Genomic DNA, 144,179 nt, shown 5'->3' with positions numbered 1-144,179 from the left:
ACAAGACTGGTTCTGAGTCGAGGGGCTCTCAGTCTCCCCCACTTAGAGGTCTCCTGTGCACTTCCTTTCCATCATTCCTGACAATCAACCAATCCTTTCACCTTCTCTATCCCCTCTGTCTCTCCTAAATTCCTCCTTTCCCCCTTTCACTCTCCTGCTTTCTCTACACTTCAATACTGGTCCCTTAGGCTCTCAGTACTTTCAATTACCTTGGCTATTAGCCTCAGGGCAGATTATTAAAAGTAACACCCCTCTAACCCCCAAGCATAACATGCTTTGGATTAGATCATCCAACCAAAATTTAATCCACCCTGAGAGATAGACGGACCAGCTGGTTTTTCGTTCTTTTTTTTCTCTTATAGTAATGATTATATAAATGCGTTACTGACATGGTATTCAATTGTTATAGAGATACAAGCTCCCTTCAGTTCTCTCCTTTTTATTATTCTTCCGGACTCTGTAGATGTGTATCTGTATTTTGGACGTTTATTCACATGTTAGTGGCGAGATGGGTTCAGGGAGACCCGGTTCATCGGAGCAGTTAGCTCCCAGAAGGGGCTCTGGTACCGAGACTCCCAACGCCCATAGCAACGTATTTAGCTATGTTACAAGCCTACATTTACCCAAAATCTACTGTTGACATCTTTTATAACAGCTGTTCCACGTTTATAATTTGTACTCGATGAGCATTGTACTCCTTTTGATTTTCTCTCCTGATTGATGTAATCCTTCAATTACTTAATAAACTTTACTTTTAAATCTAAAAAAAAAAAAAAAAAAAAAAAAAAAAAAAAAAAAAAAAAGAATCAAACACGCACTAGCCTGATTAACAGGATAGACAAACAATCACACATAGTGGGATCTTTGTTAAAACTACAATGCTTGCCGAAAGCCGGGATCTTTAGACCTTCAGTCTAACGCCCTCCCAACTGAGCTATTTCGGCCTGTTGTGCTAACTGTTGCCTACAATTGAGGGGTACCATGTGCTGGTGTGAAGGGATGCTATTGATGAGTGAAATTTTTTGATGTCGTTGCATGTTGCCGGCAAAGAAAACAGGCAGCAAGATCCTTGACTTTGTTCCAGGTGAAACTAAGCAACCACTCTGTTATGACCAACAGGCACATGGGAAGCGAAAGAATCAAACACGCACTAGCCTGATTAACAGGATAGACAATCACACGTAGTGGGATCTTTGTTAAAACTACAACGCTTGCCGAAACCCGGGATCGAACCAGGGACCTTTAGATCTTCAGTCTAACGCTCTCCCAACTGAGCTATTTTGGCACTCTGCAGTTTGTGTGGCCAGAAGTCACGTGGCACCATGCGTCGACACGAAGGCATCATAGAGCCCTTAAAGGAGATTTATAGTCACAGCATTCACTTCTATTTTATAACATCAGCATTGTACCCGCAGTAAAAACAATAGTTATTTTTGACAATCAAATATAAGCTCGGTTCAAAAATCTCCTTTCATGTTGTGATTGTTGCCTGTCTGCTGGCCGTCTATTTCCAGAACTTCCTGGATTTCCAGCATAATTTGCAGTTTCTCCTCTGCTGTTTACTTTCAGTTTCTAAGGACTACACATCAAAAAAGTTCTACTTGCTTTCATCAAGTTGTCTAAGGCTAGCTTTGGGATTGTCATGACTTTTACTATCTTTCAAAGCCGGCTAGGTCTTGTTCCCACCGGTTTCATTGGTATATTGCAGGTGAGGGCTTCAAAAATGCAACATGCTGGACTTTATTTCCTGAGGTTCTGCAGCGCTATGAGTATTGGTGTACAATCTTTTGACATGTCCTTGCACATTGACTGAGAAAAGCATAAACTGCGGGATGCTGCACAATTGAGTTTCAGCTGCCCCCGAGACCCTAATCTGCTCTAAACAACTTTCTAAACCTTCCCCTTGGTCTTCCTTTTCTTGTCAGGAAGCGGTACACCAAAACAAGCATGTCCAGTTGCCGAAACCCGGGATCGAACCAGGGACCTTTAGATCTTCAGTCTAACGCTCTTCCAACTGAGCTATTTCGGCCTGTTGTGCAACCTGTTGCCTACAATTGTGAGGTACCATGTGCTGGTGTGCAGGGATGCTATTGATGAGTGAAATTTTTATGTCGTTGCATGTTGCCGGAAAAGAAAACAGGCAGCAAGATCCTTGACTTTGTTCCAGGTGAAACTAAGCAACCACTCTGTTATGACCAACAGGCACATGGTAAGCGAAAGAATCAAACACGCACTAGCCTGATTAACAGGATAGATAAACAATCGCACGTAGTGGGATCTTTGTTAAAACTACAATGCTTGCCGAAACCCGGGATCAAACCAGGGACCTTTAGATCTTCAGCCTAACGCTCTCCCAACTGAGCTGTTTCAGCCTGTAAGCTAACTGTTGTGCTAACTGTTGCCTACAATTGTGGGGTCAAGATCCTTGACTTTGTTCCAGATGAAACTAAGCAACCACTCTGTTATGACCAACAGGCACATGGGAAGCGAAAGAATCAAACACGCACTAGCCTGATTAACAGGATAGACAAACAATCACACATAGTGGGATCTTTGTTAAAACTACAATGCTTGCCGAAAGCCGGGATCTTTAGATCTTCAGTCTAACGCTCTCCCAACTGAGCTATTTCGGCCTGTTGTGCTAACTGTTGCCTACAATTGACGGGTACCATGTGCTGGTGTGAAGGGATGCTATTGATAAGTGAAATTTTTTGATGTCGTTGCATGTTGCCGGAAAAGAAAACAGGCAGCAAGATCCTTGACTTTGTTCCAGGTGAAACTAAGCAACCACTCTGTTATGACCAACAGGCACATGGGAAGCGAAAGAATCAAACACGCACTAGCCTGATTAACAGGATAGACAAACAATCACACGTAGTGGGATCTTTGTTAAAACTACAACGCTTGCCAAAACCCAGGATCGAAACAGGGACCTTTAGATCTTCAGTCTAACGCTCTCCCAACTGAGCTATTTTGGCACTCTGCAGTTTGTGTGGCCAGAAGACACGTGGCACCATGCGTCGACACGAAGGCGTCATAGAGCCCTTAAAGGAGATTTATAGTCACAGCATTCACTTCTATTTTATAACATCAGCATTGTACCCGCAGTAAAAACAATAGTTATTTTTGACAATCAAATATAAGCTCGGTTCAAAAATCTCCTTTCATGTTGTGATTGTTGCCTGTCTGCTGGCCGTCTATTTCCAGAACTTCCTGGATTTCCAGCATAATTTGCAGTTTCTCCTCTGCTGTTTACTTTCAGTTTCTAAGGACTACACATCAAAAAAGTTCTACTTGCTTTCATCAAGTTGTCTAAGGCTAGCTTTGGGATTGTCATGACTTTTACTATCTTTCAAAGCCGGCTAGGTCTTGTTCCCACCGGTTTCATTGGTATATTGCAGGTGAGGGCTTCAAAAATGCAACATGCTGGACTTTATTTCCTGAGGTTCTGCAGCGCTATGAGTATTGGTGTACAATCTTTTGACATGTCCTTGCACATTGACTGAGAAAAGCATAAACTGCGGGATGCTGCACAATTGAGTTTCAGCTGCCCCCGAGACCCTAATCTGCTCTAAACAACTTTCTAAACCTTGCCCTTGGTCTTCATTTTCTTGTCAGGAAGCGGTAAACCAAAACAAGCATGTCCAGTTGCCGAAACCCGGGATCGAACCAGGGACCTTTAGATCTTCAGTCTAACACTCTCCCAACTGAGCTATTTCGGCCTGTTGTGCTAACTGTTGCCTACAATTGTGAGGTACCATGTGCTGGTGTGCAGGGATGCTATTGATGAGTGAAATTTTTATGTCGTTGCATGTTGCCGGAAAAGAAAACAGGCAGCAAGATCCTTGACTTTGTTCCAGGTGAAACTAAGCAACCACTCTGTTATGACCAACAGGCACATGGTAAGCGAAAGAATCAAACACGCACTAGCCTGATTAACAGGATAGATAAACAATCGCACGTAGTGGGATCTTTGTTAAAACTACAATGCTTGCCGAAACCCGGGATCAAACCAGGGACCTTTAGATCTTCAGCCTAACGCTCTCCCAACTGAGCTGTTTCAGCCTATAAGCTAACTGTAGTGCTAACTGTTGCCTACAATTGTGGGGTCAAGATCCTTGACTTTGTTCCAGATGAAACTAAGCAACCACTCTGTTATGACCAACAGGCACATGGGAAGCGAAAGAATCAAACACGCACTAGCCTGATTAACAGGATAGACAAACAATCACACATAGTGGGATCTTTGTTAAAACTACAATGCTTGCCGAAAGCCGGGATCTTTAGATCTTCAGTCTAACGCTCTCCCAACTGAGCTATTTCGGCCTGTTGTGCTAACTGTTGCCTACAATTGACGGGTACCATGTGCTGGTGTGAAGGGATGCTATTGATAAGTGAAATTTTTTGATGTCGTTGCATGTTGCCGGAAAAGAAAACAGGCAGCAAGATCCTTGACTTTGTTCCAGGTGAAACTAAGCAACCACTCTGTTATGACCAACAGGCACATGGGAAGCGAAAGAATCAAACACGCACTAGCCTGATTAACAGGATAGACAAACAATCACACGTAGTGGGATCTTTGTTAAAACTACAACGCTTGCCAAAACCCAGGATCGAAACAGGGACCTTTAGATCTTCAGTCTAACGCTCTCCCAACTGAGCTATTTTGGCACTCTGCAGTTTGTGTGGCCAGAAGACACGTGGCACCATGCGTCGACACGAAGGCGTCATAGAGCCCTTAAAGGAGATTTATAGTCACAGCATTCACTTCTATTTTATAACATCAGCATTGTACCCGCAGTAAAAACAATAGTTATTTTTGACAATCAAATATAAGCTCGGTTCAAAAATCTCCTTTCATGTTGTGATTGTTGCCTGTCTGCTGGCCGTCTATTTCCAGAACTTCCTGGATTTCCAGCATAATTTGCAGTTTCTCCTCTGCTGTTTACTTTCAGTTTCTAAGGACTACACATCAAAAAAGTTCTACTTGCTTTCATCAAGTTGTCTAAGGCTAGCTTTGGGATTGTCATGACTTTTACTATCTTTCAAAGCCGGCTAGGTCTTGTTCCCACCGGTTTCATTGGTATATTGCAGGTGAGGGCTTCAAAAATGCAACATGCTGGACTTTATTTCCTGAGGTTCTGCAGCGCTATGAGTATTGGTGTACAATCTTTTGACATGTCCTTGCACATTGACTGAGAAAAGCATAAACTGCGGGATGCTGCACAATTGAGTTTCAGCTGCCCCCGAGACCCTAATCTGCTCTAAACAACTTTCTAAACCTTGCCCTTGGTCTTCATTTTCTTGTCAGGAAGCGGTAAACCAAAACAAGCATGTCCAGTTGCCGAAACCCGGGATCGAACCAGGGACCTTTAGATCTTCAGTCTAACACTCTCCCAACTGAGCTATTTCGGCCTGTTGTGCTAACTGTTGCCTACAATTGTGAGGTACCATGTGCTGGTGTGCAGGGATGCTATTGATGAGTGAAATTTTTATGTCGTTGCATGTTGCCGGAAAAGAAAACAGGCAGCAAGATCCTTGACTTTGTTCCAGGTGAAACTAAGCAACCACTCTGTTATGACCAACAGGCACATGGGAAGCGAAAGAATCAAACACGCACTAGCCTGATTAACAGGATAGATAAACAATCACACGTAGTGGGATCTTTGTTAAAACTACAACGCTTGCCGAAACCCGGGATCAAACCAGGGACCTTTAGATCTTCAGTCTAACGCTCTCCCAACTGAGCTATTTCAGCCTGTTGTGCTAACTGTTGCCTACAATTGTGGTGTACCATGTGCTGGTGTGAAAAGATGCTATTGATGAGTGAAATTTTTATGTCGTTGCATGTTGCCGGAAAAGAAAACAGGCAGCAAGATCCTTGACTTTGTTCCAGGTGAAACTAAGCAACCACTCTGTTATGACCAACAGGCACATGGGAAGCGAAAGAATCAAACACGCACTAGCCTGATTAACAGGATAGACAATCACACGTAGTGGGATCTTTGTTAAAACTACAACGCCTGCCGAAACCCGGGATCGAACCAGGGACCTTTAGATCTTCAGTCTAACGCTCTCCCAACTGAGCTATTTTGGCACTCTGCAGTTTGTGTGGCCAGAAGTCACGTGGCACCATGCGTCGACACAAAGGCATCATAGAGCCCTTAAAGGAGATTTATAGTCACAGCATTCACTTCTATTTTATAACATCAGCATTGTACCCGCAGTAAAAACAATAGTTATTTTTGACAATCAAATATAAGCTCGGTTCAAAAATCTCCTTTCATGTTGTGATTGTTGCCTGTCTGCTGGCCGTCTATTTCCAGAACTTCCTGGATTTCCAGCATAATTTGCAGTTTCTCCTCTGCTGTTTACTTTCAGTTTCTAAGGACTACACATCAAAAAAGTTCTACTTGCTTTCATCAAGTTGTCTAAGGCTAGCTTTGGGATTGTCATGACTTTTACTATCTTTCAAAGCCGGCTAGGTCTTGTTCCCACCGGTTTCATTGGTATATTGCAGGTGAGGGCTTCAAAAATGCAACATGCTGGACTTTATTTCCTGAGGTTCTGCAGCGCTATGAGTATTGGTGTACAATCTTTTGACATGTCCTTGCACATTGACTGAGAAAAGCATAAACTGCGGGATGCTGCACAATTGAGTTTCAGCTGCCCCCGAGACCCTAATCTGCTCTAAACAACTTTCTAAACCTACCCCTTTGTCTTCCTTTTCTTGTCAGGAAGCAGTACACCAAAACAAGCATGTCCAGTTGCCGAAACCCGGGATCGAACCAGGGACCTTTAGATCTTCAGTCTAACGCTCTCCCAACTGAGCTATTTCGGCCTGTTGTGCTAACTATTGCCTACAATTGTGGGGTACCATGTGCTGGTGTGAAGGGATGCTATTGATGAGTGAAATTTTTATGTCGTTGCATGTTGCCGGAAAAGAAAACAGGCAGCAAGATCCTTGACTTTGTTCCAGATGAAACTAAGCAACCACTCTGTTATGACCAACAGGCACATGGGAAGCGAAAGAATCAAACACGCACTAGCCTGATTAAAAGGATAGATAAACAATCACACATAGTGGGATCTTTGTTAAAACTACAATGCTTGCCGAAAGCCGGGATCTTTAAATCTTCAGTCTAACGCTCTCCCAACTGAGCTATTTCGGCCTGTTGTGCTAACTGTTGCCTACAATTGAGGGATACCATGTGCTGGTGTGAAGGGATGTTATTGATGAGTGAAAGTTTTTTGATGTCGTTGCATGTTGCCGGAAAAGAAAACAGGCAGCAAGATCCTTGGCTTTGTTCCAGGTGAAACTAAGCAACCACTCTGTTATGACCAACAGGCACATGGGAAGCGAAAGAATCAAACACGCACTAGCCTGATTAACAGGATAGACAAACAATCACATGTAGTGGGATCTTTGTTAAAACTACAACGCTTGCCGAAACCCGGGATCGAAACAGGGACCTTTAGATCTTCAGTCTAACGCTCTCCCAACTGAGCTATTTTGGCACTCTGCAGTTCGTGTGGCCAGAAGGCACGTGGCACCATGCGTCGACACGAAGGCATCATAGAGCCCTTAAAGGAGATTTATATTCACAGCATTCACTTCTATTTTATAACATCAGCATTGTACCCGCAGTAAAAACAATAGTTATTTTTGACAATCAAACATAAGCTCGGTTCAAAAATCTCCTTTCATGTTGTGATTGTTGCCTGTCTGCTGGCCGTCTATTTCCACAACTTCCTGGATTTCCAGCATAATTTGCAGTTTCTCCTCTGCTGTTTACTTTCAGTTTCTAAGGACTACACATCAAAAAAGTTCTACTTGCTTTCATCAAGTTGTCTAAGGCTAGCTTTGGGATTGTCATGACTTTTACTATCTTTCAAAGCCGGCTAGGTCTTGTTCCCACCGGTTTCATTGGTATATTGCAGGTGAGGGCTTCAAAAATGCAACATGCTGGACTTTATTTCCTGAGGTTCTGCAGCGCTATGAGTATTGGTGTACAATCTTTTGACATGTCCTTGCACATTGACTGAGAAAAGCATAAACTGCGGGATGCTGCACAATTGAGTTTCAGCTGCCCCCGAGACCCTAATCTGCTCTAAACAACTTTCTAAACCTACCCCTTTGTCTTCCTTTTCTTGTCAGGAAGCGGTACACCAAAACAATCATGTCCAGTTGCCGAAACCCGGGATCGAACCAGGGACCTTTAGATCTTCAGTCTAACGCTCTCCCAACTGAGGTATTTCGGCCTGTTGTGCTAACTGTTGCCTACAATTGTGGGGTACCATGTGCTGGTGTGAAGGGATGCTATTGATGAGTGAAATTTTTATGTCGTTGCATGTTGCCGGAAAAGAAAACAGGCAGCAAGACCCTTGACTTTGTTCCAGATGAAACTAAGCAACCACTCTGTTATGACCAACAGGCACATGGGAAGCGAAAGAATCAAACACGCACTAGCCTGATTAACAGGATAGACAAACAATCACACATAGTGGGATCTTTGTTAAAACTACAATGCTTGCCGAAAGCCGGGATCTTTAGATCTTCAGTCTAACGCTCTCCCAACTGAGCTATTTCAGCCTGTTGTGCTAACTGTTGCCTACAATTGAGGGGTACCATGTGCTGGTGTGAAGGGATGTTATTGATGAGTGAAATTTTTTGATGTCGTTGCATGTTGCCGGAAAAGAAAACAGGCAGCAAGATCCTTGACTTTGTTCCAGGTGAAACTAAGCAACCACTCTGTTATGACCAACAGGCACATGGGAAGCGAAAGAATCAAACACGCACTAGCCTGATTAACAGGATAGACAAACAATCACATGTAGTGGGATCTTTGTTAAAACTACAACGCTTGCCAAAACCCGGGATCGAAACAGGGACCTTTAGATCTTCAGTCTAACGCTCTCCCAACTGAGCTATTTCAGCCTGTTGTGCTAATTGTTGCCTACAATTGTGGTGTACCATGTGCTGGTGTGAAAAGATGCTTTTGATGAGTGAAATTTTTTTGTCGTTGCATGTTGCCGGAAAAGAAAACAGGCAGCAAGATCCTTGACTTTGTTCCAGGTGAAACTAAGCAACCACTCTGTTATGACCAACAGGCACATGGGAAGCGAAAGAATCAAACACGCACTAGCCTGATTAACAGGATAGACAATCACACGTAGTGGGATCTTTGTTAAAACTACAACGCTTGCCGAAACCCGGGATCGAACCAGGGACCTTTAGATCTTCAGTCTAACGCTCTCCCAACTGAGCTATTTTGGCACTCTGCAGTTAGTGTGGCCAGAAGTCACGTGGCACCATGCGTCGACACGAAGGCATCATAGAGCCCTTAAAGGAGATTTATAGTCACAGCATTCACTTCTATTTTATAACATCAGCATTGTACCCGCAGTAAAAACAAAAGTTATTTTTGACAATCAAATATAAGCTCTGTTCAAAAATCTCCTTTCATGTTGTGATTGTTGCCTGTCTGCTGGCCGTCTATTTCCACAACTTCCTGGATTTCCAGCATAATTTGCAGTTTCTCCTCTGCTGTTTACTTTCAGTTTCTAAGGACTACACATCAAAAAAGTTATACTTGCTTTCATCAAGTTGTCTAAGGCTAGCTTTGGGATTGTCATGACTTTTACTATCTTTCAAAGCCGGCTAGGTCTTGTTCCCACCGGTTTCATTGGTATATTGCAGGTGAGGGCTTCAAAAATGCAACATGCTGGACTTTATTTCCTGAGGTTCTGCAGCGCTATGAGTATTGGTGTACAATCTTTTGACATGTCCTTGCACATTGACTGAGAAAAGCATAAACTGCGGGATGCTGCACAATTGAGTTTCAGCTGCCCCCGAGACCCTAATCTGCTCTAAACAACTTTCTAAACCTACCCCTTTGTCTTCCTTTTCTTGTCAGGAAGCGGTACACCAAAACAAGCATGTCCAGTTGCCGAAACCCGGGATCGAACCAGGGACCTTTAGATCTTCAGTCTAACGCTCTCCCAACTGAGCTATTTCGGCCTGTTGCGCTAACTGTTGCCTACAATTGAGGGGTACCATGTGCTGGTGTGAAGGGATGTTATTGATGAGTGAAATTTTTTGATGTCGTTGCATGTTGCCGGAAAAGAAAACAGGCAGCAAGATCCTTGACTTTGTTCCAGGTGAAACTAAGCAACCACTCTGTTATGACCAACAGGCACATGGGAAGCGAAAGAATCAAACACGCACTAGCCTGATTAACAGGATAGACAAACAATCACATGTAGTGGGATCTTTGTTAAAACTACAACGCTTGCCAAAACCCAGGATCGAAACAGGGACCTTTAGATCTTCAGTCTAACACTCTCCCAACTGAGCTATTTCGGCCTGTTGTGCTAACTGTTGCCTACAATTGTGGGGTACCATGTGCTGGTGTGAAGGGATGCTATTGATGAGTGAAATTTTTATGTCGTTGCATGTTGCCGGAAAAGAAAACAGGCAGCAAGATCCTTGACTTTGTTCCAGGTGAAACTAAGCAACCACTCTGTTATGACCAACAGGCACATGGGAAGCGAAAGAATCAAACACGCACTAGCCTGATTAACAGGATAGACAATCACACGTAGTGGGATCTTTGTTAAAACTACAACGCTTGCCGAAACCCGGGATCAAACCAGGGACCTTTAGATCTTCAGTCTAACGCTCTCCCAACTGAGCTATTTTGGCACTCTGCAGTTTGTGTGGCCAGAAGTCACGTGGCACCATGTGTCGACACGAAGGCATCATAGAGCCCTTAAAGGAGATTTATAGTCACAGCATTCACTTCTATTTTATCACATCAGCATTGTACCCGCAGTAAAAACAATAGTTATTTTTGACAATCAAATATAAGTTTGGTTCAAAAATCTCCTTTCATGTTGTGATTGTTGCCTGTCTGCTGGCCGTCTATTTCCAGAACTTCCTGGATTTCCAGCATAATTTGCAGTTTCTCCTCTGCTGTTTACTTTCAGTTTCTAAGGACTACACATCAAAAAAGTTCTACTTGCTTTCATCAAGTTGTCTAAGGCTAGCTTTGAGATTGTCATGACTTTTACTATCTTTCAAAGTCGGCTAGGTCTTGCTCCCACCGGTTTCATTGGTATATTGCAGGTGAGGGCTTCAAAAATGCAACATGCTGGACTTTATTTCCTGAGGTTCTGCAGCGCTATGAGTATTGGTGTACAATCTTTTGACATGTCCTTGCACATTGACTGAGAAAAGCATAAACTGCGGGATGCTGCACAATTGAGTTTCAGCTGCCCCCGAGACCCTAATCTGCTCTAAACAACTTTCTAAACCTTCCCCTTTGTCTTCCTTTTCTTGTCAGGAAGCGGTACACCAAAACAAGCATGTCCAGTTGCCGAAACCCGGGATCGAACCAGGGACCTTTAGAGCTTCAGTCTAACGCCCTCCCAACTGAGCTATTTCGGCCTGTTGTGCTAACTGTTGCCTACAATTGTGAGGTACCATGTGCTGGTGTGCAGGGATGCTATTGATGAGTGAAATTTTTATGTCGTTGCACGTTGCCGGAAATGAAAACAGGCAGCAAGATCCTTGACTTTGTTCCAGGTGAAACTAAGCAACCACTCTGTTATGACCAACAGGCACATGGGAAGCGAAAGAATCAAACACGCACTAGCCTGATTAACAGGATAGACAAACAATCACACGTAGTGGGATCTTTGTTAAAACTACAAAGCTTGCCGAAAGCCGGGATCTTTAGAGCTTCAGTCTAACACTCTCCCAACTGAGCTATTTTGGCCTGTTGTGCTAACTGTTGCCTACAATTGTGAGGTACCATGTGCTGGTGTGCAGGGATGCTATTGATGAGTGAAATTTTTATGTCGTTGCATGTTGCCGGAAAAGAAAACAGGCAGCAAGATCCTTGACTTTGTTCCAGGTGAAACTAAACAACCACTCTGTTATGACCCACAGGCACATGGGAAGCGAAAGAATCAAACACGCACTAGCCTGATTAACAGGATAGACAAACAATCACACGTAGTGGGATCTTTGTTAAAACTTCAACGCTTGCCGAAACCCGGGATCGAACCAGGGACCTTTAGATCTTCAGTCTAACGCTCTCCCAACTGAGCTATTTTGGCACACTGCAGTTTGTGTGGCCAGAAGTCACGTGGCACCATGCGTCGACACGAAGGCATCATAGAGCCCTTAAAGGAGATTTATAGTCACAGCATTCACTTCTATTTTATAACATCAGCATTGTACCCGCAGTAAAAACAATAGTTATTTTTGACAATCAAATATAAGCTCGGTTCAAAAATCTCCTTTCATGTTGTGATTGTTGCCTGTCTGCTGGCCGTCTATTTCCAGAACTTCCTGGATTTCCAGCATAATTTGCAGTTTCTCCTCTGCTGTTTACTTTCAGTTTCTAAGGACTACACATCAAAAAAGTTCTACTTGCTTTCATCAAGTTGTCTAAGGCTAGCTTTGGGATTGTCATGACTTTTACTATCTTTCAAAGCCGGCTAGGTCTTGTTCCCACCGGTTTCATTGGTATATTGCAGGTGAGGGCTTCAAAAATGCAACATGCTGGACTTTATTTCCTGAGGTTCTGCAGCGCTATGAGTATTGGTGTACAATCTTTTGACATGTCCTTGCACATTGACTGAGAAAAGCATAAACTGCGGGATGCTGCACAATTGAGTTTCAGCTGCCCCCGAGACCCTAATCTGCTCTAAACAACTTTCTAAACCTTCCCCTTTGTCTTCCTTTTCTTGTCAGGAAGCGGTACACCAAAACAAGCATGTCCAGTTGCCGAAACCCGGGATCGAACCAGGGACCTTTAGATCTTCAGTCTAACGCTCTCCCAACTGAGCTATTTCGGCCTGTTGTGCTAACTGTTGCCTACAATTGTGAGGTACCATGTGCTGGTGTGCAGGGATGCTATTGATGAGTGAAATTTTTATGTCGTTGCATGTTGCCGGAAAAGAAAACAGGCAGCAAGATCCTTGACTTTGTTCCAGGTGAAACTAAGCAACCACTCTGTTATGACCAACAGGCACATGGGAAGCAAAAGAATCAAACACGCACTAGCCTGATTAACAGGATGGACAAACAATCACATGTAGTGGGATCTTTGTTAAAACTACAACGCTTGCCAAAACCCGGGACCTTTAGATTTTCAGTCTAACGCTCTCCCAACTGAACTATTTCGGCACTCTGCAGTTTGTGTGGCCAGAAGTCACGTGGCACCATGCATCGACACGAAGGCGTCATAGAGCCCTTAAAGGAGATTTATAGTCACAGCATTCACTTCTATTTTATAACATCAGCATTGTACCCGCAGTAAAAACAATAGTTATTTTTGACAATCAAATATAAGCTCGGTTCAAAAATCTCCTTTCATGTTGTGATTGTTGTCTGTCTGCTGGCCGTCTATTTCCACAACTTCCTGGATTTCCAGCATAATTTGCAGTTTCTCCTCTGCTGTTTACTTTCAGTTTCTAAGGACTACACATCAAAAAAGTTCTACTTGCTTTCATCAAGTTGTCTAAGGCTAACTTTGGCATTGTCATGACTTTTACTATCTTTCAAAGCCGGCTAGGTCTTGTTCCCACCAGTTTCATTGGTATATTGCAGGTGAGGGCTGCAAAAATGCAACATGCTGGACTTTATTTCCTGAGGTTCTGCAGCGCTATGAGTATAAGTGTACAATCTTCTGACATGTTCTTGCACATTGACTGAGAAAAGCATAAACTGCGGGATGCTGCACAATTGCGTTTCAGCTGCCCCCGAGACCCTAATTGTTATATTCTTAATATCTAAATTTTAATTGGCTTTATTGAAAAGAATATGCATTTTCCATATTTGTTTGAATGATAGGACTTTGAGCTAGTGATACCCAAATGGCCATTCATTGACTGAAAATGCAGGTCAAGATCCTGTCAGAATTTGATGGATTTTGTAAATAATATATGTTTTGGTTGAAAATCTTCCTATGTAACCGATACTCTGTTTGATTTATGCGTTTATGTTTTAAGAGGTCTGATGTTTGGTCTGAACATCTATCTCACATATATCTGGTTTCATGTTTAAAAGGTTTGGTTCAGTTAAAAACAGATGTTGCTCTTTGTTAGCCCCCGCTTTTCGAAAGGCGGAGAAAAGGGGAGTGTATGGGAGGGATTTGTGTTTGGGCGCGAATTTGAAAGACTGAGTTCATATAGACACAAGGGATCCAGTCTTCTCTCTCTGTTACATTTCCTGCCTCCAAGCCAGACACATCTACTCTTTACACACATCTCTTCCTCCCAAGACACAGCTCTTTTAGGCACACAGAATTACTTCCAAGACACAAGAGGTTAATCGGCCATCTTAAAAACACCAAGACAAAGGAAGCACATGTCTAATGATTTTAAGGACTTTTTCAGATCTTTGAAACAAATGAACTATATTTGAACATTTTTTGCATATATGAAACAACACTAATTCTGAATATGAATGTACTATTTTTGTAAGTATTTTCCAAGTTTATGTGTGTACAATAAAACACACGGTTTTGATTTAAGCTGACTCAAGCAGAAATAATTCCAAAATTCGTCTCACGAGAATCATCATTATTGAAGGCTTTTTATACAATATTAAGCCATATATTTCATTGGCGGACGCCAGCCAGTTTCAATCGTCAGAAGTTTTTGCCACATTCTTCCGTTGAACAGAGGGGAGAAATGTGATGAACAGAAAACTTTGCAATTATTGAAAGAACCTAGAAGAATCGTTCGATTGACGTGTTTGATTGCGTGAAGACCAGAGTATTTTGGATCAGAAGTCTTGACAGCCGGTTTAATTAGAGTCCAGCGGAAAACGGAAAAGTTTTATATTCGGTGAGTACCAAAATATGGAATTTATAAATGTTATAGCTGAAGGAAGTAAGTTAGAATTTGAAGGTTTAGCCAGCTATATTTCAGACACTAAGTTATGGCAATCAATGTATAATCAATGCCTACAGGCAAATAAAGAAATTGAGAAGAATAGATTTTCATTAGCTAAATCTAAGAGAAAATTAAGCAATGTGTTGAAATTAGTTACAGTCTTCAATGCAATGGTTTTTGATATACCAGGAAAACAAAGGCAAAGTGTAACAGAAATTGCACAAACACAGGAGAATTTACATATTGAACAATTAATGATTGAGAAAGATGCATTAGAACATAAAATGAATGCATTATTGGAATCAGTTAAAGAAAAAGAAAGTTGTATTGCTTTTTTAACTCAGAAAGAAATTGAACAAGAGAATGTTATAAGTTTTTTTTTTTTTTTTTAATTCTCTTTATTGATTTTTAATAGATTTACGAAAACAGAACCTTGGGGCATTCCCCGGCTCAAAAGGTACCATGTAAATCGGTACCTAACAACAGGTTATCTGCCTAAAACAGTGCTGTTATCGACAGAAAAACAGATAAAATACAGAACAAAACTAAAAGACAAAACAAAAACTAGATATCACTGCTCAACCACTCCAATTGGATAGATTGTGGAAGGAGAATGTGCAACTCGTCTTCGATGAAGGTGAGGTTTCCCAAGAGGGGATTCTGGTACTAGGCCTAGGACATTAAAAGTTCAACTATAGGGGTGTCACAAGGGACTTAGCAAGTGTTAGCACAGAGGGGGGAGTTAATGGATGTCAGATATACCGTCTATTCTTGAGCGGCATTAGTGGAGGTAGAGTCAAGCCATAGTTTCTATATTTTGTCAAACTTAGCAGTACACCCACGAGAATGGTATGCAACTTTATATAATGGTATTGTAGAATTGACCAGGGCTTTCCAAGAGGTCAGAGAGGGCGCATCAGGTTTTTTCCATTTTAGTGTTATTGCTTTACGGGCGTAAAAGAGTAGAAGTCCTATGAGGGTCTTAGTTGCTGTGCGGTGCGCCAACGAGCCCACCAGGCCAAGCAAGCAGACCGGTACAGTCAGCGGGATTGGGATTGTTAACAGTGAGGTTATAAATTGCGTCACCTCTACCCAGAAAGAGTGCACTTTGGGACAGGACCACAACATATGACAGAGACCGGCCTCCAGGCTACCACATTTCCAACAGCTAGGATAGGCCCCAGGATAAATTTTGTTTAGCCGTTGCGGCGTTAAATACACCCGGTGTAGAATTCGGAATTGAATTAAACGGTCCCTCACTGCCACTAATTGAAGAAAAGGGTATTCCCACATATCCTCCCAGTCCTCTGTATCTAGTTCAGGGAAGTCAGCCCTCCATTTTTCTTGGAGAGTTTCAAGCCCAAAATGCATTGATGATAATAGTGCCTTATATATGGTGGATAGGGGTTTTACCAGCTCATCATTCCGGAGGAGGGATTCTAAAGTGGAGTGAAAGAGTAATGGTGGTTGAGATTCGAATTGGGAAGAGAAGGCATGTCTAAGCTGTAGATATCTAAAGAAGTAACAATTGGGTAAGTCATGGTTTTGTTTGAGAGTGTCAAAGGGAAGGATAGCCCCGTCTTTATATATATGGTTGAGTATCCTAATGCCCCTTGTTGCCCATAAGCTCGGGTCAGGTATAGTGTGAAACTCAGCGAGGAGCGGGTTGAGCCACAAGGGGGTATCCGGGGACCATCTGTTTGGTTCTGTTTTATGTTTACAAACTTGCAATTGCCACACCTTTATCACTGAAGTCATAGAGTGTGTGAGAGTCGCTGGCGCTCTGGGGCCTCTGTATAGTGCATTTCTCAGTGATTCAAAGGACCCCAGCGATGCTGCCTCCAGCACCACCGAGGCGTTTGTATCATCAGAGATTACCCAATTATGCGCGTGGACAAGTAGGGCTGCAAAGAAATATTTTTGGAGGTCTGGACAGGCCAGGCCCCCCTCCGTCCAGGGTCTACGGAGGATAGACCTGTTAAACCTGGGGGATCCAGACCTCCATAGGAAGGAAGAGAGGATGGCATCTAATTGTGTAAAGAATTTTTTGGGTATCCATACTGGAGTGTGTCTGATGATGTATAGAAAAATAGGGAGGCACTTCATTTTGAATAGGTTTATTCTACCTAGAAGAGATAGGGGCAAATTATCCCAAGCTCTTAGTTTAGATTTGAGGTTTGATAAAAGGGGAGTAAGGTTCAAGGCAATAAAATCCGTCACCTTGGGGGTGATGTTGATCCCCAGGTAACGGATCTTCGAGGCCCAGGACAGGGGCAATGAGGGGTCCGCCGCCTGCCCAGCCGCTGAGTCGATAGGCAGGAGTTGGGATTTTTCCCAGTTGACTTTCAGTCCCGATAAAATTGTAAAACGAGAAAAAATATTAAGAGCTTCTCGAAGGGAGGGCCCAGGGTCGTTAAGAAAAAGCACCAAGTCATCGGCGTATAAAGCTAATTTTTCAACTATGGAGCCCACTCGTATGCCTACCACAGCATTAGCGTTACAGATGGCAGTGGCTAGTGGTTCCATCACCAGGGCGAACAAGAAAGGGGAAAGTGGGCACCCCTGCCTAGTTCCCCGTTGTATCTGGAACTGTTCTGAGAGCATGCCCCCTAGTTTAATTTGTGCTGTCGGGGATTTGTATAGAATGGTGATCCATTTACAGAAGGTGGGGCCGAATCCGAAGGCTTGTAGTACTATATGCATGTAATCCCAAATGACTGTGTTAAAAGCCTTCTCCACATCCAAGGCCACCAAGACCCTAGTCTGGGAGGAGGTTGGAGGAAGCTGCAAATGTGTCAACACTCGTCTCAAATTTATGTCTGTGGATTTTCCAGGCATAAACCCAGTCTGATCTATGTTGATAAGGGAGGGTAATACTTTAACCAATCTAGCAGCGAGAATCTTGGCCAGGATTTTTAAGTGAGAATGTTATAAGTTTGCTTAAAACGCAATTATTGCAAGCTCAGTCTTCTGCACATGCTCAGTGTTTAGCTTATGAACACGTGACAAAGTCAGAGGCGAGGGATAATGATGCTGATTCTGGATTTGACTCAGTGGGGTCATTTGAGGAGGTTAATGTTTCCTCAGACAATGAAAGCGTGAAGTCTGTTGATTTGAATAATAGTAATATTCAACAGAAATGTGAATTTTCATCGCCATATACTCAAAGAAAGGTATATGAAAAAAAACAACTCTTAAATGTTTAGTTTGCAAAAGAGCGGGTCACATAGCTAGGTTTTGTGTGATTGGTAATAATAGCGATATACAAAAGAGGTTGTATTATCCGAAAACGATGCCAAGGCGCTATGAAGTGTATTCTGTGCGTTGGTGTAGTAATTTGAGGTATAGAGGCCATAATAATCAAACTAATTTCCCTTTTAAGACCCAAATGCAAAGATTGCAAACTGCAAATAGTCCATTAAGACAGGAAAGGTATCACTATGTATCATATAACACTGTGAAAAACAATGTTAGCAGTCCTTAAATGAACTGCATGGATGGTAAGGATTTTCTGGTTATTGATTTTTTGCTATGGATAATAAGGTTATGATTTGAGGTTCAGCGATTTGGTTTTTATTTGATATATTTTTAGTATTTTCAAGGCTAATTCTTTGGATTATTAATTTTTATTAATTTTTCCCAGTTATGATTATTATGATTTTAATTTTTCATGTTTTGTCCAGATGGAACATTGAGAGGTTTAGTTCATCTGATAAGGGGGTAATTAACAGCTTTGTACTCAATTAGCAAAGGATGCAGATTTGTATGGAGAATTAGTGATTTTAACCTGAATATGGTCAAAATTATGTTGTGGAAAAAACAAATATAAGATTTTCCTTCGTTTTCAGAGGTTTAAAAGGTGATAAATCAATCTTTTCTTCCTCATCGGATGGTATAAGATCTATATTTTTGTTAATGATAACTAGATCTAATATCATGACTTAGATGGATTTTCTATATTTTAATGTACCACAACACCTACAGGTGGAATTCACTAAATTTAATTATGACAGTTTAGATCACTTTGGTAAGCAAAAATTGCTTGAAATTCTTAAAGAGAAATTCTATTGGGACAAATTGGTAAAGACAGTAGACAGAGTAATTAAATATTGTCTAATCTGTGTACAAAGATATTTTAATTACTGACAGGATATGGATGGATTAATCATGTTTTTCTAGTTTGAGGTATACTAGCAAATCTCAGTAGTGATAGAGGATTCCATTTTATAGGTAAAATCATGCAGGTAATGTGTAAAATCTTGGGAATAGGACAGAGATTTCATGTATCATATCATTCACAGTTTGCAGGTACAGTTTTGTCAGTTACAGAGTATTCTTTATTTGATTTAATGACAGGAAGAATTATTTTGTCACTTGTGTTTCACAATGAACGTTTGGTTGGCAATATACAGCAAGGATTGTTAGTGCAATGCTTGTGATTTGAGAAGGGATATTAGGATGTTATTTAAAGGTATTGAATGTCATTCAGAAAATGATATTTCTTTTTGGTATTTTGTGCTCCTTTTGCATAACAGTGTTTTGGTTATAGATGATACAGGACAATTTGAACAGAATGGTGTTACATGCAGTTACTTGTATAAAAAATGGTCCTTCCACACATTTTTAAGTTTGAGTTAAAAGATCATAATTTCTTTATTTTACAATATTCCCTGTTTAGGAGATTATTAAAAGACAATTTGTATATATACTGATATGTAGTATTTGTTTTAGAAGTTTAAAGAAACTTGTATTGTATAAGTTAAATGGTTACTCACAGAGCACATAGCCCGACCCTTAGGAATTTGAGAGTGATGTAACACCCACCTTTTTAAAAAGGAGGGGGGGACTACTCATTGAGAGTCTGCATCTGTGGGACTACAAGACAAAAAAGAACCTTTCTGAATAAGAAAGGAGGGGGTTTGTTTTTTTAGGAGTAGAATGCCTGTAACAGAGTTTTTTGACAGACATGCACTCCAGTAGATGTTGCAACAGACATTCACTCCAGTATACACAAGACACATATACAGTATGAGAATTGCTGTTATATCCACACACACATATCTGATTCTTGTAACATTTTGTTATTTTATTATTAAAACCAAAATTATCTTTTATTCAAGATAAACGGTTTATCAAGATTGATAATTAAGAACGGAAAGATTTATTTAAATCAAAAATTAGATGCTGTTAGCACAAGTTTATACAGAAAGAAATATGGTGATCAAAGAGTTGCCATGTGTAAGGTCACACCCAGAGATGGTGAGATACATGTCACAGGCAGAATTAAAGGTTCAGGAGAAGTGGACCATGGCAAAGTAATTGGGAAGGTCCATTTGACATTTTGGATGTTCAAGGGACAATGGTAATAGTTCAAGGATTTCTCAATTTAGTGAAAAAGCATGTATAAATAAAAATGTGGGTATAACAAATGTAATATTCTGAGATAAATGATGCTGCTTTTATTTTTCCTAGGAATGAATTATATTTCATTAACCTGGAGGAATCATGGATTCCAAAAAAAGAAGAAAGATGACAGTTCAACAAAAGAAAGTGTTAAAGAGAGAAGATTTATCATCATCACAGGATTCATCTTTTCCCTAGTGACAATTTTATCTGTGGTAAAATATATCACAAACTGTTCCAGCTATGCAGAGGTTAACAGGATTGAAGAATTACACAACAAAGTCATTACATTATTCAGAGACAAAAAGAGATCTAGACACTGATATCAATATAGATGACAAAAGTGATAAAGACATTGATCTTAATACAAATGACAGAATATAATTCTAGATACGTTGATAACAATACAGCTGAAGAATTGTATGGATATGTATTTGTAGGACAGGGATATGATTGCTGTATGGAATTATATTTAATTCATAGTAATAATGTTGAGGTCAACGTTAAAATAGAATCCAAAACAAATTTTGTTAAAATGCTGGGATCTTATAGGTTAAACAACAGAACCCGGAACTTTTGAATGTAATATATTGGGAAGGAGTTTTTGGTCAGTATTTGTAAAAGGTAACAATCTTTGAACATTTTTTGAAGATAATGATAGTTTGCATTTGATATGTAAAACAAAAATATATGTACCTCAGGATTCATTGGTAACTTGGAAAAGGAACAATGAATTTTTGGGAAGTTTTCTTCACAGTTCTACTATGATAATTCATAAAGGAATTTATGGTAGTGTGAATTGGATCAATAATACATTTGTTTATCAACAAATGAGAGTATCTTTGAATGATACTGGTATATATGAATGTTGCATATCAATAGTAAATTATCCAATGAAATGTGCGAAGGCAAGTGTTGTTGTAAGGTCTCCTAGGAAAACTCCATGGGTTGGTAAGAAAAGTGTCTCAGCAAATCCATTTCAGATTAACCATTTCCAATCCAGAACTCTTTTGAGAGAAGGAAATTTTGTCATTATATTGTGGAACTTTAATGTTTTAGAATGGAAAATTTCTACAAGGTTTCCACAATGTCAAGGACATTTGGTTAATATGGAATTGGGTATTGAAAGATGATTTGGAATTAATAATAGAAATCATAACAGAAATAAGCGTGGTATTGTTGAAGGTATTTTAGGAGGGATTGGCACAATTGGGAGTATTACTAATAGTATGGACATTAATACTTTAAAGTCTGATCTTGAGACAGCTGGTTTAGTGGGTAGTAACCGGATTAAAATACAGAGGAATTTAAATGAAATTTTAAAAAATATGGTTATTAAAACAGCTAATATAATGGGTCCATCTATTTTACATCTTCAAAATATTACTCTTGATTTAATGTTAAGTGAACAATATTCTCATATTGCCAGAGCATGTTTAGAGATCCAGACTGAATATTCCACTAATTTTAAAATAATTGCACAAGCATTTCAGAGTGGAATAACCCCTCTTGGCATTTTACAGAATTTACCCAGAGAATATGTATATGCTATAAATCATACAGATTTATGGGTAAATAAATGGATAGGATATAAACAGGATGTTTGTTATAGTTCTTCTATGATTCCAATAGCAGGACAAGAACAAATTTCGGTTCCAATCACTGTTTTGGGATTACCCGTCAGCAATACACAATTATTATATTATAAATTACAGTATACAGATTTTGCATTTAACAATGAAAATTCTGAATTAGAACAATTAGATTTGTCATCATGTTTACAATTTCAGTCTAAAGTTATCTGTTTACCTAATCAAGATAAAAGTATTTTTCATTCTTGTTATCATAATCATACATTATGTTCAGCAAGAATAGAAAAAGTTGAAACAATTTCTGAATTAATTACTCGTGTAGATAAAAAGAAGGTTTGCTTCCAGATCATGTCAGATACAGAAAGGGTTAAAACTTTTTTCTCTTCTTGTACAAATACAGAAAACCTAAATCAAGGCTTGTATTGTACAGAAGGAGACATTGTAGCAATGAGTATTAATGGGTTTAGAACAAATTTAACAAATATGCTTATGAAAAATATAAGTGCTCTTCCCACACAATATAATATATCTCAGATAGATGAATTTCCTTGGGAAGAATGGGCAAATGTAATTCATAAGGATAAAGGTTTATTGATAGCTTTGGCTAAGGAACTTCAGAATGCAGAAATATTGTTTAAACATGAACAAGGTAATTTGCAAGAGATATCTCATCAATGGTCAGAATTTTCAGGAAGTAATTGGTGGAAAAAATTTAGTAATAGTGTATCAATTTGGGGAAAAATGTCAATAACCTCAGCAGCAGGAAATATTTTATCACATCCTATAGTTATTCTTTTTATTATTATTATGTTATTCATTATATTCCAGTTATGTTTGATGTTTAGAATGAAAAAATTATATTATCGAATTAGAAATGAAATCAAGAAAGGAGATGATTTATTGCAAAATAAGCTTAAGAGAAAGATGGGTTTTGGTATTGCAAACTCGGTTGGTGATGGAAATACATTTGGAGTTATTGGATCAAAGTCTGAATGAATGGGACATGGATGCTATGAATGAATTTTAAAACCTTGAAAATATGATTGTTATTCATATTTCAGAGGGGAATGTTATATTCTTAATATCTAAATTTTAATTGGCTTTATTGAAAAGAATATGCATTTTCCATATTTGTTTGAATGATAGGACTTTGAGCTAGTGATACCCAAATGGCCATTCATTGACTGAAAATGCAGGTCAAGATCCTGTCAGAATTTGATGGATTTTGTAAATAATATATGTTTTGGTTGAAAATCTTCCTATGTAACCGATACTCTGTTTGATTTATGCGTTTATGTTTTAAGAGGTCTGATGTTTGGTCTGAACGTCTATCTCACATATATCTGGTTTCATGTTTAAAAGGTTTGGTTCAGTTAAAAACAGATGTTGCTCTTTGTTAGCCCCCGCTTTTCGAAAGGCGGAGAAAAGGGGAGTGTATGGGAGGGATTTGTGTTTGGGCGCAAATTTGAAAGACTAAGTTCATATAGACACAAGGGATCCAGTCTTCTCTCTCTGTTACATTTCCTGCCTCCAAGCCAGACACATCTACTCTTTACACACATCTCTTCCTCCCAAGACACAGCTCTTTTAGGCACACAGAATTACTTCCAAGACACAAGAGGTTAATCGGCCATCTTAAAAACACCAAGACAAAGGAAGCACATGTCTAATGATTTTAAGGACTTTTTCAGATCTTTGAAACAAATGGACTATATTTGAACATTTTTTGCATATATGAAACAACACTAATTCTGAATATGAATGTACTATTTTTGTAAGTATTTTCCAAGTTTATGTGTGTACAATAAAACACACGGTTTTGATTTAAGCTGACTCAAGCAGAAATAATTCCAAAATTCGTCTCACGAGAATCATCATTATTGAAGGCTTTTTATACAATATTAAGCCATATATTTCACTAATCTGCTCTAAACAACTTTCTATACCTTCCCCTTGGTCTTCCTTTTCTTGTCAGGAAGCGGTACACCAAAACAAGCATGTGCAGTTGCAGAAACCCGGGATCGAACCAGGGACCTTTAGAGCTTCAGTCTAACACTCTCCCAACTGGGCTATTTCGGCCTCTTGTGCTAACTGTTGCCTACAATTGTGGGGTACCATGTGCTGGTGTGAAGGGATGCTATTGATGAGTGCAATTTTTATGTCGTTGCATGTTGCCGGAAAAGAAAACAGGCAGCAAGATACTTGACTTTGTTCCAGGTGAAACTAAGCAACCACTCTGTTATGACCAAAAGGCACATGGGAAGCGAAAGAATCAAACACGCACTAGCCTGATTAACAGGATAGACAAACAATCACACGTAGTGGGATCTTTGTTAAAACTACAACGCTTGCCGAAACCCAGGACCTTTAGATCTTCAGTCTAACACTCTCCCAACTGAGCTATTTCGGCCTGTTGTGCTAACTGTTGCCTACAATTGTGGGGTACTATGTGTTGGTGTGAAGGGATGCTATTGATGAGTGAAATTTTTATGTCGTTGCATGTTGCCAGAAAAGAAAACAGGCAGCAAGATCCTTGACTTTGTTCCAGGTGAAACTAAGCAACCACTCTGTTATGACCAAAAGGCACATGGGAAGCGAAAGAATCAAACACGCACAGGATAGACAGGATAGACAAACAATCACACCTAGTGGGATCTTTGTTAAAACTACAACGCTCGCCGAAACCCGGGATCGAACCAGGGACCTTTAGATCTTCAGTCTAACGCTCTCCCAACTGAGCTATTTTGGCACTCTGCAGTTTGTGTGGCCAGAAGTCACGTGGCACCATGCGTCGATACGAAGGCGTCATAGAGCCCTTAAAGGAGATTTATAGTCACAGCATTCACTTCTATTTTATAACATCAGCATTGTACCCGCAGTAAAAACAATAGTTATTTTTGACAATCAAATATAAGCTCGGTTCAAAAATCTCCTTTCATGTTGTGATTGTTGCCTGTCTGCTGGCCGTCTATTTCCACAACTTCCTGGATTTCCAGCATAATTTGCAGTTTCTCCTCTGCTGTTTACTTTCAGTTTCTAAGGACTACACATCAAAAAAGTTCTACTTGCTTTCATCAAGTTGTCTAAGGCTAGCTTTGGCATTGTCATGACTTTTACTATCTTTCAAACCCGGCTAGGTCTTGTTCCCACCGGTTTCATTGGTATATTGCAGGTGAGGGCTTCAAAAATGCAACATGCTGGACTTTATTTCCTGAGGTTCTGCAGCGCTATGAGTATTGGTGTACAATCTTTTGACATGTCCTTGCACATTGACTGAGAAAAGCATAAACTGCGGGATGCTGCACAATTGCGTTTCAGCTGCCCCCGAGACCCTAATCTGCTCTAAACAACTTTCTAAACCTTCCCCTTGGTCTTCCTTTTCTTGTCAGGAAGCGGTACACCAAAACAAGAACGTCCAATTGCCGAAACCCGGGATCAAACCAGGGACCTTTAGATCTTCAGTCTAACGCTCTCCCAACTGAGCTATTTCGGCCTGTTGTGTTAACTATTGCCTACAATTGTGGGGTACCATGTGCTGGTGTGCAGGGATGCTATTAATGAGTGAAATTTTTATGTCGTTGCATGTTGCCGGAAAAGAAAACAGGCAGCAAGATCCTTGACTTTGTTCCAGGTGAAACTAAGCAACCACTCTGTTATGACCAACAGGCACATGGGAAGCGAAAGAATCAAACACGCACTAGCCTGATTAACAGGATAGACAAACAATCACACGTAGTGGGATCTTTGTTAAAACTACAATGCTTGCCGAAACCCGGGATCGAAGCAGGGACCTTTAGATCTTCAGTCTAACGCTCTCCCAACTGAGCTATTGCGGCCTTTTGTGCTAACTGTTGCCTACAATTGTGGGGTACCATGTGCTGGTGTGAAGGGATGCTATTGATGAGTGAAATTTTTATGTCGTTGCATGTTGCCGGAAAAGAAAACAGGCAGCAAGATCCTTGACTTTGTTCCAGGTGAAACTAAGCAACCACTCTGTTATGACCAACAGGCACATGGGAAGCGAAAAAATCAAACACGCACTAGCCTGATTAACAGGATAGACAAACAATCACACGTAGTGGGATCTTTGTTAAAACTACAACGCTTGCCAAAACCCGGGACCTTTAGATCTTCAGTCTAACGCTCTCCCAACTGAACTATTTCGGCACTCTGCAGTTTGTGTGGCCAGAAGTCACGTGGCACCATGCATCGACACGAAGGCGTCATAGAGCCCTTAAAGGAGATTTATAGTCACAGCATTCACTTCTATTTTATAACATCAGCATTGTACCCGCAGTAAAAACAATAGTTATTTTTGACAATCAAATATAAGCTCGGTTCAAAAATCTCCTTTCATGTTGTGATTGTTGCCTGTCTGCTGGCCGTCTATTTTCACAACTTCCTGGATTTCCAGCATAATTTGCAGTTTCTCCTCTGCTGTTTACTTTCAGTTTCTAAGCACTACACATCAAAAAAGTTCTACTTGCTTTCATCAAGTTGTCTAAGGCTAACTTTGGCATTGTCATGACTTTTACTATCTTTCAAAGCCGGCTAGGTCTTGTTCCCACCAGTTTCATTGGTATATTGCAGGTGAGGGCTGCAAAAATGCAACATTCTGCACTTTATTTCCTGAGGTTCTGCAGCGCTATGAGTATAAGTGTACAATCTTCTGACATGTTCTTGCACATTGACTGAGAAAAGCATAAACTGCGGGATGCTGCACAATTGCGTTTCAGCTGCCCCCGAGACCCTAATCTGCTCTAAACAACTTTCTATACCTTCCCCTTGGTCTTCCTTTTCTTGTCAGGAAGCGGTACACCAAAACAAGCATGTGCAGTTGCAGAAACCCGGGATCGAACCAGGGACCTTTAGATCTTCAGTCTAATGCTCTCCCAACTGAGCTATTTCGGCCTGTTGTGCTAACTGTTGCCTACAATTGTGGGGTACCATGTGCTGGTGTGAAGGGATGCTATTGATGAGTGCAATTTTTATGTCGTTGCATGTTGCCGGAAATGAAAACAGGCACCAAGATACTTGACTTTGTTCCAGGTGAAACTAAGCAACCACTCTGTTATGACCAACAGGCACATGGGAAGCGAAAGAATCAAACATGCACTAGCCTGATTAACAGGATAGATAAACAATCACACGTAGTGGGATCTTTGTTAAAACTACAATACTTGCCGAAAGCCGGGATCTTTAGATCTTCAGTCTAACGCTCTCCCAACTGACCTATTTTGGCCTGTTGTGCTACCTGTTGCCTACAATTGTGGGGTACCATGTGCTGGTGTGAAGGGATGCTATTGATGAGTGAAATTTTTATGTCGTTGCATGTTGCTGGAAAAGAAAACAGGCAGCAAGATCCTTGACTTTGTTCCAGGTGAAACTAAGCAACCACTCTGTTATGACCAAAAGGCACATGGGAAGCGAAAGAATCAAACACGCACTAGCCTGATTAACAGGATAGACAAACAATCACACGTAGTGGGATCTTTGTTAAAACTACAACGCTTGCCGAAACCCGGGATCGAACCAGGGACCTTTATATCTTCAGTCTAACGCTCTCCCAACTGAGCTATTTTGGCACTCTGCAGTTTGTGTGGCCAGAAGTCACATGGCACCATGCGTCGACACGAAGGCGTCATAGAGCCCTTAAAGGAGATTTATAGTTACAGCATTCACTTCTATTTTATAACATCAGCATTGTACCCGCAGTAAAAACAATAGTTATTTTTGACAATCAAATATAAGCTCGGTTCAAAAATCTCCTTTCATGTTGTGATTGTTGCCTGTCTGCTGGCCGTCTATTTCCACAACTTCCTGGATTTCCAGCATAATTTGCAGTTTTTCCTCTGCTGTTTACTTTCAGTTTCTAAGGACTACACATCAAAAAAGTTCTACTTGCTTTCATCAAGTTGTCTAAGGCTAGCTTTGGCATTGTCATGACTTTTACTATCTTTCAAAGCCGGCTAGGTCTTGTTCCCACCGGTTTCATTGGTATATTGCAGGTGAGGGCTTCAAAAATGCAACATGCTGGACTTTATCTCCTGAGGTTCTGCAGCGATATGAGTATTGGTGTACAATCTTTTGACATGTCCTTGCACATTGACTGAGAAAAGCATAAACTGCGGGATGCTGCACAATTGCGTTTCAGCTGCCCCCGAGACCCTAATCTGCTCTAAACAACTTTCTAAACCTTCCCCTTGGTCTTCCTTTTTTTGTCAGGAAGCGGTACACCAAAACAAGTATGTCCATTTGCCGAAACCCAGGATCGAACCAGGGACCTTGAGATCTTCAGTCTAACGCTCTCCCAACTGAGCTATTTCGGCCTGTTGTGCTAACTGTTGCCTACAATTGTGGGGTACCATGTGCTGGTGTGCAGGGATGCTACTGATGAGTGAAATTTTTATGTCGTTGCATGTTGCCGGAAAAGAAAACAGGCAGCAAGATCCTTGACTTTGTTCCAGGTGAAACTAAGCAACCACTCTGTTATGACCAACAGGCACATGGGAAGCGAAAGAATCAAACACGCACTAGCCTGATCAACAGGATAGATAAACAATCACACGTAGTGGGATCTTTGTTAAAACTACAATGCTTGCCGAAACCCGGGATTGAACCAGGGACCTTGAGATCTTCAGTCTAACGCTCTCCCAACTGAGCTATTTCGGCCTATTGTGCTAACTGTTGCCTACAATTGTGGGGTACCATGTGCTGGTGTGAATGGATGCTATCAATGAGTGAAATTTTTATGTCGTTGCATGTTGCCGGAAAAGAAAACAGGCAGCAAGATCCTTGACTTTGTTCCAGGTGAAACTAAGCAACCACTCTGTTATGACCAACAGGCACATGGGAAGCGAAAGAATCAAACACGCACTAGCCTGATTAACAGGATAGACAAACAATCACACGTAGTGGGATCTTTGTTAAAACTACAACGCTTGCCGAAACCCGGGATCGAACCAGGGACCTGTAGATCTTCAGTCTAACGCTCTCCCAACTGAACTATTTTGGCCTGTTGTGCTAGCTGTTGCCTACAATTGTGGGGTACTATGTGCTGGTGTGAAGGGATGCTATTGATGAGTGAAATTTTCATGTCGTTGCATGTTGCCGGAAAAGAAAACAGGCAGCAGTTCCAGGTGAAACTAAGCAACCACTCTGTTATGACCAACAGGCACATGGGAAGTGAAAGAATCAAACACGCACTAGCCTGATTAACAGGATAGACAAACAATCACACGTAGTGGGATCTTTGTTAAAACTACAATGCTTGCTGAAACCCAGGATCGAACCAGGGACCTTTAGATCTTCAGTCTAACGCTCTCCCAACTGAGCTATTTCTGCACTCTGCAGTGTGTGTGGCCAGAAGTCACGTGGCACCGTGCGTCGACACGAAGGGGTCATAGAGCCCTTAAAGGAGATTTATAGTCACAGCATTCACTTCTATTTTATAACATCAGCATTGTACCCGCAGTAAAAACAATAGTTATTTTTGACAATCAAATATAAGCTCGGTTCAAAAATCTCCTTTCATATTGTGATTGTTGCCTGTCTCCTGGCACTATTTCCACAACTTCCTGGATTTCCAGCATAGTTTGCAGTTTCTCCTCTGCTGTTTACTTTCAGTTTCTAAGGACTACACATCAAAAAAGTTCTACTTGCTTTCATCAAGTTGTCTAAGGCTAGCTTTGGCATTGTCATGACTTTTACTATCTTTCAAAGCCGGCTAGGTCTTGTTCCCACAGGTTTCATTGGTATATTATTGCAGGTGAGGGCTGCAAAAATGCAACATGCTGGACTTCATTTCCCGAGGCTCTGCAACACTATGAGTGTTGGTGTACAATCTTTTGACATGTCCTTGCACATTGACTGAGAAAAGCATAAACTGCGGGATGCTGCACAATTGTGTTCCAGTTGCCCCCGAGACCCTAATCTGCTCTAAACAACTTTCTAAACCTTCCCCTTGGTCTTCCTATTCTTGTTAGGAAGCGGTACACCAAAAATTGCTGGTGCAGTTGCCAAAACCTGGGATCAAACCATGGACCTGTAGATCTTCAATTTAACGCTCTCCCAAGTGAGCTATTTTAGCCTGTTGTGCTAACAGTTGCCTACAATTGTGGGGTACCATGTGCTGGTGTGAAGGGATGTTATTGATGAGTGAAATTTTTGTGTTGTTGCATGTTGCCGGAAAAGAAAACAGGCAGCAAGATCCTTGACTTTGTTCCAGGTGAAACTAAGCAACCACTCTGTTATGACCAACAGGGGAAGCGAAAGAATCAAACACGTACTAGCCTGATTAACAGGATAGACAAACAATCACACATAGTGGGATCTTTGTTAAAGCTACAACATTTGCCAAAAGCCAGGATCAAACCAAGGACCTGTTATGAACAACAGGCACATGAGAAGCGAAAGAATCAAACACACACTAGCCTGATTAACAGGATAGACAAACAATCACACATAGTGGGATCTTTGTTAAAACTACAACGCTTGCCAAAACCCAGGATCGAACCAGGGACCTTTAGTCTAACGCTTTCCCAAGTGAGCTATTTCAGCACTTTGGAATATATTTGGCCAGAAGACACATGGCACCATGCGTCGATGCGAAGGGGTCATAGAGCCCTTAAAGGAGATTTATAGTCACAGCATTCACTTTTATTTTAATTTTTTATTTTAGAAGAGGCAGTCAGATTGCTGGGAGACATGGACACTAGTGTTGGGCGAATGGTTTGGCCCTAGCATGAATTTGGGCCAAACATTGGCTGTTCGCCCATTCAACGAACACCCGAATTTTCGTGGCACCCCCCTGAGTGCCCCACAATGCACTGCGCACCACACAGTGCATTGGAAGCTCCGATTGGCTGAAGCAATGAAGAATTTGTTCAATCAGGGCACAGAACACTGTCAGAGACATGATGGGAGAAAGTAATGATGACTGTGTCCAATCATGGCTCATTGCTCATAGACCCACCCCCTCTTAAAAAGATCCTTCCCACAGCAGCCATTAGCAGTATGATATTGGAGTGGAGACAGATAGAACAGGGCTCTGTTCATTGCTACTAGCAAGTTAATTTGCTATAGTGTGCTATTGTGATTCTATTGTGAGTGTAGAGTGTCAGTTTAGTGTGAATATATAGTGATAGTGCAGTGTGAGTGTAGTGCGACCATTCATTTTTACTTTAGTGTCAGTTTAGTGTTTCAGGGCAGGTTTACTGCAGTATGTTTAGGTGCGTTAGCGCACACATAGTGTAGTATATTGACGTGCATTAGTGCACGTTTACTGCAGTATATTGAACTGCATTAGTGCAAGTGTACTGCAGTATATTGGCATGCGTTAGTGCACATTTACTGCAGTGTATTGATGTGCATTAGTTCACGTTTACTGCAGTATATTGAACTGCGTTAGTGCACATGTACTGCAGTAAATTGAGGTGCATTAGTGCACGTTTACTGCAGTATGTTTACATGTGTTAATGCACCTTTACTGCAGTATATTGACACGCATTAGTGCACGTTTACTGCAGTATACTGAGGTGCATTACTGCAAGTTTACTGCAGTATATAAACGTGTGACCATTCATTTTTACTTTAGTGTCAGTTTAGTGTTTCGGGGCAGGTTTACTGCAATATATTGAGGTGCATTAGCACACGTTTACTGCAGTATATTGAGGTGCATTAGTGCATGTTTACTGCAGTATACATAACTGCGTTAATGCACTTGTGCTGCACTATATTGAGGTGCGTTAGTGCACATTTACTGCAGTATATTGATGTGCATTAGTGCACCTTTACTGCAGTATATTGACGTTCATTATTGCACTTTTACTGCAGTATATTGACGTGCGTTAGTGCATGTTTATTGCAGTATATTGAACTGCATTAGTGCACATTTACTGCAGTACATTGAACTGCATTAGTGCACGTTTACTGCAGTATATTAATGTGCGTTAACGCACCTTTACTGCAGTATACTGACGTGCATTAGTGCACCTTTACTGCAGTACATTGAGGTGCGTTAGTGCACGTTTACTGCAGTATATTGAACTGCGTTAGTGCACATGTACTGCAGTATATTGAAGTGCCTTAGTGCACTTTCATGGCAGTATATTGAAGTGCCTCAGTGCACTTTTATGGAAGTATATTGAGGTGTGTTAGTGCACCTTTATGGAAGTATAGGGATGAGATTGATGTTCGAGTTGAACATAAGTTCGACGCAAACATCAGGTGTTCGCCCGTTTGCCTAACAGCGAACAATATGGGGCATTCGCAGGAAATTTGAGCGCCGCGGAACGCTCCATAATGCACTGTGAGATCGCAGTGCATTAGTGTCTGATAATTGGCCAAAGCATGCACCTGACCTGCATGCTTTGGCCAATCACAGCGCGCTCTGTAGAGGGAGCCATAATTGGCCAAAGGCAGGGTGACTTTGGCCAATCATGGTTTAGGGGGACCAAGTCCACGCCCCCACACTATATAAGGCTGCTTACATAGCGGCCATGTATAGTGTGTGACTGTGGACGGAGATAGATTGAGCTAGATTAGCCAGGCAGGTTAGTTAGTTAGTTGCAGTGTATTTGATATATATACAGTCAGTCTAGTGTATATTATATATATATATATATATATATATACACAGTCAGGTCCATAAATATTGGGACATCGACACAATTCTAATCTTTTTGGCTCTATACACCACAACAATGGATTTGAAATGAAATGAACAAGATGTGCTTTAACTGCAGACTTTCAGCTTTAATTTGCGGGTATTTACATCCAAATCAGGTGAACGGTGTAGGAATTACAACAGTTTGGATATGTGCCTCCCACTTTTTAAGGGACCAAAAGTTATGGGACAGATTAACAATCATCCATCAAACTTTCACTTTTTAATACTTGGTTGCAAATCCTTTGCAGTTAATTACAGCCTGAAGTCTGGATTACATAGACATGACCAGACGCTGGGTTTCATCCCTGGTGATGCTCTGCCAAGCCTCTACTGCAACTGTCTTCAGTTCCTGCTTGTTCTTGGGGCATTTTCCCTTCAGTTTTGTCTTCAGAAAGTGAAATGCATGCTCAATCGAATTCAGGTCAGGTGATTGACTTGGCCATTGCATAACATTCCACTTCTTTCCCTTAAAAAACTCTTTGGTTGCTTTCGCAGTATGCTTTGGGTCATTGTCCATCTGCACTGTGAAGCGCCGTCCAATGAGTTCTGAAGCATTTCGCTGAATATGAGCAGATAATATTTCCTGAAACACTTCAGAATTCATCCTGCTGCTTTTGTCAGCAGTCACATCATCAATAAATACAAGAGAACCAGTTCCATTGGCAGCCATACATGCCCACGCCATGACACTACCACCACCATGCTTCACTGATGAGGTGGTATGCTTTGGATCATAAGCAGTTCCTTTCCTTCTCCATACTCTTCTCTTCCCATCACTCTGGTGCAAGTTGATCTTGGTCTCATCTGTCCATAGGATGTTGTTCTAGAACTGTGAAAGCTGTTTTAGATGTTGTTTGGCAAACTCTAATCTGGCCTTCCCGTTTTTGAGGCTCACCAATGGTTTACATCTTGTGGTGAACCCTCTGTATTCACTCTAGTGACGTCTTCTCTTGATTTTTGACTTTGACACATATACACCTACCTCCTGGAGAGTGTTCTTGATCTGACCAACTGTTGTGAAGGGTGTTTTCTTCACCAGGGAAAGAATTCTTCGGTCATCCACCATAGTTGTTTTCTGTGTTCTTTCAGGTCTTTTGGTGTTGCTGAGCTCACCGGTGCGTTCTTTCTTTTTAAGGATGTTCCAAACAGTTGATTTGGCCACACATAATGTTTTTGCTATCTCTCTGATGGGTTTGTTTTGTTTTTTCAGCCTAATGATGGCTTGCTTAACTGATAGTGACAGCTCTTTGGATCTCATATTGAGAGTTGACAGCAACAGATTCCAAATGCAAATATCATGCTTGAAATGAACTCTGGACCTTTTATCTGCTCCTTGTAAATGGGATAATGAGGGAATAACACACACCTGGCCATGGAACAGCTGAGCAGCCAATTGTCCCATTACTTTTGGTCCCTTAAAAAGTGGGAGGCACATATACAAACAGTTGTAATTCCTACACCGTTCACCTGATTTGGATGTAAATACCCTCAAATTAAAGCTGAACATCTGCAGTTAAAGCACATCTTGTTCGTTTCAGTTTAAATCCATTGTGCTGGTGCATAGAGCCAAAAAGATTAGAATTGTGTCGATGTCCCAATATTTATGGACCTGACTGTGTATATATATATATATATATATATACTTTGCATTTAGCATATATTCAGGCGGTGTATTCATATATATATATATATATATATATATATATATATATATATATATATGTATATATATATATATATATACAGTATCTCACAAAAGTGAGTACACCCCTCACATTTTTGTAAATATTTTATTATACCTTTTCATGCAACAACACTGAAGAAATGACACTTTTCTACAATGTAAAATAGTGAATGCACAGCTTGTATAACAGTGTAAAGTTGCTGTCCCCACAAAATAACTCAAAACACAGCCATTAATGTCTTAACCACTTGCAACAAAAGTGAGTACACCCCTAAGTGAAAATGTCCAAATTGGGCCCAAAGTGTCAATATTTTGTGTGGCCACCATTATTATCCAGCACTGCCTTAATCCTCTTGGGCATGGAGTTCACCAGAGCTTCACAGGTTGCCACTAAAGTCCTCTTCCACTCATCATGGAGCTGGTGGATGTTAGAGACCTTGTGCTCCTCCACCTTCCGTTTGAGGATTTGAGGTTTGAGGAGACATGCTTGGCCAGTCCATCACCTTTACCCTCAGCTTCTTTAGCAAGGCAGTGGTCATCTTGGAGGTGTGTTTGGGGTCGTTATCTTGTTGGAATATTGCCCTGCAGCCTAGTCTCTCGAGGGAGAGGATCATGCTCTGCTTCAGTATGTCACAGTACATGTTGGCATTCATGGTTCCCTCAATGAACTGTAGCTCCCCAGTGCCAGCAGCATTTATGTAGCCCCAGACCTTACTTGTCTTTGTACTTTTTACCTGGTTGCCGCCACACACACTTGACACACTCTGAACCAGATAAGTTTACCTTGGTCTCATCAGACCACAGGATATGGTTCCAGTAAGCCATGTCCTTAGTCTGCTTGTCTTCAGCAAACTGTTTGCGGGCTTTCTTGTGCATCATCTTCAGAAGAGGCTTCCTTCTGGGATGACAGCCATTCAGACCAATTTGATGCAGAGTGCGGTATATGGTCTAAGCACTGACAGGCTGACCCCCCACCCCTTCAACCTCTGCAGCAATGCTGGCAGAACCCATACATCTATTTCCCAAAGACAACCTCTGGATATGTCACTGAGCACGTGCACTCAACTTCTTTGGTCGACCATGGTGAGGCCTGTTCTGAGTGGAACCTGTCCTGTTAAACCACTGTATGGTCTTGGCCATCGTGCTGCAGGTCAGTTTCAGGGTCTTGGCAATCTTCTTATAGCCTAGGCTATCTTTATGTAGAGAAACAATTCTTTTTTTCAGATCCTCAAAGAGTTCTTTGTCATGAGGTGCCATGTTGAACTTCCAATGACCAGTATGAGAGAGTGAGAGCGATAACACCAAATTTAACACACCTGCTCCCCATTCACACATGAGGCCTTGTAACACGAACAAGTCACGTGACACTGGGGAGGGAAAATGGCTAATTGGGCCCAATTTGGACATTTTCTCATAGAGGGTGTACTCACTTTTGTTTCCAGCGGTTTAGACATTAATGGCTGTGTGTTGAGTTATTTTGAGGGGACAGCAAATTTACACTGTTATACAAGCTGTGCGCTCACTACTTTACATTGTAGCAAAGTGTCATGTCTTTGGTGTTGTCACATGAAAAGATATAATAAAATATTTACAAAAATGTGAGGGGTGTACTCACTTTTGTAAGATACTGTATATCCATGCCTGCTACCTGCACAGTAATATAAATATTGACTGCAATCGTTAAATGTAAAAGATATTGTGATGACAAAAGGCACATTTGCAAAAAAACAAAACAAAAACAACATAAACATGCCACTACAGCCCTTGGACAGTTGCAAATTCTGTTCCTCTTGAACCATGGATGATTATCAGACAGTAAAGCTGAGGAAGGGGAGATCTATAGATGTGCCTATTTGGCAGGGAAGGTAAAAATAAGCCTTCTCTGAAGGTATTCTTCATGGTTATAGAGACCTTTATGAATCTTCAAATTTGAATTTAGAGGTTACATTTTTATCACATAATTGTGGAATGCTCTAGTGGATTGAAACATTTGTGATGCCTTGAAATTTTGAAATCTTAGCAGACATCTTTGTCATTCCCAGTGGAAACCCTCTGACCAGCCATATTGAGTTTTCCCAGCCTACACTGTCACATTCTCATTTAATACTCCTCACAATCTTTGTTGAAACATAACAGTGATGAATAGGATGGATTCACAAAAAATGATTTACTAAAGGCAAAAACAATAGGTTTTTCACTTTGCAAGGGAACTCTCTCCACAGTTTGGTGAATGTGGTGAAATTTAACTTTGCAAAAAATACCCAATCACATACAAGCTGTACACTCACTACTTTACATTGAAGCAAAGTATAATTTCTTCAGTGTTGTCATATGAAAAGATATAATAAAATATTTACAAAAATCTGAGGGGTGTACTCACTTTTGTGAGATACTGTATATATATATTTATATATACAGTCTAGTATAGTATCATTAATTTCTAAACTGCTGGCAACAAAAGTGAGCACACCCCTAAGTGAAAATGTCCAAATTGGGCCCAAAGAGTCAATATTTTGTGTGGTCACCATTATTTTCCAGCACTGCCTTAACCCTCTTGGGCATGATGTTCACCAAAGCTTCACAGGTTGCCACTGGAGTCCTCTTCCACTCCTCCATGATGACATCATGGAGTTGGTGGATGTTAGAGACCTTGCGCTCCTCCACCTTCCGTTTGAGGATGCCCCACAGATGCTCAATAGGGTTTAGGTCTGGAGACATGCTTGGCCAGTCCATCACCTTTACCCTCAGCTTCTTTAGCAAGGCAGTGGTCACCTTGGAGGTGTATTTGGGGTCCTTATCATGTTGGAATACTGTCCTGTGGCCCAGTCTCTGAAGGGAGGGGATCATGCTTTGCTTCAGTATGTCACAGTACATGTTGGCATTCATGGTTCCCTCAATGAACTGTAGCTCCCCAGTGCCGACAGCACTCATGACACTCCCACCACCATGCTTGACTGCAGAGGCAGCTCTAGGCTTTGTGGGGCCTCAGGCAAACCTTAGACATGAGGCCCCACTCACTCCCTTAATAGGAAAAATAACTGTATAAATTGCATATATAAAGAGCCTTAAATTGTATAAACTATGAATTTACAATTTCTATAACTTTCTCTAGCCAATTCTTCTTTAATCAAATATATATACTGGGGGGGGGGGGGGGGCGTGACTGGATGTGAGATGCAGACGTGTGTGGAGTGAGAGATGGATGTGTGTACCTCTCCCCTGTCCTCCCTCATGGTATAGCGGAGACCAGAGTTAGCTGGGGCTGCAGGAGCTGTTGGTGGATGGCGCACAGTGCGATGAATGCTACCTGCTGTACCTGAGAAGCCGGCGCCCTGGCAGACCCTTCACTGACCCTTACTGCTGTCCTAAGTGGTGGGAGAGGAAGCAGGGAACACCGCTGAGCTGCTTCGTGAAGTGGAGGAGCAATATGTGTGCCGGAGAATCTACAGGACACCTTGAGAGTGACAGCAGTGAAGGAGAAATGCAGTTCATGCAGTGAGAGCCAATGAATCACGCTGTGAAGATACCAGTAAGTAAGAAACTGGAGAGGCGAGTGGCGTCGAGTGTGGGGGACTGGGACTCTAACTGTCTGGTGAGTGACATCATCACAAATTACACACAGGCAAGCCTCTGCTGGATGTCCTATGATTAAAAGCTAAAAGCTAAGAGACTCTTTTCTTGACACAGGACATCTTAGCAAATTCTATATAGCATTTGTACTCCGGGCAGTATACAACAAACAAACATTAATATGCCACGGTATCAATGGTATCAACGCATAATAGGACACTATTGAACTATTTTTGAGCCCTTGGAGATGTTGGAGCTACAAAAGGCAGTACATCTCCATCTCGTGTGGCAAACCCTGGGTTTCAGCGAATAGCAATTATCCCTGGTCTATCTCTGGTCTTCTGAGACCGCACTATACCAGGCCATATAATAACTAGGAGTATACGGACTGGTAGCTCCTAGGCTCAGCACTGTAGATGTTTTGCCCTGCAATATTAAGCATATATTGTATATTAATATTTCAGTCTACAACTCCAGAGAGAACCACAGCTTCAACTGCATGAGATGGGGTTTTTATTTATTTATTTATTTATTTTTTGGTAATCCTTGCACATGTATATGCAATACCAGCATTTAAATACTAGCAGCAGAGGGTGTAACCCCTAGAAATCTATATAACTTATAAGGTGTTTTAAGCCCAGCAGTAATACTGGCAGAACCTCTGTATGTCAATCACAATAGCGTCATTAGATAATAACTTTGGATAAAGTTAAGGACTGTGGAGTTGGTGCTATAAATAAAAGGTGCTCGGCTAAAAACCCTCCACACAGGACAGCACTTACAGAGCAATAGATACAGAGCACTTGCGTACCTCCAGCTTCAGTAAACTCTGTAAAATTTAGTTGCTGGCACTTGGAAATACCAGCCTGTATACCCTCGGGGTTAATATCCCCCCTCTTCTAATGTTAAGCACTGCAAATAATGTACACGCCTGCTTATAAGTATGGCTACAACAACAAAAAGAAGAGGAGAGGAGCAATCACAGCCAGAGAATGCAGGCACGCAACAACTACGATCTTCAAAGGATAAGAATGCCCAGCAAGTGTCTACAGTAGCTGCAGCCTCAGCTGTAGCAAAATTGGAGCGATTTGTTCACATCCCGACTCAGACGCCAACAAAAGGGGGCTCGCAGACTAAGGGGGCAATGTCAGATAGAAAAAGCCAGGGTCACTCCTTAGTAACAGTGCCAGCTGCCCCAGCGATAAAAAATGTAAGCAACAAGAGCCTAGGGCCGAGTGAAGAAAACATTAAGATATCTCCTGATTCTAGCATACCCTCAGAGAAAGAACCGACACTAAAGGATGTATTGCTGGCTGTGAATGTATGTAAGGTCTCATTAAAGGAACTATGTGATCAGCTGAAGGGAGTAAAGGAGGATCTGACAGCGGTAAGGCAAGAGCTACAAAAAAAACGCAGAAACAACAACAGCACTGGAAGGGAGGATAAGCCAGATAGAAGATGATATACTCCCATTGAAAAATGAGCTTAAAGACATGAAAGAACAGATGCGCAGATATGCGTCAAAAATGGATGAGATGGAGAATAGGCTCCGAAGGGACAATGTGCGGTTGGTGGGGCTACCTGAAAGAAGTGAGGGTATTAACCCCATTGAGTTCCAGGAAAAGTGGTTTATTGACCTTTTTGGAAAAGAGACATTTTCAGATATGTTCTCAAATGAAAAAGCACATAGTCCCCTTCAGGGCTCCACCACCAGGAGGATATCCAAGGCCATTACTGCTGAAATTTCTTAATTATAAAGAAAAAGTGATGCTGCTAAGGAAAGCAAGGGAAGTGGGGACTATTCTTTTCAACGATACCAGGATTTCATTGTACTCAGACTTTTCGCCCGAATTACAGTGGCGCAGATCGGAGTTCATAGAGATTAAACGTACTTTACAAAAACTTAGATTGTCTTATGCCCTGCTTTACCCAGCAGGCTATGGGTAGTGACACTAGAAAGAACTCAGATCTTTGACTCCCCGGCTAGAGTCACGACATGGCTGGAAGCCAATAAGGAAAAGTTGCAAATAAACTGAGGGGGTAGGGGAGGAAGAGAAAGGGTCTTTGAATTACTTTGGTTTTTGTTCTCTCCTTTCTCTCTCCCTCTCTCCTCCTCTCTCTAACGAGTATGGGGGGGGAGAATAGGGGGAAGATATGCACACAAGGCGAGTGAGTGTTGGTTTCTCGCCAATGAGTGAGAAACGAGTATGGTTTAAAAAAATGTTATCACTTTATTTTTTTTTTGTTGATAGGGGGATGGATGGATACGAGAAACAAGTGGTGTGGGAAACAGTCACAAAAAGGCCCCTTGAGGTACACCTAGATAGGTGGTGGGGTGGAGGGGGAGGGGAGTATGGGAGGTCGGATGGGTGGACAGAGGAAAAGAGGGAGGGGAAACAGAGGAATAAGTTATCTTTTAGTCGAGGAGATATGTAGATGGAACGAAAGATTAATAACCAAGTACACATTAGAAGATAATATAATAGGAAAATATATTCAACGGTGGCAACACAGTATTTTGGGGATCACTTGTAATAATAGAAAGAGAGTACTTGAGTATCACATAAAGTTATTTTTGAATTTTTACTATTCACTTCACAAATCAGGGGTAAGAATGAAATATATAATAATTGATAATATAATAGAGAAATATACACAGAGGTTGCATTATAGTACACAAATATCAATTACAAATAAAGCCAAGAATAGATTACTCTTCCAGAAGCAATGTGCTTTTGGAGAGGGTGAAAGCGTGGGAAGAATGCTGGCACAACTGGTTAAGTCTAACTCCCCCCCCCCTACCATTTCTACTATTAGGCTAAAAGGAGGAGAGATCTCCTCTCTCACCCCAGAGATAATAGATACATTTAGCGATTTTTACAAAAAACTCTACACCTCGCAGAGCATGGGGGAGGAGGGAGTAAGGGATGACTTTCTGGAGAAACTGGAGATTCCGACCAATACACAAGAAGATAGAGACGAAATGGAAGCTCAGTTAACTCTAGAAGAATTCCAACAGGCAGTAGCTGGGATGGCAAATCAAAAATCCCCCGGGCCAGATGGGCTCCCGACAGAGACATACAAATATTATGGAGAAATATTGCTCCCGGAGATCCTTAAAACGCTGAGAGGAGTGGCTATGGTGGGTAGATTACCTGCTTCGATGTTAGAAGCAACTATCATAGTAATACATAAGGAGGGGAAAGATCCATTAGATGCAGCTTCGTATAGACCAATCTCTTTTTTGTGCTCGGATGCTAAAATCTTAGCCAAGGTGTTAGCCCTTAGGCTGAATAAAATTGCCTCAAAATTGATTCATCCAGATCAGACTGGATTAATTTCAAATAGATCTACCAGCATGAATATAAGAAGGACATTCCTGAATCTACAGACCCCATCAGAGAACGAGGGATCAAGAGCGGTGTTGTCACTGGATGTGACTAAAGCCTTTGATAGCCTGGAGTGGGGATATGTCTGGAAGGTTCTGGGGAGATTTGGGTTTGGTCCTTCTTTCATAGGATGGATAAAAATGCTTTACTGTGATCCTAGCGCTAGGCTTAGAATTAACAATCAACTCTAAGATTTACCTGGAGAGGGGGACGAGACAGGGGTGCCCATTGTCGCCCCTGCTCTTCGCCCTCACAATGGAACCCTTGGCCATTTCTATAAGATCATGCCCTGAAATAAGAGGATTCCAGAGGAAGACAGGAGAAGAAAGAATTGCCCAATGTTCTGCTTTTCCTGGGTGATACAGGGCAATCTTTGGTTAAAGCAATGAGTATAGTGGAGAAATTTGGTAGATTTACAGGATTAGTGATAAACTGGGAGAAATCGGAGCTCCTACCGGTGGACCCTATGAGTGGTTCCACTTTATCAGAAATGCCTCAAATGACGCTGAAATATCTGGGGATACTACTGACGAAAGATCCTAAGCAGTTTATTAGTAAAAACTTAATACCATTACTGACTAAGTTTAAACAAAAAATTAACATCTGGAAACAGTTTCCTCTATCGGTAGCCGGTAGATGTAGCGTAATCAAAATGATATGGATGCCGCAGCTACTATAGTTATTGCATAATTCTCCAGTGTGGATATGTAAGAAATGGTTTAAAAAAATGTAAACTCTCTTCAGAGAGTTAATTTGGAAAGGGTGACAAGCTAGGATTCGACTTCGAACTATGCAGCTCCCGACCAGGGAGGGGGGGTTTGGCCTTGCTGCATCCCAAGAGCTACTACCTGGCCACACAACTGCAACATCTAATTTCAATGAGGCAGCCATCGTGGAAGAGTAGAGAGCAGCCTCCCTATTCCATCATATTGTGGGGCTGTTATCTCCTGGCCCACTTCCCACAGCTCAGCTGTCCGGGCCTTTTTTAGCACATGTGCAGCCGATAGCACTATTGCAATTTGCAAACTTTACCCCAAGCAGATCAAGCATGGCAAAAACACCAGCCATTTGGGTACCACATGCTTGAAAAGACATTTAAGCTCCCACCACTCAGCCCATTGGCAAGAGCACCTGAAAGCCACACAAAAGGGACGCTATTCTGCTACTCCTCACTCCCCACCTTTCATGTCTACCCCCGCTATATCTCATGACCTCTCAGCAGCATCCACTGACAGGGATGATGGTATAGTGAAGGGTCCTTGCAGCACGTCAGCCACCAGCACGCCATCAGCTGTAGACTATAGCAGGCAAATTTCTCTTCCCCAGCTGTTGCATTGAAAAAAAAATATGTTTATTGCCACCCACATACCCAGTGTCTAAATTTAGGCTTGTCAAAGCTGCTGCCTTTACAACTCTTGCCTTTCCGTCTGGTGGATTCTGTCCCTGTTGTGATTTTGCAGAATGTGCAGTACCACAATGACGCTATTTCTTTGTACGTAAGGCCATTTTAGCTTTGTACCATCACGGGGAAGGGAGTGTTGTGGCATCATTGGGCAAGGTAGTCAGCCGCAAGGTCCACGTTACTGCTGACACATGGTCCAGCAAGCATGGTCAGGGACGCTATATTTCGTTCACAGAACACTGGGTAACTCTGCTTGCAACTCGGAAGGATGCAGAACAGGGCTCAGTGCTGCAGCTTGTTTTGTCACCATGTCTCCATACAGCTGGTGATAATGCAAGATCTGTCTGCTCCACCCCCTTCTCCTCCACCTCCTCCATGTCCTCTTTTGCTGAATTGTCCTATGAACCACCAGTACCCCCTAAGTGTTCAAGGGGCTATTTGATGAGTCAGGCTAAAAGATGCCATGCAGTGCTTCAGATGGTCTGTCTAGGGGACAGGAGCCACACTGGAGCAGAGCTTCTTTCAGCTCTGCAGAGGCAAGCAAGCCCAGAAGTGGTTCATGCCACACCGGTTGAAGCCAGGAATGGTAGTGTGAAATAGTACAGTGGGAAAAAAAGTATTTAGTCAGCCATCAATTGTGCAAGTTCTCCCATTTAAAAGATGAGAGATGCCTGTAATTGTCATCATAGGTATACCTCAACTATGAGAGATAAAATGTGGAAACAAATCCAGACAATCACATTGTCTGATTTTTGAAATAATTTATTTGCAAATTATGGTGGAAAATAAGTATTTTGTCAATATCAAAAGTTCATCTCAATACTTTGTTATATATCCTTTGTTGGCAAACAGTCAAACGTTTTCCGTAAGTCTTCACAAGGTTGTCACACACTGTTGCTGGTATGTTGGCCCATTCCTCCATGCAGATCTCCTCTAGGGCAGTGATGTTTTGGGGCTGTCGCTGGGCAACACGGACTTTCAACTCCCTCCAAAGGTTTTCTATGGAGTTGAGATCTGGAGACTGGCTAGGCCACTCCAGGACCTTGAAATGCTTCTTACGAAGCCACTCCTTCATTGCCCGGGCGGTGTGTTTGGGATCATTGTCATGCTGAAAGACCCAGCCACGTTTCATTTTCAATGCCCTTGCTGATGGGAGGAGGTTTGCACTCAAAATCTCACGATACATGGCCCCATTCATTCTTTCATGTACACGGATCAGTCGTCCTGTTCCCTTAGCAAAGAAACAGCCCAAAAGCATGATGTTGCCACCCCCATGCTTCACAGTAGGTATGGTGTTCTTTGGTTGCAACTCAGCATTCTCTCTCCTCCAAACACGATGAGTTGTGTTTCTACCAAACAGTTCTACTTTGGTTTCATCTGACCATATGACATTCTCCCAATCCTCTTCTGGATCATCCAAATGCTCTCTAGCAAACCTCAGACAGGCCCAGACATGTACTGGCTTAAGCAGGGGGACACGTCTGGCACTGCAGGATCTGAGTCCCTGGCGACATAGTGTGTTACTGATGGTAGCCTTTGTTACGTTGGTCCCAGCTCTCTGCAGGTCATTCACTAGGTCCCCCCCGTGTGGTTCTGGGATTTTTGCTCACCGTTCTTGTGATCATTTTGACCCCACAGGGTGAGATGTTGCGTGGAGCCCCAGATCGAGGGAGATTATCAGTGGTCTTGTATGTCTTCCATTTTCTAATTATTGCTCCCACAGTTGATTTCTTCACACCAAGCTGCTTGCCTATTGCAGATTGAGTCTTCCCAGCCTGGTGCAGGTCTACAATTTTGTTTCTGATGTCCTTCGACAGCTCTTTGGTCTTCACCATAGTGGAGTTTGGAGTGTGACTGTTTGAGGTTGTGGACAGGTGTCTTTTATACTGATAACAAGTTCAAACAGGTGCCATTAATACAGGTAATGAGTGGAGGACAGAGGAGCCTCTTAAGGAAGAAGATACAGGTCTGTGAGAGCCAGAAATCTTGCTTGTTTGTAGGTGACCAAATACTTATTTTCCACCATAATTTGCAAATAAATTCTTTCAAAAATCAGACAATGTGATTGTCTGGATTTGTTTCCACATTTTGTCTCTCATAGTTGAGGTATACCTATAATGACAATTACAGGCCCCTCTCATCTTTTTAAGTGGGAGAACTTGCACAATTGGTGGCTGACTAAATACTTTTTTGCCACACTGTATATTCATTTGCAATGGTGCCAAAAAATGAATATAAGCGGCGCTGAAATAACACTTCAAACGTGATAGGGTGAATGCCTGTTTACACAGACCTACAACATAAACAAGCTAAAATTATATCACATAAATCACCCTGTGCCAGTAGTGAGAAAATATAATATAATATAAATGTGTAAATGATAAAGTCCATAAACTTGATGCAAACGTTGATTATGTGTAGAATTCCTCTAATTATCCACCACATCCGAGTGTCAGTGATTCCTCTCCCGTCAGATAAAACTTTGCACTAATTGTGTGATATTGTAAAAGCAAATTTAATAACCACTGTGTACACTTCAATCATTGCACTCCCATGAATTTCTTTGAGCAGTAAATATCACAGCAAACTTCCAGTATGTGCCCAAAACCAGTGCAATATGGTCACGGCGGACCCGAGGTGTGCGGATGAATTCTCACCACCACTCGCTACTCGGGCTTGGATCTCCGCTTCCTGAATCAGCTCAGCACGTCACACGCTAGCTCAGATGGTTGCCGTACAGCCACACCCCGACATGTTTCGTCACACCGACTTAATCATGGGATTGGGAATTAGGAATGGTAGTGTGCAATAATGGCACTAACCTTCTGTCCGCTTTTAGACAGGGAAAGTTGACACATGTGAAATGCCTGGTGGTGCAGCATTTCTTAAGCAGGTACCCAGGGTTGGAAGATCTGCTAAAGCAAGCCATCTGTAGCCATTTATGATGGTCATACACAGTCAGTGCTCGGTTAGCTGATATTCTGCAGGAATTCCACCTGTCCGTAAACCGCCTGATTTGTGACATGACTGCACATGCAGCAGAGGGCCGTCAACAAGTACCTGTGTGAGTATGGCACGACAGTCTGAGGTCTGCTCGGCTTTTTTCCCCACACCAATGGCTGCTGATAAAGGAAGCATGCTCTGTACTGTCACCATTTGGGCAGGGCCGTTTGAAGGAATTTGGGGGCCCCAAACAAAATGGACATGGAGCCCCCCCTGCACGCACACACGCAAAGCCTACAGGAATCACAGTATAGCAATACAGTTTAAGTTCACCAACACTTTATACATTTACGGGCAGGCGGTTGGCAACACTGGGAAGTGGCGGCCGGCGGCGCGGCTGGGGCCCCAGGCCAGCTCAGGGCCCCAAGCAATTGCTTGCTTTGCCTGTCCTGTCGTGGCGGGCCTGCATTTGGGGAGGCGACAAGGATGGTGAGCCGTGACAATGCATGCATCAGTGACACAATCCCTGTTGTGTTCCTGCTGGATCTGTGTGGCATTATGGACAGAACATTTGCGGCATAGCAGTGGGAGGAAGAGGAGGACTTCCTTTCCTCTCAAAGTCCACTTTATGCAGACCATTCTTGCAACATCACAGAACACACAAGAGGAGGAGGAGGATTCTGGCAGTTTTGGTTACATTGAAGCAGAGGAAGACATCTGTCAAACCTTAAAGTGGTTGTAATCTTACTATATAATGTAACTGCCAACACTCCTTTATCCAGCGATAACTCACAGTATAAGTGTTTTTTTAACCACTTGAGCCCCGGACCATTATGCTGCCTAAGGACCAGAGGTCTTTTTCCAATTTGGCACTGTGTCGCTTTAACTGCTAATTGCGCGGTCATGCAATACTGTATCCAAACGAAATTTGCGTCCTTTTCTTCCCACAAATAGAGCTTTCTTTTGATGGTATTTGATCACCTCTGCGGTTTTTATTTTTTGCGCTATAAACGGAAAAAGACCGAAAATTTAGAAAAAAAATGATATTTTCTACTTTTTGTTATAAAAAAAATCCAATAAACTCAATTTTAGTCATACATTTAGGCCAAAATGTATTCGGCCACATGTCTTTGGTAAAAAAAATGTCAATAAGCGTATATTTATTGGTTTGCGCAAAAGTTATAGCGTCTACAAACTAGGGTACATTTTCTGGAATTTACACAGCTTTTAGTTTATGACTGCCTATGTCATTTCTTGAGGTGCTAAAATGGCAGGGCAGTACAAAACCCCCCCAAATGACCCCATTTTGGAAAGTAGACACCCCAAGGAAATTGCTGAGAGGCATGTTGAACCCATTGAATATTTATTTTTTTTGTCCCAAGTGATTGAATAATGACAAAAAAAAAAAAATATTTACAAAAAGTTGTCACTAAATGATATATTGCTCACACAGACTATGGGCCTATGTGAAATTGCACCCCAAAATACATTCAGCTGCTTCTCCAGAGTACGGGGATACCACATGTGTGGGACTTTTTGGGAGCCTAGCCGCGTACGGGACCCCGAAAACCAATCACCGCCTTCAGGATTTCTAAGGGTGTAAATTTTTGATTTCACTCTTCACTGCCTATCACAGTTTCGGAGGCCATGGAATGCCCAGGTGGCACAAACCCCCCCAAATGACCCCATTTTGGAAAGTAGACACCCCAAGCTATTTGCTGAGAGGCATATTGAGTCCATGGACTATTTTCCAATTTGACACAAGTTGCGGGAAAGTGACACATTTTTTTTTTTTTTTTTGCACAAAGTTGTCACTAAATGATATATTGCTCACACAGGCCATGGGCATATGTGGAATTGCACCCCAAAATACATTTAGCTGCTTCTCCTGAGTATGGGGATACCACATGTGTGGGACTTTTTGGGAGCCTAGCCGCGTACAGGGCCCCGAAAACCAATCACCGCCTTCAGCGTTTTTAAGGGCGTGAATTTTTGATTTTACTCTTCACTGCCTATCACCGTTTCGGAGGCCATGGAATGCCCAGGTGGCACAAAACCCCCCCAAATGACCCCATTTTGGAAAGTAGACACCCCAAGCTATTAGCTGAGAGGCATGGTGAGTATTTTGCAGCTCTCATTTGTTTTTGAAAATGAAGAAAGACAAGAAAAAACATTTTTTTTTTTTCTTTTTTCAATTTTCAAAACTTTGTGACAAAAAGTGAGGTCTGCAAAATACTCACTATACCTCTCAGCAAATAGCTTGGGGTGTCTACTTTCCAAAATGGGGTCATTTGGGGGGGTTTTGTGCCACCTGGGCATTCCATGGCCTCCGAAACTGTGATAGGCAGTGAAGAGTGAAATCAAAAATTCACGCCCTTAGAAAGCCTGAAGGTGGTGCTTGGTTTTCGGGGTCCCGTGCGCGGCTAGGCTCCCAAAAAGTCTCACACATGTGGTATCCCCGTACTCAGCGGAAGCAGCAGAATGTATTTTGGGGTGTAATTTCACATATTCCCATGGCATGTTTGAACAATATATCATTTAGTGACAACTTTGTGCAAAAAAAAATAAAAAAAAAATTTGTCTCTTTCCCGCAACTTGTGTCGCAATATAAAATATTCCATGGACTCGACATGCCTCTCAGCAAATAGCTTGGGGTGTCTACTTTCCAAAATGGGGTCATTTGGGGGGGTTTTGAACTGTCCTGGTATTTTATGCACAACATTTAGAAGCTTATGTCACACATCACCCACTCTTCTAACCACTTGAAGACAAAGCCCTTTCTGACACTTTTTGATTACATGAAAAAGTTATTTTTTTTTGCAAGAAAATTACTTTGAACCCCCAAACATTATATATTTTTTTAAAGCAAATGCCCTACAGATTAAAATGGTGGGTGTTTCATTTTTTTTTTTTTTCACACAGTATTTGCGCAGCGATTTTTCAAACGCATTTTTTGGGGAAAAAACACACTTTTTAAAATTTTAATGCACTAAAACACACTATATTGCCCAAATGTTTGATGAAATAAAAAAGATGATCTTAGGCCGAGTACATGGATACCAAACATGACATGCTTTACAATTGCGCACAAACGTGCAGTGGCAACAAAATAAATACATTTTTAAAAGCCTTTAAAAGCCTTTACAGGTTACCACTTTAGATTTACAGAGGAGGTCTACTGCTAAAATTACTGCCCTCGATCTGATACCTCACATGCATGGTGCAATTGCTGTTTACGTTTGACGACAGACCGCCGCTTGCGTTCGCCTTAGCGCAAGAGCAGGGGGCGACAGGGGTGCTTTTTTTTTTTTCTTTATTATTTTTTTGCTTTTTTATCTTATTTTTAAACTGTTCCTTTCATTTTTTTTTTTTTAATCATTTTTATTGTTATCTCGGGGAATGTAAATATCCCCTATAATAGCAATAGGTAGTGACAGGTACTCTTTTTTGAAAAAATTGGGGTCTATTAGACCCTAGATCTCTCCTCTGCCCTCAAAGCATCTGACCACACCAAGATCGGTGTGATAAAATGCTTCCCCAATTTCCCAATGGCGCTATTTACATCCGGCGAAATCTAAGTCATAAAATGCACGTAGCTTCCGGTTTCTTAGGCCATAGAGATGTTTGGAGCCACTCTGGTCTCTGATCAGCTCTATGGTCAGCTGGCAGAATCACCGGCTGCATTCTCAGGTTCCCTGTTGAGACAGGAGAGCCAGAGAAAAACACGGAAGACGGTGGGGGGGGATTCCCTCCCACGGCTTGTAAAGGCAGTCTAGAGGCTAATTAGCCGCTAGGATTGCTTTTACATGAAAGCCGACAGCTGGCTGAAAAGAATGATACCAAGATGATACCTAAACCTGCAGGCATCATTCTGGTATAACCACTCAAAGTCGTGAATGGCGTACCTGAAGACAAAAAAATGGTTAACAATAAAGCACAGTAAACGGTAAAGTATAAAAAATTGCAGACCTGAAAAACAAACTTGATAAAACATAATAACAATAAAACATTGCAGAATAGAATACAGTAAAAAAGAGCAGAACAATAGAGAGAGAATAGAGAGAGAGAGAACAATAAAACGACAACTATTTTTTTTTATTTTATATTTTTGTATGTGTTTTTTTTTTTGTTTACACTTTTTTTTGTAACTAACTTTTATAACTGTAAACGGTTCCAGATTCGGGTCTCTCAAAATGCGATGGCATCTTGGGAGACCCTGTGAAAGTGTGTCTAGTCTGTGCAATGCTGTACCCTACGCTAATACTCAACTAGTGAATGGTAGCATTCAAAACATTCACCAATGCAAAGACCAGGATTGTCAGGACAGGAGGGACAATAATAGCGGGTGTCACGCCTATATCCGCGCTTGCTGCAGACATGACATCCTTTTTGGGGGGGTTCGTTGGGTAGGGGTACTCGGGAGGACATAAAAATGCCTCTCATGCAGCCAACTGCATTTGGTTGGGGATGTGAATGGGGGAAGTACGGGCGCTGCAGAAGCGGTGGGTTCCCAATTAGGATTGGCGAATGCAGCAGGAAGGGCACTATGGGCACGACGGGCCTGTGTTTGTCTTTTTGGTGGCAGCGGGACACTACTTGTGCTTGCCACCTCACCAGCTTGAACTGCACTTATGGGACTCGCCACGTCACGCCAAGTGTTACTGCAGTGCTGGTTTGACTATGACCGGGGTGTACTAGGCCGCTGGTGCTTGCCAGTTCAATAAAAAGCTTCCAAAAAAACTGTTAGCGATCGCAGGGATCAGGCCTGACTCTGCGAACGCTGCAGTTATGCGTTTAGTGATTTGTAAGTGTCAGTGATCGATTGATACTGCACTTTGGTGGGCTGGGCTGGGCCGGGCGGAGGGGCAAAACACAGATGCTAGCAGGTATCTGGGCTGATCCCGCTAACACTGCGTTTTTGGGAACCCTAAACTGCTGGGGACGCTAGTATAGATCTGATCGGACCAGATATTGATCCATTCAGATACTATACCACTAAGGGAGGTGTACGGTACGTGCGTGGGTGTTAGCGGTACTGGCGCTAACCTGACGCTGCCTGGGGCTGGTGCTTGCTAGTTCACCAAAATGCTACCAAAAAAACTGTTAGCGATCGCAGGGATCAGGCCTGACTCTGCGAACGCTGCAGTTATGCGTTTAGTGCCTTGTAAGTGACAGTGATCGATCGATACTGCACTTGGGCTGGGCCGGGCGGAGGGACAAAACGCAGGTGCTAGCAGGTATCTGGGCTGATCCCGCTAATGCTGCGTTTTTGGGAACCCTAAACTGCTGGGGACGCTAATATAGATCTGATCGGATCAGATATTGATCCGTTCAGATACTATACCACTAAGGGAGGCGTATGCCGTGTGCGTGGGTGTTAGCGGTACTGGCGCTAATCTGACGCTGCCTGGGGCGACGCATATCACCGCCGGGCGATCGGGGGGCTAAACCTTTATTCGGTAATAAACGGCGGGTTCCCTGACACTATAAAAAATAAACGAACTAACCAGCGTCACCCGTAACGGTTATATGGTGATCAGTGGTGAAAGGGTTAACTAGGGGGCAATCAAGGGGTTAAAACATTTATTTGGTAGTATATGGGGGTCCCTGTCGCTATAAAACGCTGACGGCGAACCTAAATATTTACCTCACTAACTAGCGTCACCAGCGACACTAATACAGCGATCAGAAAAATGATCGCTTAGTGACACTGGTGACAGGGGGTGATCAAGGGGTTAAAACTTTATTAGGGGGGGTTAGGGGGGTATCCTAGACCTAAAGGGGGCTAATACTAACTGTCCCAACACTGTAACTGTCACAAACTGACACCAATGCAGTAATCAGAAAAAAAAAAAAAAAAACTGCTGGTGTCAGTTTGTGACAGGGGGGGGGGGTGATTGGGGGGGATCGGGGGGGCGATCGGGGGGGGGGGGATCGGGGTGTTTTGTGTGCCTGGCATGTTCTACTGTGTGTGTAGTGTTGTGCACTCACAGTGAAGTCTTCTCTCCTCGGCGCTGCAACGGAAAATACCGAGCCGAGGAGAGATGACATCATTTCCTTTGCTGCTGTTTAGCATACAGCAGCAAAGGAAGTGATCTGATTGGCCGGCGGCGATCGCGAGGGGGGGGCCACGAACGGATGGCCTCCCCCTCACCTCCGATCGACGGGGGACATAACAGGACCGCCTCGGGCACCGGGGGGGGGGGGGTCGTATATGTACGTGATTTTGCCTGCCCGTGCCGCCTTGCGGACGTACATCGGCGTGAGGCGGTCCTTAAGTGGTTAAATCGATGACTCTACATACCTTTTTTTCAGAGATCTTGAGGCCTGTCACGTAACTACTGGCAGCTCTACTACTTCGATCCAGGGCTACAGTGGAAGGAGCCAAGATCTCCCTCTGACATCAGCTGAGGAGGTCACGTAACTGCCATGCTGGCCGCTTAGCCCCTCCCGCTGTAGCTCTGGATTGGAGTAGCAGAGAGGCCAGGAGTCACGTGACCGGCCTGAAGATATCTGAAAATGGTATTTAGAGGCTTTGTTTTTAAAAAAACATGTATGATGCGAGTTATCACTGAATACAAGAGAGGGGCTAGACATTTTTTAAAGTTCCTTTTAGTACTAATAGTTGCAGGAGGGGGGGGGCGGAGATGGCTCACACAGATACAGAAACTGACAGGCAGGGAGGGGAAGAGAGGAGACACAGCAGATGACGGAGGCACGTAAACTGACCATGGTGTCAGGGCTCAGCAGCCATGATAAACCGTGGTCAGTTTACAGGGGGAGAGCAGAAACAGGCAGGATCAACCAGGTATTTTACAACTTAGAGAGGGATAGATTAGACAGCACAAGCACTGTGTTGTTTAACCTGCTATGAGGGAACAGGATCTCTTTTTTTTTAGGGTTACAACCACTTTGAGAGATGGTTTTCCATCCCCAGAACCTTTGAAACTAGTACGTGGCTGGGAGGAAGATGTTCCAGATACTATAATCCTCAGTGACCTCGAGGCCTTTGCAAACATGCAGTGCATGGTAGTATATTCTTTGATAAACTTGGACAAAAACCCAACATGTCTTACATAGGGCACCGTTTGTCCAAACTCTACCTGCAGTCTGGGGGGCGGACACAGGGGTTCAATTGGATCAGCTCAAAGCATGTGTAGGGAGGACAATCTATTTATCTGTATAGGGATAAATATTATGTATTAATATATATCTCTTAAAAAGTCCCTCTCCCCTAAAAAAGTTACAAAATTGGAGTGAACTTACTTGAGACATAAATTTAGGCATGTTCCTCTGTGTAAAATCGTAATAGATACGGTAACATCAAGTATATAGTTTAGGAGGTTAAGCACAAGCAGGATAGGCACTCTAGAGGGATGTAATATTACCAAAGGTGATTAGTCCTATATTGATCATTTCATCTCTCCACTCCTAGAAAATGTATATATATGTATATATAAAAACCCACCTGCTTTATATATATTTAATGTCTACAGTATACTTTCCCACAAAAGCATCTTCAATATAGAAGAACAGAGAAATATGGACAATAAATAGCCAGCTCATCTAAAAGGGGAGAGCACGCAGATGAGCAAATGATTTAAAACATTATGGATAACCACAATCAATTAAACCTTGACATTAAGCTCTGCTGACCTCCGTTGACCAGCTGACATTTATCAAAATGAATAATTCCTGGATTAGCAGCAGCTATCAAGCCCCTGATGCCGATGTTGCTAATTAAGTGTTTTTGGGATGTGTAATCTGTGCAAGACTGTCTAGGCTGCCTAGCTTTGTGGGTGTTAGTTTTATCGTGAAGAAACTTTTTGGTATAGATTTCATGGGCACAATTAACACCCAAGGACCAATTTTTACACAGCGTTTTGACAGGTGCATATCATTAAAACTTTTTACAGCAAGGCCAATAGAGTACCTCTATAGGGTTACGGTGCAAAGGCGCTACCAACACCCAAAGCCCAATTTTTCTGCACCTGTTTGGCCTGGGGCATATCATTTCAATTTTTGCTTTCATTAAGAGTACCTCTATAGCAGTGTTTCTCGACCAGGGTTCCGCCGCAATTCAACATTGTGGAGGATGTATATCTGCCCAATGTTGTTTCCAGTGTTCCCAATGCCCTCCCTGTAGTTCCAGCTCAAAGAACTCAGAGGGTGTAGTCAAGAGAAATGCAGAGAGTGGGAGTTCTGAATTCAGTGGGGGGCCAAGAATGGAGAGCATGGAGGTGGGGAGCCGAGAATAGAGGCAGATAGCCATGGGAGCCAAGAATGGAGAGCATGGAAGCAGGAAGCCAAGAATGGAGGCGGGTAGCCATGAGAGCCGAGAATGAAGACTGGAGGCAGGAAGCACAGAGTGGGAGCCGTGAAGTGAGACGGGAATGAGGACTATGGAGGCGGGATTACCAGATCAGAAGGTGAGATCTGTCTGAATGGTAGCAGTAATGCACACTATGGAGGGGGGGACAGAGAAAAGGAGCACATGGCTGGATTGGAAGCTGAGTTCCTGTGTACAGAAGGGGTGACTGCAGGAGGGAGGGGAGAGCAGAGAACATGAGGTGACATCCTATGTATAACAGCACTGAATGCAGACTGCAGAGGGAGGGGAGAAGAGAATTGTGGAACACCGCTGGATTAGGCTGAATGTAGCAGGAGGTGAGATTATAATAGCTTTATGTTATGCCATAATGGTACATAATGCTATTATGATCTCACCTCCTGCTACATTCAGTCTCATCCAGCCACAGGCCCTTGAAGTCTGCATTCAGTCACTACCATATACAGGATCTCGCCTCCTGCAACATTCAGCCATGTGTTCTCACTGTCAGCACTCCTCCTGGCACTACCCTCCCAGGTTCAGAGGAGCTGGAACTATAGAGGAGGCACCAGGTATTAATGCGCATTGACAGTACTCGCTGTCAGTGCACATTGAAAACAACATTGGTATCATGTGCGTATTTTTTCTGCACAGAAATATGCAACATGTATGCATTTTTCTGCAGAGAAAAATACTCAAATGATACCAACATTGTGGTGTGAACAGGGCACATAGAAACCAGTTATTTTCTTTATGTCCTAGTAGAAACCTACATTATGAAAATGCATGTCTCTGTACATGATGTGAACAAGACCAAAGTATTCTATGCGGGTCAAATCTGCACCATCTTCCATCAATTCTTATGTATGTATGTTGTGAACAAGTCCCAACTGTTCCCATAGTCTGCTGTCCTATTTATTAATTACAATATTTCGGAGTCTTGTTTAAGTTCAGTAAGGCCTCGTTCATAGCATATGTGCAAAAAACTGATGGAAAATATGTGTAAATTTGACTTGCTTAGAATATTTTGCGCTTGTTCTAATGTGGATCTCTGCAAAGACATAAAGAAAACAATTGATTTCTATGTGCCCTGTGCACACTACAATGTTGGTGACAGGTGAGTTCTAATTTTTATTGTATTATTTAAAACTATTTCTACAATAAGTGTGGTTATATCTACAGCTCACTGATCAGATCCGATGTTCCGTGAGCTGTAGATTTGAATTTTTTTTTTTGGGTCTCCCGAGGTCTCAGACTTTTTGCCAAGGGTTCCTCCATGGTAAAAAGGTTGAGAAACACTTTTCTAAAGGGTTTACGGTGTGAAGGGACCACCAACACCCAAAGCCCAATTTTTTCTGCACCTTTTTAATTTTTATTATTTCACTTTAAGCATCAGTAAATCACTGCTCTTTTGAAAATGATGTTTTTACAAGCTTTTTTTTCATTGGTACATGTCCCCCAGGGCAGTACCCGGACCCCCATACCCTTTGTATGCCTAATAACTTGCATCTAAGCCCTAAAAATGAGCACTTTTGATTTTTCCAGTCCAGGTCCTATAGACTTCAATGGGGTTGGTTATTCAGCTCAGAATTTTCCAGATGTTCGAGATTTCTGGCGCAAACCGAACAGGTGGTCAATTGGCCCATCTCTAATCGACACATATAAAATGCTTCCAGGGGATCCCACTGAGTCCTATAAACCACCTCTCAAGGCTCTGTTGGATTAGGCCCTCAACAACAAAATTCTTACAAAACAGGAATGGGCATTTCTATATAGATCCCACCCTTTGACCCCCCCCATTTTTATCATATTCCTAAGATTCACAAGAGAAAATCCAATCCTCTTGGTAGACCCATCATCTCCAACATAGACAGTTTGACCAGCAATCTGGGGAATTACATTGACCATGTCTTGCTGGGTTTGGTAGTGCAGCTCCCCTCCTATGTCAGGGACTCTGGACACATGATATAGACATCTTGTCCAAGTACAAGTGGCAGAAGGGCTACAAGTGAGTCTCTTTGGATGTGTCATCCTTATACACCTCTATTATTCAGAATGAATTTGGCCTTTAGGCTGCCCAGTACTTCCTGTTCAAAGATGGTTCTTTGCATTCATCTCAAATATCCTTCATCTTGCATTTTACCAAATTCACGCTCACATACTAATATTTCCAGGCTTACAGGTCAGTACTATAGACAGGTCATGGGCACTGCGATGGGGGCCAGGTTTCCCCTCGAGTTATGCCAACCTTTTCATGGGTTATTGGGAACAACACCACATATGGACCAATAATCCATTCGGGGCAAATCTGGTCCTCTACTCGCGGTACATAGATGACATACTGATTATTTTCAAGGGCTCGGACTTACAGTTTGAGCAGTTTCTTTGCCATTGCCAATCCCTTTGACATACAGTTCACTCACGTAGCGCATGATGAATTATTGGTATTTTTAGATCTTGAGCTCAGGGTTGATTCAGACCTCAGTACTGTGTCCTGAACCCATTTTATGCCCTCTGCGGACAATTCATACCTCCATGCAGGCAGTCACCATCACCCAAGGTGGATCAAGAACATCCCCATGGGAAAACATTGCAGACTTAGAAGAACCTGTACTAAAGTGGAGGATTATGAGACTCAGAGCCTCATCCATAAGAGGAAGTTCATTGACAAGGATTATCTCATCGAAGTGATTGACTCTGCCTATAACAAATACCAAGTAGTATAACAAGTAGTACTCCCTTGTCAACCAAGCCCCTGCAGAGATACCACTAGCAGCCCCTACTGGTGGGAATGGAAGAGCAGCAAGGGACCACTATGGTTTAGCTTTCTACACTAGGTATAATCAGAAAGCCTTTGACATCAAGAGGGTTGTGCACAAATACTGGGGCATTCTTTCCCAGGATCCATTGCTCACAAGCGTCATTCCCTCGCTACCAGATATCATGTTTTGGAGACCGAGGGATTTGAGGAGCATTGTGGCACCCAGTAGAGTGAAAGCTAAGACCAGAGCTCTTTCTGCAGGCAGGACATTTATATTTGACCAGAAGGATAGCTACAGGTGTGGGGTACCCAATTATGGGGCATGTAGTTACATGTGGCACAGGAGAAAGGAGTCCATAGGGGGTTGATGGGAAGACCTATCCGATTAGGCAGTTCACCATTTGTGGGACCCAATATGTTGTGTACTGTTTAGTATGCCCATGCGGTCTCCTTTATGTGGGCCGCACTTCGCGCCTTTTGATGACTCGCTTTGGCGAACACAAGAGGAACATCCTCCATGGGTTTGATAAAAAATTGGTATTTTGTCTCTTCAGGGACACACATAATGGCAACCCGAAGGGTCTCAAAGTATTTGCGGTGGAGGCCATCAGTGGGGATTGCCATGAATGGAGAAGGTCCAAGAAGTTGTGTCAGAGGGAGACATTTTGGATCCATTGTTTGGGCTCCATATCTCTGGAAGCCCTAAAGGTGGAGATGTCCAGTGAGTCCTGCCACGTAGGCGACTGTTGTATAGGAGCACGTTTATTTAGGAGCAATGTATTGGCAGATGACGTGCACACGTATGAGTGCACATCAGTCAGTGGGTGAGTAGTGTTGCACTTGCAGATTGTTTGCACACATATTGAGATACCTATCTGCCAGTTGTGTTCCGCTACAGCTTTTAGGCTCTCATTTTTTATATTCACACAATTTTCTTATACAGTAAAACCTTGGTTTGCAAGTAACTTGAGCGAGTTAACGAGCATTTCGCAACACAAGCTGTTTATTGTTTTTTTAATTCCTGACTCGATTTGCGAGAGTTGTCTCGCAAGACGAGCAGGATTCAAGCCTCTGGGGTGTGCAGTACCGCATGTGGCCAGAGGTGTGGGGCTGCTGGGGACGCTCGAAGACACTGTGAGCCGCTCGGAGACACTCGGAAACACTCCGTTCTCGAGTGTCTCTGAGCATCTCCGAGTGTCTCCGAGCATCTCCGAGTAGTCTCCGAGCGTCTCCGAGTGTTTCTGAGTGTCTCAGATGCCCCCCACCTCTGGCCACATGTGGTACTGCATACACTAGCAGTGACACTGGAGCAAACTATCTGAGTTTCCATTGATTCCTATGGGGAAACTCACTTTGATATATGAGTACTTTGGATTATAAGCATGCTTCTGGAACAAATTATGCTCTTAATCCAAGGTACTACTGTATATATATATTTTTTATATTTTAGAATTTTAGTGCAATAGGAGTGTTTTCATATATTCAAGTATGTGTGTGTTGCACATACGAATATGCGTATACACATATATAATATATATATACATATATATATATATATATATATATATATATATATATATATATATATATATAAACCCTTCACATTTTTGTAAATATTTTATTTTATCTTTTCATGTGACAACACTGAAGAAATTACACTTTGCTACAATTTAAAGTAATGAGTGTACAGCTTGTATAACAGTGTCAATTTGATGTCCCCTCAAAAGAACTCAACACACAGCCATTAATGTCTAAACCACTGGCAACAAAAGTGAGTACACCCCTAAGTAAAAATGTCCAAATTGGGCCCAACTAGCCATTTTCCCTCCCCGGTGTCATGCAGGGGCGGATCCAGAGCCTAGTTTCGGGAGGGGCACTGGCAGAAAATATGTTTTTTTTGCGGGAAAGTTATCAGGGCAGTGGCTGGTGTTAGCGCTTTTATCATCACGGCACCATGGTTGTTATGGTGTCAGGATGATTGAAACGCATTATTTCTACTATTACATTGTAATATAAAATGAAATGGTTCAACTCACCATAATGCAGAATCAGTGGGAGCCCTGAGCGTGTCACTTGCCACGTCCCTGCCACCGAATGCTGATTGTCACTTGCCACATCACCTGCCACACGTTGCGGATTGTCACTTGCCACACGTTGCGGATTGTCACTTGCCACGTCACCTGCCACATGTTGCAGATTGTCATTGGCCTGTTAAGATGCAGATTGTCACTTGCCAGAGGGAAGGCAGGCAGCAGAGAGATGGTGTAATCGCTATGCTGCCCGTGGCTGCACAGTGAGGGCGGAACTGCAGTGATGCAGGGCGGGCAGTGAGAGATGATGTCATCTCTCTGCTCCCCGCCCGCTGGCTCTCTGACTGGCCAGCACCTCCACTCTCATGCCAACCGGCCTGCCCACTTACTCGATGATTGCCCTGCCCGCTCGCACACTCACCTACTAACCCCCCCTTACTCATCTGCCGACCTGCAGTGCCCGCTCAGGTGCTCACTCACCTGCCAACCCCACTGACTGGCCAGCACCTCTGCTCACCTGCCAACCGGTCTGCCCGCACACTCACCTACCGACCTCCCCTCACTCATCTGCCGAACTGCCTGCTCAGGAGCAGTGGTGTAGCGTGGGTTGTCAGCACCCGGAGCAAGGCAAGTAATTTGCGCCCCCTAACCTGCGGACTTTTACCGCTCCCTGAGTCCCTTCAAATACAACTACACTAACCTACTTGATTTCAACACTGACCAACCTGATTCCTTTACTGACCATTACACACTACACTGACCACTATACTACACTGTCCACTACACTGACCACTATACTATGCTGTCCACTACACTGACCACTATACTATACTGAGAACTACACTGACCACTACACTATACTGTCCACTACACTGACCACCATACTACACTAACTGACCACCATACTACACTAACTGACCACCATACTACACTAACTGACCACCATACTACACTAACGGACCACCATACTACACTAACTGACCACTATACTACACTAACTGACCACTATACTACACTAAGTGACCACTATACTACAGTAACTGACCACCATACTACACTAACTGACCACTATACTACACTACACTGACCACCATACTACACTAACTGACTTTCTCTCTCTCCCCCCCCGGGGCCAGAAACACGACTGTCACGAGGGAGTCTCACTCACCTTCGTGTCTGGCTGGCCTGCATCAGTCCGGAGAAGGAGAAGACAGCGGCGGCTCACATTTTTGCTTCTCTCCCGCGCGCTGTAGCTGCAATGTTCAGTGTATGGAGCAGCGCACTATTATTGGGCGTATGGGGGTCATGTGCGGAGGCGGGACTTCAGGAGCAATCGCGGACAGGCCAGCTCTACGCCTCACGTGACCCCCCTATGCCCAATCACAGCGCGCCGGACACTAAACATGGCGGCCGGAGCCCAGGGACACAGGAAGTTAAAATTAGGAGGAGGCAGCCAGTGACACATACTGGTGCCCCCCTAAATGTCGCTCCAGGGGCCATGGCACCCCCCTCGCTACGTCACTGATCAGGAGCTCACTCACCCGCCAACTCCCGCTGACTGGCCCGCCCGCACACTTGTCCCTGGGCCCTGAGTGGCCTGTCCATCACTAATTTCTCAGTGGGGGCAATTGCCCCATTGCCCCCCTGGATCCGCCCCTGGTGTCATGTGACTCATTAGTGTTACAAGGTCTCAGGTGTGAATGGGGAGCAGGCGTGTTAAATTTGGTGTTATCACTCTCACTCTCTCATACTGGTCACTGGAAGTTTGGCAGCACAGTGGTGTAGTGCTTAGCACTTTCACCTAGCAGCAATAGGGTCGCTGGTTCAAATCCTGACCATGACACTGCCTGGAGTTTGCATGTTCACCCTGTGCCTGTGTGGGTTTCCTCTGGGTACTCCAGTTTCCTCCCACACTCCAAAGACATGCTGGTAGGTTAATTGGATCCTGTCAAAAAATTGACCAAATATGTGTATGTTGTAAGTGTGTCAGGACCCCATGGGGCAAAGGACTGTGCTATACTGCAGATGGACACTGGTGGCAAAAAGTACCCTGAGGTGATTCAGTTTGCATAGGTAATGCTATACAAGTCATTCATTCAACATGAAACCTCATGGCAAAGAACTCTCTGAGGATCTGAAAAAAAGAATTGTTGCTCTACATAAAGATGGCCTAGGCCAGTGATGGTGAACCTATGGCACGCGTGCCACAGCTGGCACGCTGAGCCCTCTCTGTGGACACTCAGTGCGCTGCCAGTATAGGGGAGGGAATCCCCCAACAAGGTAGCCTCTTGCACTGGCAGTGCAGGCGTGGAGGAGTCGGCTTGCTTCCTATCATCAGTGCGATCGATCAGGCAAGGCGGCAGATGTAAGCAAAACCCTCCCTGCATGCACTGAGGGCAGCCCAGTGGGAAGGACATGGAGTGTCTGCCTCTGTAAGCAGTGCCACAATACAGAGGAAGAGAAGAATGACTCCTCCCTTCCTGGACTTTGAGGCCAAAAGGAGAGCAGCTTCCTGTGCAGGGGCTCGGGCAAAGGGCGCTAAAGCATGACAATGTGGAGGACTCTGTCTGCACATACACAGGTAGGACAGTGCTATGGGGGAAAGGGGGGCGCAGAGGACACTGCTGTGTATGTGGTGGTGTTAAGGGGCCAGAGGACACTGCTTTAGAAAGGGCCATCCCCATAGCAGTGTCCTCTATTGGCCTTCACATCACCCCCCGATCCCTGTATTCTGAGCACAACGCATGTCTGATCCCTGTATTCTGAGCACAACGCATCTCTGATCCCTGTATTCTGAGCACAACGCATCTCTGATCCCTGTATTCTGAGCGTAACGCACTCCTTTGAAAAAGCAGAAAAGGTTTTTTCTGGGCAGAATCGTACATTTTTGGTCCCTTAGTGCTCATTCAGAGGGATGATCAGTCCCATCCTCTGTACAGAGCCGCTAGTAGGTTTAATTCCATGTTGGCACTTTGAAATAAATAAGTTGGTTTTGTGTCGCTGTTTGGGCACTCGGGCTCAAAAAGGTTCGTCATCACTGGCCTAGGCTATAAGAAGATTGCCAAGACCCTGAAACTGAGCTGCAACACGGTAGCCAAGACCATACAGTGGTTTAACAGGACAGGTTCCACTCAGAACAGGCCTTGCCATGGTCGACCAAAGAAGTTGAGTGCACGTGCTCAGCGTCATATCCAGAGGTTGTCTTTGAGAAATAGATGTATGAGTGCTGTCAGCATTGTTGAAGGGGTGGGGGGTTGGCCTGTCAGTGTTCAGATCATATGCTGCACACTGCATCAAATTGGTCTGCATGGCTGTTGTCCCAGAAGGAAGCCTCTTCTAAACATAATGCACAAGAAAGCCTGCAAACAGTTTGCCGAGGACAAGCAGACCAAGGACATGGATTACTGGAACCATGTTCTGTGGTCTGATGAGACTAAGATAAACTTATTTGGTTCAGATGGTATCAAGCATGTGTGACGGCAACCAGGTGAGGAGTACAAAGACAAGTGTGTCTTGCCTACAGTCAAGCATGGTGGCGGGAGTGTCATGGTTTGGGGCTGCATGAGTGCTGTCAGCACTGGGGAACTACAGTTCATTGAGGGAACCATGAATGCCAACGTGTACTGTGACATACTGAAGCAGAGCATTATCCCCTCCATTCAGAGACTGGGCCACAGGGCAGTATTCCAACATGATAATGACCCAAAACACACCACCAAGACAACCACTGCCTTGGTAAAGGTGATGGACTGGCCATACATGTCTCAAGACCTAAACCCTATTGAGCATCTGTGGGGCATTCTCAAACGGAAGGTGGAGGAGCGCAAGGTCTCTAACATCCACCAGCTCCGTGATGTCATCATGGAGGAGTGGAAGAGGACTCCAGTGGCAACCTGTGAAGCTCTGGTGAACTACATGCCCAAGAGGGTTAAGGCAGTGCTGGAAAATAATGGTGGCCACATAAAATATTGACACTTTGGGCCAGGGGCATTGCTAGGGGGTGGCTATTGGGGCTATAGCCCTGAATCTGGGGCCCATAGCCCCGAGTCTCTTTCCGCAGGGTCCCTGCCTAACCAGTGGGTTGCGGCTGCTGCGGCAGGCGAGCTGGCTGCATGAGAGAGGCGGAGGAGAGGAAAGAAGTGAGCTCTTCACAGCCGGGCCTCTTCAATTTTTTAGCGAGGTGCAGCGAGCAGCAGAGAGATGACATAATCTCTCACTGTCCGCCACAACTCGGCGCTCTTCCGCCCTCACAGCACAGTCATCGTTGAGCTCCACTTTGCAGCCAGACCCCCTTGCTTCAATGTCGGAGGTGCGGCGGGGAGCAGCGAGATGACATCATCTCTCACTGCCAGCCCCGCATCACTGCTCTCCTGCTCTCACTAAAGTAAGTGACAATCTGCAAATAGTGGCAAGAGATGTGGCAAGTGACAATCTGCAAATGGAGGCAAGAGACGTGGCAAGTGACAATCCACCTCTGGTGGCAGGCGACATGGCAAGTGACAATCCACATCTAGTTGCAGGTGACGGTGGCAAGTAAGACGCTGCATCTGGTGGCAGGAGAGGTGGCAAGTGACACGCCCAGGGCTCCCACTGATTCTGCAGTATGGTGAGCTGAACCACTTCATTATGTAACAATAGAAATAATGCACTTCAATCACCCTGACACCATATCAACCATTATGCCATGATGATTGATGCGCCAACACCAGCCATCGCCCATGAAAAATTGCTTACCACTGGTCCCCCCCACCGCGGGCATGCAAAAAGGTTGGTGACCGCTGCTATGGGCTCTAGCCCCAGATCATTTGCAGACCTAGCAACTCCCCTGCTTTGGGCCCAATTTGGACATTTTCACTTAGGGTTGTACTCACTTTTGTTGCCAGCAGTTTAGACATTAATGGATGTGTGTTGAGTTATTTTGAGGGGACAGCAAATTTACACTGTTATACAAGCTGTACACTTACTACTTTACATTGTAGCAAAGTGTCATTTCTTCAGTGTTGTCACATGAAAAGATATAATAAAATATTTACAGAAATGTGAGGGTCATGGTCGGCTCCAAAAGGGAGGGGATCATGCTCTGCTTCAGTATGTCACAGTACATGTTGGCATTCATGGTTCCCCCAATGAACTGTAGCTCCCCAGTGCCGGAAGCACTCACGCAGCCCCAGACCATGACACTCCCACCACCGTGCTTGACTGTAGGCAAGACACACTTGTCTTTGTACTCCTCACCTGGTTGCCACCACACATGCTTGACACCACCTGAACCAAATACGTTTATCTTGGTCTCATCAGACTACAGGACATGGTTCCAGTAATCCATGTCCTTAGTCTTCAGCAAACTGTTTGTGGGCTTTCTAGTTCATCATCTTTAGAAGAGGCTTCCTTCTGGGACAACAGTCATGCAGACCAATTTGACGCAGTGTGCAGTGTATGGTTTGAGCACTGACAGGCTGACCCCCACCCCCTCACCCCTTCAACCTCTGCAGCAATGCTGGCAGCACTCATACATCTATTTCCCAAAGACAACCTCTGGATATGATGCTGAGCACGTGTACTCAACTTCTTTGGTCGACCATGGCAAGGCCTGTTCTGAGTGGAACCTGTCCTGTTAAACTGCTGTATGGTCTTGGCCACCGTGCTGCAGCTCAGTTTCAGGGTCCTGCCAATCTTCTTATAGCCTAGGCCATCTTTATTTAGAGCAACAATTCTTTTTTCAGATCCTCAGAGAATTCTTTGCCATGAGGTACCGTGTTGAACTTCCAGTGACCAGTATGAGAGAGTGAGAGTGATCACACCAAATTTAACACACCTGCTCCCCATTCACATCTGAGGCCTTGTAACACATATGAGTGGCATGACATCGGGGAGGGAAAATGGCTAATTGGGCCCAATTTGGACATTTTCACTTAGGGGTGTACTCACTTTTGTTGCCAGCTGTTTAGGCATTAATGGCTGTGTGTTGAGTTCTTTTGAGGGCAAAGCAAATTTTCACTGTTATACAAGCTGTACACTCACTACTTTACATTGTAGCAAAGTGTCATTTCTTCAGTGTTGTCACATGAAAAGATATAAAATATTTACAAAAATGTGGGGGGTGTACTCACTTTTGTGAGATACTGTATATATAATATTGCAGACTATCACTTCATCAATAGTACTATCTGAATTCATCGTTATGAATTGAGAGTGATGGTATCGTTATTTTAAATAACTTCTTTTGGCTTTTTGAGCTTGTTTAACCTCATGACAATAAGTTCTAGGGCCCTAGGGCCATTGATGTTATTATGTATACTGCTTGGTATAAGTTTTATCTTTGCTTTTATTACTTCTTGTCCTTTTTTGTACGTTTGAGCGGATATACACATACTGTATATATACACACCTTGTTGTTTCATTCCATATATGAATCCTATTTGTGTCTATATTATGTGTACATATATAGAAAAATGATAACACTAAATAAATATCTGTGGTGTAATATACATCCAATATGAATTACATTCAATGACTGCGCAGTATTTGACACTTGTATTTTTTTGTACGTATTCTTTTTTTTCCTTTTGTTGTACCAGTCCCTTGCACGCTCTTGCAGTGTATTGGGTTTGCCATGGCCGTCTGAGGGTTTGGGGCTCCAGGAGAACATTTTGTGTCGTGTCCCTGAGATCTATCCTTGATTTTTCTCCCCTGTGACACATTTCTGGTAGAGGACGCACCTCCGGTGGCCAGGTATCTAGGCGTCCGGATTAGCGTGCAGTTCACACACTGGGCCAGTGACTTTCGCTGGTGATGCACTTCCGCTATGTCTGGTTTACGAGCCGGATGGCATGCAGCTCATATATCGAGCAACACTCTGCCACTGGAGTGGAGGTACAGGAGTAATCAACATTCTGTACATGTATTAAGGAATATACTGTAGGAACATGTGCCTAGTTTTATGTCCGGTGCATCGGGACTGTTTACAATGGTGCTGGCCACGGATGATACATGGTAGGGGTCATGTCACCATGTTACTATGTTGTGTTATATTTTTTAACCCTTTAAGAATGTATTACCTTTTACAGTTCCTTGAAAAAGTATTCATACCCCTTGAAATTTTCCACATTTTGTCATGTAACAACCAAAAAACGTAAATGTATTTTATTGGGATTTTATATGATAGACCAACACAAAGTGGCACATAATTGTGAAGTGGAAGGAAAATGATAAACGGTTTTCAACATTTTTTACAAATAAATAGTTAAAAAAAAGTGTGGCGTGCATTTGTATTCAGCCCCCAGAGTCAATAGTTTGTAGAACCACCTTTCGCTGCAATTACAGCTGCAAGTGTTTTCGGGTATGTCTCCTACCAGCTTTGCCAATCTAGACAGTGAAATTTTTGCCCATTCTTTGAAAAATAGCTCAAGATTTGTCAGATTGGATAAAGAGCGTCTGTGAACAGCAATTTTCAAGTCTTGCCACAGATTCTCAATTGGATTTAGGTCTGGACTTTGACTGGGCCATTCTAACACATGTATATGCTTTGATCTAAACCATTCAATTGTAGTTCTGGCTGTATGTTTAGGGTCATTGTCCTGCTGGTAGGTGAACCTCTGCCCCAGTCTCAAGTCTTTTGCAGACTCTAACAGGTTTTCTTCTAAGATTGCCCTGTATTTGGCTCCATCCATCTTTCCATCAACTCAAGTAGCTTCCCTGTCCCTGCTGAAGAAAAACATCCCCACAACATGATACTGCCACCACCATGCTTCACAGTGGGGATGGTGTGCTCAGGGTGATGTGCAGTGTTAGTTTTCCACCATACATAGCGTTTTGCTTTTAAGCCAAAAAGTTAAATTTCATCTGACCAGAGCACCTTCTTCCACATGTTTGCTGTGTCCCCCACAAGGCTTCTCACAAACTGCAAACAGTATTTCTTATGGCTTTCTTTCAACAATGGCTTTCTTCTTGACACTCTTCCAAAAAGGCCAGATTTGTGCTGTCAAGTGATTCCTTTTGAAATGAGTTGGGGTGCAGCCCATGAATTCAATTGCCTGTGGGAAGGGTCCCATGATCTGTCACCATATTTAAGAGCATTATTTGACAAGCTGAGTCAGCTCTGAGGAAGGGGGCATGACTCCCAAAATGCATCAGCTGTCTAACCATTTGTTCCCAGGACAAACTACATTGCGTTCCAGCTGGATGGTGTCACCCTCTTACAAAAATATTTTGAGAAATTGCAGAGCAGCAGTGGTCAAATAATGGTGAAACCCTCTAATTACATTGCGACGCTCGCAGGGAACGGAGCCCAGAACATTGATACATGGGCGGAGGACACAGCGGGGGGACATAGCAGGGATCCTGTGATGCAGTCCGGAGTATAGCTCGGGGTTACCGCTTTTGGTAATGAAAATTAACCCAGAGCCACACTCGGGAATACCACTAGGGAGGTTAGCTGGCAATTGCGCGGTCGTGTGATGCTGTACCCAAATAAAATGTATGTCCTTTTTTTTCCCACAAATAGAGTTTTCTTTTGGTGGTATTTGATCACCTCTGCGGTTTTAATTTTTTTCGATATCAACAAAAAAAAAAAAAAAAAAAAAACAATTTTGAGGGAAAAAAAAAACAATATTTTTTAATTTGTGCTATAAAACATACCCAATAAAAAAAATTTATAAAAACTAATTTCTTCATAAATTTAGAACAATAAGTATTCTGCTACATATTTTTGGTAAAAAAAACCCAATAAGCATATATTGATTGGTTTGTGCAAAAAGTTATAGCGTCTACAAAATAGGAGGAAGATTTATGGCATTTTTATATACCGTATTTATCGGCGTATAACACGCTCCGGTGTATAACATGCACCCCAAGTTTAGGAGGGAATTATAAGGAAAAAAATGTTTTAAGGAAAAAAACTTACATTTAAATGCCCATCAATGCAGCCTTGCACAGCGTCCATCTGCGTGCTTGTCCAGTGTCATTTGCAGCCTTGCAGTCATTTGCAGCCTTGCAGTCAGCAGCCTTGGTGTCATTTGCAGCCTTGCAGTCATTTGCAGCCTTGCAGTCAGCATCCTTGGTGTCATTTGCAGCCTTGCAGTCAGCAGCCTTGGTGTCATTTGCAGCCTTATCAGTGTCCATGTGATGCCTTGCAGCTTTTACAGTGTTGATCTGTAGCTTTCTGTGTCCATTTGCAGCCTTGCTCAGGCTGCAGTTAAACTGCAGTGACTTTTCATTGTCACTGCAGTTTAAAAATGGCGCCGCCGGCGCCGAAATACACAGAGCCGGTCCTCGGCTCTTCTTGGCGGCTCTCGTTCCCTTTCGGCTCCACTCGTAGTCCCGCCCGGGATGGGCGTGACTGTGAGCGGAGCTATCCGAACCTAGCCGAGTACACTCGGCTAGGTTTGGGCGGCGCTCGAGTGAAGCCGAAAGTGGCCGAGAAGAGCCGAGGACCGGCTCTGTGTATTTCGGCGCCGCCATTTTCAAATCGCGGTCGGCGATTTTGAAGATCAGTCAGCGGGGATCGCAGGGGATCGGCGTATAACACGCACCCGTGATTTTCCCCTGATTTTAAGGGGAAAAAAGTGCGTGTTATACGCCGATAAATATGGTATTTTTACCAGTAATGGCGGTGATCACCGATTTTTAGCAGGACTGCAACATTGAGGCGGACAGATCGGAGACCTAGCTGACATTTTTGACACTTTTTTGGTTACCAATGACATTGTTACAGTGATCAGTGCTAAAAACATGCACTGATATTGTACTAATGACACTGCAGGGAAGGGGTTTAACATCAGGGGCGATCAAGGGGTTAAATGTCTTCCTAACAGTGCGGGGAGATGGGCTGCCTGGGACAACACACAGATCAGTCTTCCTGCATAAATACAGGATCTCTGTATGAACCCTTGTCAGAACAGAGATCTGCCTTGTTTACTATGGCAGATCCCCATTCTGTCACTGCGGGGAATGATCGCGGGCGGTGGGCATCAAGTCCGCTGATTGGCTCCCCCGCTGGTCAGTGGGTGTCACATGCCCACAGAGCCTTGTGCATGAACCGACATTCAGCTACGGCGATTCCTGCAGCCGAGCCAACCTGCCACAGTATAAGTGCGGCGGCTGGTCGGCAAGAGGTTAATAATGTAAAATATGTACATCAATTTAACATTTATAATTAAATATAAGGGGGTTTTACCACTATTTGCACATTGCAACTCTGCAGTATTTCCTAAGTTTTGCTTGGAGGGTGATACTATCACTTCTACATTGCACTACATTGGTTGATTTGATTACAGGATATTCATATATAGGTTTTACCATTACAAAGTCCATTTTTACTATTTTACTATTTTATAGAGGAAGTGTAGGGTTTCGCTGCATTTTTAGCTTTTATTGATTCACGTTGGATGTGGGAACACATATCAATGCTAGCAGCAACCAGCTGAAAGGATTCTGTGATTATTGCTTATACTAGTAGCCAGAGGCCCTGCATACCTGTGGTCAGTGTGCCCCTGTATACTGGTGGTCAGGGATTTTTTTCTCAAAAAAATGGGTGCAGGATCTCAACCACACTCCCACCACAATACAAATGACCCCCTCTCCCCCACTAAGGCTCTTCCCCCCACTAAGGGGGAGAGCATGCTGCATCAAATGCTGGGTCTGGTCAAACTGTACTAACAGTGGGAGGGTTTTAAAGGGGCATTGACAAATACCCAGAGTGAATTACACACAGGGTGCAGAATTCAGGAGTATGCTAAACGCAGAGTGCAGGGTTCAGGAGTGCACTAGGTACAGAGTATAGAGTTCAGGAGTGCGCTAGGTACAGAGTGTAGAGTTCTGGAGTGCGCTATGTAGAGAATGTAGAGTTCAGGGGTGCGCTATGATCAGAATGTAGAGTTCAGGAATGCGCAATGTACAGAATGCAGAATTGAGTACAGCAACATCTTGTAACTAGACAATGTTTGCAAGGAGGAATGGTCAAACATTTTACTTAATTCTGTTTAAGTCTGAGATTAGTAGACAGTTATAAAATGTACAATATTAGTAATTTATGCTAAAGGGGTCTAAGGGTGTACACACCTTTTCCACAGTATATCATTATGTCTTTTGATATTTTTGGTTGAATAAAATGTTGAAAAGGCAATTTTCTTGGAGTTTTTATTCATATATATCACCTTTATCCGTAAGCACTGTTTGAATGAAAATCCATTTGCTTGTTCAAACCTTTTCAAAAAGTCAAGCATTTCCATAAGATGTACTTATTGTAGCGTATCACCAGTGTCACCAGTGGCAGCCTGTCCATTAGGGGTGCCACCCCCCCTCCATGCGTCTGGCGCCCCCTAATCTACATGCAGGGCGCCAGACGCATTGGATTTCAGTGGGGGGTTTTTTTTTTTCAGAGTGGGTCTCATATTTCTACTTTTCATTTGTAACGGTTTGAAGGACTAGACTGTCATTTAATATATCTATAAATGCGAATACAACACCCAAAGAAAATCAAGCATTAAATTATACTGTATACTATCCAGGGTTTTATTCCTGTTATCAATTTCTCCTATGTAGTGGAAAGATGATAAGGTAACAAGCTGCAACGTAAGTTAGCGGATAAAAAATACATTGAAGAGTTTCACTTTCCACTCATTTCTCATCTTCCTCCTCTTCCTCTTTCTCTTCAGGTTGCAATTCATCTTTAAGTTGATCACGTGCAAAATCTTCAAATACAAAATCTTCTTCCTGTTCACTGTGAAAGAGGAAACAATGACTGTTAATGAGATTTAGTAGCAGTATATAAGAATAGGTAAACCACAATATAATACATTTTGTTTTGAGGTCTATTATTGCTTTTAGCCAGCGTAAATACTTGAACATCAATAGCCATGCCATAGACTCATTTTATAGATGTTAGAGGGTGTTTTCTAAATAGGAGGCTGAAAAGTTTAGGTTGCTGTTCATGCACCCCCTGAAAGGGAAGATACTTCTGCTTCTGCAAAAGGCAAGAAAGATGGCCACTCATTCCTTGTCCAACAGTGTATTTAGATGTTTTAGTCAAACTGCAGTGCTGTTGTGCTATCTCTTTAGCTAACCCACTGTGCTTTGGGAATCATTTGCCCTGTATTTATTGTTTACTAGTAAAATGCAAGTACTGTATATGTAAGTAATGAATAGATTAAACTGAAATGATGAACAAAAAGAACCAGCTGTGTAGAGGGAAAAACTGTTTAAGAAAAAAAAAACATTGTTTGTATAAAATATACAGCTATACCCAGAAACTTATTGATAATCTTGTAAAAATATATTTTTTTATATAACACATGTGGTATACTTACCTGCTCTATGCAATGGTTTTTCACAGCCATCCCCGATCCTCCTCTTCTCAGGTCCCCTGCCGAGCTCCTGGCTCCCTCCCCCTGCTGAGTGCCCTCACAGCAAGCCATCATGAGATGGCCCTGCGCCTTACGGAGCTCTTTTCTTTTTTTATTCTTTTTTTTCCGGGTCAGCAGTCATCGTGATTGATGCTGGATCTGTGTCCACCTTTTTATTTACTTTTTGAGCATTTGTTTGGTGAATGCCAACCCACAGACCCCCATAATCCCCAGGTAGGGCTGTGGGGAAGAGGCCCTTGTCCCCATCAATGTGGGGACATGGTGCTTCGGGGAGTGAGCCCCCACTGCCCCAAAGCACCCCCCCATGTTGATGGCATGTGGCCTGGTATGGTTCAGGAGGGGGGGCACTCGCTCATCCCCCTCCCCTTTCCTAGACTGCATGCTCAGGTAAGGGTCCAGTATAGATTTTGGGAGGGAACCCACACCCTTTTTACTTATTTTGTTTTCTAATTTTGGCGTGGGTGTTCCCCCTCAAAATCCATACCAGACCCAAAGGGCCTGGTATGGATTGGATTTCTCTACATTCAGATGACTCATTTATTTTTAAGGATGCAGTGCCCACCCGCTCCTTAAAGCGGGAGTCCGGCGAAAATTTTTTTTTTAGATGTCAGCAGCTGCAAATACTGCAGCTGCTGACTTTTCAAATAAGGTCACTCACCTGTCCTGGGGTCCAGCGATGTCGGCACCCGAGACCGAGCCGTCCCTCGATCCTCGGGTGCTGCCGCCGCCATTCTGAGTGAGGGAATCAGGAAGTGAAGCGTTGCGGCTTCACTTCCCGGTTCCCTACTGCGCATGCGCGAGTCGCGCTGTGAGTTCTCAATGGTCCCCGCTATCTCCTGGGACCTGTGTCTTTCCTAGGAGACAGCGGGGGAGTGCGGGAGGGGGCGTGACTCCCACAGGAGTCTATTCCCGGAAGTGGGTGCAGATACCTGTATTATACAGGTATCTGCACCCCCCTCCCCCCCTGAAAGGTGCCAATTGTGACACCGGAGGGGGGCAGAAATCTGATGAGCGGAAGTTCCACTTTTGGGTGGAACTCCGCTTTAACAACCAGCTATTTACTAATTTACGGTTTACTAATGGCCGGCATTAAATTACCACAAGCATTCATTACTAAAATACTGCATCACTTCATAAAATCACTTCATAAAATCGCACGTGCAGTATTTTTGAATGCCCAAAAAAATTTTTTTTAAACGCTGAGCGGTATTTTACCACATTTCTTAAAGTGGTAGATACTGCTTTGTGAGTGGAGACCATTGACTCATATGGTAAATATCAACAAAAGCAAGCAGTGAAGTAAATGTCAGTGTGTATATTCAGCCTCCAAGTTTGAATATGTCTATGTGTCTTACCTTTCTTTAGCTGTCATTGTGTTGAATAGCCACAAAAAAAGAGACAAACATAATGAGATTAAAACTCAGAAACATGTAAGGATAGCATACTGATATATGATATACAGTCATGTGAAAAACGACAGTATCTCACAAAATTGAGTATACCCCTCATTTTTTGTAACTGTATTATATTATATTTTCATGTGACAACACTGAAGAAATGACACTTTGCCACGATGTAAAATATTTAGTATACAACTTGTATAACAGCGTAAATTTGCTGTACCCTCAAAACAACTCAACATACAGCCATTAATGTATAAACCGATGGCAACAAAGGTGAGTATACCTCTAAGTGAAAATGTCCAATTTTGGCCCAATTAGCCATTTTCCCTCCCCAGTGTCATGTGACTCGTTAGTGTTACAAGATCTCAGGTGTGAATGGGGAGCAGGTGTGTTAAATTTGGCGTTATTGATCTCACTCTCTCATACAGGTCACTGGAAGTTCAACATGACACCTCATGGCAAAGAAATCTCTGAGGATCTGAAAAAAAGAATTGTTGCTCTACATAACGATGGCCTAGGCCAGTGATGGCGAACCTTTTTGAGCCAGAGTGCCCAAACAGCGACACAAAACCAACTTATTTATTTCAAAGTGCCAACATGGAATTAAACCTACTAGCGGCTCTGTACAGAGGATGGGACTGATCATCCCTCTGAATGAGCACTAAGGGACCAAAAATGTACGATTCTGCCCAGAAAAAACCTTTTCTGCTTTTTCAAAGGAGTGCGTTACGCTCAGAATACAGGAATCAGAGATGCGTTGTGCTCAGAATACAGGGATCAGACATGCGTTGTGCTCAGAATACAGGGATCAGACATGTGTTGTGCTCAGAATACAGGGATCGGGGGGTGATGTGAAGGCCAATAGAGGACACTGCTATGGGGATGGCCCTTTCTAAAGCAGTGTCCTCTGGCCCCTTAACACCACCACATACACAGCAGTGTCCTCTGCGCCCCCCTTTCCCCCATAGCACTGTCCTACCTGTGTATGTGCAGACAGAGTCCTCCACATGGTCATGCTTTAGCGCCCGAGCCCGAGTCCCTGCACAGTAAGCCGCTCTCCTATTGGCCTCAAAGTCCAGGAAGGGAGGAGTCATTCTTCTCTTCCTCTGTATCTCGACGCTGCTTACAGAGGCAGACACTCCGTGTCTTTCCCACTGGGCTGCCCTCAGTGCACGCAGGGAGGGTTTTGCTTACATCTGCCGCCCCACTGCCTGTTCGATCGCACTGATGATAGGAAGCGAGCCGACTCCTCCGCGCCTGCACTGCCAGTGCAAGAGGCTACCTTGCTGGGGGATTCCCTCCCCTATCCTGGCAGCACACTAAGTGCCCACAGAGAGGGCTCGGCGTGCCAGCTGTGGTTCCAGAGCTGTGAGTGGCTGGAGCCACGATGTCATCACTCCCGCGCATGCGCGCAGGAGATTTCTTACCCAGCAAGGTCCGGCAGTTGCCGGGCCTTCAGCCGAGAATCCCCTGTGCGCATGCGCCGCTGAAGTCAGCGGCTCATAGCAAGGGGAATATCTCCTAAACCGTACAGGTTTAGGAGATATTTTTTTTACCTACAGGTAAGCCTTATTATAGGCTTACCTGTAGGTAAAAGTTACAAAAAACACTATACAACCACTTAAATAGTGATGCTCAATAATCTGCATGATACATCAAAATGTACTAAATGATACATCAAAAATGTACTGCAATAATAAAGTGAAAAATATAACCGTGATAAACTGGTGAAAATATAACAAATAATGAAAACCGTGTTTATCCCTTCACCGAGTAGATCTATTAATTTATTTAAATTTCCTGTGGTCTGATGGGTTATTTTGAGGGGACAGCAAATTTACACTGTTATACAAGCTGTACACTCACTACTTTATATTGTAGCAAAAAGTGTAATTTCTTCAGTGTTGTCACATGAAAAGATGTAATAAAATATTTCCAAAAAATGTGAGGAGTATACTCACTTTTGTGAGATACTGTAAGTACACCCCCATACAAATTTGTCACATGGAAAAAAAAAAAGGCCCCCCCAACTTCAGATAGCCAAAGAATCAAATATAAAGTTGTTTGGTCACAGTAAAGCCAGCCATAGACCGTTTGAATCTCGGCTGGTTCAGCAGGGACCGGCCAAGATTCAAACCATGCACGGGTAGGCTGATTGTACCCAAGTTGATCAATCGATCAACTTGGGTACAATCAGCATGTTGGATTTTTCATGTGATTATTGCCAGTGGCTTTAGCCGCTAGCAATAATCACTGTGTGTTCTTCCGGCAGGGATGGCTTCCCCCTCAGGACGACACAATAGCTCTGTGGGAGGAATTCCCCCATCAACACTGGCTGTACTGATGGGGAAGTCGAGCAATTTTCTTTCCTGCAATCATTAAGTCAACTATACATTCTGCATCATATTGTTATGATCAAGTGCCTTTAGTGTGAAATGCGTTAACAACTGCTCTCTCCTTGTGTTGCTGTGATGCTGTGATGCTGTGGACCTTTCAACTGCAACAATATAGAAATGGTTGTTTAACTGTATTAGTGTGCAGTCATCTATCCTTTATTCTCTGATATCCTGCGATTGCATGTAGGACCAGCACCAGATTTGTTTTGGGTACACCTATCTGGAGTGGTATGTGGTGTTTATAGTTTTACAACAATCCTATGGTTATATTGCTCTTGTTTATGCTGTTTTTTTTTATATTTTGTCCATTTTGTCAGTGTTGACTTGGAATAATTTCTTACCTCCACTGTCTGGCTTAGGATGCATGAGGATGAAAGGGAGTTCTGTCGAGACCTCACTGTAAAAAAACAGATAACAGTGAATTCCCAGCATGACACAAAATAAATATTATGTTTAGTTCAGTATTCTTCTGTCAGATGGGGATTTAGGTTTGAGTGGCATTGCATAATTTTGTGGCTGCTCTGTAACACCATTATATTTACATCTTTTTACTAGAGCAACATTGATAAAAAATACATTTTTGTGTAGGGTCACTGTAGCATTGTTGAAGACTCATATGCTCAACATTATGCCTATTATGATTGGTTACAGAGTAACAACATGGCAGTCCGTGTGACAGCCATGCTTACTAGGCCTGGGCACATGCAACGTGGCACTGCTAGTGCAGTGTACTTAAAGGAGTTGTAAAGGCAGAAGGTTTTTTATCTTAATGCATTCTATGCATTAAGATTAAAAAACCTTCTGTGTGTAGCAGCCTCCCCAGCACCCCCCTATTTACCTACCTGGGCTCCTTCTCTCTCCAGTGATTTGCACGATCCCCTCAGCCATCCAGGACACTCCTCCTGATTGGCTGAGACAGAGCAGTGGCGCCATTGGCTCCCGCGGCTGTCAATCAAAGTCAGTCAGGGAATCAGGGGAGAGAGGGGCGGGGCCAGGTCAGGGCTCCATATCTGAATGGATACACAGAGCTCTGACTCAGCTTGGGTGCCCCCTGTAGCAAGCTGCTGGCTGAGGGGCACTCAAAGGAGGGAGGGGCTAGGAGCAGCAAAGAAGGACCCGAGAAAAAGAGGATCTGGGCTGCTCTGTGCAAAACCCAACTGCACAGAGGAGGTAAGTATAACATGTTTCTTTTTTTATTTTATTTTTTTAAATTAGACTTTACAATCACTTTAAGCATACTGTCTGCAGGTCTGTGCATTAAAGTGGTTCTAAAAATATAATTGTTTTTTCACCTTAATGCATTCTCAGCATTATGGTAAAAGTCCTTCTGCGTGTGGCTCCCCCCCCTTATACTTACCTGAACCCAATCTCGATCCAGAAATGTGCACAAGAGGAGAGGTTGTCTTGGCTCTCTCTATCTTCATTGGCTCAGACACAGCAGTGGTGAGAGTAATAAATATTTTAATTCATAACAAAATGAGTAAAAAAATAAATTCATATATATACATATAGGCACATGGTATAGACATGATAGTACAAAGGTATATATAAATAACTACATGAATCAGGATAAATGCATAATGATCAACTGATAATATGTACAACAGCAATATGGCCTGCAAGTGCCAAAAGCGGCATGCCCGACCCGTGTTAATAACTGCATGGTATGAATATAAATGTACTAAATTAATGTTGATGACATCATCAGGGCGTATTAAGTATCTCTGTAGCATAAAGTATAGTTCGACGCGTTTCGGATGTTTCTCCACTCATCAGGAGCAGATGCGACAGGTTCCTGTGAAGTATACAAATATAATAAACCACACTCTGAATAGAGGGGAATGAAAAAATAGTACCGTATTTATCAGCATATAACACGCACTTTTTTCCCCTGAAAATCGGGGGAAAATCGTGGGTGCGTGTTATACCCCGATCCCCCGCCGATTGTGAGCTTTTCGGCCGCTCTCAGCGGCTTTCCGCTTTTCTCCGCGGCTTTCGGCCGCTTTCGGCCATTCTCGGCGGCTCTCGCCTGCCTTCGGCCATTCTCGGCGGCTCTCAGCCACTTTCGGCAATTCTCTGCGGCTCTCGGCCATTCTCGCCGGCTTTGGGCCGCTTTCGGCCATTCTCGGCGCCTCTCGCAGTCCCGCAGGAGCCCCCGAAAGCCGAGTGCGTCAGAGAGCGGCCGAGAGCCGCCGAGAATGGCCGAAAGCGGCCGAGAGCCGCCGAGAATGGCCGAAAGCGGCCGAGAGCCGCCGAGAATGGCCGAAAGCGCCCGAGAGCGGCGGCGCCATTTTCAAAGATGCAAAGACACAGGGCAAGGCTACAGAGGGACACTGACAAGGCTGCAATCAGGTACAAGACTACAGATGGACACTAACAAGGCTGCAATGGGGGACAAGGCTGCAATGGGGGACAAGGCTGCAATGGGGGACAACACTACAGATGGACACTGACAAGGCTGCAGATGGACACTGATGAGGCTGCATTGATGGGCATTTAAATGTACGTTTTTTTCCTTAAAATTCCCTCCTAAACTTGGGGTGCGTGTTATACGCTGGCGCGTGTTATACGCCGATAAATACGGTATTTAAAAAAGTTTACCAAGCACACTCACCAACCCATCAATTAATCATTATGCATTTATCCTGATTCATGTAGTTATTTATATATACCTTTGTACTATCATGTCCATACCATGTGCCTATATGTATATATATATGAATTTATTTTTTTACACATTTTGTTATGAATTAAAATATTTATTACTTTCACCTCCACATTTCAACTGCTTCATTTAAAGTCCCAAATTCCCCTTCATATATTTGATACAGGGATGGAGGCGCTTAACCGTGCCTCATCTAAAGTCCCAAATTCCCCCCCTTTCTACAGACACAGCAGTGGGAACCATTGGCTCCCGCTGCTGTCAATCACAGCAGGTTAGAGAGTGTGGGGCGGGGCCGAGCCATGCTCTGCGTGTCAATGGACACACAGAGCAGGGCTTCGGGGCGAGCATGCATGAGTTCCCCCATAGCATTGCTTTGGGGGCACTTGGTGGAGGGAGGAGCCAGGAGCACCATCAGGGGGACCCGAGAAGAGGAGGGTCGGGCTGCTCTGTGCAAAACCATTGTTTGTTATTTTAATTTAATAAAAATTGAGCTTTTACAATCACGTTAAGGACTTTTGACTCCCCAGAGGTGGAACTAGTAACTTTCTTAAAGTCAGAGTCTCAGGGGCTGTTAAGCACATGCTGATAAAAGTTCCTCAGCTTGCTAACAGGATCCTGAGCAAAGCAGTTATAAAGCGAAGTTCCACCCAGAAATGGAACTTCCTCTTTAAGGGAGGTGACCCCCTGACATGCCACATTGGGCATGTCATTTTTTTGGGGGGGAGCGGGTACCCTCTTTTCAAAGGGTACCCGCTCCCACTTCCTTTCGGGGCACAGTGGCACCAGAAGGAAGATCACCTCTCCACCCTCCCTCTCGGTAATCATCTGGGACACGTCGCAGGTCCCAGATGATTGCCCGGCCAGTCACGGCGTGTGGCTCGTGCATGTACAGTGGGTGCCCGGCTGTGAAGCCACAGCCGGGCACCCACAGTTACAATGCCGGCGCCGCAGAGAGGAGGGGGAGAGGAGCGGGGCTTCATTCCCCCGCATCGCTGGACCCTGGGAAAGGTAAGTGTCCGATTATTAAGTCAGCAGCTGCAGTATTTGTAGCTGCTGACTTTTAATTTTTTTTTTTTTTTTTTAAGCAGAACTCCGCTTTAAGGAAAGAAATGTGTTTTATTTGTATTTTTAGCCCTGACAATAATGAAGGAAAGAAAATGTGTAAGCACATTCTCCTTAACAGAGGATGCACCCATGACACAGGATACACAGAGGGTTATAGGCCTTCTATTAAGAGAATAAAGAAGAGCTGCCTTCTGTATACAGAAGACTCTATTTCTGAATCAAATTCTGTAGAACAACAATTAAACAAACAGGCAGGAAGAGGAGGATAAGTCAGTATTCAGACTTGTTCAGTTGCCTGTATAATATTCTGCTTAAAGAGGAGTTCTGCCTAGGGGTAAAAAAATAAGAGGCTGTGTGATTGGGTGAGGGTGTTGGCTGTATCTTTACCTCTGAAGCACCTGGTTGTATGATTTCAGCTATATTCCTTGATTTGGTGTTTTAACTTTGGATGGGATTGAACTAATTTGGGACTCTTTTACATACCAGACACTGTTATATGGAGTTTTTATAGCGCTGCATTTATATTTTATTTTTGTATTTAAATTGTTTGTCCAGCAATTTTGTGTCAGCAGCTGTATTTGAGAGGTTTACTATTTATACCCAGCACAGCTTAATGTGTTTGTATAAATAAATAAAAACAAATCATTGTAAGCACCCCCTGTCAGTGGTAAATGGTTTGTCTTAACTCTCTAACTGCTGCATCTGCAGGACAGCTCATTCTGTTGAAAAACAACAGACTAACTGGTCAGATAATCGGGTGAAAATAAAAGAAAGAAAGACTAAAAAAGAAAACAAATGCGGCCATCAATTGGTAAGCTGCAATATAATAAATGTTTGTTTTCGGGTTAATACCGCTTTAATACCAACGGGGTGCTTGAGTCTAAATGGGAATAAACAGTTTTGACAAGCACTGTACTACAAACACTTCTTTTCATATAAAATGTGCATATTATCATAATAATTCTGTACCTTGAAGTCATATCGCCCAATAAGCTGCCAGTGGGGGAGGAAGCAGAACAATTGTTATTTATGAATCTGACAAACATTACATATAATGTGTTACATTGAGTCTGTTATAGATGAAACAGAGACCTGGGGCTGTTGTCTATAGAGATTTGTAAACATATGTCTTTGGCTCAAATTTGCTCCAGCTTTTTAAATGAACTGCAGATGGAACACAGGGGAAGGCAATGCAGGAAACGAAAAAAAAAGATAACAAACAGAATGATGTAAACACAGCCTAAAACGTTAAATTACAAATATTTATTCGCTGAAAAAGGCAAAAACTACTACAAAAATTCCAACCATAGTGTCGTAAAATCCCGAATAAAATGACCAGAGAGAGAATCCCAAAAATAGGGAATTATTCTCCATTGGTCAATAAATTCCCCAAAAGCTATATAACAAGTAATTCAAAATACTCCTCTCAATAAAATGAAGGGGAGATAATCAGGCAGTGGGTAGATCCCTCCATCCCCCAATATAGTACACCCCCCTACAAGCACCTATTACTTCCCCAAGCTATCAGGGGCGAGATCCAAACTGGATGATTCCTGAAGGAAAACAGTGTGATTCTGTAACTACAGAAATCATTCACACTATTTGACCTCTGGAAACGATACAGTTACAGTGACTAAAATAGGATACACATGTCATACCCGCAATAAGTCAAGCAGTCAGTCAGGAACATGTATAATGTCATAGGAGGAGGAGATCACATAGAGTTAATCCAAAAAATGAAAATATTCTTTTTCCTTACAATGATAAAGTATATCCTCAAACATGCAAAAAGTCCTGTTATGTTATCCTGATAGATGGCATGTATGTGGTAGGACAAAGCCAGACATTGAATTAAGCTGGATGGATCACTGAGCACTCCAATCCCAAACTAGTCAGATATATAACATGAAAGGAAGCAAACTCACAGGTGCCATCAGTATAACCTTATGCCGAGGTTCCCACAACATGCAGGTATATCCTCCAGGCAATTAAAATGGTAAGATAGCTGTTACTTACTGATAGTTGATACACAGAGATCTCTCCAATATAGGATGAGATTCAATCTGTCCGTCTGTGTTCAGTTGCCATAGATCTCCAACTAGTGATCGCTCATCTAGAATTCAAGTAGTGATTTCCACATCCAATGTAGGGTGTCGATATAAGTCGGGCTGTTAGTGATCCATAGAATAGTGCAGTCCATGATTTCAGTGTCTGTTCTCCATGTTTAATTGTCCATTAGCATCCTTCTTAGAGTCACTCATGCTGATCGTTTCAAAGTCTATGTGTCATCAGGTCCATCAGGTTCTAGTTTAGTTTCTCAAGCCCATCATAGAAGTATAGGCTAGGGTAGGGAGCAAAAAAGGGGGTGTCTATCCCAGCAAAAAGCTAAAAGCTTACATGTTTCATTCCTTAATTAGCGGAACTTCGTCAGAGCTCAGTTCCGCTAATTAAGGAATGAAACATTTAAGCTTTTAGCTGGGATAGACACCCCCTTTTTTGCTCCCTACCCTAGCCTATACTTCTATGATGGGCTTGAAAAACTAAACTAGAACCTGATGGACCTGATGACACATAGACTTTGAAACGATCAGCATGAGTGACTCTAAGAAGGATGCTAATGGACAATTAAACATGGAGAACAGACACTGAAATCATGGACTGCACTATTCTATGGATCACTAACAGCCCGACTTATATCGACATCCTATATTGGATGTGGAAATCACTACTTGAATTACAGATGAGCGATCACTAGTTGGAGATCTATGGCAACTGAACACAGACGGACAGATTGAGCCTGGTTTCACACATGTGCGGTGCGAATTGAAGCTCAGGTTTCACTGGGAAGATAAAAATCTGTTGTTCAAAGGCTTCTCTGCGTTCTAGCTGCGGATCAGTGAGGAGGGGGAGGGGGGTGGGGGATGGGGGATGGGGGATGGGGGAGGGGGAGGGGGTGGGGGGAGAAGGAGAAAATCCTTGTTCAGAACGCAATGCATCTGCGAATCAGATGCGTTCCCATAGGAGATAATGGGCAACGCACATATGTGAACCAGATACATTCAAATGAATGTATTTTAAAATGTCCTGTGAATTGGATGCGGTGTAAGCCACATCTAATTCACATAGGTGTGAACCCGGGCTGAATCTCATCCTATATTGGAGAGATCTCTGTGTATCAACTATCAGTAAGTAACAGCTATCTTACCATTTTAATTGCCTGGAGGATATACCTGTATGTTGTGGGAACCTCGGCATAAGGTTATACTGATGGCACCTGTGAGATCGCTTCTTTTCATTTTATATATCTGACTAGTTTGGGATTGAAGTGCTCAGTGATCCATCCAGCTTAATTCAGTGTCTGGCTTTGTCCTACCACATACATGCCATCTATCAGGATCTACCTAACAGGACTTTTTGCATGTTTGAGGATATACTTTATCATCGTAAGGAAAAAGAATATTTTCATTTTTTGGATTAACTCTATGTGATCTCCTCCTCCTATGACATTATACATGTTCCTGACTGACTGCTTGACTTATTGCGGGTATGACATGTGTATCCTATTTTAGTCACTGTAACTGTATCGTTTCCAGAGGTCAAATAGTGTGAATGATTTCTGTAGTTACAGAATCACACTGCTTTCCTTCAGGAATCATCCAGTTTGGATCTCACCCCTGATAGCTTGGGGAAGTAATAGGTGCTTGTAGGGGGGTGTACTATATTGGGGGATGGAGGGATCTACCCACTGCCTGATTATCTCCCCTTCATTTTGTTGAGAGGAGTATTTTGAATTAACTGTTATATAGCTTTTGGGGAATTGATTGACCAATGGAGATTAATTCTCTATTTTTTGGATTCTCTCTCTGGTCCTTTTATTCGGGATTTTACGACACTATGGTTGATATTTTTGTACTAGTTTTTGCCTTTTTCAGTGAATAAATATTTGTAGTTTAACTTTTTAGGGTGTGTTTACATCATTCTGTTTGTTATTTTTTTTTTTAGTTTCTTGCTAATTATATTGATCACACCCCCCGCAATCTATGCAGTGAGTACTACTATTTGTATAATAGGCAGGATTCCCATTTTTCTATATTGGTTACATGAAGGCAATGCAGGGCCTGACACCATTCATTTTCAAGAAATCCTATATCTTAGCACATGGCATTGCCACTTCTCGAAAACCTCGAAAACAGGCTAGTGTGGCTTCAAGAGATCACATAAGAATTGAAATTCGAACTCCAGGCAAAGCAATTAAGTAATTTTGTTTTGTAATGGTTACAAAACATTGCTTTTATGTGAAGTTAAACTAGGCTAAGTTCCTGACTTTGGCTTAATATCAGCCCTCTGTTCTCCCCAGTACAGTAGAATTTAGACTGAAGAAAAGGCCAGCAGTAAAAGGCAATCAGCCTGTGCTGTTATGCACATGCTGACCGAATGAGAGAAAAGAGGTGCATGTTCTTAACTTCTTGGCCAGTGGAGGTTAATGATCCTCTAGATCAGTGGTCATCAACCCTGTCCTCGGGGCCCACTAACAGGCCAGGTTTGCAAGATAACTGAAATACATCACAGGTGATATAATTTGCTGCTCAGTGATTGCAGTATTCTGGTCTGCATCTCCCCAAGGTAATACATAAAACCTGGCCTGTTAGTGGGCTCTGAGGACAGGAGTTGATGACCACTGCTCTAGATGAAACATCTACATAGGGTAACAATTCCTTTTCCCAAGGCAGAATTTCTTGCTTGGATTAAAATAGTGTATTCTTTGGGTGGCAGGGTCTGAAAGGGCAGCATATAGTGGTCTACACTTTATTCTGTTGACAACACATTCTTATGGATAAAGCTGCTGACCTGCCTGCCAATGATGCCCACACCTTTTGTTGTTACCCTTGCACAGTTTGAGCTTTTTTTGTTGAATGAATTGTTTATTGTGTAATTTGTCCTTTTTAAGATTTTATTCGAACTCTCCATTGCAGGCTCCATATGCCTCATATCAAATGGCTAGCAGGCTAAGGTCACCTTTAGGCTTACTCTTCTAAGCCTCTCCATCCCTAGCTCCAGCAGGCTTTGTGAGGCCATGACATTGAATCTCATTAGTGCATATAAAAACTAGCCACTAGACTGGGATAAAAGAGGGTGTCATAAAATATTGTATCAGTATAAATCCTTTCCAGACTCTGACAAGTTAAACAGTTCCTGTATAAGTATTTCCCATATACTGTTTCTATATATTCAGCTGCTTGTCTGAAGTTCAGCCTTTTTAGAAGCACAGATTGACTAGATTTTTTTCTTCAGCACAGTTGCAGTGTTTCCTCTAAATCAGTTTTAACAGATCAGGCTCAGTTCACAAAACTTTAACAAAAGGAAAAAGAGTTCCAATTTAGTCACGTGACTGTAATTTTCAAATCTCAGTGGACTCGAAAGAAAATAACTGTCACTTTTTTTAAAATAAGTATGCTTACCCTAGTTTGTTAGCTTTGTGATTGACCCTATAGTATGAAACAGTTGGGTTTAATAAAAAGCTCTACTGAAGCATGGAGCTGTTAAACTTAGTGCTGTAATCCATTTTTATTTATTTATATATATATATATATATCTATGTATTATTCGGTCTACCGATCTGCACAGTAGTATTTTTGTTCACTTGTAAATTGCGCAACATAGACCACAATATAAAAGCCAGCAAGTGAACACTAAAAGGTTTACAAGCAGCCATTATAATGACAGCATGTGTCATAAAATAGCATAATGGTGCTTAAAGGCTTCATTGGGTTTTTTTGTCATACTTACCTCCTCTGTGCAGTTGGTTTTGCACAGAGTGGCAACGATTCCTCCTCTTCTGGGGTCCCTCAGTGGCACTCCTGCCTCCTCCTCTTCTCGAGTGCCCCGTTGGAGAAGCGGTCTCCTTCAGGACGCCCGTGGGGGCGCGCTCCCAAGTCCTGCTGCTGCGTATTGACACAGACAGCAGGACTCAGCTCCGCCCCCCGGCTCCCACGTCATTGGATTTGATTGACAGCAACGGGAGCCAAAGGCTGCACTGCTATCAATCTACACAATCAGGACCCGAGACACCAGCTGGAGCGGGTGTGCTCGTCCCCAGTCGCAGGAACGATCGGGCTCAGGTAATTAAAAGGTGGGCTTTGCGGGACTGCTGCACTACAAGAGGTTTTTCGCCTTAGTGCATAGAATGCATTGAGGTGAAAAACCGTGACGGTTTACAACCCCTTTAAACATCCGTCCTTTTACTTGTATATTTTTAGTATTTATACATTTTTCATATAGTGCTGTTTAATGTTTCTTCCTTTATGTTATGTATCATATTGCCGACTAGGGATGGGCCGAATGGACCCCTGTTCGTTTCGCACCAAAACTTTCAAACACCGCAAAAGTTCAGACCCGAATAACGAACCGAATAAAGAATCGAATAACAAATCGAATAACAAAAAGTGTAGCTGCTGACTTTTAATAAACACACACTCACCTGTCCCAGGATCCAGCAATGCAGCAGCCTGAACCCTATTCCCGGCATCATAAGTGTGGGCACCCGGCTGTGACAGCTTGCAGCTTCACAGCCGGGTGCGCACTGCGCATGCGCAAGTCATGCTGCGCCTTCTCAATGGCTGGGCAATCTTCTGGAACCCGTGCTGTGTCCCAGAAGATTGCAGGGAGGGGGAGAGGAGAACTTCCACTCAAGTCGCCTAGGTGGCCCAAGTGGAAGTGGGAGCTGGGTACATGTCAAAACTAGGTACCCCCCCCCCCCCCCCAAAAAAAAATGACATGCTAAATGTGGTATGACAGGGGGTTAGGAGTCCTTAAAGCAGAACTTCCACTTTTGGGTGGAACTCCGCTTTAAATAAAGAATTTATTAAAAAATATAAACAATATATATATCATAATGGCTACTTCCAGCTCTTTTGATTCTGTTAAAGTTTGGCACACACAGTAAAAATGCAAATATATCATGCAAACAGCTATGTTTTAGCAAGCGGACAAACATTTTTTAATCCTTTAGTAAGTGGATACCGTTTTAATCACAGTAATTCTAATTTACAGAATAGTTAGATCCTAATTGGAATAGGAATAAAACAAATCTAATATGGATCAATTACCCAGAGACAGTGAGAGTCACTTTAATCTTGTAATCCACTAAGATTCCCATGACAGTGCGATCAATGCCTTCCTTTAAACTGGAAAAAGAGTAAGGTGAAGTCAGTAATAAAGCCTAACAATAATGTATTTTTTATTTTAGTTCGCTGTGTGGATGCTCTTGGTAAATTACATGCAAAACACAAAAGAAGACAATAATATAATAAACGGATAGATGTAGACCTTGTCATTTTTTTTTTAGTACTGTTTTTTTCACTGGGGTAACAAGTCACAGCTGGCCTTGGCTTCTTGTTGAAAAGTTGAATTACTTCTAAAACAAAATATTTCAATGGAAATTTCTTGGATACCATTTATGTCTGGGTCATTTTTCTTCTTAAGTTTTAAGATGACCTGGTCCACATCATCGTAGGAGGAATATTTCACTCCATTTTGACCATTCACAAATGGAGTATTTCTTCTCATCTGTCATTACTTCTGTTTTTATCAGGAGATATATATTCATTCAAGCTCACAAGCATGCTTCATTGGTAGCAGATAATATAACCACCCACGGTTTTATATATGGTTTTAAATACGGAGATTCCAAGTTTCAACACAATTTTAAATGTGATTAAAAACTTGCAAAAGCACAGGTACTCTATTTCCTCAAATTGCTTGTTCCCTCATTCCCCTGTTTACTTGTAATAGTTTCTTTGTTAAATCTGAACTCCATGCACAAAAAAGATATTTTAATACAATCCCCAATAATCACAAATTTTATAAATACACCTTGTGTATACCAAATGCTTTTGCAAATCCAAAATATACCTAGTAAAAGTAATGGTGATATAATCACTGTGCTGTAAATAGCATGTTCAAGGACCAACAACTCCACCCACTATGGACTGCCTGCAAAAAACTATAGGAGGGGGCGGATACAAGACCAGTCTCCCTGCACAAACCAGGAGAGCAACAGTCACTGGAGTTTTTTATAGGAAACTTCTGCACAAAGATGTTTCACACTGGACTACTGCACATACAGTATATGGAAGAAATATGCACATAACACCAAGATTCAAGTAAAAATAAAAATTCTTCTTACATTTAAACAATATTTTTCTATCTTGGAGTTCAGCTTTAATTAAAAACGGATTATACATTCCTAGCAATTTAAGGCAGGGGACAAACAAAAAATAAAAAAATCTGGTGCCAGTGTCCTATAGAGGTATAATGTCAGGAAGCTCCAACATCTGAATCTCTCGTTATACAATCAAATGTTTATCTTAAAGTTCTAATAAACTTTAAACATTCTTATTTTTATTTTTTTCTAAAGGCTTGTAGTTTGGGTTTTCAGGGAACTAAACAAATTTTCCTCTTTAATCCTGGCAGGACATTGCATATAAAGTAAAAAGACAGCAAACAACATCCTTACGCTCCAAAAATAATCCATACAGATCCACTACTTATTACTTAATGGTCCTGTAATTCAATTTTTAATAAAAAAGGTTTTCTACTGTCTTTTTTTTTTTTTTTGCCTCCTTGAAACGTACTCCACTCCCAAATCTCCTTTTTTTACCTCACCTCCGCTTGTTTGGAACAAGCAGTGCATGTAATTTGCGGACCTGTACACTGCTCTATGCACACTACAAATTATAGTCCATAGTCTATAGTCCCTAGTCCAGCTGAAGAGTAAGCAAGAGAGTGGCTATGTTCCTACAAACAGTGGACCCATAGAGGACGAATGTAGCCAAACTCTAACAATCAGTCACAGCAGCAAAAAATTGGGGGTAGGCTCAGAGTAATAGAAGATATTTTTTAAGATTTGTTCTTTAAGAGTTTAGAATCACTTTAAAAGTATATGAACAAGTTTAAAATCTTGGCCAAATTTAAGTGGTCTGATGCCATGATTTACAAAATATTCACACAATAATAGGTGTTGGATGTCTCTGAAGTCCCTGCATCAAAACTTACTTACAGAGTGCTAGATGCCAGATTGGTGTCCTCATGTTTAAGTTTGCCATCAAGAGCAATTTCCCTCTTCTCTCGGTTGTATGCCAGAAGAGGCAGAAGGGTGAAGGTGTGTTTATAAGTAGACTTTGGTGACACCTTTTCACTGCAGAAAGAAAGGACATAACATTAAATGAACGGATTGTTTACAAAAGCACTGAGTCTATAAATGAATTACCATAAAATGGGAATGCATATCACGAAGGAAAAAAAGGAGATAAAAAGTAGGACTCATTTCTGATTATACAATTATAACAACGATTCTTTAATTCTACTCAACTACCACTTGTGCTTTCAGCTAATGACAATGTAACATGATGGGCCGAACACCCCCAGGTTCGGTTTGTGGCAGAACTCTCAAACATCGCAAAAGTTTGGACCCAAACCGTGAACCCTTTTAACCATTTCACTGCCAGGTCCAAACGCCGTACGGACCTAAAAAGTGCCCGCAGGTGCCAAAGTCCGTACGCAGTACGGACCTCATTTCTCCCTCTCCTATAAGCTTATGGTCACTTCAATGACCATGTGATTATATTAGAATTGTTCAGCAGACTTTGCTGAACAATTTTATAATTCTAAAGCAATAAAAAATGGAAACTCCTGCACTGTTGGGGGGGGGGGGGGGGCGAGGCCTACGCTAAAAAAACACTGCTGCAACACCTATGTACTGATCCAGAGCAGGATAAATGAAACAAAAGTGGGAGAAGATGGTAATTGCGCTGTGATAAAAAGGGGAGGGGGGGGGGGCTTACAAAACTAACTAAAATGGCAAAGTGAACTAGAAGAGAGAGGGCAAGTGTATGAAAGGATCCTAAAATACAAAGATAGTGCGGATACAGTGCAGTGCAAAGTGGCTAATCAACGTAATAAATATGTTACGGGCAGACAGAGCCTGATAAATGAAAAGTATATATGAAACAGTGAATACTTAAATAAAATAAAACAATGAATACATGTGCAAACCAAAATATAATGATGGCACAATGCAAACTGATATAATGCAAAAATGAATCAAAATTGCATGTGGGGCTAGTGCCCCATAAACAAAAAACATGCCAAATCCTGATGGACTACAAGTGACAAATCCCAATGAGAAAACAATATTAACATCCAGTCCAAAACACAAACTCGTGATCAAAAAACAGTTCCAATTGTGAAGGGAGGGGGGATCTTCAGTGAGGACACCTCTGTGTATGCAAGCCGCTTACCTTACAGCTGTAAGGTATACAGCCTGTGTATGCAAACGGCCCGCAGGTGTAGACGTTCCTCTGAAAAAGTCACGTGACGTGACAACACGCGTTAGGATTGGAGCACAGGACGCAGCCACAGACAACAGGAGACGAGCTCGGCGCTCGTAGTTACTACACGCTGCAGAATTGTTTTTAATGTAAGTTGATTGGACTTTTTACTTAATAAATATACATTTTGTATACGGGATCACGCTATGTGCGTCTCTTTCCCTTTACACTGTACTACTCTACCCGACGAACACTGAGGAGAGAGGTAAGGCGATCAACTCCAGTTTCCAGGCACGGGGACAGATTCTAGTTTGGTGACAGCCCTGGAGGCATACCAGCTCGGCGCTCGTGGATATATCCTACGCTCACTTTATGCAAGTGAGCGTCCTACCCTTTTTCGGCCACCAGAGGGTGCCCGCGCGCCCGCTGTACGGCGGGGGAACCGATGCGCATGGCCGGCGTGCACGAACGCCAGCACGGGGATTTGTGTGTGTAAACACACAAATCCCTGTGCTGTCAGAGGGGAGGAGCCATATCGTTTGTACCTACTAATTAGGAAAAACTATATGGCTTCTCCTCTAGTGCCAAAATGCCATAAATCTTTCATATAGTCTGCAGATGCTATAACTTTTGCGCAAACCAATAAATATATGCTTATTGCGATTTTTTTTTTACCAAAAATATGTAGAAGATTATATATTGGCCTAAATTGATGGAGAATTTTTTTTTTTTTTAAATTTGGCGGATATTTATTATAGCAAGAAGTAAAAAATATTGCTTTTTTTCAAAATTGACGCTCTTTTGTTGTTTATAGCGCAAAAAACAAAACAAAAACGCAGATGTCTTCAAATACCACCAAAAGAAAGCTCTAATTGTGGGAAAAAAGGACACAAATTTCGTTTGGGTACAGCGTCGAACGGCCGTGCAATTGTCAGTTAAAGCGACACAGTGCCAAATTGTAAAAAGTGCTCTGGTCAGGAAGGGGGTAAAATCTTCCGGGGCTGAAGCGGTTAAACTGCCCCCCACACTCTCCTTCCCTATCCTTCATCCCCCTTCTCCCTGCAGCACTAATAACCCCCCCTCCACCCGATCGGACCCCCCAAAGGGACTCGCTGCAGCTAACTTTAGAAGCTGGCATCCCTCCACTGCCGCTCCCGCCAGTTTCAGGTGCTGCATGGGGCTTGGGGGTTCCAAATGTCCCCCCCCACCAGTCACATAACCCCCAGTACTGGCCCCCGCACCCCCCTGATCCATGCCTGCTCCAGCGGCATCCCTCCTTCCCCTACCACAGCCTGTAGATGCTGGTCGCATTGATCTCCGGCAATCTGACAGGCTAGGGGTGGCGGGGGGGGGGGGGGCGGTGCGGGTGGGAGTAAGTTTGGGGCTTGGGGGGCTTAGTAAACATGTGTTTACTAAGCTCCCTCCTGTAATACAGTGGATATAGGCAGCGATCGCTCCTATAGCCACTGACAGCTGATATATAGTAACAGCGAGTGTTACTATGTATCAGACTGTAATTTTATGAATGAATGAGAAATCTCTATACAGATTCCTCATTCATTCAAGTAAAGTGCTGCAGAGAAAAGGGATTATCTTCAGTCCCTTTCTCTGTCTCAAAAAAAGAGATATGGGGGGTCCTGTTTAGACCTCTGATATCTCACCAAAGACCCCACCCACCCCAAAAAAAAAAAAAAAATAACTGTAAAAGTTTGTAAAACGTAAAAAAACCCCCCACAAACATACAAAGACTCCCCCAGGTCCGCCCGCACTCACCAATCTACGGTGACGGTCCACCGTACTCACCCCTCCACGGCTTCCTCAGCTTCTCCTCCCGGCCACCCCGATCTGTCCTGATTGTCCAGGAAGAGAAGCCAGAAGAGGATAGCAAATATTAATTCGCTATTGTCAAGTGGGTGGGTTCGGGGTGCAATGCTCTGCGCCCCAAGCCCAACCATTTTCAAGCCAATTAGAGGCTCAGGTTCTAATCATGTGGCTTAAAAAAAAAAAAAAACTTATACAAACGTATGGACCGGCTCCTGGTAAGACCCCTTTCACATGGAGCGGACTCTGTCAAGCAGATCTGCCTGCTCAGCGGGGGATCTGTCTGCTGATCCCTGCTGAGCAGGCGGATGACAGGACCGTGTCTGCTCCGCTGATGCAGAGAGGACATGGACACAGCCCACTGTTCTCTATGGGGCGGTCAGATGGAAACAGACCGCCTGTCCATTTCCATTGGATTCCATCCGATCTGCTAGATGGTTGGGGAATGGAAACACATGTCCATTTACATCAGCCTCTCTATAGAGAACAATGGGTGGTCCGATTGGGCCCACCTGAAAAACAGACAGGCAGGCCTGATCCGTCTGCTTGTGTGAAAGGGACCTAAGGCCTTGTTCACACAGGGCATACACAGCGTACCTTTACAGGGACACACAGGTCTTCCATGCATCTCTCTGTGCAGGCATTCCCATTGATGTCATTTGGGATGTAGCAACTGCATAGACAGAGCCGTTGCTCCCAATTTTACATCCATGTAGGTCCGCATGCATGTCCCTTCACACTGTCTGCGTTCGGGGTAAAGTACCCACACTCACACAGATGTCAAATTGGGAACAGCAGCTATGCCTGTGCAGCCATTGGATTGGTGTGTTGTGCTGGACGAGATCAAAGACTTGAAAGTCAAGAAAAGAGAAGATCCCAAACACATCAAGAATGGGATACGGAAACTGGTGAAGAGGAAGGATATTGTGATCCGGCCAGCGGACAAAGGGGGAGGCATCGTCATCCAATCCAAAGAGCAATACCACAGATCAATGATGGATATGCTTAACGACGCAAATACCTATACAAAACTACTAAGCAATCCGATGTTTAGATGTAGGAAAGCGCTCGAACAAATAGTTCACTTTGGAGCTAAAAAGAACATTCTAAGTAAAAAAGAAATAAGGTTCCTTGTACCCGACTCATGTCGCACCCCTATCATATACTCATTACCCAAAGTCCATAAGGACGGGACTAATCCACCTCCAAGGCCCATAGTAAATGGGATCGATTCTCTGACATCCAGGATAGGGGAATACATCGACTTCTTTCTGCAACCAGTGGTTCAGAGCACAAAGGCATACCTACGAGATACTAAACATATCCTGCAAATTTTAAATGAGATCCCCCAGAACCAGAAGAAACGCATCATGGCCACGGCAGACGTCGCATCCCTGTATACGGTTATACCCCACCATTTGGCATGTGAGGCCGCAAAATGGGGCCTGAGAAGATATTCCGAGCTACCATGTCTACAAAGAAGGTTCCTGGTGAAATGTTTAGATTTTAGCTTAAAAAACAATTACTTCTGGTACAACAATACATATTATCACCAGCAAACGGAAATTGCTATGGGAGCAAAATTTTATGGCGAAGTGGGAAGAAGAAGCTGTTTTTAATAATAGACCAGAAGAACTTTTAATATATGAACGATACATAGATGATATTTTTATAGTATGGGAAGGCTATGCACACCAGTTACACAATTTTCTGGATAAACTTAATTCGAATGATGTAAACATTCGGTTAACATGGGATATAAGCGAGGAAAAGGTTACGTTCTTGGACCTGGATGTCTTACAGGAAGATTCAAGTTTCTACACACAAACGCACTTTAAAAATGTTGACCGTAACAGCTACCTCCCATTAGAAAGCTGCCACCATAGGAATTGGCTTTACAATATCCCAAAGGGCCAGTTGATGCGGCTGAGAAGAAACTGCACGAAACTTCAAGTCTTCTATGAACAGGCAGAGAAGATCGAAGCAAGGTTCACCGCTAAAGGATATGACCAAAGACTTCTAAAGAAGAAAACTGCAGAAGTCGCAGTAATGGATCGCAACTCATTGATCAAAGATAAAACCCCACAGAAACGTTCGATGGAGGGACCAGCACTTATCCTCAATTACAATGTACAATACAGGAAAATAGAAAGAATAATTAGACGTCACTGGCACATTCTAATAACAGATCCACAGCTGAAAGAAAGACTGCCTAAAAACCCGAGATTTATCTACAAGAGGGCACCATCAATTTGTGATAAACTGGTGAAAACTGTAACAGAGCCTCCAAAGAAACCTTTTACGTTTTTTTCTGGAAAAGGTTTCTTTCCATGTAAAAGATGTTACGCATGCCTGAGAACAAGACGCCCCAATGAGAAAGTGTTCCACTTCTCGTCTACATCGACGGGGGACATCTATGAAGTTCGCAACTTTGTTTGTTGTAACACAGAAGGGGCCGTTTATGCCTTACAATGTAGCTGCGGTCTGCAATACATAGGCCGCACTAAGAGACCGCTCAAAGTCCGCATCAAGGAGCATGTAAAAAATATTATCAACGGATACGATAAGCATAGCGTATCAAAACACTTCCTAATTCACCACAACAAAGATCCTTCCCAGCTTAAATTTTGGGGCATTGAACCCTATGTGAGGCACTGGCGGGGGGGACACAAGGTTAGGACTCTGAGCCAAATGGAATCCAGGTGGATTTTCACCATGGACACCTTCTCGCCAAGAGGCCTCAATATAGAATTTGATTTAAATTGTTTCCTGAGTAATTTCTAATTTTTAATTTTCAATTTTTAAATCTTTAATTATTTTTAATCCGTCCACGTTGAAGAGTCTTCTATATACTGTCTATAATTTATCCACACACGCCACCAGCATCCCCATATAGTGCTGACATGTAGGCATATGTTGGAGTTCACTCAATGTAGGGAATCCTACCACTACTGAATAGAGAAGCGTGTGCCATACATACCCACCGATCTACTTAGACCCGTGGGTATACTTATATATGGACTACCTCCCCTTGCCATCTACGTCCACATAACATCAATGGTCGTATATAATTTTACCTGATATTAGCACTTATGTATGATCTGACTCTGTATAGGTTAGTTTGGATTTATTTCACTTTATTTTATTTCATACTGTTCTAGTGTGTCGAGATGCCTGTCCTAGACCATGCAGCTTTATATATATATTTTTATACATTTCCACAAATTCCCCTGTTCCAGCGTTTAATCTTGCTTATTTTAATGTTTTTTAATTAAATATACGTTTTTTATATTTTTTATATTCTCGATGGAGAGATTATATAGTCATTTTATGTATTATACAGCGATTGAATATATTTTTATTTTTATCTGCCTCTAACATGTCTCAACTATGTAACATGTTTAAAACTCCATGTCCCCTGCCTGAATGTCGACCTGTGTGGGCTGATAAGATATTCACCGCCATACACAGACGATCACTTGGCTGGCCGGCATGTTATGCCGATTTCCCCCTCTGCTGACAGTCACTAAAGGATGAGGATGTGGGCTGGCCAGATGAGGCGGGGCCGCTACTGTGAGGCGCCCGCCCCTGTTACGGTGACTGGCCGATTACCATCTTGGTTGCGCCCACTAGTCTCAGGCAAAATGGCCGCCGGAATACTTCCTGGCGGCTCCGGGAAAATGGCCGCTCATTATAGCCTATGGGGCGCTATTTAAAGACATCTACAGTGCCTCCCTGTATCCCCTGAAGAAGTCACGTGACCGTGACGTCATGCATAGGGACGGGACAGGCACTCTCTGACTGTTATTTGCATTACGAGCTCGCCGCTCGTCGGATCTCCACCCGGTTTTTAATGTTTAATGTGAGTACTGTATTTTATGCTGTAATAAAAGTGATACGCTTCCATGCAATACTACACTATTGTGGGCTTCCTTTCTTAATCTATCTGGGTGACCCCGGGACACTACTTGGAAGGACCAGACGCCCCTACAATAGAAGCGATCAGGATAGGACCATATTTCCACCATCCTCCATTACAGAGTATACCCAGGGTCTCTACAAAGGCTGCCATGCCTCTGATTGGCTAAACGTGATTACCCCATTACCTTCAGGTAAGGGGCCACTGCCCACTAATGTGCACACTGTTGCATGAAGACTGACCACCACTGTCACCCATGTCTGGCACCTATGTTTAGCACGGAAGTCAATACACGCTTTATGGACTTTTGATTGATTGCTCTTCGCCGCAAGGAGCACTGCACCTGTTAATATTTTGCACGCAGTTTTTGCATGCATGTTTATGAACTTTTAAGCACTTAGCCACATTTAACTTACACTGGATGCACTTTAGCGATATATGCACTTATGAATGTGTAGATTTATATTGTTTTTAGCCAGTTGGCGATTGGTGATAGTTTTAGCCAGCTGCTATTTTTACCGTAGCTATATGCACCCATACATTTATGTTTGCTACTGTGATATGTAAGCACTAATCACTTTGCACGTTATATTTATTATCATTTATTGTATATTTATTACGATTTTCTTGACCATACACACTATCAGCACTTAAGGACACATTTGTCATATGAGGTTATCTTCTTATTGTTTTATTTGTAAAGCTTATTTTGGTGCACTATAAGACGCTCACGAGCACAGAGCCAATATGCGCCTATCTCAGTGGAATTAGCGCAGCACCACACTTTACTCCATTTTGTAAGGGAAAAATGAAAACCTTCTTTTTTTTTTTTTTTTTTTTAACGTATAACTCTTTATTCAAAGATTTTTCCAAATATAAACAATCATGTAGAAAAAGAAGACAAACAAAGAAATAAACCTATTACAAAACCAACTTCGCTAAGCATATACATCTAATAGGGCAACATTGACACTTATTCAATTTATAAACTAAAGATATAAACTAAAGTTAGGAGATTAATGCAGAATATAAATTATTACGTCACCTTAATGCAAATTCACTTTGAATCAAATAATAACCTCCAAAATATGTTGATATGCATCGATTACTGCAATTGTTAACCTATATGCTTATACCTTAACTTAACTACTTAAAAATGAGAAACCTTTCTCCTGACCCCATCAATGGGGGTCTGGAGACAAAATCTACTAAAAAACGGAGGAAAAGAGAGAGAAAAAAAAAGGAAGAAAAAAAAGAAGGATTAAATATAACTAACTCAAACTGAGAACCTTCACTGCCCCCCCCCAGAGTTCCCCCATCAGAGCCCAGCTCATCCTTATGAATCCACCCTCCCAAACTATACGGAAATGCAATCAACATATTGAGGGGTGCCCAAAAAGGTCGTCCATGGCTGCCAGGTATCCCTAAACTCCTCCTCTCTACTAGGGCTGGGAGATTTTCTTGAAAAAAAAAAATCTTCGATTCTCTTAAAAAAAACTTGATTCACGATTCGAATCAAGTTTTTTTTTCTTTGGAAACCGCGCCGGTCCTGAGGCACTGCGGGCATGAGCTTTTAGGCGAGGCCGTGGCTTCAGCCTAGTCCGCGGCGTCCGGCCTCGCGGACTAGGCCGAAGCCGCGGCCTCACCTAAAAAGTCCTTGCCCGCAGCTCTTCAGGCCTGGCGCGGTGTCAGCGCCGGTCCGGAGGCGCTGCGGGCATGAGTTTTTAGGCGAGGCCGTGGCTTCGGCTTAGTCCGCTGCGTCCGGCCGTAGCCGCGGACTAGGTCGAACCTGCGGCCTCGCCTAAAAACTCATGCACGCAGCACCTCGGGACCGGCGCGGTGAAAAAAAAAATCTAAAAAAATCGATTTGCTTAAATTTTGAATCGATTTGACCTCTCAACTCGATTCAAGATTTAAATCGATTTTTTTCCCAGCCCTACTCTCTATCATAGAGGCTCTGGCTCAAGGGAGGCTGGGAAAGAGTGGAAATGTCTTGTGTTGACATCCAACCCTGTTGGGTTTCAAAATGCATGCATCTGGTTCTACCTATTCCTTTCAACGCCTGAATCTGTTTATTATCAAGCCCAGGCATGAAGTCTGGATTCTGGATCATTGGAGTTAATGGGGATGGGAAGGGAGAGAGGCCTTTTGTTAAAAATATGTAAGAACTGCAATAGTGGCCCCAATTGTAGGATGCCTCTTCAATCCCTGATAGTATTTATGAGCGACCCATGGAAGTACAGACAGAGCAATCGGTGAAGCATGTTGTTCCACTTGTACCCACAGTTTAGTCTGTAAAGAGGTTCACCATGACACTACTCTGGACAAATGTAAGGCTCGATCGACAGTAAGAGATCAGATCAGGCAGACCAATACCTCCCCATGATTTAGGCAAAACCAACAGCGAAGTCTACCGACTTTGCTGCTCCAGAGAAAATTAGTTAACAGTGTCCGGCACAGGAGAAAAAAAACTTGAGATAGTTTAATAGGAATCGCTTGCATTGAATATAGGATCTGAGGAAGCAGTGTCATCTTAAAAGAATTACACCTCCCAAACCACTTGAGGGTATAGATGTGCCATAGTTAAAAATATGATCGCATTTTCGATAAATTAAAACCTTCTGATTTTTTGAGAAATTTGTATATTTACATTTTTGCGTACATTAGATTTTAACCATTTTGCAAAAAAGGCTCAATTAAAAAATTTACAAATATTTGTTATGTATTAACTCCATACAGGTTAAGCTTTTATATTTAGTTGTAATTTAGCAGGAATTTTGTAAAATTAGCTGTGTTTTTATCTGCTAATAATGGTTTTAGTGTATTTTTTGCGAACATATTGCAGCACTGTATGCAGCAATAAATGTTATAAAATTCTGTGTTAAACACTGCACTACACTAGCACACTATACTGTCACAGTATACTGACACTACACTAACACTCTACACTCTATAAAAGTGAAGGAACCTTTTATAGTGTGGGGCGGTCAGGTGCAAGGCTTCATCCAATTAGGGACCTAGCATTCACTGTGTAGGGCGCAGTACATTGTGGGCTGCTCGAAGTGGGAAGATCCCGCTGAGCGCCCCACAAATTCGGGTGTTGGCTGAACGGCCGAACAGGCGATGTTCGGTCTGAACTTTTGCTCAGCCCGAACTGTTCGCCTAACACTAATGTAACATACTATGTTAATATACTTAAAGTGGATCTAAACCCAAGAATAAAAACTGCTGGCTCACAAATCCAAGATGGCAGAGTCAAAAAAGGGAAAAATTAACTGTGGGGAAGACAACACCGGACTCATAGGCTTGTTAACTGCTTTTTTCCTAAAAGTCATCAGCTACAGTATTTATAGCTACTGACTTTTATTTTTTTTAAACAATAGCAAAGTTTCTCTTTAAAATATTCAACTAACTAAGGACTGATGCAAATTACATTGTAGGGTATTCTTTTATACTATAGATAAAATATCTTTTCTTTGATTTCATCCAGTTTTAATTTTAGACACTAAATTCTTATATGTACCATCTACAGTCAGGATGTATAACACCATATTGGAAACACTAAATACGCTAAAGTCGGATTAAGTCTGTGTACACTAAAATGGCTTATCATGCACTGCTTTCTTTTTCCCCTGTCAGCAATTCAAAGTTACATAATTATGCTGGTTGAAAAAAAAGACACAAGTCCATCCAGTTCAACCAACATAGGAAAAAAAACACACACAATTAGAAAACCTCTATCTATCTATCTATCTATCTATCTATCTATCTATCTATCCACATATATATATATATACACATATATATATATATATATACACACAATCCTATGTCCACAGTTGATCCAGAGAAAAGCAAAAAGAACAAAGCATGATCCAATTTGCTCCAGCGGGAAAAACAAATTACTTCCTGCTGATCCTCCAACAGGCAATCGGATATTCCCTTGATCAACTTTACCTATAATCTAAAGTTTTTCTTGAATCCATACACCATTCTGAGTACATCAGCAGACTCATGACAGCAATAATAAAGCCTTTGTTTTCCACCTACATTCCTTTTTATTGGGATATAGTCCTTCTTTATATCTTTCAAAGAGATACATTACACCTTATCCCAACCCTAAGGCCCCTTTACATGTTCAGCTGGCAAAGATCAGCCTGTCCGTTTTTTTCAGGCGGATCTGAGCGGGCCACCTATTGACTTGTATGGGCAGGTGGATGTCAGCGGAGATGTGTCCGCTGACACCTACCTGCCATCTGATCTGACAAGATCTGCTTAAAACAGAGGGATGGCGATACGTTTGCCATCTGTCCAGCAGATCGGATCGCATGAAAACGGACATAGAGAACAGCGGGGCTCTGACAGGTCTGTCCCTGCAGAGACAGACCTGTCATCCGCTGAGCGGATCTGCCCGTATGTAAAGGGCCTTAAACTTGCTTCTAGGGAAGTTATGTTGTGAAAGTGCAATAAGCTGCTTAATCATCCTGAATCAGAATGTTAATTTGTCTCACTCTTGTATTGGTGCATATCACCACCTTTATTTTCTGGCCCCTTAATTTCTTGGTGAAACTGTACAATATCCTTGTTTTAAAAAAATAGCTTATGCAAAAGGCATCTAAGTTTACAAATTTTTCTTTCTGTAAAACGTTTACTATACAAAGTAAGGTCCTTTGGCATGGACCATAGGGTGAGTACATGGATTGAAAACTACAAGGGCAAGTTCAGAGGGTGGTGATAAGGGGGAAATACTCGGAATGGTCAGGGGTGGGAAGTGGGGTCCCCCAGGGTTCTGTGCTGGGACCAATCCTGTTTAATTTGTTCATAAACGATCTGGAGGATGGGGTAAACAGTTCAATCTCTGTATTTGCAGACGACACTAAGCTAAGCAAGGCAATAACTTCTCCGCAGGATGTGGAAACCTTGCAAGAAGATCTGAACAAATTAATGGGATGGGCAACTACATGGCAAATGAGGTTTCATGTAGAAAAATGTAAAATAATGCATTTGGGTGGCAAAAATATGACTGCAATCTACTCACTAGGGGGTGAACCTCTGGGGGAATCTAGGATGGAATAGGACCTGGGGGTCCTAGTAGATGACAATGCCAAGCTGCTGCTAACAAAGCAAACAGAATATTGGCATGCATTAAAAAGGGGATTAACTCCAGGAATAGAGCGATAATCCTTCCACTGTACAAGACTTTGGTCCGGCCTCACCTGGAGTATGCTGTCCAGTTCTGGGCACCAGTCCTCAGGAGGGATGTACTGGAAATGGAGCAAGTACAAAGAAGGGCAACAAAGCTAATAAAGGGTCTGGAGGATATTAGTTATGAGGAAATGTTGCGAGCACTGAACTTATTCTCTTTGGAGAAGAGACGCTTGAGAGAGGATATGATTTCAGTTTACAAATACCATACTGGTGACCCCACAATAGGGATAAAACTTTTTTGTGGAATAGTTTTTATTAATAAGACACGTGGCCACTCACTAAAATTAGAAGAAAAGAGGTTTAACCTTAAACTGCGTAGAGGGTTCTTTACTGTAAGAGGGGCAAGGATGTGGAATTCCCGTCCACAGGCAGTGGTTTCAGCGGGGGGGCATCGATAGTTTAAAAAAACTATTAGATATGCACTTGAATGACCGCAACATACAGGGATATACAATGTAATACTGACATATAATCACACACATAGGTTGGACTTCATGAACTTGTGTCATTTTTCAACTCACCTACTGAGTAGAATTATAGGGGTCTGATAATGTTGATATATATATATATATATATATATATATATATATATATATATAGATTATCACTTTAATAATTGGTAATGCACTTTGTTTTACTTCCCCTAGGCTTTTCCTTGTTTTATTTCAATTCCTGGGAAATCAAAACTACTGGATATGTGACGACACAAACTACTGATAAGAACCCAAAAAGCTGCTCAAAATGACTTCCTTTTTAAAACCAGTCTGAACCGGCCAAATACTGCTGAAATTTTTTTTTTTTTTGCCAGTCACATGATGTATTCACCCATTTAACCGTTCCCTTGCTATTAAGAAGATAGATAGACAGCGGTCACACCTATATCACGCCTAGAATTCACTTAACACACACCCATACTTTATGCATATTAATACGTATAAAAATTGTATAACCTGCAGATGTAAGCTCAGAAACACTTTCACTTTTATTTGCTTATAGTAGCCGAGAACTGTGTTGTATTTCTCCACTGCAGTGAATGAATAAAAGCACCTAATGTTTTTAAGATTTGGACTCATTGTCTCATCAGAAAAAGCTCTTGATTTGAAGTCTCCCAAACCTGATTTAACAGAATGGTGCCTTTCGACTGGGATACAGTCCAGTGGGCTCCCGGCCAGAGAGACATGAAACTCACGTTGAGCAGACAAGTGGCCACGGTAAAAAACTGTTATTCTTACTTATTCTGCTTTCCGTGGCGAGTAACTAGTCAGTGTCTGGGGTCCATTGGCTGAAGGAGTCTTATGCTGTTGATAAGATGGTGAGATTAAGGTAAAATTGAGTGTGAACTAGAGTAATGTTGATGTTACACAGTTTGACCCAAATAACTCCTATACTTCACCTGTTGCAGAAATAATAGAGCCGATAATAATTATCAATGTTGATGTTTTGTTTCTATGCTTGGGGTGTCAATAGATTTATGAGACTTGTGAGAAGGTCTGACCAGAGGACTGTAGTAGTGAGCCTGTGTGGTGAGTAATGCCTATGTGGCAAGTGTACAGGCCTGTGTGGCCAAGTGTAATAAAGTGCCATTTGATGGCTACTGTGTTTGACCCAGGAGAAATTTTGGGTGACGGCACAAGTAGAGACTCGAGAGTGAGGACTCTAGATTGGGAGTACGGCTCTCCCATGGACATTTCAAGCCAGGAGAGGTAGAAGTGGCACAAGAAAATTAAGTAATATGAAAGACATGACAGACAGATATGGACAGTGGTTAAGAAATGACACCAAGACTATTATAGGCTGGACCAAAACAGACCAGATCAATACCAATTGAAGGAGTTATGATCAACTTGGGTTTTTGTGTATGTTAATTTTTATGGTAGATTGACAGAGTTGGATAAGGGGATTAAATGTGTACAATATTTGATTTTTGAAAGTATGCAACATGATGAAACCTTAACTAGTTATGAGCCTGTCAAAGTTTTTCTAATGCATATCACTGATGGGTCTAGCAAAAGAGAATTAGACCAGGCAATGCAAATGTTATCTAAATGTTTAAGAAATGTTTGAGATGAGTTGAAAAATAAAGGAATTAAGGAATCATTTGGGGAGATTAGAGCCCACTCGTCTTTGTGTTTCCTCACCCCCTCCTTTGCGCTTGTGTGTCTCTGTGTAAGAAAGGAGTGAGGTGCCCCTTCCTTCAAATTCCTGTGTAAAGAAGCCAGAGATTTGTGAACATCTAAGTACTATAGAAAGTTGTAAATGAGAAAAGTGAACAATACAGAAGGGTTATATTGTTGGTACAGAAACTGAGCGTGAATAGGGAAAAGGATCCACTCACTGATAAGACCGGGTTGATTTAGTATTTTAGCATGCCAGAATATTAAAGGAATTATGCAAGTTAAGAAGCAGTAGTTAGACAAGGAAGCACATGCCAGAAGAGAGAAATCAGAAGGTTATTTTATGGTTTAAAGAAGTAGATAGGAAACATGAAAGTGAATTACACTAGAAAAAAAAGTGGACAGAATGTTGTAGAATTATTAATGAAGATGTTTTGATTACTTTAAATGTGTCCAGTCCATTGCAGAGACAGTAAATGTGGATGTGACTAACTTTAATGCCCTAATAAGGAAACAAGGATTTGAATGGGCTTTGCTAAGAAAGTGTGCAGTAGCATTGAGGCTCAGGAAGTAGAAAGAAAGAAGAGAGAAAAGGCCGAATGCTTTTGTAGCCCAAAATGATGGTCAAGAAGCTGTTTCTCAAAAAGAAACTAGGAAATGCTATAATTGTGGCAGGATTGGCCATCTTGCCAGAAAATGCAGATTGCCTGACAGACATAAGCAGATAAAAGAGGGAGATGATGATAAATGACTAGTAAAGCAGCATGAACTTTCTGAGCACACAGAAGTTAATTTGTGCATCTCTGAGATGGATGGTAAAGACGCTTTTGTAACATTACGCTTTCCACAACTAACAAATCAGGAAAATTCATGCTTAGTCAATTCTGGCTCTGCCTGGACTATAACTCAAAAGTCCCGCCTACCAAAAGACACCCCCCTTACATCTGGGCCACTAGCAGTTGGAGTGGGAGGGAAATCTACCCCTCTCAAAGAAACGCCCCCCATACAAATTGGAATTGGAAGTCACAATATGTTTCATAATTTGCTTGTCTCTGGCACTGTACCATGCAACCTATTGGGGAGAGACCTACTGAGTTACTTACAAGCCTGTGTACAATATACACCCAATGGAGTAGAAGTACATGTTGGAGAATTAGATAAAGAAATTATATGTGGATTGACAGAAATTGAATTAGAGGAAGAGATTGAAGGTAATATTCCACCTGAAATTGTTGCTCAAATATGTGATATTCTCTGGGCCAAGGGAAAATATGATGTAGAACTTCTACAAGTCCCTCCGGTTAAAGTCAAACTAAAAGCAGGAGCTCAAATCCCACGCATACCACAGTATCCACTGTCACCAGATCAACTCGCTGTGTATGAGTACAAATAAAATAATTACTTGAAGCAGGTGTCATAAAGAAAACAGAAAGTAGAGCACAGACGCCATTGTTTCCTGTAAAGAAAAAGATCAAAAATAGGGAGAAAAGCCAATATATAGAATTGTACATGATTTAAGGGCCATCAATCAAATTATCGAGGAAGACACTCCTGTTGTCCCAAATCCCAGTACTTTGCTCAATGACATACCTACAGGAACACAGGTGTACACAGTAATAGACCTGGCAAATGCTTTCTTCAGTGTTGCCTTGGATGAAGAGAGCCAAGAACTCTTTGATTTCTGGTTTGAAGGAGAAATGTATACCTGGACAAGAATTCTGCAAGGAATGGTCTCATCTCCAAGGGCATTCTCAAAGACCATGATAACAATCCTAAATGGGTGGCAACCAGCCCATGAAGGCACAGTGATCAAGGTGTACATTGACGACATCTTACTATGTGCAGACACAAAAGAACATTGTGAGCAAGACTCGCTTTCTCTGTTGAAATATCTCAGTGAACAGAGTGTCAAAGGAAAAGGTACAATGGTGCAGACCTCATGTGAAATTTCTTGGTCACTGTCTAGGCCCTGTAGCCAAACACATTGACACTGAAAGAAAACGGACAATAACTAAAATGCCTCAGCCGAAAAATCACAAACAGCTCAGAGAATTAATCGGGATGGTGTCATATGTGAGACAATGGATACCAGATGCTAACACCAAGTTGAAACCCTTGTATACTGCCCATCTTTTGAATGGACAAAGGAACTGGAGGATGTCTTCAATCAGTTAAAAGCTGATATCCAGGTCGCACCTGCCCTCAAATTGCCAGACCAAAACAAACCCTTCCAACTATATTGCTCTGTTAAGGGAGCCACAGGCAATGGAGTTCTTACACAGAGGTCACCATCAAGAACACACATAGTGGCCTATGAAAGTGTACAAGTGTCCAGGGAACACCAACCTGTGTAAAAGCAGTTGCAACTGCTGCATTAGTGGTTGAGAAGGTTGCCATTGCAAGGTAGAATCAGCCTCTGACAGTTTATACAACACATGCAGCAAATTAAATCTTGGAAAGAGCAGGGACCAAACACTTGTCATCGGCAAGGCTGAGCAAGTATGAAGTAATCCTGCCGGCATTTTCCTAAAGAGAGAAGAAGACTTCGAAGAGGAGGGTGACCACATCTGCTTAAAACTTATGGAAGAAGAAATGCAGCAAATCTCCCCAGTAAAGGACACTCCTCTTGAAAATTCTGATCTGATCCTGTTTGCAGAGGGTTCACGCCTATACAAAGATGGAGTCCCCAAGAATGGCATATGCGGTGACAACATTGGAGGAAGTGATTGAGACCCAACTACTTCCTTCATCGCTTTCAAGCCCAGGTTGTCAAAGTGGTAGCACTCACCAGAGTCTGTGAGGCCATAAAGGATCAAACAGCCAACATCTACACTGATAGCAAGTATGCTCACGAAGTAGTCCATGATTATGGACCCATAAGGAAAAACAGAAGATTCACAACTGCTGCAGGAGAACCAATTAAAAACTGGAAATATGTTAAAAAACTCTTTGAAGCAGTCACCCTCCCAAAGGAAGGAGCCATCCTGAAGGTCAAGGCATATACAGAAAGACCGCTGAAACAACAATGGAAGCAATCATGGCCTTAGTCATTGATTTTGAAAAAGAAGAAGAAGAAGCCGGTAACAGATTGAAGAAAAAGAAGAGAACAAATACAGAATGCAAAGGAACTGATTAAGAAATTGCAAGAAACTGCACCTGATGATTGGAATAAAATCATGTAAAGGGACGAAGCAAAAAAGGATCAAGATGGACTCTTGTGCAAGGAAAATGGAATATGTGTCCCACCTCAAATGGAGAAGATGATCATGCAACTAACCCATGGCCTGAGTCATGTAGGCCCTAAGGCAATGGAGAGAAACATAAGCAAGGCTGGATGGTTTATTCTATACGCCAGAAATTCATGTCAAGACTTTGTTGAGGGATGCATAATCTGTGCTAAAAATAACCCAGGAAAACGGACCACAGCAACACAAAGACATTTGGCCAAGCCATTTTTCCCTTTCCAAAGACTTCAGATTGATTACATCCAATTACCCAAGTCAGGCCAATATCAATATTTTTTGGTGTGCGTAGACATGTTTTCAAGCTGAATAGAAGCCTGCCCAGTGGCTAAAGTAAATGCCAAGACAACAGCAAAGAAGCTCCTTTCCAAAATAATATGCCACTTTGTCCCTGAAACCATAGAGAGTGACAGAAGAACACATTTCACTGGACAGATCATGCAAATTATATGCAAATACTTGGCAATTGAGCAGGCCTTCTATGCCCCTATCATCCTCAGAGTTCAGAGAAGGTAGAAAAATATAATGGAATCATTAGACAGGCTAGCTAAATCAATGCAGGAAAAGGGAAGACGGGTCAGTAAAGAAACAATGGCCAGAAATGTTGCCTCTTTACAACATCAGGATTACCCCTACTTATAGGTCAGAGAACTTGAGCCCTTATGAGATTTTATTTGGGGGCCCACCTTATTTTCCACAGCAGACTGCTGAAATGTATAATGATTTTGTTTTTTATGTAATCGTCTAATACAAGCAACTAACTGCGATGCACAAGTTTGTTTTTATAAATAGATAAATCCGCGCTTAGGACAATGAAAGAGCTGCTGCCTCTCCCTAATTAGTTCCCCAAAGGGGTCTAGTTACATGAATATAATGGGTAATATGGGAATACAAGTGGCGCTGCCTTATTATGTAAAACTATCCGTGATTGGATAAATATCAGGAGCTAGGGGCTGCCTACTCCTCACTTAATCACTTAGGAGCTCCGTCACTGTATAGTGTACTGCAATCTAACCCAAAAAATGATGATAAATGTATATGTAAAAGAAAGTAGTAAATATTTAATTTCCTATCACCTCAGTGAAAGAAAGGTTTCCTCATATATTAAAAAGTGAGTGACTAGTGTGAAAAATGGTGAGAAAAATTATTTAAAATTAATTAATCGAAAAAGTATCAAAAGTATTGAGACAATATGGCGCCTACTAAAGAAAAAATTATTACGTACCTATTAGTAAAAAACTTATGTGAAATAAAGTGTCAAGTGCATGTACTAATTTATCTCTACCAAATTTTATAGAGCTAATAAATCAACAGTGAAATTAACCCCATGGTTCAAAAGTATTGTGACAGTATGGCGCCTAATAAAAGTAAAAAGATTATTTTAAGAATGAACAACCATATGTGAAAGTAAAGTGTCAGTGCAACCTCCAATTTATGGCTTTTCTAAGTTATTAGCCAATGTATCAGTAATAAGATCTCTGTTGGCATTCCAAAATATGATAAATATTAAATACCATCACAATCATACAGAAAATATATTATCTCTGTTGGCATTCCAAAATATGGATATAAATCTATATATAATATATTTTCTGTATGATTGTGATGGTATTTAATATTTATCATATTTTGGAATGCCAACAGAGATCTTATTACTGATACATTGGCTAATAACTTAGAAAAGCCATAAATTGGAGGTTGCACTGACACTTTACTTTCACATATGGTTGTTCATTCTTAAAATAATCTTTTAACTTTTATTAGGCGCCATACTGTCACAATACTTTTGAACCTTGGGGTTAATTTCACTGTTGATTTATTAGCTCTATAAAATTTGGTAGAGATAAATTAATACATGCACTTGACACTTTATTTCACATAAGTTTTTTACTAATAGGTAAGTAATAATTTTTTCTTTAGTAGGCGCCATATTGTCTCAATACTTTTGATACTTTTTTCGATTAATTAATTTTAAATAATTTTTCTCACCATTTTTCACACTAGTCACTCACTTTTTAATATATGAGGCAACCTTTCTTTCACTGAGGTGATAGGAAATTAAATATTTACTACTTTCTTTTACATATACATTTATCATCATTTTTTGGGTTAGATTGCAGTACACTATACAGTGACGGAGCTCCTAAGTGATTAAGTGAGGAGTAGGCAGCCCCTAGCTCCTGATATTTATCCAATCACGGATAGTTTTACATAATAGGGCAGCGCCACTTGTATTCCCATATTACCCATTACAAGTTTGTTTTTGATTCAATTCCAGATCAAGAAACTGGAACACATGGTTTACAAACCAGGTGATTAGGTTCTAGTAAAAGAACATGTGAAAGTACCTTTAGGACCAAAGTTTGAAGGACCCTTCCAAGTGCTCCTAACAATTGTTACAGTTGTAAAGTGATGTGGATACATGCCAGCCATTGCAAGAAAGTACAGCTATTTTCAAAAGATGAGTAAACTACTGTTATGCCTTTGCTTGATCTTAGCAGTCAAGGCTATAGAGGAAAATCACCTGTACAAATTACACATGCTAACAGGCATAAGGAGAAAATTGAGTAATTGCTATATATGTTCACATAGGTCAGACAGTTAAAAAAAAAGGCACACACCTAGTACCCATTTATTTTCATTTTGCGTTTAAGCAATACAAAGCTGCCCAAAAAACTAGTATGTCCACAATATCACAAATGTTCTATTATTGTGAAAACACATTTTATGTTAAATCTAACTTAAGGCCCTTGGGAATATCCCCTTGTTTAGTAAGGGAAAGAGGTATACAATGTGACATTATGATAGGAAGTATGACAAACCCAGATTAGAACTTTAGAAATGGTAAATTTTCATGGATTCAACAGATATTTTCAAAACTACTGGATATGTGTTGACACAAACTAAGAACCCAAAAAGCTACTCAAAATGCCTTCCTTATCAAAACCAGTCTGAACTGACCAAATACTGCTGATTTTTTTTTTTTTGCCAGTCACATGATGTATGCACCTATTTAACTGTTCCTTTGCTATTAAGAAGATATGGACGTTGATTGGACTAAACTATACGGTCACACCTATATCACGCCTAGAATACACTTAACACACACCCATATTTAATGCATATTCATGCGTATAAAATTTGTATAACCTGTAGATGTAAGCTCAGAAACGCTTTCACTTTTACTCATTTATAGTAGCTGAAAACTGTGTTGTATTTCCCTATTGCAGTGAATGAATAAAAGCACCTCATTTTTTTAGATTTGGACTCACTGTCTCATCAGAAAAAGGTCTTGATTTAAAGACTCCCAAACCTGATTTAACACTACTATGTAACTATGTAACTAATTGTACTTACTCAGATTCATCAAAAGCCACAGTCTTGGTGTAGAAGTCACTAGAATACAGCACCACATTTGCAGTTTGCTCCACTGCAAGATAAAGAAGACATCACTTAATTATAATCTGTACAAATGCACTTTTCAGATTTTTTTTTTTTCTCTCGGCATCACTATGCATTACCTATTCACTGACAAACAGAATAATAAAGTGCAAAACATTTTAGCCAAGGAGGTCAGATAGATCGTTAGCAAGTATTGCAGATTTGCACCATGTTAATAAACTCAAATTAATTTTAAAAATACATTCTATACAGTAATCAGTACATATTGTATAAGCAGTATCCTTTCTAAAAAAACACATTTATAATAACTTTTATCATCAATGCAATGTGCAAAATTTACTTTTGACAAAGTCATGTATTTTTGTATTTCAATGATGCAACTGAGCTTTGTGATGAGGTGTACTTCATAAAAGGACTCTATGCATTGTGCATTCCCCATGAAATCTGGAATAGATGCCCCTCAACCACTCTGACAGCATTCTGCAAAATCTTCCATCAGGTGCAGCAGCTTCTTTCCAAAGTAAGAAGGTGAAAGGACCTCAAGTATTTGTTTCTTTAATCCCCTATATTAATAAAGATTTTTTTTCACACAACGTACCCGAAGTAGATATTTTCTTGACTGTTTTCTCTGAACTGTTGGTCACAGTTACAGCCACAGTAATTGTCTCTCCATGATAAAACACCTGCAAATAATTTAATATGAAGAAACGGTGAGAGGGTGGGAGCATGCATTTGGGTGTTACTGGAGTTATATATTATGAGGTTCTCACACTAAACCTGTGAAGCTATCAACTCTTTTGCAGTGTGTGTGTGTGTGCGTGTGTGTGTGCGTGTGGGGTGGGGGGGTTATGATGACTTTCGCTCATAAGAGCAAACATTGCAAACTATTTCAAACACAGAAATAGGCCTCTGTTCTTCTATAACACACAATGAAAGCACATCTAGACCCCTTGAGGTCTTTAAGAGCCTGACACGACTGCTCATCCAGAACTGTGTAATTTATAGGGTAGTAGATTAGCAAATCTTTCAGGGAAAAACATTGAAAAAGCAAATTTATGACTAGCTGGAAATCACTTTAATAACTAATTGATATGCTTTAATGTAGAAACTTTCTCTTAAAGCGGATCTCCACTCCCATTATCCAATTTATTTTTTTTTATTGGGACTGATCTAAACTTTATTGCAGGTGTTAACTAATTTAGATACTCATCCACTCAGTGAATCCAGAAGTGTCCTACAGAATCCTATCAGAACTCTGCCCCTGCTTTGTCCTGCACTGCCATTTTCTTCGGTGACATCATCCAGAGGCCTGCCAACTTTTCAGGTTTAAGCTGCTGGGCCTCACGATGACATGCCGCTTGGCCTGTCCCCTCCTCCTTTTTCAATGAAGGATTATGCTTCCTGAGATATGTGATGTACATATCCCAGGAGGCACAGCGGGCATAAAGCATGTCATTCGTTTAGGCGAGTGACATGCATGGGGGAGCGGGTCTGAAGGTTTTATTTTTTAAAGAAAAGGTGAAGGAGGAGAGAGGGGTTGGAGAGGAGGCAATTCTAATATGAGGGTGAGGATCCGGTTTAAGCTTTATAAAAAAAAAAACTATACGTTTGGATTGGATGTAGCTCTTTATATTTTGTCACTCTTACCTCCTTGGCCAGGGAAGCTGTCAGGTGCAGAGGTTTGTCTGACATAAAGAACTGCCAGGAGGTTTCTGCACGGGGTGTAGGCCCAGGTTGATCAGGGGCATATTGGATTTTGCGTATCAATAGTCGCACAGAGTTCCTGAAACAAAAAAAAGTTAAAATTAATGCATTGCTGTAAGGAAAGTTCATTAAATGTCAATAGTGGATATTGGGCATAATACATGCAACCACTAGTCCATGGTTTGCTGGAAGTCAGAATGAAGTTTTTCACTCGGTCATGGATAAAATTGATTCACAAATGTTATGATAAATTATTTTGTTTGTTATCAATGTCGTTTAATCCAAAACTGTTTTATGCCATGTAAAATATTACTACACATGTATAACAAAGACATTTGCATATTTAAAAAGTCGCTTTTGACAGATTAGGCTTCAAGAGGTTATCAGATTGACTTTTATTAAAAAGTTTGAGATCCAGTGGTTTATAGATTATAGGTATTTGTCTTTACCTAGGACACAGAAGACAGTTAGCAGATGATACAGCCTCCACCAGAATGATAGCCTTGGCTCAAGAATAATTCTAGTCTCTTTTTTCATTGCTGTCAGTGTGGAATTATCATAAACTGCTCTTATGCTCTAATTTTGGTTAAGGTGTTTGCAATTTTGTGCTTATAGTAATTATTTTTAATAAAGATGTGTAACACAGGCCCCGGGATTACAGTATATTTTACATAAAGCTCCAGTGGATGTAGCTGCATGCTAATCATTTTACAGATTAGTGTTTTACTGAAATAGATTTTGCAGTGAAATTATCCATAATTTTTGCCATGCAAACTGCTTAGGCTAAATTAGCTTGGGGAAAAAGAAATCACATGGCTTTGTTGTATAACAATAAATGTTATCACCATGGCAGTGCTGACATGGCAATCACATAACTTTGTTTATAAACATAGGTTGGCATCAGGGTTAATGCTAAGTTTACCCTTTTTATATATTTTATGTCATGTTTCAAGCTAAAGAGGGGCTTTTTTATCACAAGACCAGGTCCAGAACAATTTATACACACTGGAGATCAAAACTAGAGAACAATTTATGAACACATTTTTTCAGAAATAATGTAATCTTCATTGCCCAACATTTTATGGAATTTTGTTGTGGCTGTACCATGCTAATAGAACATCATTTTTCAAAATAACCAAGGCACTTCAACAAAAAAAAAACATTATTTCGTAGAAAACACAATGATCAAAATTAGAGAATAGCAATGACTATACCACGGAGAAAAATTAAAACTAAAAATTTTGAAGGTTACAACAATTCGTAAGACGTGTACAGGCCCTTGCTTTGAATGACTTCAGTTCATCTGCTTTGCATAGGACATCACTAGTCTCTCACACTGTTCTGGTGTGATTTTGTTCCACTCTTCTTCCAGTCTCTTCCACAGTTCAGTGACTGTAGTGGGTTTCTTGGCCATAACTTTGTCACCAAGGATTTTCCAGAGGTTTTCTATTGGGTTTAGATCAGGACTCTGGACTGGCCATTTCATTATTTCAATGTTTTCAGCTTCAAGGAACTGCTTTCTCTGTTTTGCTGTGTGACAGGGGGCATTGTCGTGAATGAAAATTGCTGGCTGATTGGGCGATGAACGCAGGGAAGGAACCACATGTTGTCGAAGATTGTTCTGATAAACATTTGCATTCACTCTGCCATGTAGCTGTATAAGAGGCCCAAATCTTGCTGCAGAAAACATCCCCCAAATGCTTCCCCCTCCACCTTTCACTGACTTCTTTACACACTTTGGGTTTGACAACAAACAGAATGTTTCCCATCAAACCCAAATAAATTAAACTTGCTTTCATCACTAAAGTGAACTTTGGACCAGTTCTCCTCTGTCCACACAACATGCTCCTCAGCAAAGGTTAGTCTAGCCTTTTATTTCTTTCTGCTAATGAGAGGTTTGGTCACTGCAGAGTGAGCTTTCAGTCCAAATTCTCTAAAAAGGCGAGACACTGTATGACAAGACAGATCCATACTCTGTTTAGCACTGAACTGGCGAGCAATTGCAGCTGCAGTGTTGAACTGATTGCCCATTGAGATTCTCCACATTATTCTGTCCTCTCTTGCATTTGTCTTTCATGGACGTCCAGCCTTCTTGGGGTACTTGAATGAGTTTGTGATGTTGTAAAGATGCAATATTCTAGAAATCACACATTTGGAACAATAAACTTCTTTTTCTATGTCTGAAAGGGTCATCCCTTTGGCCTTCATCTGGACAACATGCTGCCGGAGGGTTCAGTCACTTTAGAACAGCTCACCATCTTGCAAAGTCAGTGAAAACTGGAAAGTTAGGCTGCCAGTTAAATAGGGTTTGTCAGATAATTAAAGAAATTAGCACAAGGTGCCAGATTAACATCAGTAACTGGTAGGTATCTGAAAGCGTTCTCTAATTTTGATCAGTGTTCTTTTTCAAATCTCATTGAAGTTTTTTATTCTGTGCTTCAAAATATATGTAACTCATTAAATGCGCTTAACAAAATTGCTCTTTTACTCCTGTTTAGATCATTTCAAATAGGACTAAGAAGTGACCTTGAAATTTAGGAAATTGTAGGTTGTTCTCTAATTTTTATCTCCAGTATATATATATATATATATATATATATATATATATACACATACATACATACACATATATATATATATATATATATATATATACACACATACAGTATCTCACAAAAGTGAGTACACCCCTCACATTTTTGTAAATAGTTTATTATATCTTTTGATAGGACAACACTGAAGAAATGACACTTTGCTACAAAGTAAATTAGTGAGTGTACAGCTTGTATAACATTGTAAAATTGCTGTACCCTCAAAATAACTCAACACACAGCCATTAATGTCTAAACCGCTGGCAACAAAAGTGAGTACACCCCTAAGTGAAAATGTCCAAACTGGGCCCAAAGTGTCAATATTTTGTGTGGCTACCATTATTTTCCAGCACTGCCTTAACCCTCTTGGACATGGAGTTCACCCTATCGGAAAGTTCAATACCCTATATAATCCCTCCCCTTGCAGGGATACCTCAGTTTTGTAGCCAAGCAATATAGTGTATTAGAAGAGGGGCGGGACCTCTGTGTCCCGTGATGTCCTTCGAAAGAAAAGGATTTTACAGGTAAGCTGTTTTTAAAAATCCTATTTTCTTTCTCGAACATCACGGGACACAGAGCCACAGTAATTACTGATGGGATGTCCCAGAGCAATGCTATCTGAGGGGGGGGGGGACCACGACCAAGTAGGGTGCAATCAGACCTGAGGATCCTGTACCGCTGCCTGCAGCACACTACGCCCAAAGGCGATATCCTCATGCCTTCTCACATCCAGCTGATAGAATCTGGTGAATGTATGAACTGAAGACCAGGTTGCGGCCTTGCAGATCTGAGCAATCGAGGACCGGTGATGCACTGCCCAAGAAGCACCAATAGCCCTTGTGGAATGTGCCTTGATCTGAAACGGAGGAATCTTCTGTTTCAAACCGTAAGCTTGAATGATCAATTGTCGAATCCATTTAGAAATGGTAGCTTTTGACGCTGCCTGTCCTCTATTGGGACCCTCTGGCAGCACAAAAAAAACCTCCGTTTTGCGAATCTGAGCAGTTGCCTCGAGATAGGCCTTGACTGCTCTTACTACATCCAATGAATGTAGTGATCTCTCTTCCGGAGAACAGGGATCTGGAAAAAGGAAGGCAGAACAATGTCTTGGTTTAAATGAAAATCAGAAACCACGTTTGGCAAAAAACTAGGATGAGGGCGCAGTACCACTCTATCCTTGTGTATAATCAAATAAGGCTCCTTACAGGAAAGGGCTGCTAATTCTGAAACTCTTCTAGCAGAATAGATGGCCACCAGAAAAATTAACTTCCTTGTCAACAAGACCAAAGGAATCTGACTTATTGGTTCAAAAGGCTGTTTCTGTAACACAGCCAGGACCAAGTTCAAGTCCCAGGGGTTTAGGGGCGATTTAACCGGAGGATTAAGACGCATCACCCCCTGCATAAAGTTTCGGACCAAAGAATGAGAAGCAAATGGCCGTTGAAATAATACTGATAAAGGCGAGACCTGGCCCTTGATGGTACTCAAGGCCAGCTTCATCTCTAATCCTAATTGTAGAAAACCAAGAATTCTACCTATGACATATTTCCTGGGATGCCAACTTCTGGATTCACACCAGGATACATAAGCTTTCCAGACTCTATGATAAATCATCCTGGAAGCTGGCTTCCTTGCATTAATCAAGGTAGATATGACAGGACCTGAAAGCCCACGACTCTTCAGAACGTGGGTCTCAATAGCCAAACCGTCAAATTTAACGTTTGTAAGGCAGGATGGAACACTGGACCTTGAGATAACAGGTCTTGGCGTATAGGTAGTGTCCACGGGGAACCCACCGTCATCCTTACTATTTCTGCATACCAAGTCCTTCTGGGCCAAGCGGGGGCCACCAGAAGTACAGACTTCCTTTCCTGCCTGATCCTGCGAAGGAGTCGTGGCAGTAGCAGAATAGGCGGGAATGCGTAAATCAGTAAGAACCGATGCCACGGAATCACCAACGCATCCGTCCCGCATTCAAGAGGATCCCTCGTCCTTGCCACAAATCTGTCTAACTTTTTGTTGAATTGGGATGCAAAGAAATCTACATCTGGGACCCCCCATCTTTGGTATATGGCCCAAAAGACGTCGGGGTGTAGAGACCATTCCCCTGGGAGTAACTGCTGGCGACTTAGATAGTCCGCCTGCCAGTTCTCTATCCCTGGAATAAAAACTGCCGATATGCATGGCACATGCATCTCTGCCCAGACTAAGATCTGGTTCACCTCCTTTTGAGCAGCTGGGCTCCGGGTGCCTCCCTGATGATTGACATAAGCCACTGCTGTGGCATTGTCGGACTGGATCCTGACCGGGCAGCCCTGAAACCTGAGAGTCCAGGCTATTAGGGCTAGATATACCGCCCAGATCTCCAGAATGTTGATGGGTAAGGTCCTCTCTGTCTTGGACCATATCCCCTGAACCGCAGACTGTTCCAGAACTGCTCCCCAACCTGATAGACTGGCATCTGTTGTTACCACCGTCCAGGTAACCGGAAGAAAGGATTTCCCCTTCTGCAGGTTTTCGGGTATGAGCCACCAATTGAGGCTCTGACGCACTGCATGCGACAGGTGCATCGGAAAGTCTAATGCCTGAACCTTCTTGTTCCAGGTCAACAGAATACTGTGTTGCAGCATTCTTGAATGAAACTGAGCATAGGGAACTGCTTCGAATGAAGACACCATTTTCCCTAGTAGTCTCATACAAAGGCGACCAGAAGGACCCTTCTTGGACCTGACTGCCAGAATCAGCTCTCTTAAAGCAGCGATCTTTGCCTGGGGTAGAAATATTTTCTCCTGGCTTGTATCTATGATCAGACCTAAATACTCCAGTCTTCTTACTGGTTTTAGGAAAGATTTTTCTAAGTTGAGGATCCAACCCAGGTGTTCCAGATACCTGACTGTGGTCCTCAAGTTTCCGTTCAAAGAGGCTACCGACTGGCCTATCAAGAGCAGGTCGTCTAGGTATGCTATGACAGCTATACCCTGAGCCCTTAATCTGGCCAGAGGAGGAGCCAAGATCTTTGTGAACACTCGAGGTGCAGTGGCTATCCTAAATGGCAGAGCCACAAACTGGAAATAGCGCCCTCCTATCTCGAAGCGCAGAAACTTCTGATGAGCAGGAAAAATGGGCACATGCAGATATGCATCTCTGATGTCTATCAATGCCAGAAATTCTCCTCCCTGCAGGGTGGAGACTACTGTCCGAATTGATTCCATGCGGAAGGATTGAATCCTTAAGAATCGGTTCAGATCCCTTAAATCCAGAATGGGTCTGACATCCCCATCTGGTTTTTGGACCGTAAAAAGGTTGGAATAGAAGCCCAATCCCTGGTCCTTTGCGGGAACCATCATAATGACCTCCTGCGACAAAAGTCGCTCTAACGCTAGAAGGAGCGACTGCTTCTTTTCTGGGTCTCTGGGAACTCCTGATCTGAGGAACCGAGGAGAGGGAAATTCCTGAAACTCCAGCTTGTACCCAAAGGTTACCGTGGAGATTACCCATCTGCCCTGGAAATCGTCCTACCAGAGCCCTGAGAACTGCCGCAGTCTTCTTCCCACTCGAGCGAGCGGGGGCGCCCCCTCATGCAGAGGTCTTAGTGTTTTGCCTAGTAGGCTTCTTCCCCCAGGACTTCTTCTGTCCCTGGGGTTGACTCTTGTCCCTGGACACAGACGGAGGAGGCTGACGAGACTGCCTGGAGGCTGAAGCCCCAGGCGCTGGGGAAAGAGTCCGTTTGAAAGAGGGACGCTTACTCTTCTTCTTAACAGGTAAGAGAGTGTTTTTCCCACAAGAGATTCTCTTGATATAGCTATCCAAGTCCTCTCCAAACAACCTTTCACCACGAAATGGAAACCCCGCCAGGAGCTTCTTACATGGTGCTTCGGCTGACCAATTTTTCAACCATAGGATTCTACGTATATGCACCAACCCCAGAGAAAGACAAGAGGTTTGCACGATAGAATCTCTGATGGCGTCAACAACGTAACATAAGGCCGCAGGAAGGTTAGCAAACCCCTAGGCCTGCTGTTCAGGTAATACCTTGATAACCTGCTTGACATGGTCTCTTAGGTATTGACAGACTCCAATCGCTGCAACTGCAGGTTGAGCCACTGAACCTGCCAAGGAAAAAACATCCTTCAATAGGGATTCCATCTTCTTGTCTACAGGATCCCTGAGCATCTGAGCATTGTCTACAGGACAAGTCAGACTATTATTTACGGAGAATATGGCGGCATCAATGGCCGGTATTCCCCACATTTTAATAAACTTTTCTTCCATCAGATAAAGTGTTGAAAACTTTCTCGGCAGAAAAAAACGTTTGTCTGGGTGATCCCACTCAGAATAAATGAGCTTTTCAAGTAAATTATGAACAGGAAAAGCCTGTGCTGCTTGAGAAGGTTTCAGTGACCCCAAAGCAGAAGAGGATTCTTTAACAGTTTCAGGTACGGGCAACTTAAATGTGGAACGAACCAATCCAGTAAGTATCTGCACTAAGACTTTCTCCTCTTGGGAAGTCGCAGAGGGTCCCTCTCCACCTGATTCCTCCGAAGAGGAGGAATCATCTGTCCCATCCTGATCCTCTGAAAGGGATTTGTCTCCTTTAACCCTGAGCTCCTCTTCCTAAGGGTCTTGGGAAACAGAGGAAGGCCTAGTGCGTTTTCTTCCACTGAGTGAAGCTGTAATCACGGCCAATAATCTTTCCTCTAAACCATTAATAGCTGAGGAAAAAACCTCTTGTGTAATGTATACAGGGGCTAACGTGCCGGAGGCAGGTATAGCCCCTGACCCCAATGGCTCTCCCTGGCTAGCCATCCCTGGCCCCTCATGGGGGGAGGATGCTGCTGATAGAGGGTCCTCAGAACCTGAATGAGATCCCCTAGTGTCTCTGGTTCTGGGGGTGTTTGAACCTCTTCTACCCATAGTGGAAAGCAACAAGGTGGAGGTATCACAAAATGAACACTGACTGCTGAACGATGTAGTCTGGCTAAAAGCCTTGCTACCCAATGCTCAATCTGGTGTTACTTTAGTAAATGCTGCCTAGGAGAATGCCTGTGTCCCACCTTACATGCGACCGTCAGCTCTGTGTCCCTCCAAAGGCTGTGTGCACCTGTAGAGAGTGCTTTAATGTCCTGCAGCTGGCCTGAGTGGGAGTCTAAGCACCTGTGCTGACTTCCCGCCCCCCCTACCACCCCCCACCCGCGGCGGGGGCAGCGGTGCCCGAGCGGTATAATCGCTTCTCAGACCCCTGTGGCCTCCCCCTAGCCTAGGGGGAACATCAAACATGAGAAATCCCCCCCATCCATCCTACCTTGAGCCGGCCGGAGACACTGTGAAGCCTGAACACTGAGACCGACATCAGCATGACAAGGTTTGTGCTCTTGGCAGCCCCCACTGGTCACAATAGGCATAGCATGCATTTACCTTAAAGGAGAAAACCTACTAGAATTAAAAAATTCTGTGGAATCTCCTCTTACCTTATCCAGCCGCAGGGTTCAGTTTACACAGACCCAATCTTCACCTCGCACGGTGGGCTCCGTTTAGAAAACCGAACCGTCAGAGACTGGGGCCCCCTACGAATAGGGGGATCCTGAAGTTCTGGACCTGTAAAGCACCCGGCTAGAAATTAGGCTAGAAAACCATTTTCTAATATGCGAGGTCCAGCTCTCTAAAAAGAGAAGTGTTACAGGTAAAACCTCGTTTCTTCGGACACGAGGCCCGGGTACCATCCAATTCCGCCTAGAAAGGACACTTTGAATGGATCCGGTTTGCCTGGCTTGCCCCAGTATAGGATATGGGATATTCCCCCTTTGGAGCTTAAAGATTGGAACATCTTTAAATGTCCATCACCTAAGACACTGGCGTAAAAACTGAGGTATCCCTGCAAGGGGAGGGATTATATAGGGGGTTGAACTTTCTGATAGGGTGTGCCAGTGTCCAATCACCAGTGATACCCTATATAACCCATCAGTAATTACTGTGGCTCTGTGTTCCGTGATGTTCGAGAAAAAAAGATAGAATACAATATTTACAAAAGTGTGAGGGGTGCACTCACTTTTGTGAGATACTGTACATACACGGTACCTCACAAAAGTCAGTACACCCCACACATTTTTGTAAATATTTTATTATATCTTTTCATGTGACAACACTAAAGCAATGACACTGTGCTACAATGTACAGTAGTGAGTGTACAGATTGTATAACAGTGTAAATTTGCTGTCCCCTCAAAATAACTCAACACACAGCCATTAATGTCTAAACTGCTGGCAACAAAAGTGAGTACACCCCTAAGTGAAAATATCCAAATTGGACCCAATTAGCCATTTTCCCTCCCCGGTGTCATGTGACTCATTAGTGTTACAAGGCCTCAGGTGTGAATGGGGAGCAGGTGTGTTAAATTTGGTGTTATCACTCTCAATCTCTCATACTGGTCACTGGAAGTTCAAACAAAGAATTGATGCTCTACATAAACATGGCCTAGGTTATAAGAAGATTGCCAAGACCCTGAAACTGTGTTGCAGCATGGTGGCCAAAACCATACAGGGGTTTAACAGGACAGGTTCCACTCAGAACAGACCTTGCCATGGTCGACCAAAGAAGTTGAGTGCATGTCCTCAGCGTTGAGTGCTGCCAGCATTGCTGCAGAGGTTGAAGTGGTGAGGGGTCAGCCTGTCAGTGTTCAGACCATACGCTGCACACTGCATCAAATTGGTCTGCATGGCTGTTGTCCCAGAAGCAAGCAGACTAAGGATATGGATTACTGGATGTCCTGTTGTCTGATGAGACCAAGATAAACTTATTTGGTTCAGATGGTGTCAAGCGTGTGTGGTGGCAACCGGGTGAGGAGTACAAAGACAAGTGTGGTGGTGGGAGTGTCATGGTCTGCATGAGTGCTGCCGGAACTGGGGAGCTACAGTTCATTGAGGGAACCATGAATGCCAACATGTACTGTGACATACTAAAGCAGAGCATGATCCCCTCCCTTCGGAGACTGGGCCGCAGGGCAGTATTACAACATGATAACGACCCCAAACACACCTCCAAGACGACCACTGCCTTGTTAAAGAAGCTGAGGGTAAAGGCAATGGACTGGCCAAGCATGTCTCCAGACCTAAAACCCTATTGAGCATCTGTGGGGCATCCTCAAATGGAGGGTGGAGGAGAACAAGGTCTCTAACATCCACCAGCTCAGTGATGTTGTCATGGAGGAGTGGAAGAGGACTCCAGTGGCAACCTGTGAAGCTCTGGTGAACACCGTGCCCAAGAGGGTTAAGGCAGTGCTTGAAAATAATGGTGGCCACACAAAATATTGACACTTTAGGCTCAATTTGGACATTTTCACTTAGGGGGTGTACTCACTTTTGTTGCCAGCGGTTTAGACATTAATGGCCGTGTGTTGAATTATTTTGAGGGGACAGCAAATTTACACTGTTATACAAGCTGTACACTCACTACTTTACATTGTAGCAAAGTGTCATTTCTTCAGTGTTCTCATATGAAAAGATATAATAAAATATTTACAAAAATGTGTACTCACTTTTGTGAGATGCTGTATGTGTGTGTGTGCGTGTGTGTATATATATATATATATATATATATATATATATATATATATATATATATACACACACACAGTGGGGACGGAAAGTATTCAGACCCCCTTACATTTTTCACTCTTTGTTATAGTGCAGCCATTTGCTAAAATCATTTAAGTTCATTTTTTCCTCATTAATGTACACACAGCACCCCATATTGACAGAAAAACACAGAATTGTTGACATTTTTGCAGATTTATTAAAAAAAGAAAAACTGAAATATCACATGATCCTAAGTATTGAGTCCCTTTGTTGTGACACTTATATATTTAACTCAGGTGCTGTATATTTCTTCTGATCATCCTTGAGATGGTTCTACACCTTTATTTGAGTCCAGCTGTGTTTGATTATACTGATTTGACTTGATTAGGAAAGCAACACACCTGTCTATATAAGACCTTACAGCTTACAGTGCATGTCAGAGCAAATGAGAATCACGAGGTCAAAGGAACTGCCTGAAGAGCTCAGAGACAGAATTGTGGCAAGGCACAGATCTGGACAAGGTTACAAAAAAAATTCTGCTGCACTTAAGGTTCCTAACAGCACAGTGGCCTCCATAATCCTTAAATGGAAGACGTTTGGGACGACCAGAACCCTTCCTAGAGCTGGCCGTCTGGCCAAAACTGAGCTATCGGGGGAGAAGAGCCAGTGTGAGAGTGGTAAAGAAGAACCCAAAGATCACTGTGGCTGAGCTCCAGAGATGCAGTTGGGAGATGGGAGAAAGTTGTAGAAAGTCAACCATCACTGCAGCCCTCCACCAGTCGGGGCTTTATTGCAGAGTGGCCCGACGGAAGCCACAGTGCAAGACACATGAAAGCCCACATGGAGTTTGCTAAAAAAAATACCTGAAGGACTCCAGGATGGTGAGAAACAAGATTCTCTGGTCTGATGAGACCAAGATAGAACTTTTTGGCCTTAATTTTAAGGGGGTATGTGTGGAGAAAACCAGGCACTGCTCATCACCTGTCCAATGCAGTCCCAACAGTGAAGCATGGTGGTGGCAGCATCATGCTGTGGGGGTGTTTGTCAGCTGCAGGGACAGGACGACTGGTTGCAATCGAGGGAAAGATGAATGTGGCCAAGTACAGGGATATCCTGGATGAAAACCTTCTCCAGAGTGCTCAGGACCTCAGACTGGGCCGAAGGTTTACCTTCCAACAAGACAATGACCCTAAGCACACAGCTAAAATAACAAAGGAGTGGCTTCACAACAACTCCGTGACTGTTCTTGAATGGCCCAGCCAGAGACCTGACTTAAACCCAATTGAGCATCTCTGGAGAGACCTAAAAATGGCTGTCCACCAACGTTTACCATCCAACCTGACAGAACTGGAGAGGATCTGCAAGGAGGAATGGCAGAGGATCCCCAAATCCAGGTGTGAAAAACTTGTTGCATCTTTCCCAAAAAGACTCATGGCTGTATTAGATCAAAAGGGTGCTTCTACTAAATACTGAGCAAAGGGTCTGAATACTTAGGACCATGTGATATTTCAGTTTTTCTTTTTTAATAAATCTGCAAAAATATCAACAATTCTGTGTTTTTCTGTCAATATGGGGTGCTGTGTGTACATTAATGAGGAAAAAAAATTCACCTAAATGATTTTAGCAAATGGCTGCAGTATAACAAAGAGTGAAAAATTTAAGGGGGTCTGAATACTTTCCGTCCCCACTGTGTATATATATATATATATATATATATATATATATATATATATATATATATATATATATATATATATATATATGACTCTAGTCTTAAACTTACAACAGAAATGTATCTGGAATATAGTTCAAAACAACTACAATACATTTGTAAAGTTTAATCTGATATACTTTATCTTTAATATTCTAGCCAATTTTATACAACAGGTAACAAACAAATGTATGTACAAATTAATATACAGAACAATCCATAATTACTAAATAGCTAGTTAACTTACTTTTTGTGATATCTGTCCTCTAAGTTGCTTGCTGAAAATGCTTTGACCTCAAAGTCCACACCACATGCCTTAAAATAAACATATGAAGTTCCAGCACTCATCTGACAATTATGCTAGGTTATATGTGCACATACATATTAAAAGCTCATACATTTTTTTATATGCTATATCAGTGATGGCGAGCCTTGGCACCCCAGATGTTTTGGAACTACAGGTTCCCATAATCCTCATGCACTCTGCAGTGTAGTTGAGCATCATGGGAAATGTAGTTCCAAAACATCTGGAGTGCCAAGGTTCGCCTTCACTGTGCTATATCAATTTTTTATTTCTTCATCAACTATTTCCATATCAATGTGAGAAAGAGATGGTTGTATTTTTTTTTTTACTCACCTTGTTCACGTCTGACAGAGCTGGCTGAAGAGATACTGAACATGGCAGGTAATCAGGAAACTGTAAGAAAGACAGCAAATGAGAATATATTTTTTAAATATATTTTTAGAGTAATGGAGAATTGGCTTTGAAGTCTTAAAGCCTGTACACGCGATCATAAAATCGGACAAAAATACCAATTCCGAAGCGATCATCTGAACGATAATCTGAACGTTAGTACACAGCTATCAAGAGCCGATCAGGACAGGTTGTGTGAAATTATCTGATCTTACCAGCACAAAATCTTTTCTCGTATGATACCAGATCGATTTTCGTTTAATCAGTACAGTTTTTGCCCGAAAATACAATCCAAATACAATACAATACAATACATTACATCACTTCAGAATTTTTATTGTGTAGTACGAAAATTTTCGTACCTTTAGCAACCTCTTCATTTTCGATATGGAGACTAGCATGCATAAAATATAATTCTGTATACCAGGCTTTAACCTTTGTACAACATAAAGTGCTTTCAGGGCTGTTTTATTTCTATTTGGCAATCTAAAAAGCTTTAATTTACAAACAAAACATTTTGTACATAAAAAAGGATTACCAGAGTACTATAGGGCAGCCTTTTTCAACCAGGGTGTCTTGAGTAGGGATGAGCTTCGAGTTGAGTTCGACTCGAACATGGGCTGTTCGTAAGTTCGCCGAACAGCGAACAATTTGGGGTGTTCGCGGCAAATTTGAATGCCGCAGAACACCCTTTAAAAGTCTACGGGAGAAATCAAAAGTGCTAATTTTAAAGGCTTATATGCATGGTATTGTCATAAAAAGGGACATGTATCAATGCAAAAAAAAATTTTAAAAACGCCCGTTTTTTCGGGAGCAGTGATTTTAATAATGCTTAAAGTCAAACAATAAAAGTGTAATATTCCTTTAAATTTCGTACCTGGGGGGTGTTTATAGTATGCCTGTTTAGGGGCGCATGTTTCCCGTGTTTAGAACAGACTGACAGCAAAATGACATTTCAAAGGAAAAAAAGTCATTTAAAACTACTTGCGGCTATTAATGCATTGCCGGCCCGACAATACACATAGAAGTTCATTGATAAAAACGGCATGGGAATTCCCCACAGGGGAACCCCGAACCAAAATTAAAAAAAAAAAAAAAAACTCGGGGGTCCCCCTAAATTCCATACCAGGCTCTTCAGGTCTGGTATGGATATTAAGGGGAACTCCGGCCAAAATTTAAAAAAAAAAATGACGTGGGGGTCCCCCTAAATTCCATACCAGGCCCTTCAGGTCTGGTATGGATATTAAGGGGAACCCCGTGCCAAAATTAAAAAAAAAAAAAACGGCGTGGGGTCCCCCCAAAAATCCATACCAGACCCTTATCCGAGCACGCAACCTGGCAGGCCGCAGGAAAAGAGGGGGGAAGAGAGCGCCCCCCCCTCCTGAACCATACCAGGCCACATGCCCTCAACATTGGGAGGGTGCTTTGGGGTAGCCCCCCAAAACACCTTGTCCCCATGTTGATGAGGACAAGGGCCTCATCCCCTCAACCCTGGCCGGTGGTTGTGGGGGTCTGCGGGTGGGGGGCTTATCGGAATCTGGAAGCCCCCTTTAACAAGGGGACCCCAGATCCCGGCCCTCCCCCCTGTGTGAAATGTTAAGGGAGTACCAATGTACCCCTACCATTTCGCTAAAAAACTGTCAAAAATGTTAAAAATGACAAGAGACAGTTTTTGACAATTCCTTTATTTAAATGCTTCTTCTTTCTTCTATCTTCCTTCATCTTTTTCTTCTGGTTCTTCCTCCGGTGTTCTCGTCCAGCATCTCCCACACGGTGTCTTCTTCCCTTCTTCTCCTCAGGCCGCTCTGCATCCATGCCATGGAGGGAGGCTCCCGCTCTTCTCTTCATCTTCTTCTCTTCATCTTCTTGTCTTCATCTTCTTTTCGGCCCGCTCCGCATCCATGCTGGCATGGAGGGAGGCTCCCGCTGTGTGACACTTCTCCTCTTCTGACAGTTCTTAAATAACGGGGGGGCTGACGCACGGGGACATGATGGGACTTCCCTGTGGCATTCCCCGTCACAGAAGAGGAGAAGCGTCACACAGCGGGAGCCTCCCTCCCATGCCGTCATGGATGCGGAGCGGCCCGAAAAGAAGATGAAGACAAGAAGATGAAGAGAAGAAGATGAAGAGAAGATGATGAAGAGAAGAGCGGGAGCCTCCCTCCATGCCATGGATGTGGAGCGACCGAGGAGAAGAAGGGAAGAAGACGCCACGGAGGAGATGCTGGACGAGAACACTGGAGGAAGAACCAGAAGAACCAGAAGAAGAAGATGAAGGAAGATAGAAGATAGAAGAAAGAAGAAAGAAGAAGCATTTAAATAAAGGAATTGTCAAAAACTGTCTCTTGTCATTTTTTAAAATTTTTGACAGTTTTTTAGTGAAATGGTAGGGGTACTTTTGTACCCCCTTACCATTTCACACAGGGGGGAGGGCCGGGATCTGGGGGTCCCCTTGTTAAAGGGGGCTTCCAAATTCCAATAAGCCCCCCCGCCCGCAGACCCCCACAACCACCGGCCAGGGTTGTGGGGATGAGGCCCTTGTCCTCATCAACATGGGGACAAGGTGTTTTGGGGGGCTACCCCAAAGCACCCTCCCAATGTTGAGGACATGTGGCCTGGTACAGTTCAGGGGGGGCGCTCTCTCGCCCCCCCTCTTTTCCTGCGGCCTGCCAGGTTGCGTGCTCGGATAAGGGTCTGGTATGGATTTTTGGGAGGACCCCACGCCGGTTTTTTTTTTAAATTTTGGCGCGGGGTTTCCTGAAGGGCCTGGTATGGAATTTAGGGGACCCCCACGTCATTTTTTTTTAAATTTTGGTTCGGGGTTCCCCTGTGGGGAATTCCCATGCCGTTTTTATCAATGAACTTCTATGTGTATTGTCAGACTGGCAATGCATTAATAGCCACGAGTAGTTTTAAATGACTTTTTTTCCTTTGAAATGTAATTTCGCTGTCAGACTGTTCTAAACACGGGAAACATGCACCCCTTTACAGGCATACTATAAACACCCCCCAGGTACGAAATTTAAAGGGATATTACAGTTTTATTGTTTCACTTTAAGCATTATTAAAATCACTGCTCCCAAAAAGTCAGTTTTTAAAACTTTTTTTTGCATTGATCCATGTCCCCTGGGGCAGGACCCAGGTCCTCAGACACTTTTTATGACAATAACTTGCATATAAGCCTTTAAAATTAGCATTTTTGTTTATTCATGTTCGTGTCCCATAGACTTTAATGGTGTTCGCGTGTTCGAACAAATTTTTTGTCTGTTCGCATGTTCTGGTGCGAACCAAACAGGGGGGGTGTTCGGCTCATCCCTAGTATTGAGGTTTCTTCAGGGGTGCCTTGGCAAAATGCCTAAAAATGGCCCAAAAATTGTTTACAAGTCAGCAGGTGGATCAAGCTTGCCTTCTAGCCTCTGGTGTTCTAACAACCATTGACATCATCGGTTGATAAGGAGGACATCGGAAATGTGCACAGGATCCTTGTTTGTCCCACCCCTGTGTCAGGATCACTTAGTGCTCCTGTTCCTCATTCCAGCATGCAGGGTTTTGGCTATGGCACTCTCCTTGTTTGTCTGTCCACCTGCAGGCTGATTAATGTGATCAGTCTCTGGGTGGAAACCAAACCTGCTATAAGCCAGCTCAAACCTCATTAGGGTGCTTGTGATAGAGAGTAATACATGTGTTGTTCCTGATCAAGCTCCCTGTCCTTCTGCCCTGCTTTGCTAGTTTGGATTTCCCTGTGTATGATTTTGGACCAGATTATTGCACTATTCCTTGAACTCAGCCTGCCTTTTACCTGGACTGCCATAGAACCACGTTATCTGTCTGCGAACCGCAAGTATCCATTTGCTTTGCTCAGTTCGCATTTGCCCTGGCGTGGTGGCCAGGCACTATAGCATTGTGTATATAATTGTATAGCATTGTATGTAAGTCCTGGGGGAAACCGAGTACCGGTAGGCCTGCTTGCCTTATGATAAAGGGGGCTGCTATAGGTGCAGAAACACAGTAGCCAGCTATAGTGTCTGACCACCTGCGTTGGGGTAGACGTGACACCCTGCTTTGGTGTATTTGTTTTGAAAAAATAAATCACCTCTAACGCTGGGGGTCCTACATGTGTGGCTGTTGCTGCATTATGTAAAACTATTAGTTTGTTTTTTTTAGAATGGGGTGCAACCAGATTTTGTAGAATTTTAAAAAGGGTGCCTTGACTGAAAAAAAAGTTGAGAAACACTGCTATAGGGTTTACAAAGGCAGATTATTGCAGTCATTATCTAATTTTAGGGAGGCTCTCTGCTATTGAAACCTCAGATCAAACTTTTGATCTGCACAGTTTTTTTTTTTTTTTTTTTTTTTTTTTTTACAATGGGGGCCCATGAAGCCCCTGGAAAATATATAAGCATGAAAAGAAAAGAAAAAGAAAAGGAAAAGAAAAGGATACCTATAGGATGGACAGAATTAAGTCCTTTAACCTGCTCTTGAACTATATGTCCATCTAAAAAAAGTTTTTTCTGCAAGTGCTAGATTAGATTAGTACACATTGTTGTTGTTGTTGTTGTTGTTAAAAAGGAAAAAACAAGAGAAATATTATATTACCGCCATCACAAAAGGATATGCATTATTGCCCAGCTTCTTCATTAGCCGCTCTTGGACCTTTGTGAGGCATTTTACATCTTCTACAGGGGGATACACTTGTGTACGTGCGAAGAAGAGATCCTTGCGGAATGTCAAGCCAATGACATCAATATCCTCATTACCATAGCGGAATGCACAAGTTAGGGTGACATACACTGTGAAGAGCATATAGAAAAGATACAGATGATGCAGAAAATAGATAACAGTGGACGTTAGACACAGGGAATATGTTTATCATTGAATATTTTGTATACCCCATGCCTGATACTTATTTCAAAACAAATCTTACAAAAATATTCCCTCTGCATTAGGAATTTTGTAGGGAACGTTAATCTACAGATTGCAGACCTGAAGGCGATGTATTAGACTAACCCATTTTAATCCCTTGGCTAGTTACCTTTTTTTCCCTTAAGAAGATCAGGATCCACGAAAACAACACCATCTGCAGTACAACAAATAATGATAAGGATTTAAAAAATACAAGAGAGCAAAGAATAACAAGAAAATTCAACTATTTCTTTTTAACAATCGTATTGAAGTTATAAATGATTTATTTACAAGTTTTAATCAACAATAATGCACTGCACAAAGGAGCTCTTTGGAGTTCTTGTGAACTTACCTACTGGATCCACAGACTCTATATGATCGACATAATCCCTTTTACCGAGATATACACTCACCTGTTGGTGAAAAAAAATCGTTTATGCTCCATAACCCTCTTGTGAAAAAAAATGTAGGCATTGTATTAAACCATTGCCATTGTTATTATATACTTGAATTACTTTTGTCAATCATAATTATTTGTTCAGTCTTCTCGTTAAAAATTACCAACCTAATTTAACCATCTCAATACAGTGCACTTTCACCCCCTTCCTGTCCAAGCCATTTTTCAGCTTTTAGCGCTGTCACACTTTGAATGAGAATTGCGCAGTCATGCAACACTGTACCCAAATTAAATTTTTATTGTTTTTTTTTCCCACAAATAGAGCTTTCTTTTGGTGGTATTTGATCACCTCTGCGGTTTTTATTTTTTGCGCTATAAACAAAAGAAGAGCGACAATTTTGAAAAAAACACAATATTTTTTACTTTTTGCTATAATAAATGTACAATTTTTTTTTTAAACAAATTTTTTCCTCAGTTTAGGCCGATATGTATTCTTCTACATATTTTTGGTAAAAAAAAAAAATTGCAATAAGCCTATATAGATTGGTTTGCGCAAAAGTTATAGCGTCTACAAAATAGGGGATAGATTTATTGCATTTTTATTTATTTATTTATTTTTTACTAGTAATGGCGGCGATCTGCGATTTATATCGTGACTGCGATATTGTGGTGGACATATCGGACACTTTTGACACATTTTTGGGACCATTCACATTTATACAGCGATCCGTGCTATAAAAATGCACTGATTACTGTATGAATGTGACTGGCAGGGAAGGGGCTAACACTAGGGGGTGATCGAGGGGTTAATTATGTTGCTAGGGAGTGTTTCTAACTGAAGGGGGAGGGGACTCACAAGGGGAGGAGACCGATCGGTGTTGCTCTATACTGAGAACACACATCGGTCTCCTCTCCTCTCTGACAGGACGTGGATCTGTGTGTTTACATACACACAGATCCACGGTCCTGCCGTGTTACCGGGCAATCGCGGGTGTCCGGCGGACATCGCAGCCGCCGGGCACGCGCATTGGGTGCCCAGTGACACGGCGGGCGCGCGTGCCCCCTGGTGGGCAGGGAAGGCGAGGGCATCATATGACGCCCTCCCAGAATGAGAGCCGCGCCGCCTGGCCGTCATATGACAGCTGGCGGGCGGCAAGCGGTTAAAAGTAAAGTACAAACAATCAATCTGCTGACCGCTGCATGAACATTTACGTCGGCAGAATGGCACGGACAGGCAAATGGGCGTACAGGTACGTCCCTTTAAATTTGCCGCCATGTGGTCGCGTGCGTGCCGGCGCGTGACCCTGCCGCAAGCTCCGTGAGTGTGATTGTGGGTCCCACGGACTCGATGTCTACGGGGATACCCGTGATCATCTCACGGAGAGGAAGGACGGGGGAATGCTGATGTAAACAAGCATTTCCCTATTCTACCTAATGACACTGACACTGATCACAGCTCCCTGTTATTGGGAGCGGTGATCAGTGTCATGTCACATGTAGCCCATCCCCCTACAGTTAATATCACTTCTTAGGACACACTTAACCCCTGCAGTGCCCCCTCCTAGTTAACCCCTTCACTGCCAGTCACATTTACACAGTAATCAATGCATTTTTAATTGCACTGATCGCTGTATAAATGTGAATGGTCCCAAAATAGCGCCAAAAGTGTCTGTCCGATCTGTCCGTCATAATGCCGCACTCACGATAAAAATCACTGATCGCCGCGATTACTAGTAAAAAAAAAAAAATCATTAATAAAAATGCCATAAAACCATTCCCTATTTTGTAGACGCAAATCAATCAAACGCTTATTGTGATTTTTTTTTTACCAAAAATATGTAGAAGAATACATATCAGCCTAAACTGAGGAAAAAAAATGTTTTTTTATATATTTTTTGGGGATATTTATTATAGCAAAAAATAAAAAATAATGCGTTTTTTTCAAAATTGTTGCTCTTTTTTTGTTTATAGCGCAAAAAATAAAAACCGCAGAGGTGATAAAATACCACCAAAAGAAAGCTCTATTTGTGGGGAAAAAAAGGACGTCAATTTTGTTTGGGAGCCACGTCGCACAACTGTCAGTTAAAACGACGCAGTGCTGAATCGCAAAAATTGCTCTGGTCTTTGGCCAGCCAAATGGTCTAAGGTTAAGTTGTTAACTTCCAGAAAGAGATATATACAAAAAAAAAAAAAATAGCAAATGCCTTTGTACATGACTGGAGAAATGCAGTGATTACAGCTTCACCAACCTGATTAAAACATCTACTTGTTTATTCATAAGCTCAATCTTTTTTTTTTTTATTGAGGCTGGGTTTACATCATTGCGAATTGGATGCGGGGAATTCGCAATAGCAGAAGATTTTGACCTGCTCTCTATGGAGCCGGTTCACATATCTCCGCTGTGGCTCCGATACAAATTTTCACAGGAGCCGGTGTGTCTTTTGGTCCATTTTAGGTCCGAATTCAGCCAAAAAATTTGGGCTGAAATCGGACCTAAAACAGTGAACGGGGATGCACAGGACCACTGCTGGGAGCCGCATCTGTATTAGGTGTGAACCCAATCTTAGATAGAGTGTTAAAAGTTTCGAACCCCTGTTTTATTTTTCTTTCTCTGTCTGTGCCCCAACTGAGAGAACACTGGGGACACAGACAACAACTTAAAGCAGAGTTCCAGCCTCTAAAAAAAAAAAATGTAAAAGTCAGCAGCTACAAATAATGTCGACTTTGGACTACAAACATGATAGATCCAAACAAGATAGTTGGGGAAGCTTATAAAAGAGAGATTTTTTGTTAACAGTGCAAAAGAAGTTAACAGGACATACATTTCTATGTGGAATGACATAGAAAATGTTCTTAGAAAATGTTCTTAGCCTTAAAAATGTTTCTTTTTTATTATGTAGAGATTTTCCTTCTCTATTTGTCCTGATGACCACTGTCACTGAGGCTGAAACCAAGGTCAATACCAAAATGTTGCGCTGTCACTGGTAAAGGAAAAAAGAGAAAATCTTTCAATGGGGACCTTGTTGCAGAGACAGCTGTAGAGAGAGGATTTCCTTCACTTCAGATTCTCTCACTTTTTGATGTACATTTGGAAAGAAAGGTAAAGCTGGCCATAGATGGATTCGAAATTTGGCCAGTCCCTGCTAAATCGGCTGAATTTCGATCCATCTTTTGCCGTTGTCCATTAGTTGATCAAATGATTGACTTTTCACAAACTGGCTTGTTGAAAAATTTGTGTTCAATCAGGACTGCAGCTAATTGCTTGCAATGCTAATCAGTGTAACTCTGACAGAGTCTCCACTGTCAGAATACAAAAGTGCATTGTTTCCCCATCCACTTTGAATGTGTTGATAAGGGAATCTGTTCAGTTTCAGCTGAATGTATGGCCAGCTTTAGTCTAATAAATGGGACACAGATGACAAAAAAAAAAAAAAAAATGGTGGATTTTAAACCTTGCCCAATCTATCAGTTTAATCAACTGTAAAAAGTTATAGAAAACTGTGTTGTATATTTCGGAATGCTTACAGCCTTATCACGGGAGGTTTTCTTGTAGATAACAGAACGGGACTTCTTGTCTCCACTCATGGTATCTGGTCTCAGAGATCTGTTGGCAAAGAAAAAGTTATTGATTTTAGTTTGCGTGGTGGCCAAAATACATAGCCACTTGTATGGATTTCAATTTTTGCATCTGCCGATACTTCATTAATGTCTGAAAGGAAAACAGTGTATTTTCACTGAGACTGAGTACATATTTTAGGGTATTATATGTTTTAATTTAAAGCAATTGTTATTGTTACAGTTCTCATTTTGTATACAAAATACAGATTTGTAGACTTATTTTAGTTGTAACCTGTAATTCAGACTTAGCTACATTGAGGGACCACTGCTAGACTGCTTAGACCGGCCATACAGAGGTTCAGTAGGTTTGAACCGTTAATGGGCAATGTACCAAGTTGATCGATCGATTAATCAACTTATCAGCCTGCCGGATTCCTTTGCGATTATTGCTAGCGGCTGCTATAGCCGCTACCGATCATTGCTGTCTTCTACCAGTGGGGACGACTTCCCTCGCCTGCCCCCGCCTCCCCACAAACAGAAGACAATTGCTGATTCCCCTGCCAGCACTGCAACTGGAGGTTGTAGGAAATATATAAAATTGTTTTCAAAACTTGCCATTTAGTGATGAGCAAATTGGTGAACTGCAAATATGTTTGATTCACTTGAATACATGCATTCAGATTGTTCATCTTTTGAGAATCAAAAACGAAATGAATCACAAAAGCCTGAATTTGTCTGCATAATTATTTAACGATCAGCCAGTTCTGCATGCAAATATCCACACATGAATCACACATTAGCCATTCTGTAATCATCCTGATTCCATTATCAGTTCATGTATCATGAGAGAACAATAGTAAAATACAAAAGCATCAGATGTAGCAGATTTTTCCATAGTACAAAACATGCAAGATCTTAAAGCCGAGTACACATGGGCCGAAAGTCGGGAGACATTTGCTGGTTCGAAAAAAAACAAACTGGCTGACATTCGGCCCTTGTGTATGTCGGAAAAACAGCAGCTGACCGACTCTGGATCATCGCTCTCTACACATGGCAAAGAGCGCTGATCGGAGTGTTCTGGTGGTGGTGGTGGTGGTGGGGGGGGCTCTCCCTGTCAGAACACAACAGCTCAGCTGGGGGAGATCGCTGTTCTTACTTTGCATAGTGAGTACAGCGGCTCCGACCGGAGCTGACAGTTTTTTTTCCGTTCAACCCACTGGATTGAATGGAAAAAAACCTATAGTTTGTACCAGGCTTAAGCCCCTTCCTGACAAAAGGAACATTTAAAAAAAAAAATTCATAATTCATTAAGATCAGCATTATCAACAGGTAAAATATAGTGACTAGTAATCAGAAAAATCCTATAACACATACAAAGTGGCAGCAACAGAAGCATTCATTATTTTATTACATTTTCATGTTTATTTGCATTTTCTCCTCATCTTCTTTCATCTACTCAGATAATGAAGATGATCCTATTAACAGACTAAAAATGTGAGCACAATTGAGTAGTGTACCTAGAAGGTGTTAAGAAGATTAAAAGCTCAGGGGACACCAGATTTTAAAAAATGCACAAAACATATTGCATTAGAAAAGATGATAATGACACTGCTAATTGCTACAACTATATGATGGGTACATTTGAAACACTGCTGTAAAATCCTAGTCTCATTTTGAATATAGTTTCCCCAGCTCAAAAGATTTCTTGGACGCCTGAGCTGTATTTATAAAAAAACATTTGCTGAGCTGTTCATCCATTGAAACTGCTTGTAAATTCATTCAGTGTGGACTGTGCAAAAGCAAATGTTTTTAGGCTATATTCTCTGATGATCAAATGTGTGAATGTGGAAAATGCCACTAGATGGTGCTGAGTATCACAGGTAATAAGTTCATCAGCTCCATCTAGTTGGGCATGATGCAGTATTTTTGCCTTTCACACATTTGATATGCAGAAAATATAACTTTTTTAGATTGTAAGATTTAACAAGCAGGGGCCCTCTGATTCCTCTTCTACCAAATTATAATGTAACTGTAATGTCTGCCTTCATTTTGTTAAGCGCTGCGCAAACTGTTGGTGCTATATAAAATCTGTATAATAATAATAATAATAAAATAATAACCTGAGAACATTCAGTTTTGCCCCATTTGCAGGAAACAAATTTATATGCAGTTCTGATGGAGGAACAGCTATGCATTTTTTTTTTTTTTATAAATACACCCCATGTTTTTTACTAAAATGCAAGATTGCATTTAATTTGCTTTGAAAACATAGCTTTTTTCAGATTTTTAAAAAGCAATTTCCAAATATTCCTTATAGCAAGTCTTGAAAAAATGCCATCAAAAACAGAAATGTAAACTTCAGATGTCAGTCAACTGTGATGCTAAAATCATATTTTTCACTTGAAAGCTACGGTAATTTCAGGATTTTTTAATTTCATTTTCATTTTCACTTAGTAATCCAGTGGGTAATATATTTCCTGTCCTTTGGCATCTAATTTCTATACTATAGCTATGGAGAGATCTGTGGTTATCACACAGGCTGGACCTCAAACATGTCTGCCTTTATTAATCTCCATTATATTGTAGATTGATGGGGCTTGTAGTTCACATAAGAAACATACATTTCTTTGCACTTAATTGTTAGTTTACAGGACACTGGATTTCTGGCAAAATCAACAGGTATTTTCTGTAGAATATTTGGAAAAATATATGTTGGCAAAGCTAGGACATCATAATCTCTGTACTTAATGAAAATGTTATTAGCCTGAAAAGTGAAAATGAATGCAGCCATTGCAACTATGGACTAGTAAGCTGCAATATATTCTTGCATTCTTGCTTTTGGGTTTAGATATGCATTAAAGGAGGAACTTTACCCACAACAACTTAAAAAAATGAATGTTCTTTAGCAATGAACATACATTCCACATTAATAATCATGCTACCAAATGTAGTGTGAGCTGTAAACTGCCTTCAGCATTGCTCCTGTTTCTTCTTGCTGGAGGCTGACATTTTGCCGAAGCCCAGAACCCCTGAACAGCAGCAAATTATAACGAGGAACTAAACCCATCGATTTAACGGTTTAAAAAAACAGTTACATTCTTGGAATGCCAGGATTGCTAACTGTCACATTTACTTGTGAACTCAACCAAGCTATCAAACCATCAAATAACTGATGTCCTAACTGATCACATGTGGAGCACCATGGCATTTGCAGATCAAACAGAAGCAGCTTCCTTGACTGTAAAGGATAGGAGGGCTTAAGTCCACTTTAAGGCTGTCGGTAGATCGGCCTCTACAAACTCAGCAGTGCCTAAAAATAGAGAGCAACTGAGCATGTGCAGAGCAGGGTGAGACCGTGTATTACTGGATTTTAAACATTATAAGGAGTTATTTTTAATGTTTTACATAGCTATACCTGCAAAAGGGAATAGCAGGACTTATTTTTCTGGCTAAAGTACCACTTTAAGAATGGTGATATAACGAAAAGTTTTCATAATAGTTTGTGAATACAGAAACACTTGTATAGTAATGCAGAACAATTTGCCTTTCATTTTAAAGTATAAATTGCAATAAAAGATAGGTTTACTCTGTTGTATTAACGACAGATTTTAGAGCATCCATAGACTTGTGAGCTGTAGCATATTGAGCCCATATGCACTTCATCCAGATGTGTGCAGAGGAATTAAAAAAAAAAAAAAACGTCACCACATCATTGGATGTTTGAAGCATAATGTAGTTTATTTTGCGTTGTTTCCCTTTTTCATGTATTCCTTTTGTCTTTTTTTCTTCTTTAGTTCCTATTATTCAAAGCACGCTATTTAGGAAGCAATGCTTCCTAACTCTTTATAATATTATTATGGCATTTTTTTGGTAAACGGAATTAGAAATTTTAAGGAAATTTAGGTTTTGCTTAAAATTCAATAGCAACTTTGATAAAATAAATATTTTTGCTAGCAGTAGAGTCCTTGTTTTTCAGTTAAAGAAAAATCACACATTTAACATTAGAATTACATTATAGCCAAATGTCTAGAAAAAAAACAAAACAAATGCTAATATACTACAACAGTAAATACCAAAGATAATTTGTTAAAAAAAGAATCCCATATTTAAGGTATAAAACAATAAAAGTGCTAATGTAACCCCAATAAATCATTCCAAATTTCTTACTATGCACAGAAGCAAGATCAAGTGAGGGATCTTCAGATTCAAGGTTTAAACAATGATAGATTCTGAATTTCTGACTACCAAGTACCAGCAGCCCAATATGTAGCAGCAGCAGGAGGGTGGGGAGGAGAAAACATCCAATTAATTCTCAACTGAGGGTGTGAAGGAAGTGGGATTAGGAGATGAGCCAGAAGTATCTGTGTCAGCACCAATGAGCATTAACAAGAAGTTGTAGGACATAGCATAGGCATGGTTATTACGGTCATTATGTTTACCTACTGCTTTCATCAAGGGGTTTCAAGGAGGTCATGCTACAAGACTGGAGTCCAAAACATCTTGACATGGCTATATACTGTATATGAGAAGGCAACTAACTTCCCATATATTGCATCTTCTGGTACACAAAACCTTTACTGTGTTACACCCATGCATCCAAATATTATTTGTTATATTTTTCTCAATATTATGATTGGTTAAAAAAGAAGAAACAAATTAATTGCATTTCAATAGTTATACAGCTGGTAATAAGCATCCCGTCACTTTGTATGGAATAGATTTACCAGAATGAAATATTAATTTGTATTTTTTTTTAAATTAGAAAGATATTTTTTTATTGAATTTTATTGATGTTTACAGAACAAAAAAATATTTTACATAAAAAAGACAGAATAAAATAAACAATTTCACGTATAAGTATGACAAAGGTTTGAAATAGTATAACTTACAATGAATGTTACAAGGAAATAAGAAAACAATGAGGTGAGAAAAGAACAGTGGGGTATAAGATAAACAATAAGAGAAAGATACATTCATGACAGTTGAATAATTGTATAATTAAAGTGATTGTAAAGGCAGAAGGTTTTTTTATCTTAATGCATTAAGATAAAAAACCTTCTGTGTGCAGCAGCCTCCCCAGCACCCCCTAATACTTACCTGAGCCCTTCTCTATCCAGCGACGTTGCACGAGAGACTCGGCTGCCGGGACTTTCCTCCTTATTGGCTGAGACAGCAGCGGAGCGCCATTGGCTCAGTCAGCCAATGAAAAGAGAGGGGCGGGGCCTAGCCAGGGCTCTGTGTCTGAATGGACACACGGAGCTGTGGCTCGGCTTGGGTGCCCCCATAGCAAGCTGCTTGCTGTGGGGGCACTCGTCAGGAGGGAGGGGCAGAGAGCACCGAAGAGGGACCCGAAAAGAGGAGGATCTGGGCTGCTCTGTGCCACTGCACAGGGCAGGTAAGTATAACATGATTGATATTTTTAAGAAAGAAAAAAAAGACTTTACAATCACTTTAAGTCAAGGATTTCAGACCTTCCTTGTGTGCTAGTTCACACTGATGCAGTGGGGGAAACTGCATGTGATTCAGACAGGAATTGCACCGTATTCCTGTTCAAATCACATGCGATTCTTTGCAGTGCAATTTGAGCCCATTCATTTTGCATGGCTCAAATTGCACAGCATCCACACGAAAAAGGTGCATGCACCTTTTTTTTGCCGCACTGGAGTTGGATCGCATGCTATCCAATTCAGCCAATTGCACTGCTAATTGACAGCCACAGCGGTTTGCATGAACGGAGTGTGACTGTTTTGCGGTGCAGGAAATGCACAGGAATTGCTGCAAATCCTGCACCTCATCAGTGTGCACCGAGACTAAAGTCCTTTAATTCATCTTTTAAAATAGCTGTGGGATTATCATTGATCATTATCCAGTCCAATTATGAGATAATCCATTAAAAAATATGTATAGTGAATTCTAAGAGATAGCTAATATAATTTTGGGTGCAATTTTGGGAATCGGACATTTGAGTAGAACCACAGAGTTTGATTCAGGTAATTAAATATTAGTTAGAGCAGGCTTTCTCAACCTTTTAATCCTAGAGGAACCCCAAAAATAATTTTCATGTCTCGAGGAACCCTTACTAAAACCAAATCATCAGGGTTCAATAGGAACAATGCTCCTTATATTGGTGGTCAATAGGAAAAATGTCCCCCTTAAAGTGGTGTTCAGAATGCCACCCTTAAGGACAGCTAAAAAGATATTTTCTTGTCACGCAGCTTGCTTTGCTAAGTGGTGCTGAACCTTGAACTCTGTTGGCATCATCAAATAGGGGGTTCATCAGCCAACGCTCAAGGAACCCCTAGCAACCTCTGGAGGAACCCTAGTTGAGAATGGCTGAGTTCGAGTATAAATCAGATTGTAAATTGTAATCCAAAATCTGTCAACTTTTGCCCAGCAACCACTTACACTGCCCAGTTGTGGCTATAGTACTGTTGATGGCTTAGACTTTGCCCTGGGCCTTCATACTTCAGTCCTATGTTTGGTGTTAGGCCATTTATCAGTCTTTGGTTGAAGGTAGGGGGAATTAGTTAGGAGTAGTAGGGCTCCCCAGCTCCTGAGCGGAGTGGCCAGGGTGAGGATTGAGGGACGAGATAAGGGGTTTGGGAGGATCATCGCTTGGGGGTGGGGTCCTTGGGATCGATGATGCTTTTCAATAATGCTAGTTTTTGATACTTAATAAACATTTTTTTTTCTTTTTTGTTGTAACTATTACGACGAAACAGGGATTACAAAAAATGTATATAAATCCACAAATATACTATTATTCTTTGTAATTTGACTGTTAATTAGCTGTACTGTATTAAAATCAGTGCTAATAACTGATAATGTGTGAATTAATTTCCCTTGAATGTTTTTACCATTGTGGCTCAAGTTGAATTTCTTTCTTGAGCTACAAAGCCTCTGTATGTCATGGAGCTACTGCACATGCCATTATAAGGCCGGAGAAGAGTATCAGAAGATATATATCCATGCCTGCTACTGCTGAAATTTAACTTTGCAAAGAATACCTAATCACATGCAAGGAGAATTGAAAAAAAAATGCATTTTTGCCCATACATGATTGGATAATGGAAATCAGCACAGCTTCACCTCATTCACTAAGCTCCAGGGAAAACTTCCATGCAAAGTTTAACCTCCTTTGCAAGGTGAACAGTCTATTTGTCTAGTAAATCAACCCCACAATGTTGAAGTACACAAATTATCTTGAAGCAGTAAGATCCACTGCAGTCACAAGTTTGGTCTAACCAGTTTGGCCCCATTCACACTTATACGACTCCAATGTTGCATGCAACTTTGGCACGACTTTGGCTTTGACCAGTGATAATGGACAACTGATCCATTGTATAACATTAAGGTACGACTTTCATGCAACATTTGAGGGTTAACTTGGAAGTCAATGGCCCTCAATTTGCATGAAGGTCGGACTAACTTTAAGTCACACATATATGAATGGTTATCATTGGAAAACATGGGGAACAACTTGTCATGTGAATTTGATGTCCAATGTTGCATGACAAGTTGCACAAGTGTGAATAAAGCCTAAAGCAAATTTTTTCATTTTTTGAACACGTGTAAAAATATTAATTTTTGGCAATAAAATTACTTAAACTCTCAGAACATTATATAAATATATAGAAATATTGCCTCCACTCTGAGGTTTGCGACGATATGTCACACGCATTGTGCGACCGCGGTTTACATACGTATGTGCATCCTGGGCATGCGTTTGCACATGTGTGCAGGGCAAAGGGGATAAATTTGAAATACATTCTATTGCTCGGTTAGATGTGTCTCCTGACTGTAAGAGCCAGAAAATTGAAGATCTGAAAATAGAAGTGACAAAATCATTGCCACTTCCGGTTTCTTCGTCTACATGAGAGATCAAAACATGATATGCCTGCTCTCCCACCTCTCTTTACCCTCAGCTCCCAGGCCTTCGCAGCATTTTAGATCTGGATGTCATTCTGTTCTATCTTCACTATGTGATTTTGATGTCACCCTATGTAACTTTCAAGTGAGTATATTTTGACTATCTATGGAGCTTGACCTCCTGTCCTATATTACCTGTATTTTTGTTCTTTACGAACCGCTTAATAAATTTTTAATATACCTACACACTGACATGTTTTTTTTCATAGATGCACATACAAACCAACTGGTGCTGTCTCCTGATGAAGCGGGTACTGTTTTGCGAAATGCATAGAGATTAAAGCTCCTGCAAATTAATAATGATTTTAACATACAGAATGCACATTGGTGAAACTGTTTTTTACCTTCAATGCAATGATGAAATGTGAATGTCTACATATTTTTTTTTATGTAATTTGAAATAAATTTTCTATTTGTTGATATATATTTGTCATACTATTCTACTATAAGCACCACTCACAAAGTCCCCCGGAAAATTGTTGTTTTGGTTAGACAATAACATCTGCCTTTTCATTGTGATTGGATTAAGGTGTCTGTGCTACCTGTGTGAATTTAATTGTTGGGGTATTATTATTATTATACAGGATTTATATAGGGCCAACAGTTTGCGCAGCGCTTAACAAAATAAAGGCAGACATTACAGTTACATTACAATTTTGTACAAGAGGAATCAGTGGGCCCTGCTCATTAGAGCTTAGAATCTAAAAAGGGAGAGTCAATTGATACAAAAGGTAATAGCTGTGGGGGGATGAGCTGATGGAGGAAGTAAAACAGTGTATTAGTTAGAAGCAGGATAGGCTTCTTTAAAGAGAAGGGATTGCCTAAAGATGGATAGGTTAGGGGACAGTCGGACATATTGGGGTAGGGAGTTCCAAAGGATGGAAGAAGCTCTGGAGAAATCCTGGAGGCGAGCATGGGAGGAGGTGATGAGAGCTAAAGAGCAGGAGGTCTTGGGAGGACCGAAGAGAGTGGCTTGGTTGGTATTTTGGGATTAGGTTAGTGATGTAGCTGGGGCAGAGTTATGGATGGCTTTGTAAATTATTGTTAGTACTTTGAATATTATTTGTTGGGTGAGTGGAAGCAAGTGGAGGGATTGGCAGAGAGGGGTGGAGGACACCGAATGGTTGGTAAGGTGGATGAGTCTTGCAGCGGCATTCATTATGGACCGAAGGGGGCAGGTAATCCAATGAGGAGGGAGTTGCAGTAGTTGAAGCGAGAGATAACCAGGGAGTGAATTAGAAGCTTGGTGGTGTCATTAGTTAAAAAGGGGTGTATTCTGGAAATGTTGCGGAGGCAAAGTGGTTTGACATCCAGGCTGATATGTCTGTTATTAAATCAGTGATGCGTGAGGAGACTGATGGGGTGAGCTGAAGGGCAGACGTGTCATCAGCATATAAATGGTAGTGGAAGCCATGGGAGGCTATCAGCTGACCCAGGGAGGACGTGTACATCGAGAATAGTAGAGGTCCAAGGACAGAACCTTGGGGGACCCCAACGGTAAGAGGAGTTGGAGAGGAGGAAGTGGAGTTGTAAGTGTCACTGAAGGGGCGCTGACATAGGTAAGATTCTAACCAATGAAGAGCGCAGCCATGGAGACCAAGCAAATTTTGGTTTTTGAAGAGGAGGGGGTGGTCAACTGTTTTAAAGACAGCAAAAAGGTCCAAAAGTACCATTGGTTTTGGCTGTTAGTAAGTCGTTTTTGAGTTTCAGGAGGGCAGTTTCTGTGGAGTGCTGTGGATAAATCCAGACTGAAGGGGATCAAGAAGGTTAGTCTCAATGAGGTAGTCGCTCAGGTCGGTTGTAGACCAAACATTCAAGGAGTTTGGAGGCAAAAGGGAGTAAAGAGATGGTTGTTAAGATTGGTGGGGTCCAGTGAAGCCTTTTTTGGTATGGGAGTGACTAGCGCATGTTTTAGAGGGTTGGGGAAGATGCCAGTAGAGAGTGAGAGGTTGAAGATGAGTTAAAGAGTGTAAAATAGAGCCAGATAGTGACCGTAGTATTTGAGACGGAACAGGGTCCAGGGGGCAGGAGGTTAGGTGGGCGTTAGAAAAAAGTTTAGTGACTTCCTCTATAGTAGCTGGGTTAAAAGAGGGAAGTATTGATTGTGCAGGAGGGCAAGGAGTGTAAAGTGAGGGACATATCTGTACAGTGGAGATCTCAAGACAAATTGTCTCAATCTTATTTTTGAAGTGATTAGCAATCTCCTGGGCAGTGAGTAAGTTAGGGGGGGGGAGGTAATGGAGTAGACAAAGTGGTAAAGGTAGAAAAGAGTTGATGGGGACTGGGTGAGAGGGTGTTAATGACAGCGATAAAGTAGGTCTGTTTGGCAGTGGGGAGGCAGGAATGGTATTTTTGGAGGGCAAATTTATATTGGCTGAAATCTTGCTGTGACTTCGTCTTACACCACAGGCACTCAAGAGCGTGGCTACTTTTTTTGAGGCTTCTGGTATTGTCTGTCTGCCAGGGTTGTAGCAGTCGGGGCCTGGTTCTGTGTGTAGTGAGGGGGGGTGAAGGTATCCAGGGTAGATAAAAGTGAACTGTTGTAGACAGAAGTGGCCAAGTTAGGGGAGGACAAGGATGATATTTTGTCATTGTTGAGGCAATGTGTAGCAAAAAAGAGAAGGGTTAAGATGGCGAAGGTTTCTATGAGTAATAGTTTGGTAGTTGGAAGGCAAGATGGAGGAAGATAAAGAGAAAGTAAAACTAATAAGGTGGTGAACAGAGAGAGGAAAAGGAATATTGTAAAGGTTGCACGAACTGCATAGGTAGGAGAATATGAGGTCAAGGCAGTTGAAGTCACCAAGAATGATTGTTGGAATTTCAGAAGAGAGAAAGTAGGGTAGCCAGGCAGAGAAATCGTCAAGGAAGCTTGATACCGGTCCAGGGGGTCGATAGATCACAGCAATTCTCAATGAAACTGGAGAAGGGTTTGTTCCTTGCACACATTAGAATGGAAGAAGTGTCTTGGATAAGCTATGAAACATCTTCAGCATTATAGAATTACTGGTAAATGTGACAAACTACTAATAACCGTGCTAAGCTGAGGACTCTGGCTTAAAAGAAAACTGTACTGAGGGAAGCATTTAGGCTGCCATTGCCTGACCCTAACCTGGAAGAAATATGCAGACGAGGACCTCTGATTTCTTCCTGATCTGCATATTTGTTCCAGGTCAGTGACTCAAATAACTGAAAACAGATGGTCAGCATAGTGTTTTCAGAAGATGGTTTGCAGTGGCAAACCTGTGTGACATATATGTTATGTCAGTGACTCAAAAATTATTGAAGTCTTTGATCAGCTTATCAGACAGGATACTCAACATAACGACTAGAGCAATGGCAGTCTCTGTATTTTCAGTAGTTTTTTCAAAATATATTGCAAACCTGGTGAGCATAAACATTAGCAGCAATCTGTCACTTTGGCCATTCAGGGAGTAATGACAGATTGGCCTAAAAGCTACACATCCTCTGATACCTTCACCACATTTTCCCTCCCCACTATATTGGAGCCATGGATGTAAACCCTGTGGAAGCTCTGTGTTAGTGCTTACAGAGGGTTAATACCCTACTTCCCTCCCCCATGTGACAGTGTTCAGGCTAGTGACTGGGCACTCAGGCCCATGCTCTGCATCTTGGGAGGAAACGGAGAAGCTCATATGATCTTCCATACTCAAACACCAGGTGTTTTCAAGGTCTCTAAAAGACAAACAGAAAAGTATGGAAGATGAAGGCATTGAATGGGCTTGAAAATCTGTTACTTTGTCCTGAAAGGATTCTCTTTATCTAGATGTAATTGTGCAAATGAGGAGGGTTTTGAATCACAAAGTGGTAATCACACTGCTAAATTAGTACCCTTTTCTAATGGTTTCTAAAATGAAGACAATTTACAGTAAACTTCATCCAGGCAATTTGTACTTTTCTTGGTAAAGACACAGCATCTGAAGTTAGCCAGCTGGTAAGCATCCACCATTAATTGTGCTCATAATACACACACACAAACACACGCAGTACGTCAGATAGCTTTTATCAAGTACCTTAAGAATGAATTGTAAATCCTCTGTGAGCCCAGCACACTTGACCTCATTGGCAGATTTAAAGTCACCTGCACATAATCTTCCCGTAATCCCTCTGATTAGGTATATCATGGTAAGGGATACATGTGAGGCACTCACCAGCACCTTGTGTAACCAGCTTTTAGGTGGGAGTTCCAGCAGAGTTCATTAGAACAAAACTGAAGTGGAGCGATTATTTTCAGTCTTGGAGTTTTATCATTGTACCACAATAGTAACCTCCCCCCCATCTTCCTCTGTTATGTGTAAAAATTATAATAAAAGAACTTGAACATGGCTGAAAAGCCTGGCAAATGCTAGAACTCTGAAATGGGAATGATCAGCAAAAAAAATGTAAATCTTAATAAAATACACTGATGTCTGTACAGTGTATGAGCAACTCTACGTGCATGTCAGGCTGGAGTCTCTCAAATGGATATCAGATATTGCAGAAATACTTGTGGTTCTA

The 144,179-nt window shown here is 42.1% G+C and overlaps 1 protein-coding gene, 1 long non-coding RNA gene and 24 other non-coding genes across 26 annotated transcripts; 1 reads left to right on the top strand and 25 right to left on the bottom strand.

The window, feature by feature from the left end:
• Positions 1-1,212: 1,212 nt before the first annotated feature.
• On the bottom strand, positions 1,213-1,285 carry TRNAF-GAA (transfer RNA phenylalanine (anticodon GAA)). The gene has a single exon. It is a non-coding gene; the product is annotated as a tRNA-Phe (tRNA).
• Positions 1,286-1,956: 671 nt separating this feature from the next.
• TRNAF-GAA (transfer RNA phenylalanine (anticodon GAA)) lies at positions 1,957-2,029 on the bottom strand. Its single transcript has one exon. It is a non-coding gene; the product is annotated as a tRNA-Phe (tRNA).
• An 876-nt stretch (positions 2,030-2,905) lies between these two features.
• Positions 2,906-2,978, bottom strand: TRNAF-GAA (transfer RNA phenylalanine (anticodon GAA)). The gene has a single exon. It is a non-coding gene; the product is annotated as a tRNA-Phe (tRNA).
• Positions 2,979-3,649: 671 nt separating this feature from the next.
• TRNAF-GAA (transfer RNA phenylalanine (anticodon GAA)) lies at positions 3,650-3,722 on the bottom strand. Its single transcript has one exon. It is a non-coding gene; the product is annotated as a tRNA-Phe (tRNA).
• Positions 3,723-5,342: 1,620 nt separating this feature from the next.
• Positions 5,343-5,415, bottom strand: TRNAF-GAA (transfer RNA phenylalanine (anticodon GAA)). Its single transcript has one exon. It is a non-coding gene; the product is annotated as a tRNA-Phe (tRNA).
• Positions 5,416-5,685: 270 nt separating this feature from the next.
• TRNAF-GAA (transfer RNA phenylalanine (anticodon GAA)) lies at positions 5,686-5,758 on the bottom strand. The gene has a single exon. It is a non-coding gene; the product is annotated as a tRNA-Phe (tRNA).
• Positions 5,759-6,024: 266 nt separating this feature from the next.
• On the bottom strand, positions 6,025-6,097 carry TRNAF-GAA (transfer RNA phenylalanine (anticodon GAA)). Its single transcript has one exon. It is a non-coding gene; the product is annotated as a tRNA-Phe (tRNA).
• Positions 6,098-6,768: 671 nt separating this feature from the next.
• On the bottom strand, positions 6,769-6,841 carry TRNAF-GAA (transfer RNA phenylalanine (anticodon GAA)). Its single transcript has one exon. It is a non-coding gene; the product is annotated as a tRNA-Phe (tRNA).
• A 604-nt stretch (positions 6,842-7,445) lies between these two features.
• TRNAF-GAA (transfer RNA phenylalanine (anticodon GAA)) lies at positions 7,446-7,518 on the bottom strand. The gene has a single exon. It is a non-coding gene; the product is annotated as a tRNA-Phe (tRNA).
• Positions 7,519-8,189: 671 nt separating this feature from the next.
• On the bottom strand, positions 8,190-8,262 carry TRNAF-GAA (transfer RNA phenylalanine (anticodon GAA)). Its single transcript has one exon. It is a non-coding gene; the product is annotated as a tRNA-Phe (tRNA).
• A 603-nt stretch (positions 8,263-8,865) lies between these two features.
• On the bottom strand, positions 8,866-8,938 carry TRNAF-GAA (transfer RNA phenylalanine (anticodon GAA)). The gene has a single exon. It is a non-coding gene; the product is annotated as a tRNA-Phe (tRNA).
• Positions 8,939-9,204: 266 nt separating this feature from the next.
• TRNAF-GAA (transfer RNA phenylalanine (anticodon GAA)) lies at positions 9,205-9,277 on the bottom strand. Its single transcript has one exon. It is a non-coding gene; the product is annotated as a tRNA-Phe (tRNA).
• A 671-nt stretch (positions 9,278-9,948) lies between these two features.
• Positions 9,949-10,021, bottom strand: TRNAF-GAA (transfer RNA phenylalanine (anticodon GAA)). Its single transcript has one exon. It is a non-coding gene; the product is annotated as a tRNA-Phe (tRNA).
• Positions 10,022-10,632: 611 nt separating this feature from the next.
• On the bottom strand, positions 10,633-10,705 carry TRNAF-GAA (transfer RNA phenylalanine (anticodon GAA)). Its single transcript has one exon. It is a non-coding gene; the product is annotated as a tRNA-Phe (tRNA).
• Positions 10,706-11,376: 671 nt separating this feature from the next.
• TRNAF-GAA (transfer RNA phenylalanine (anticodon GAA)) lies at positions 11,377-11,449 on the bottom strand. The gene has a single exon. It is a non-coding gene; the product is annotated as a tRNA-Phe (tRNA).
• A 601-nt stretch (positions 11,450-12,050) lies between these two features.
• TRNAF-GAA (transfer RNA phenylalanine (anticodon GAA)) lies at positions 12,051-12,123 on the bottom strand. The gene has a single exon. It is a non-coding gene; the product is annotated as a tRNA-Phe (tRNA).
• Positions 12,124-12,794: 671 nt separating this feature from the next.
• Positions 12,795-12,867, bottom strand: TRNAF-GAA (transfer RNA phenylalanine (anticodon GAA)). The gene has a single exon. It is a non-coding gene; the product is annotated as a tRNA-Phe (tRNA).
• Positions 12,868-13,358: 491 nt separating this feature from the next.
• On the top strand, positions 13,359-23,733 carry LOC141139557 (uncharacterized). Its single transcript, XR_012243770.1, has 2 exons — positions 13,359-14,862; positions 20,383-23,733. It is a non-coding gene; the product is annotated as an uncharacterized lncRNA (long non-coding RNA).
• Positions 23,734-24,581: 848 nt separating this feature from the next.
• TRNAF-GAA (transfer RNA phenylalanine (anticodon GAA)) lies at positions 24,582-24,654 on the bottom strand. The gene has a single exon. It is a non-coding gene; the product is annotated as a tRNA-Phe (tRNA).
• A 671-nt stretch (positions 24,655-25,325) lies between these two features.
• On the bottom strand, positions 25,326-25,398 carry TRNAF-GAA (transfer RNA phenylalanine (anticodon GAA)). Its single transcript has one exon. It is a non-coding gene; the product is annotated as a tRNA-Phe (tRNA).
• A 270-nt stretch (positions 25,399-25,668) lies between these two features.
• TRNAF-GAA (transfer RNA phenylalanine (anticodon GAA)) lies at positions 25,669-25,741 on the bottom strand. The gene has a single exon. It is a non-coding gene; the product is annotated as a tRNA-Phe (tRNA).
• Positions 25,742-26,743: 1,002 nt separating this feature from the next.
• On the bottom strand, positions 26,744-26,816 carry TRNAF-GAA (transfer RNA phenylalanine (anticodon GAA)). Its single transcript has one exon. It is a non-coding gene; the product is annotated as a tRNA-Phe (tRNA).
• A 601-nt stretch (positions 26,817-27,417) lies between these two features.
• TRNAF-GAA (transfer RNA phenylalanine (anticodon GAA)) lies at positions 27,418-27,490 on the bottom strand. The gene has a single exon. It is a non-coding gene; the product is annotated as a tRNA-Phe (tRNA).
• Positions 27,491-28,161: 671 nt separating this feature from the next.
• Positions 28,162-28,234, bottom strand: TRNAF-GAA (transfer RNA phenylalanine (anticodon GAA)). Its single transcript has one exon. It is a non-coding gene; the product is annotated as a tRNA-Phe (tRNA).
• A 270-nt stretch (positions 28,235-28,504) lies between these two features.
• On the bottom strand, positions 28,505-28,577 carry TRNAF-GAA (transfer RNA phenylalanine (anticodon GAA)). The gene has a single exon. It is a non-coding gene; the product is annotated as a tRNA-Phe (tRNA).
• A 41,443-nt stretch (positions 28,578-70,020) lies between these two features.
• Positions 70,021-136,029, bottom strand: SAG (S-antigen visual arrestin). Its single transcript, XM_073625814.1, has 16 exons — positions 135,903-136,029; positions 131,703-131,781; positions 128,133-128,193; positions 127,911-127,955; positions 127,475-127,668; positions 122,822-122,881; positions 122,432-122,499; positions 110,255-110,390; positions 109,206-109,290; positions 108,563-108,635; positions 87,632-87,769; positions 85,680-85,757; positions 79,543-79,566; positions 75,185-75,240; positions 72,400-72,409; positions 70,021-70,401 (listed from the first exon to the last, which is right to left on the bottom strand). The coding sequence occupies exons 2-16, from the start codon at positions 131,760-131,762 to the stop codon at positions 70,299-70,301; spliced, it is 1,191 nt and encodes a 396-aa protein (XP_073481915.1). The 5' UTR covers positions 131,763-131,781; positions 135,903-136,029; the 3' UTR covers positions 70,021-70,298.
• Positions 136,030-144,179: the final 8,150 nt, after the last annotated feature.

This window comes from Aquarana catesbeiana, linkage group LG04 (assembly GCF_042186555.1).
Source record: "Aquarana catesbeiana isolate 2022-GZ linkage group LG04, ASM4218655v1, whole genome shotgun sequence".
Lineage (NCBI taxonomy): Eukaryota > Metazoa > Chordata > Amphibia > Anura > Ranidae > Aquarana > Aquarana catesbeiana.
This window is presented reverse-complemented; position numbering and strand designations above follow the sequence as displayed.

Coding starts and splice junctions, on each gene's coding strand:
- SAG (XM_073625814.1), bottom strand. CDS start 131,762: ATGAGTGGAGACAAGAAGTCCCGTTCTGTTATCTACAAGAAAACCTCC. Junction 87,770..108,562: donor GTGGCTTTTGATGAATCTGA/GTAAGTACAATT, acceptor TTCTTTCTGCAG/TGAAAAGGTGTCACCAAAGT. Junction 75,241..79,542: donor TTGGGCGATATGACTTCAAG/GTACAGAATTAT, acceptor GTTTTTTTACAG/TGAGGTCTCGACAGAACTCC.